Source organism: Pituophis catenifer, unplaced genomic scaffold (genome assembly GCF_029215685.1).
Source record: "Pituophis catenifer annectens isolate HBS135680 unplaced genomic scaffold, rPitCat1.0.hap2 SCAF_4, whole genome shotgun sequence".
Lineage (NCBI taxonomy): Eukaryota > Metazoa > Chordata > Lepidosauria > Squamata > Colubridae > Pituophis > Pituophis catenifer.
This window is the reverse complement of record NW_027256884.1, coordinates 112,801,472-112,945,650: the sequence shown is the minus strand read 5'-3', so window position 1 is coordinate 112,945,650 and position 144,179 is coordinate 112,801,472. Positions and strand designations below refer to the sequence as shown.

General features: G+C 40.1%; 2 protein-coding genes across 2 annotated transcripts; both read right to left on the bottom strand.

Annotated features, from left to right (window-relative positions):
• Window positions 1-5,054: 5,054 nt before the first annotated feature.
• Window positions 5,055-9,492, bottom strand: LOC139317035 (vitelline membrane outer layer protein 1-like). The gene is made up of 3 exons (XM_070943943.1): window positions 9,298-9,492; window positions 6,952-7,046; window positions 5,055-5,387 (listed from the first exon to the last, which is right to left on the bottom strand). The coding sequence occupies exons 1-3, from the start codon at window positions 9,466-9,468 to the stop codon at window positions 5,096-5,098; spliced, it is 558 nt and encodes a 185-aa protein (XP_070800044.1). The 5' UTR covers window positions 9,469-9,492; the 3' UTR covers window positions 5,055-5,095.
• Window positions 9,493-30,553: 21,061 nt separating this feature from the next.
• On the bottom strand, window positions 30,554-127,246 carry CWF19L2 (CWF19 like cell cycle control factor 2). Its single transcript, XM_070942871.1, has 18 exons — window positions 127,134-127,246; window positions 110,546-110,656; window positions 104,475-104,579; window positions 102,989-103,108; window positions 99,566-99,685; window positions 97,535-97,619; window positions 96,203-96,318; window positions 94,319-94,986; window positions 90,988-91,084; window positions 90,235-90,324; window positions 71,810-71,935; window positions 70,564-70,701; window positions 56,963-57,175; window positions 49,836-49,952; window positions 39,142-39,297; window positions 37,662-37,742; window positions 31,510-31,611; window positions 30,554-30,952 (listed from the first exon to the last, which is right to left on the bottom strand). Exons 1-18 carry the CDS (start codon window positions 127,215-127,217, stop codon window positions 30,812-30,814), a joined length of 2,670 nt encoding a protein of 889 aa, XP_070798972.1. The 5' UTR covers window positions 127,218-127,246; the 3' UTR covers window positions 30,554-30,811.
• Window positions 127,247-144,179: the final 16,933 nt, after the last annotated feature.

Genomic DNA, 144,179 nt, shown 5'->3' with positions numbered 1-144,179 from the left:
CTTTCCTTCTTTTTCTTTGTCTTTCCTCTTTCCCTTTCTCCTTTCCTATCCCTTCTTGCATGCTCAGATGCAAAAGGGGAAATGTTTCTCCTTTGGTTTTGTTTTTAGTTTGCTTTGATAGCCCTTTGCCAGTAAAAAATGGAACTCAGGGGGCCGCGCATTCCCCCCCATGCCCCATTTTTGGCCTGTGGAAAAGGAGCCTGGGGGGGGCACATGCGTAGGCACCATGGCCGGTCCTTTGCTGTTTCCAGGCCAGCCCTGCGGGCCAGATCTAAACACCCCATGGGTCAGATCTGGCCCACGGGCCTTGAGTTTGATACCCCTTATGTAGAGAGACATTTAAAAGATGTCCAACTCTAGAATGTCTCTTGAAGAGAGGGTGAAAAGTGCTTTCTAGTGTACCACTTATGCCCATTACTGAACTCTCTTCAGATTCTCATTTATGTCCTAGTCTCCACATGACAGGACTATTACAATGTGCTGTCCATAGAGCTTCCATTGAAAAACCACTTGTTTAGACTATTAAAACACACCCTACATTGAAACAATTGACTTTAAAAGCAATCAAGAAGGTTCACTTGGTACAAAATGCATAGCCTAGAACAGTGATGGCTAACCTTTTTGCCATCGAGTGCCAAAAGCGGGGGGAGCGCGTGCATGTGCCCACACCCATAATTCTATGTGCCCCGCCCCTTGTGCATGCGTACATGACACACACACACCGAGCTCCCCCCAGCTTTTGGTACGCAGTGGCACGCTGGGCCAGGTAGGTCCGTTTTTTCGCCCTCCCCAGGCTCCAGAGGCTTTCTAGGAACCTGGGGAGGGCGAAAACAGCCTTCCCCACACACACACACACCCCGGAGGCCCTCCGGAGGCCAGAAACAGCCCATTTCCCAACTTTCAGTGGGCCCGGAAGGCCTGAAAATCAGCTGGCTGGCACGTGCATGCATGCTGGAACTGAGTTAGGGCAATGCTCGCGTGCCCACAGATATGGCTCCGCGTGCCACCTGTGGCACACGTGCCATAGGTTCACCATCATGGGCCTAGAATCACGCTGTTGGAAGCATCTGAAACTGGTCTTACATTAGTCGACAGTTAGCTTCCAGGCACGATATAAGTACTTGCGTTAACCTCAAGTCCCCTACAACTTGGCTCCAGGTTATCTATAGCAGTGGTCCCCAACCCCCGGTCCGCGGACCGGTGCCGGGCCGTGGAGTACCTGGCACCGGGCCGCGCAGCGGCCGGGGGACATGAACGCTGCAGCGCAAAGGCTCCTGGGCCGTGCGCAAAAGCTCCTGGGCCGTGCGCAAAAGCTCCTGGGCCGTGCGCAAAGGCTCCAGGGAAGAGAGCCCCGCGCAGGTACGCACGTGTGGCCCAAAGCCCCCACCCCTGCGCGCGCTCAGCGGGCCACGGTAAAATTATCAAAGGCTGATTGGTCCGCGGCGATAAAAAGGTTGGGGACCACTGATCTATAGGACCACATCTCCCCATTGGTATCAGCCTGTCCCTGACAGCAGACAGGCTTGTTAATTGTATATGTGGCTTTGCTTACCTTGTTTGGATTTTTGTGAACCGCGTTCGCAAAACAGAAGCCTGATTAGGTTACGTGAAGTAGAAATTTAATAAACAAGTAATTCAGAGCAAGTGTAATTGGAGAAAAGATCCTTTATAAAGTGATAATTAGGGTTTTTGGTTAATTGGAGGTTTTCTTCCAGAAAAAAAAAATACTCTCATGCACCTCATTTTCCGTATATCATGGCTGTCATAAAAGCCTAAAAACATTTTTAGTATTTATTTATTTATTTATTTATTAGATTTTTATACCGCCCCCTCTCCCGAAGGACTCGGGGCGGTGCACAGCCAAAGTTAAAAAACATACAATATAAACAATTAAAATATGTTTAAAACAGAATTAAATCTAAAATGGCTCCCCAATTTAAAATGCCTTACCCATACCCCTATAAAAAAGACGAATTTAAAATTTAAAAATTTAAAATTTCCACATTTAAAAAGGGGGAAGATTTAGGCCAGGCCAGCTTGATAAAATAGAAAAGTCTTAAGCGCGCGGCGGAAGGTGCGCAGATCCGGGATCCTACGTATCTCCGGGGGGAGCTCGTTCCAAATCGTAGGTGCCCCCACAGAGAAGGCTCTCCCCCTAGGGGCCGACAGCCGACATTGTTTGGCCGACGGCACCCGGAGGAGCCCCTCTCTATGGGAGCATACTGGCCGGTGGGAGGCTATTGGTGGTAGCAGGCGGTCCCGTAAATAACCAGGTCCTAAGCCATGGAGCGCTTTAAAGGTGATAACCAAAACCTTGAAGCGCACTCGGAAGACCACCGGGAGCCAGTGCAGCTCGCGCAGGAGAGGTGTCACATGGGAACTCCATGTCGCTCCCATCACCACCCGCGCGGCCGCACTCTGCGCCAGTTGGAGCCTCCGAGTGCACCTCAAGGGGAGCCCCATGTAGAGAGCGTTGCAGTAATCCAGACGAGAAGTAACGAGGGCATGGGTGACTGTGTGTAGGGAGTCCCGATCTAGATAGGGACGCAACTGGCGGATCAGGCGAACCTGATGAAAAATCCTCCCGGACACGGCCGTCACATGCTCTTCTAACGACAGCCGTGAATCCAGGAGGACACCCAAGTTGCGAGCCCTATCCGTGGGGGCCAATGATTCGCCCCCAATAGTCAGCGATGGCATTAGCTGACTATATCGGGACGTCGGAAACCACAGCCACTCGGTCTTGGATGGGTTGAGCCTGAGCCTGTTCCTCCCCATCCAGATCCGTACGGCCTCCAGGCACTGGGACATCACTTCAAGGGCATCGTTGGGGTGATCCGGGGTGGAGATGTACAGCTGGGTGTCGTCAGCGTACTGATGGTACTCCACCCCAAAACCACGGATGATCTCGCCCAGCGGCTTTACATAAATGTTGAACAAAAGGGGCAAGAGGACCGATCCCTGCGGCACCCCACATATGAGGGGCCTCGGGGTCGACCTCTGCCCCCCTGTCAACACAGACTGCGACCGGTCGGAGAGAAAGGAGGAGAACCACCTTAGTACGGTGCCTCCCACCCCCAACTCTTCCAACCGGTGCAGCATGATACCATGGTCGATGGTATCAAAAGCCGCTGAGAGATCTAACAGGACCAGGACAGAGGAGCAGCCCCTGTCCCGAGCCCTCCAGAGATCATCAACCAACGCGACCAATGCCGTTTCCGTGCTGTACCCAGGCCTGAAACCCGACTGGAACGGATCCAGATACGACGCTTCATCCAGGTACTGGGGAAGCTGTCCCGCAACCACACTCTCAACAACCTTCGCCACAAAACGAAGGTTGGAGACTGGACGATAATTAGCCAATATTGCCGGGTCCAGGGAAGGCTTCTTGAGGAGGGGCCTCACCACCGCCTCCTTAAGGGCGGCGGGGAAGACACCCTCACCCAATGAAGCATTTATAATCCCCTGGAGCCAGCCTCGCGTCACCTCCCGGGAAGCCAGCACTAACCAGGAGGGACACGGGTCCAACAAACATGTGGTCGCGTTCAATCTACCCAGAATCCTGTCCACGTCATCTGGGGTCACAGGATCAAACTCATCCCAGATAACAGTCTCAAGACCTGCCTCCGTCACTCTCGGTGGATCTACCCAGTCAGAGTCCAGACCTTCCCGAATCTGAGTGATTTTGTCATACAGATACTGAACAAAGTCCTCGGCTCTTCCCTCCAAGGGGTCCTCCCGCGCTTCCTGGTGGAGCAGGGAGCGGGTCACCCTAAACAGGGCGGCCGGGCAATTATCTGATGACGCAATAAGAGCAGCAAAATGCGTACATTTTGCTGCTTTTATCGCCACTAGGTAAGTCCTAATATGGGATCTAACCAGTGTCCGGTCCAATTCAGAAAGACTAGCTCTCCAACTACTCTCTAGGCGTCTTTTCCGGCGCTTCATCTCCCTCAGCTCCTCGGTAAACCAAGGAGCAAGGCGAGATCCGCGCCGGGTCAGAGGCCGCAAAGGCACGACTCGATCCAGGGCCCCAGCGGCCGCCCTATCCCAGGCGGCCACTAGGTCTCCAGTCGAGGCGTGAGCCAGAACCTCAGGAATTGGCCCAAGCTCCGTCTGGAACCTATCGGGTTCCATCAGGCGCCTGGGGCGGTACCATCTTATCGGTTCCGCCTCCCTGCAGCGGGGTGCCGCGGTACGAAGGTCAAGGCGAAGGAGAGAGTGATCCGACCATGACAAGGGCTCGATGACTACATCCCCTATCTCAAGATCACTCAACCACTGTCCAGAGACAAAAAGCAAGTCCAGTGTGTTTCCCCCAGTGTGCGTAGGGCCATGAATTAGTTGGGTCAGATCCATGGCCGTCATGGAAGCCATGAACTCCCGAGCCACCTCAGACGTCTCGCCCACGGACGGCAGGTTGAAATCCCCCATGACCATAAGTCTGGGGGTATCAACCGCCACCGCAGCAATAACGTTGAGTAGCTCAGGCAGGGTTGCTGCCACGCGGCAGGGAGCCAGGTACGTGATCAGCAAGCCCATCTGAACCCCATGGCCCCACTTCACAAGGAGGGACTCACAACCAGCTGTCTGAGGTACAGTGGTCTCCCTGGGCCTAAGGCCTTCTCTAATAATAACCGCTACTCCCCCGCCCCTCCCTTGTGACCTCGGCTGATGGAATGCGCGGAAGCCTGGTGGGCACATTTCTACCAGAGGGACCCCTCCCTCCGGGCCCAACCAGGTCTCCGTAATACCCGCCAGGTCCGCTCCCCCCTCCTGAACAAGATCACAGATGAGGGGGGCTTTATTTACTACGGACCTGGCATTGCACAACATCAGACGAAGGCCCGGGCCGTGAGGATCTGTGCAACCTGGCAAACGGGTGGAGCCTTGGGGGCCGGAAAGTATCAACTTTCTTTGGTTCTTTAACTATTTTGGCATAATATTTCTTTTAATATTTTTCTATTCTCTGAAGTAAAAGATGTAGACTAAAAAACTTCAACAGAGAGAGAGAGACAGAGAGAGAGAGAGAGAGACCATATTCTCATGTTAATATTTAATAATTAGAGGCGGTAAGAAAATACGTATCAACGTATTAACAGCAGTAAAAATGCACATCATTGAGTGTTGTGTCATCACCTTTGCCCTGATATTCCTCCACCCTTGTTTGGATCCCACATATGCCAGTTGAGGGGCAGCGTCTGCTCCATGGGCCAAAATCACCCCAACGCAGGCCGTGGCCTACCATGGGACTACCATCACTGCAGGTGAATTGGATGTTGTTAGCTGATGTATCATCACCCTCCCCTTGAGGTGGTTCTACTCTCAGAGAAAAAGAAACCAGGTAGCCCGAGCGGCAAAATTGACTTGTGGTCCAGGTTCCCCACCTGCAAAAAACGTGGATGGATAAGCATCTTTGGTGTCTAGATTAAAAACTTGTTAGTAGTTCAAGAGTTCCGGATATAATGGTTAAGTTTGAGTTAGGACTGGACATTTGCTTGCAGAAGCCCCTTTCTTTGTAATTGTTCTGATTTTTATTGATTTATCTGTTTTGTGAACAGATCAAACCTTAAACTGACAAAATGAGGCCACCTTTTGGCCAGAAACAAATCACTTTCACTGCATTCTACTCTGATTAAAAGATCTGATACATACATAAAAGATATCAGTAAATCAGTAAATAATACAAATTTTCTGTCAGTACAATCGCATCATGTTTAATACAGCAACGAAACCATTCCCTAGCATTTATCTGACTAAGTTGCCTGGGATTTGATTCTGAAGAGATTTGCCCAGAATTCCAGTATCTGACATTAAGAACTGGACATGTAGCTCAGCAGTGCAGTCCATGTCTCCCCACAAGGAGTGTTATGAGAACGGTAGATAGATACATGAACTGCACAATGAGAGAGGGGTATGGAAGATTAAAGTCGATAAATATTGTTGTTGGAGTGAAGGCATGAACGGAAAGAGGATAGGAAAGGGGGCAAAAGGATGTTGATATATTTGCTGTGGCTCCCTGTCACATTGTGATGGGGTTAATATTTAGACTGGAAGAGTTTTACAAAGCAAAAGTAACAATAGATGCAGAGCCCATCACATTGGGGGCTTTTAAAAAAATGTACAGAAAGTATTTACAACCAGGTGAATAACAGAGTTCTGGAGTCAAGTTATTTTGCCTATCCACTACTTACACTATGTATGGGATGTGGTGGCTCAGTGGCTAAGATGCTGAGCTTGTCGATCGAAAGGTCAGCAGTTCAGCGGTTTGAATCCCTAGTGCCGCGTAACAGGGTGAGCTCCTGTTACTAGTCCCAGCTTTTGCCAACCTAACAGTTCGAAAGGACGTAAAAAATGCAAGTAGAAAAATAGGGACCACCTTTGGTGGGAAGGTAACAGCGTTCTGTGCACCTTTGGCATTAAGTCATGCAGGCCACATGACCACAGAGACATCTTCAGACAGTGCTGGCTCTTTGGCTTTAAAACAAGAGATGAGCACCGCCCCCTAGAGTCAGGAACGACTAGCACATATGTGCGATGGGAATCTTTACCTTTACTTATACTCTCCACTTCTCCTGCTGCCTTTTCTTTTCTCTTTGTTTCCCTCCTCCCTTTTTAGAGAGGAGAGGAGAGGAGAGGAGAGGAGAGGAGAGGAGAGGAGAGGAGAGGAGAGGAGAGGAGAGGAGAGGAGATTAGATTCCTGGAGTGTAATCAGCATTGCTTGACTTTCTTTCTCTGCTCAACTTCACAAGAACAGAAAAGTCTCCATCCATGATTTAATGTCAGCTGCTCAGTCGGAGAGGCCATTAAACAACCTTTCAGTGTCCTCCCCTTCTGATATCACTAAAACTGACTTCCAGGATTGGATAGCAGTGAACAAAGCACCAGTCATCTCCTCTCTTACTCTTCATGACAAGAAAATGAAATATGACAAGAGGGTAAGTTACTCACAGTCCAACTGTAGACTCAATTGTTCTACCATCACTACAGTACAAGCGGATTCCATTCAGAGCTGTATCATCCTTATTCCCTTGGGCTGCTTCTACCTGGGAAAATGAGAATTAACAGAATTGCAAGGGACCTTGGAGGTCTTTTAGTGAAACCCCCTGTTCAAGCAGGAAACTCCATATCATTTCATAAAAACCCCTTCTTAAAAATCTCCAATGTTGGAGCACCCCACAACTTCTGGAGGCAACTCATTCCACTGATTAATTGTTCTGTCAGGAAATTTCTCCTTGATTCCAGATTGGTTCTTTCCTTTGCTTCTTGTCCTGCCCTCAGGTACTTTGGAGAATAGCTTGACTCCCATTTCTTTGTGGCAGCCCCTGAGATATTGGAACACTGCTATCATGTCACCCGTAGTCCTTTTCATTAAACTAGACATACCCAGTTCCTGCAACCGTTCTTCATATGTTTTAGCCTCCAGTCCCCAATCAGGGGTGAAATGCTCCTAGTTCGGACAGGATCGCCCAATCGGTAGTGATGGTGGCAGGTGGTTCGGAGAACCGGTAGCAAAAATCTTATAAAAGCATTTTTTCTACAACCCGCAACCTTCTTCATATGTTTTAGCTTCCCCTGGTCTGTGGGTTGGCCCATTGGAAAGCAGCAGGCAAGCGGTGAGCACAGGAAGCTGCATTTGTGCAAATGGTGCGTGCGTGCGTATGAGACCATCCTCTCCCCCATACACACCAGTCCACACAGCCAGAAAGATTGAGGACTGCTGCCCTAATCATCTTTGTTGCTTTTCTCTGCACTCTTTGAAGAGTCTCAGTATAATCTTTGTTATATTGTGGCAACAAAAATTGGATGTAATATTCCAAGTGTGGTCTTACCAAGGCATTATAAAGTGCTACTAAGGCCGCCTAGGACTGTGTTGGCTTTTTTGGCAGCTACAGCACACTGTTGGCTCATATTTAATATTTTGAGACTTCAATATATCTTCTCTTGGTGTTGCAGTCTTCAATTCTCAGAATGTCCAGCATTTAACCAATAATGATTTAGATCAAGTCTAGATCTGCTATGTATAATATGTTCAAACAACCTGTTCACTGAATTAGTCCATTTTATGTGCTTGGATAACATCAGACAGAAATCACAATATACATCAGTTTGGCAGTTTGAATCCCACCAGGCTCAAAGTTGACTCAGCCTTCCATCCTTGAAAGGTAAAATGAGGACCCAGATTGTTGGGGGCAATAGGATGACTCTGTAAAACTGCTTAGAGAAGGCTGTAAAGCACTGTGAAGCAGTATCAGTGGTGGGTTCTAACCGGTGTTACCACCGGTTCGTTTCACGCACACGCTTTGCATGTGATCGGCACGCGAGTGCTTGCTTCGCTTGCATGCACACCAAACTTGCGCTTCACACAAGCGCATTGAATTACCTAAACAGCTGAGGCAGGGCAATCCGCTCTGCCACGCCTTTCAGCTGGGCTAAAAACAAAGAAATAAAGCGCAGGGGCAGGTGGGAGGGCCCAGCTGACGGTAGGAGCAAACCAGTTCGCTCTCACATCAACATTTCCACTACCGGCTCTCCCGAACCGGGGAGAACCAGTAGCAACCCACCACTTCTTCTTCTTCTTTCTTTCTTTCTTTTTTCAATTTATATACCGCCCTTCTCCCTGAGGACTCAGGGCGGTGCACAGCCAGAATTAAAAACATGAAATACAAATATTAAAAACAATTAAAATCTATATAAATTTGGCCCAAAATTTAAAAAACCACAAACCAATTAAACATTTAAAATTTTTTTAAAAATTTCTTCCTAAGCCAGCCCGGCTTGCTGGAAAAAGTGGGTTTTAAGGGCACGGCGGAAGGCACTGAGGTCTTGGATTCTCCTTATCTCTGGGGGCAGCTGTAGGTGCCCCCACAGAGAAGGCTCTCCCCCTGGGGGTTACCAGCCTACATTGTTTGGCTGATGGCATCCTGAGGAGGCCCTCTCTGTGGGAGCGCACGGGTCGCTGGGAGGTCGTCGGTAGCAGCAGGCAGTCTCGAAGATAGCTAGGCCCTATGCCACTGAGCAGTATATAAGTCTAAGTGCTATTGCTAATGCTGAAGTCTTCTCCAAAGGAACCGATAATAACTAGCTCGCTTTATTCCACTTTTATTATAGAATAAAAAGAGTTAAACATTATCACAATTAGTACTTCCTGACTGCCTTTCTTAAAACACAAAGTGAAAAATAGGACAAGAGCCCCATGACACCCTTGCACTCTCAAACATTTCCTTTTTGAATTTTGGAACTAAGTTCAAAGGAACATGCAGAAATAAAGGAGCATCTGAAACAGTAAGCTTTTACCTTCAGGGAGAAGCCATGAGCATAGCCGCGAGAGCAAAACTCTCTCAGGCCCCAGTGACCCCAAGCATTCCCATTTGGCACAGTGAGCACATATCTATAAACTCGGGCTTCTGTATTCCACAGGCAGCAGGAGATGGTCAAGAGGAGAATGGTGCTGACAGAGAGATCCATGGGAAAGGAAATGCGTCTGCCTCTTGAAACGCAACACTTGCAGAAATTGCAACCTCCGCAAACTGAAAACTGTTTATAAAATGTGCAGACATCCCCCAATCTATCATGTTTCCCAATCTTAGTAAAGTAAAATCAAATTCTGTACTTCCCATCGGTTATGTCAACTTGATCTGATTGTACTGTGTTACCAAAGAATTCTATTTGTTTTAAATGTTGTAACTTACTGGTATTACTGGTATTACAGCCTGTATAGGGTTCCAAGCAATACCCAGAAACCAGAAAACAAGGTTAAGGCTAACTGAAAAACCCAAAATTTCTCAATCTAGTAAAATTCCTCTAAACTCAATCTGGGTTGTTCAACCGGGCAAGTTGAAATTCAGCAGCCCAGATTGATTTTAGAGGAATTTTGCTAGTTTGAGAAATTTTGTGAATTTAAGTTAGCTTTTAACCTTGTTTTCTGGTTTCTGGGGTATTGAAAACCTTCCCGGTTTCAACTGGGAAAGTTGAAACTGCGGACAAATAGTTTTCGTACTTGATATATGTTGCAATTCACATAATTAATGCAGTTCTATACTACTAGAAACATTTCTGTTTATCTCTCTTACACTGCCTATAATGCAAATTTCAGATATTGAAAGAAAAACTATAATTAAATAGGTCCCAATAATACGTTTGATCTTTCAATGCCAAAATCAAACCAAGAAGCCTAAATTAAATCTGTCCAATCTTGAAGAAGTGGAGACCATTAACTGGATTTTTTTTAATTTTATTGTATTGTTATTTACTAGAGATTTTGCGTTGGTATAATCAGAGTCTATTGATTCTGATTATAAACATCACATCAATCGCATAAACAACAATGGGTAAAACCACAAAGTAGTGATTACAGAGTTGCAAGTTATATTGTGCCAGCTAGTACCTCTCAGCCCAAGGCTCTTCCCAAGGTTATTGCAAAACTAATTGAAGGAAGGAGTGTTAGGTAAGCCATTAGGCGCTCCTGGAGAGGGGGAGTAGGAATGAATAAATAAATAATTCACCTGGCACTTTTTAACTGGGTAATGCCCTTGGCCTACTTGACACTTCTAGAATCTTCCTTGTAGGTAGCACAAAAGAGAGATGGAACCTTTTTTGTTATAACTGCTTACAATTCCAAAACATCATACATTTGATGTCTACTTATATAGTTTCCCTCTCAATTAAATGTTTATTTTATGTATTTTATTTAATTTGTCAAACATGTACGAGATAACAGGTATAAGTATAAACATGGACATGAGCACATGAAATGAGTACAAGTAAATGGGGACAGTAGGACAGGAACTGTAGGCGCGTTGGTGCACTTACGCACTGCTCCTTACAGACCTCTTAGGAATGAGGGTGAGGTCAACAGTAGACAGTCTAAGGTTAAAGTTATGGGGGTTTAGGGAAGTAACCACAGAGTCAGGTAGTGCATTCCAGGCATTGACCACTCTGTTGCTGAAGTCGTATTTTCTGCAATCGAGTTTGGAGCTGTTTACCTTAAGTTTGTATCTATTGTGTGCTCCTGTATTATTGCGGTTGAAGCTGAAGTAGTCATTGACAAGTAGGACGTTGTGGCAGATAATTTTGCGTACTACACTTAGGTCAGACCGAAGGCGGCGTACTTCTAAATTGTCTAATCCCAAAATTTCAAATCTGGTGGCATAAAGAATTTTGTTGCGAGCAGAGGAGTGGAAGACTCTTCTCGTGAAATATCTCTGGATTTGTTTAATTTTATTAATGTCCGATATGCAGTGCGGGTTCCAGGCAGATGAGCTGTATTTGAGAATTGATCTAGCAAAGGTTTTGTATGCCCTAGTTTGCAGTACAATATTACCAGAGAAGAAGCTTCACAAGATTAGGTTAAGAACTCTTAATGCCTTTTTGGCAATGCTGTTACCGTGGGCTCTGGCACTTAGATCATTTGAGATGAGTACTCCAAGGTCCTTGACAGAATGAGAGTCATCAACGAGGTCGTATCCGGCCAGCTTGTATTTGATGTTCTGATATTTTTTGCCAATGTGTAAGACAGAGCATTTGTTGGTTGAGATTTGAAGTTGCCAATTGTTTGAACATTCTGAGACATGGTCAAGGTCTTTTTGTAGGGTAGCAGCATTGTCGGTGGTGTTGAATAGTTTTACATCATCAGTAAAGAGAACTCAGTAGCTTATAATATGATTGCAAAGGTCGTTTATATGAATTTTTATGTGAATTATGTCAATTTATTTATTTATGTGGATTATTTATTTATTTATTTGTTTGTTTGTTTGTTTCCATTTCTATGCCGCCCTTCTCCAATAGGACTCAGGGCGGTGAACAGCCAGAGTAAAAAAAAAAAAAAAAAAAAAACAGAACATACAAAATTTAAAAAACAGTTTAAAATGATTAAATATTTTTGGCCGTAATTTAAAAACAACCCAATTTAAAATCGGTTTAAAATTTAACTCAAGCCAGCCCAGCTAGTTGAAATAAATAAGTTTTCAGGGCCCGACGAAAAATCCGGAGGTCTGAATTATGTCAATTAGTGAATTTTCCTAGCAATAACTGATGAAAAGGCCTTGTTTGAAATACTCAATACATCAGGCGAACGCTGGGCTGTTATAAATTGCTTTAACATGGGAAGGAACAACAATATTTTCTTCCAAAGACCAGATATGTGAGAAAAGAATTGGCATAACTTCTAAATCAAATCTTCTTTTTCAAAATTAACTGTTTTTCCGAGTTCTCAAATTCCAATCTCTTTAATGTTCTTCTTTTAATGCAATCAAAATCCATCACTGTTTCAGACTGAAGCAGGGAGCGCAAGATACCAAATGTGTTTCATTTGCCAAGAACAATTTTCCTGGTCAAGATTAAGCTCATCAGTATCTCTGCCTGCTACGACAAGACTCATTTCAGCTAGAAAAACGACAAACATCGCAAGTGTGTGTCCTATGCTGCTTTGCACAGGACCTGAATTTTCCGGCACCTGAAAGAACTGCCAGCGTGATAATTTAGTGTCATAACAAAGGAAAGGTTTGAACAAGAAACAGAGGTGGATAGTTTATTTCCCTGTTCAATACGAGCTCAATTTTCACTTCCAAAATTGATACACAAACTTTTGTTTTTATTTTATGTCTCCTTCTCTGAATGAATGACATGATTCTCTGACAGTAAAATGCTTGTGGTATAACTGTTTGCAAATCATATTTTGTAGGCGAAACTGCTAGCAAGAAACGCATGCATCACAAATGTTACGAAATACACAAACATTTGCGTCCTCAAATTATATTTCAATTATAATTTCAATTGAAATCAGATTTCAATTTCCAGGAGAGATCAGATAGTCCTTGACTTACAACAGTTCATTTAGTGACCTTTCAAAGTTACAACGGCACTGAAAAAAAGTGACCTGTGACCATTTTTTCACACTTATGACTGTTGCAGCATCCCCCATGGTCACGTCATTTACATTCGGATGCTTGACAACAGACTCACATTTATGACAGTTGCAGTGTCCCGGAGGGGTGTGATCTCCTTTTGTGACCTTCTGACAAGCAAAGTCAATGGAGAAACTAGATTCACTTAACAACCGTGTTCCTAATTTAAGAACTGCAGTGATTCACTCAGGGGTGAAATCCAGCAGGTTCCGACAGGTTCTGGAGAACCGGTAGCGGAAATTTTGAGCACTTCGGAGAACCAGTAGTGGAAATTTTGAGTAGTTTGGAGAACCAGCAAAAACCACCTTTGGCTGGCCCCAGAGTGGGAGATTTTGCAATATCCTTCCCCCAGGAGTGGGGTGGGAATGGAGATTTTGCAGTATCCTTCCCCTGCCACGCTCACCAAGCCAGACCACGCCCACCAAGCCACACCCACAAAACCAGCAGTAAAAAAAATTGGATTTCACCACTGGATTCACTTAACAAATGTGGCCAGAAAAGTCATAATATGTGTTGCCTCCTTTCAATACTCAAGAAAGAAAAACCCCAACTCCATTTTCATAGAGAAAGGTACTTTTACTGAGTATGAACTGAATGCAACCAAAGAAAAGAGCCGAGGTGGCGCAGTGGTTAGAGTGCAGTACTGCAGCTACTTCAGCTGACAGCTAGTTCAGCAGATCAGCGGATCAAATCTCACTGGCTCAAGGTTGACTCAGCCTTCCATCCTTCCGAGGTGGGTAAAATGAGGACCTAGATTGTTGGGGGTCAATATGCTATCTAGTATACTGTCTTTGGTGTAAGCCGCCCAGAATCCTTGGAGAGTGGGCGGCATAGAAATATGAATAATAAAATAAAATAAATAAAAGCAAGGTCTGAGGCAAAAGGCGTGAAAATTACATTTAGAAAGCATTCCCCAAACCCTTCCCCCAACCGTCCAGCGAAAATTATCCAAACCACATTCCCCCCAGGGGTCATGTGGGGTGCCCTCCTGCTATGCCATGATGGTTGACCTTGAGTTGTTATCAGCTTCAAAGAAAAATCTGAAGAAAACTTTCTCTTCTCTTCTCTACTAGCTCACTTCCCCCTCCCAGACATTCCAATAGCTCCCCCCTCCCCCCGTTACAATGGCAGCCGAGCGAACAAGCAAGCAATGAAAAAGCAGAGGCTGACAATATGGAGCGAACTCATTTAACAAATTTCTCACTTGACAAACATAAACATTGGGCTCGGTTGCAGTCGTAAACTGAGGACTAACTGTATTAAAAAAAAAATTTTTTTAAAAAATAAGGGATAGTTACAATCTACATACTATTACATACTAATCACATCTTCTCACATTTCTCAGGCATCCTTAAAATAATGCATAGCCCAAGGCTTCCTGAATCTACAATTACGTAGGAAATGTAGCCCACACTGCCCCCTGCTGCCTGACCCGTTAGCTAGCAAGAACATTGAAAAGCCACCTCTACACATGTCCTAGCACAAATTATAAAACTGACAGCAAATGAAATCAGCATTACAATTAAATGTCATATCCAGCATTCATTCTGCTGCACCATTTTGCTAAATGGTAATGACATTAGCAATCCATGTATCATATTAAAACACCAGCTGCCAGCTATTTGCTAACACCTGCTCTCTTCTCTCTTTTCTGCTGTCAAGGAACCAGAGGGGAAGAAAACCTTAGCTTCCATTCAAAAACATCCAGCGAAATAAAACCTGAAACCTTTGAGAGTAATTTATATGCTTGTTAGGGTCAGTGGGTTATTTGCAAAAATCCAGATAACCACTGGGAGAGAAGCAAATGAGATTCAAAACTTACTCTTTACTTCTAGTGGACATGCAGGTGTTTGCAGCCCAGGTTTAACAACTGTCCTTTTCTTTGATCCATTTGTTAAATGGAAATGGTCTTCTGGAATTCAGCATACATGGCATTGTTGGGTGGGTATGCTGCAGAAAAGAAAGGCAATCATTGTAATTCAAAAGATATAAAGATAGAGGATATCCTCAGTTCAGACAACCAGTTACAGAATTCCCATTCTTCCTAGCTAGTGTTTAGGGCTGAATCTGTGCCTGTCTTGTTTTGTGATTTAAAGCTAAGGTAATTTTGCACAGGTGGGTGTAGTGGTTAAGCCTTCCAGTCTAGAAACTAGGAGAGTGTGTGTACTAATCCTACCTTAGAATTAGTACACACACTTAGTGTTACTTAGTGGCCAAGTAGCACTAAGCAGGGCAGCCAAGATAGGGCAGAAGAAAGAGAGTGGTAGGGGTTGCAGCACCTGAACTTTTATCACATGGCCATGGAGGTGCTGCAACGGTCATAACTTCAGGCAGAAGGTCATAAGTCCTTTCATTCAGCACCACCATAGTTGCAAACAAATGGTCATAAATTGAGGATTACTATGTTAGACTCTATGCTCCCAGAGTGGGTGTTGTGGCCCGCCAGCGACCTGCGCAGATTGTTGCTGATCCCGACGACGAGGAGGCTGGTGTGGTGTCGCACCAACAGCCTGTGCAGCCGGCGCTCGAGTCGGACAGTGAGGAGGCTGAAGAAGATGTGGTGCCAGAGGCAGGGATTCAGCCAGGGCCTTCAGAACCTCCAGAGGCTCCTTTAAGTGAAGAGGATGAAATGGAGGAGCCTCTTCTCAATGCAGGAGCACGCAGAGCTGCTAAAAGGCAGGAGTGGTTACTCAGGAGGAGGTCTCCTCGAGAGTAAGGCTTGGGGCTAATTGGCCACTCCCTTAGCCTATTTAAGTTTGCACACAGCTTGTAAAAAGCTGCAGGAAACAACGTGTGTTTATCCATTTGTTTGCTGATCATTGAGTTTGGATTTTCTCTGCAAACCTGGCTTCTGGGCTTTCTGCCTACTCTTGTAAGACTCTATCTTATTTGTGGAATTTCTGGCAGGTTGTTAAGAACGTTTTATTAATGGCCTGCATTTGCAAAAGACTGTGTTTTGAAGTAAACTGAGTTTTGTTCGGAGTTTGTGTGTGCTACATTCTTTGGGATCCGTAGCTGGGGCAGAACAGTGGGACGGCAGACCTACCTCTGTGACCACAGACGCACTGCAAAACAGTGGGCCTTCTTTGAACCCAAAAGACTACCACATAGCAGGGGCTTTATAGCAGCATAATTTGTCATTGGTTTTATTTATTTAATTTATATTCTGCCTCTAAAAAAAAAAACCCTCAAAGTGGCTAACATATCAGGCTTCAGGTTGACTCAGCCTTCCATCCTTCTGAGGATAAAATGAGGACCCAGTTTGTTGGGGGCAATAGGCTGACTATAAACTGATTAGAGAGGGCTGTAAAGCAGTGTAAAGTGGTATATAAGTCTAAGTGCTATTGCTATTCCTCTCACCTCCTATTTTCCCCACAACAACCCTGTGAGGTGAATTGGCTGAGAGAGGCTGGCCCAAGGTCACCTGACTAGCTTTCATGGCTTAAAGCGGGAGTAGAACTCACGGTCTCCTGGTTTCTAGTCTTCTGCCTTAACCACTAGGCCCAATTGGCTCTCTATGGTGTTGAATGATAGTTTCAGGGAGCCAATATGATACTAACTCTCATTCAATTGACTTTTTATTTGGCTGAGGGAAGACACATCCCACAATTAACAGATTAATAGTTTAACAGATTAACAGAGTTGGAAGGGACCTTATAGGTCATTTAGTCCAACCCCCCGCCCAAGTAGGAAACTCTACACCATTTCTGACAAATGGCAGTCCAATCTCTTCTTGAAAGCCTCCAGTGATGAAGCTCCCACAGCTTCCAAAGGCAACTTCTGTTCCACCAGTTGATTGTTCTCACTGTCAGAAAAAATTCTCCTTATTTCTAGGTTGAATTTCTCCTTGATCTGTTTCCATCCATTGTTCCTTGTCTGGCCTTCGGGTGACAAACGTTAGTTTCTTATTTACAGTGGAATTTACAGTGCATTTTATTTATTTTTTACACATTTTTGACCCACCCATCTCCCTCAGAGAGGGATTCTAAGCGATGTACAATCAAATGTTAAAATATAAAAATGGCATATAAAAATTAAAAAATTAGAAAATTTAAATTTAGGAGGCAAGGATGATTAACCCCTGTTAAAAATTAATTTAAAAAGTGAAGGGGGGCTCTTAGAGCACCAACCCTTCCCTCAGCCAACAGGGCCATGTTTTAATGCCTTTTCAGAAGGAGTGAATAATAATTGTATATTCATTAAATTCTTTTCTATCCTGCTCTATGGAGTGGAGAGTTGGTCTCTGACAGAAAGTCACTTGAAGGGACTAGAAGCATTTGAAATGTGGATTTACAGGCGGCTGTTACATATAAGCTAGGTTGACAAAATCAGAAATGAGGAGGTGATAAGTCACCTGGGAAAGCCAAGGGGAATCATCAAAACCATAAAAAAGTGAAAGTTAGAATATTTTGGACATGTAATGCAACACCCAGAAAAATACGGCATACTTCACTTAATCACCCAAGAAAAGATTGAAGGCAAAAAGGGTCCAGGCAGAAGAAGAACATCATGGCTTCAAAATCTAAAGGACTGGTTTGGACAAAAATCAACAGCACTTTTTCATACGACTGTTGATAAAAATAGGATCACCAACATAGAAGAAGAAGAAGAAGAAGAGGAAGAGGAAGAGGAAGAGGAAGAAGAGGAGGAGGAGGAGGAGGATTCATTAAATGTGTATGCTACTGGATATATTAAACTTATGACCGTCATACAGTCCAAAATACAATACCATAACCATTGAACCTAATAATAAATTATACAGTAGTAAACAATGAATTAAACAGTAGTCAACATTAATTTGTTTAAAGCCAATTATTAATATCTTCCTTGAGTCCCAGGACTATTCCTCTGTGACTTGAGAAGCAGAATGTGTGGCAGGAAGGGAGAGAAGAGCAATAAATAAATGTTAGAAGAAAAAATGTGCTGACAGGCCCAGCATATTGTATAAGCTACAGTATGTCCTCTTTCTTGATCCTGACATCTTGACTGTATCCTGCTCATAAGCCATTCTTTTTCCATCATACAAAACCTTCATCCTGACATCCCTCCTTTGCTCACTCTGTTTCTTCAAGAAGATATATCATAAAACAACTGTCTAGATATTTGATTTCCTAGCTTTTCTAATATTGCTTGTCTGTTTTATAGAGATTTGCCAAAATGCTACTCTGTCATTTGTGATAGCATAATAGGCGTTAAAATCATTTGTGTGTCACCCCTGTTGATTCTACACAGACAGGTTCAATCTTTTACCTAAACTGATGCCATGAATAATGTTCTCTCTGTTTGAGACTTTCTTGTTGCTATTGGTTTCCCAAACTATTTACAAGGTAGTTCCTGAGATACCTGGTGGTGAGATGTGCTTAGAAGGAGACACAAACAATTCTGATATTTTCAACTTCTGAAAGATTCTAGAAAGAGTTTCAGAAGCAGCTTGAGACCATTAACAAAAACAGCATATTACAACTGCATGAAGATTAGAACTGTACTGTACTGACAATGTTCTTTCTTTCTTTCTTTCTTTCTCTTTCTTTCTTTCTTTCTTTCTTTCTTTTATTTCTCTTTCTTTCTCTCTTTCTTTTGCTCTTTAATTTCTTTCTTTCTTTTCTCTTTCTTTCTCTTTCTTTCTCTCTTTTCTTTCTTTCTTCTTCCTTTTTCTTTCTTTCTCTTGCTTTTATTTTTTTCTCGCTTTCTTTCTTTCTCTCACTCTTTTCTTTCTCTCTTTCTTTTCTCTTTTCTTTCTCTCTTTTCTCTCTTCCTTTCTTCCTCTTCCTTTCCTCCTTCCTTCCTTCCTTTCTTCCTTCCTTTCTTTCTTTCGGAATCCATGATTCAAGAAACATTGCTTTATGTTTTGAAAATTAATATTTGTTGGAAAAGATAGCAATGGATGCATATGTAATCATTTATTTATAAATATACAGATAAAGCCGGCACTGTGGGACTTCGCTGATTGATGATTTCAAACATCAGTGCCTCTTTAGCTTGCATTCTCCGTTATCTTCTGTTCTATACCTCATTTCTTATTTAGGAAGACTTTTTTAATTTTAAAATAAGAGAGAGGATCACACAGGGAAGCAAAGCGTGTTTAGCATCTGAGCCTGTGGAAGTTGCCCAGGATTGACCTCCAAACTGCAGGCTCTATGGAGGAAGCCCGGTGTTAGCACATCCTTATCAGCCTTGCCATTTTTTATTTCCATACAACTCGTTCTTTTCAGAGTATGTGAAGAGAGAATATGCTGAAGCTTGAAACAGGAAGTTTGCTTAGAGATGGAAACATTTTTGTATTATAAACAAGGGGAAAAAAGAAAATCTTCTAGAGAGCTAGGAGGGAATAAAGATTTGTTAGCAGCATATAGTATAGACAATTCCTAACAAAAATAATTGGCAGACAGCAGACAAGCGTGAGGAGAAATGAAAAGAACTGCCCAGCAAAGAAGGAACATTTCAACAATGAATCTTGCCTTCTTGGACAAGCAATATGATGTTGGTGTAGAAAGTTAGCACCCACCCTTCTCCTAGAAAAATGAAATATTCTAAGAAATATTAAAAAGGCAGAATATTTCCCCTAAAAGAGAAATAGAAATCTTAAGGGACACAGAAACTCAGCCCCAGCAGATATTTTGGTGCCAGCTTATCTACAAGACAAAAGACCTTCAGCTCCAAGGTAATAGGATTAGCCCCCACTCAAGATCCAAACCAGGACAAAACCATTAAGCCATAATAGGAATTGCCCAAAGCTCCTTCATTACATCACCCAGCAAGATTCAACCAAGTCTGGGATTCAAGACAACCTACAAAGTTACCCCATGGCCCCATGGGAGTCTGACAACCAATCAGAATACATTTCTTTCACAGGAACAGGAAGCAAATTCAAAGCCCAAGAGTGAGTATAAATCTCTCTCACACACACACACCCATGTGCTTGATTGCCCAGGACCTCAAACCATGTGGTCCTGTCCATCATTAAACCATCTTTCCAATCAGCCTCCATGTTTCCAGTTTCTTTCCTCCCACTTAGAACTGAACCCAGATGGACATTTCTTCCAACATTGGTCATATTGTTCCTGCAACTAATTCTTGATGTTCCATCAACAGGAATATCAAGACCATGATTCTTTCCTTATATGTCTCCCAGTGTCAAATCTACTCACTGCTTTCTCTAGTTCCCTGGAGCAATGTTCTCTCAGGAACATTGAGGAAATCTACCACCAGAGAAGTTCTCAGACAACCAGTTCAGAGGACCAATCTGAGTGACTTTTGGTCGCTCAGCTCCCCTCAGACCTAGAGCCAACCCTTCTGGACATTGAAAAACACACATGCACACTTCCAAGGCAATCCATTGTGCAACTTTTTAGAAAAATGTTGAGTAGATTGCTGGTGTAATATTAAACTTTTTCAAGCCCAAAACAAACAAATCCCAAGACCCTGATTTTGAGTTTTTAGATAAATGATTATAGCTTTTACAGTAATAGTTGTACACACTTTTAGAGACTAGGACAAAATATTGCATTCATTAGAGCTCCAATATAAGTATTGATTTTGTGTGGTGGTCTTTCAACTGCTGTGGAAAAAAAAATCAGGTATTAAACAGGATCCATAAAAGTAAAAGTTCCCCTCACACATATGTGCTAGTCGTTCCCGACTCAGGGGTGGTGCTCATCTCTGTTTCAAAGCTGAAGAGCCAGCACTGTCCAAAGACATCTCTGTGGTCATGTGGCCGGCATGACTAAACACCAAAGGCGCACGGAATGCTGTTACCTTCCCACCAAAGGTGGTCCCTATTTTTCTACTTGCATTTTTTACGTGTTTTTGAACTGCTAGGTTAGCAGAAGCTGGGACAAGTAATGGGAGCTCACCCCGTTACGCGGCACTAGGGATTCGAACCGCTGAACTGCCGTTCAATCGAACTTTCAATCGACAAGGTCAGCATCTTAGCCACTGAGCCACCCTGTCCCTAAACAGGATCCATACAAAATATAAAACAAAAGGATGTATTAAGACATTGGAAGCTCCATTTATTTGGATGAATTTTATAGAATCAGTTCTGATGGGCTGCCATTCAGTTTGGTACGCTTTAGTTATTTTGTGCTGTCTTCTTAATTCACTGTTCTCTGCTCCAAACCTTCAGGATGAATTGTGTTTATTGTTTAAAATGGTTATTTTTAAGTGTAGGGGATATATAGTCCTGGAGTTTTCCTTCATTCAGGCTGAAGGCCCTGTTGTGATGCTGTAGAATCCGTGACTGCTGTGTTCAATTACTATGCTTTAAGGACTTATTTAGGCCCTACCCGGGAAGCAGTGAAGTTCAAAATAGAATTATGGCAGGGTTTCAGATCTGCAGCTTCAAAAGTCTCCATCATGTAGGTAGAGAACAATATAAGAGGTTACCTATCTACAGCTATAATTCTCAGAGTGGCATTTGTACATTCACACATCTATTTTAAGGCTTGGGATAACCCACAACTGAAAGAAGAAAAAGACAGATAGCCTAGAATACCTTTAAGCATCTGAGGTAAAAGGAATATAAGGTGAATTTAACTCCCACGTCACTTTCAATGCATCTGTAGGAGACTGAATCCCTTCCTTTATCAAGGGCATCTGATGACATTTCTTTTCTACTCATTATAAATATTTTTTGGGAAAGTAGGCTTCCTTTTTCACACATTCAAGCTTATCCTTGGACATTTATTTCAGTTGAGGTTTTCCCCATAGCAATTGCTTTCCTGTAGTGCAGTCTTGGCTTATATTAATTTTGTGGTTTAAAGTGTTATGCAAACCCAGTCTTTTTCTGGTGCAGTGTATTCTATAAATCCCAAAAAGCAATTCATTCAGTAATGAATTTAAGAACAACTTGTCTCCAGAAGTTGTGAATGCTTCAACACTTTTTAAAGAAGATATTGGATAGCCATTTGTCTGAAGTGGTGTAGGGTTTCCTGCCTAAGCAGGGGGTTGGACTATAAGACCTCCAAGGTCCCTTCCAACTCTGTTCTTCTACTCTATTCTATATTGTGTGAACATAGCCAATGATTTTCCTATCCTGGACTAATTGAAGTATTGGCTTTATTGTCACATCTGCTCATATGGGATGGGTCCTATCATGGGAGAGAAGACAAAGCAGATTCAAAATTCTGAAGTCTGTCCAGTATTCTATTCCAAACTGGTCAATTAGATGCATTTGGGACACCCATAAACAAGATATGAATGCATTATTATGAGCCACGGTGGCACAGTCGTTAGAGTGCAGAACTACAGGCTACTTCTGCTGACTGCCAGCTGACTGCAATTTGGCAGATCGAATCTCACTAGGCTCAAGGAGCCTGGACAGCTCTGCAGACTAAACACTGTAATTTAACACCAGCTGTCTGCAATTAAAAGTAAGTTCGAATCTTGCCAGGCTCAATGTTGACTCAGCCTTCCATCCTTTCTAAGGTAGGTAAATTGAGGACCCAGTTTGTGGGGGCAATAAGCTGACTTTGTATAAAATGTACAAAAGTATGAAGGCTATTGCTTAACGCACTGTAAGCCGCCCTGAGTCTCCGGAGAAGGGCGGCATATAAATCAAAAAATTTTTTTAAAAAAGGTTGACTCTGCATTCCATCCTTCTGAGGTGGGTAAAATGAGGACCCAGATTGTTGGGAACAATATGCTGACTCTGTAAACTGCTTAGAGAGGGCTGTAAAGCACTGTAAATCGGTATATAAGTCTAAGTGCTATTGTTATTATTGCTTTCATTTGTATTTTCCAGTGGCTGCATTCTCACATTTATCTTGATTCCTGAATTAATATATTTTCTAACTTTGTTCAGGACACTGACCGCTGGACTAACCAATGCAAACTAGCACAACTAATTATTTAAAATGTTTCAGGAAGGTGTGTGAAAAAGTTAGTTTAGTGTGGTGGTCGAAGCACCAGATTTGAACCTGGGAATAGCATGAAAAACTGCAGTGACTCACTTCACAAGTGTGACAAAAAAGGTCATAAAATGGGGCAAAAATCACTTAACTAATCTTACTTAGTAACGTACACCTTGGGCTCAATTGTGGTCATTAAGTCAAGGACTAGTAAAATGTTCCCACAACTCCCTTTATTATTCAATTTTACTTTGAGCCATTTTTTTTCTTAATGAAGAAAAAGAACATTTGCTTTTCACACACAATTCAGCAGCCAGCTGCCTCCAGGATCAAGAGCCATTTATTCCTACAGGTGTTAGATGAACACATAAAGATCTATTATTTTAATTCACTACAAGATAATGCTCTCCTGAGAAATAAATGATTCAAATAGCAGAAAATACTTTCAAATAGCAATCAAGAAAATGAGAAAGTTGCTTGAGGAAAAAAGAGACCCAATCCTCTGGGGCCAGGCCAACCCAAAAATTCCAAGAACTAGTAATGCTCTTGGAAATTAGTTTCTATAGATTATACGCTGATGTGTCTCTTCAGAAGTTATTGTAATAATTGAGACTTAATTCCAAATGAGTACATGCAGAGGAATCCAAAGGTCTGTGTATGTAAGGACTGAATTAGATATAAAGGTTTCCAGGAAGATCTAATGATTTTGTGAGGAGCTGCCTTTAGAAGTTGAAACCCAAAATATTCAGTTTCTCATCAGCCTTCCTGTCTAATATGGAATTACATTTTTATCTTCTTTCTGCACATCATCCCAAACAGGGCTCTTCTGATTTATAATTTCACCATTCTGATTTTTGCATTAGCATTAGCCACAGGGCAGTGTTCCTGGCATTCACTCCATTACACTCCTTCAATCTTTTCACTCACTCACTCACTCACTCACTCACTCACTCACTCACTCACTCACTCATTCATTCATTCATTCTTCCTGGCCTCTCCCCCAAGGCCCATTTTCAGTCTGTCTAAATTGAGGTTTGCCTTTTTTGAAATAAAGGAGGTATCCCCAGTGGTGGGTTGCCTAGGGTTGCAGGTCTGCTTCCAAAAAATAGTGGACAAGCGGGGGGGGGGGGGGGGGGGGAGTAGTAAAAAAATAAAAAAAAATTACAATTAAATTATATATTTTCTTACAAACATTTTAACACGCCATTTTAGGTCAATCGACACAAGCTATAATACATTTTAAAAATGTGAACTGTACATAATTTTATAATATATTTTTATTTTAATCTCATCATTAATTTTTTCGGAGAATCGAGTTCAATGGATATTCGATCTTTGTCTCATTCTAACTTATGAAAAAAAAGACAAAACGCGATTCTCCTATCCTTATTCTCTTAGACTGTACAGCTTTAGATTACGTACCATTTCATCATAAAGCTTTTGAATAAAAAAAATGTCCACTATTTTGTGAAAAAAAATAGTGAACATAATGTGAAAAAAGCGGACTGTCCGCTCAAATAGTGGACACCTGGCAACCCTACGATGATTGCCCCTGGTTCGGACCAGTTCTATAGAACCGGTAGTAAAACTGGTGGGAGGCTCCATTGTGAACCGGTAGTAAAGGTAAGTAGAACCTACCCCTGGGTATCCCTCAAACTACCTAATTTGGATTTCATGCATGGGTAGGATTATTTTGACTACTCAAAAAGTGGTGCAGGGAGAACTGAGGTCACTATTTAAAGCCTCCTCCATTTAAAAGCACCTTCATATGTTCTGGGTGAGGTGTATCATTTACTCAGCCAGGAGCATATTACTCCTAAAGAGAGAATATCCAACTGGCCCATAGTATTGCATCCTGAACTAGAATACCATCAGAATAACAAAAGTTTTTATGCAAGGTCCCATATGTGATATTATGTGATAGGTCCCATAATGGATGAACATCTGCCCCTGAGACAAGCCAACTTCCAACAAAACTAGAGCTGTGTTGATCAGGTGCGAAGCCTAACAGGCTATACTGAAACAGGATTCCAACAAGACCTATAAAGCACAGCTGTGTTCATGGACCTAACTATGGCACACAAGGTAATTTGGAAGGCTGGGTTGTTATACAAACTGTGCTATATTAGCCCCTACAAAAATCTTTGTTGATTAATTAACAGCATGCTGAGTGATAGATTCAGATAATAATGGGGGACAACATAAGTAAGATTAAACAACAGCTTCCCACAAGGCTCTAGAATGGCACCTACACTATTCAATTTATGCTGATGGTCTGGCCATAGCAGTACAAGCAAAACACATGGAGGTGGCAGACAGCCTTCTGTTCAAAGACCCTAAGATTTTGGGAAAATTCTTCACTGATTGGAAGCTCACTCCTAGTGCTAGCCAAATGGTAATTACGTGCTTCCTCCTTAACAACAAACTAGCATAACCCAGGGGTGAAATGCTCCCGGTTCAGATCGGATCGCCTGATCCGGTAGCGATGGCGGCAGGTGGTTCGGAGAACCGGTAGCAAAAATCCCTGCGCTTCCCCCCCACCCATGCCAAGCTGAGCCGCGCGATCATCAGAGGCTGGTTTTTTTACTTTTAAAAGCATTTTTTCTACAACCTCTTCGGCCGAAAAAATGCTTTTAAAAGTAAAAAAAAAGCCTCTGATAATCGTGCGGCTCAGTTTGGGATCGTCAGAGGCTTTTAAAAGCATTTTTTCTGCAACCTCTTAAGGTTCTGGAAAAAATGCTTTCAAAAGTTAAAAAAAAAAGTTGGCCATGCCCACCCAGTCACATTAACCCTCCACCCCACCAAGCCACACCCACAGAACCGGTAGTAACAAATTTTAGATTTCACCCCTGGCATAACCCCTATCCAAAGTACCTTGGAGTAACATTGAACCTGACTCTCTCTTATAAGATACATCTAGAGAATACGGTGGCAAAAATCAATATTAGGAAGAACATACTCCACAAATTGCGCAGACCTAAATGGGGAGCTTCAGCTGCTACCCTCAGGTCAAAAGCCATGGTGGCACAGTGGTTAGAATGCAGCACTGCAGGCTACTTCTGCTGACTGCTAGCAATTCAGCAGTTCAAATCTCACCAGGCTCAGGGTTGACTCAGCCTTTCATCTTTCCAAGAATGGCAAAATGAGGACCCAGATTGTTGGGGGCAATGTAATGCTGACTCTATAAACTGCTTAGAGAGGGCTGGAAAGCATCTTAAGTGCTATCATTATTGCCATCTGCCTAGGGCTGATCTACTCCACAGCAGAATTCTGTGCCCCTGCATGGTGGCCATACTAGTGAGCTAGATGCCAGACTCAATGACACAATGAGGATTATTAGTGGATATATTAAAAATGCTCTGATTTGCTGGCTTCCTGTTCTGAGCCATATAGCACCATCACCTTTACAAAGGCAAAATGCACTAGTGAAAGAATATAGAAAAACTATGAACAACTCATTCCTACTGGTACACGCCAACCTTCCTCATTTATCTGCCAAAATCAGATAAATGATTTTGGCAGATAAATAAAGTGCCTTTATTGGCACTTGCAAATCATTTGCTCAACAACTTTAACATTGATTCCCAATGGAAAGCCAATTCGGTTGCTCAACGTCCAGACATAGGACATATAAATGAGCCCACAGGCTTTGAAGTACCCCACCAGCAATTGACATTCTTCAATAGAATTTCCACCTCACTTGGCATCTGCCAGGACTTTTTGTACAAATGGGGCATAGCATCCTCTCCTCAGTGTGACTACAGGATCCCATTGTCAAACTGTAGATCACATTGTGACCAATGTAAGCTGAGGGCATTTACCGTATCTGAAGTAAATGATGCTGTGCTTCCATGGATAGATGGCGTAGACCAGTGATGGCTAACCTTTTTGCCGTCGCATGCCAAAAGCAGGAGGAATGTGGGGGGGGGTCGTGCGCACGTGTGCCCACACCCATAATTCAATGTGCTCCACCCCCACACACGTGCTTGTGACCCCTGCACTCCCCCCGCTTTTGGCATGCGATAACACGGTGGGCCCGGTAGGCCTGTTTTTTTGCCCTCCCCAGGCTCCAGGGGCTTTCTAGGAGCCTGGGGAGGGTGAAAATGCCTTCTCCACCCACCCGGAGGCCATCCGGAGGTGGAAACAGCCCGTTTCCCGACTTCCGGTGGGCCCGGAAGGCCCGAAAATCAGCTGGCCGGCCCGCACATGTGCGCTGGAGCTAGGCTAGGGCCACACTTGCGTGCCCACAGATATGTGCCCACATATGCCATAGGTTCGCCATCACAGGCGTAGACATTGGTAATTGAATATAGATCTTTTTTAACATTTATATTTTGTTTTTTAATCTAGATAAAATGTTAATATGTATATATATCACAAGTCCATATATAATATGCCATATGCTAAGTAAAATAAATTATGTGCAAGAAATCAGTCTGCTATTCTCTGAATCCATCCTCCAAAACATATTATAAATTTTATACCATACATAATCAAGGTCACTTTTCTCTGAAGCATCTCAAATCTTTTAGGACATTTGGAAATGTGATGGATAAAGTTGCTTTTTCCACACTTTAAGACCCCAAATATTAGAGCTCAATTTGCAATGTTACACGTTGAGATCAAATCAGGTTATATATCCCACTGAAAAGCTTGCAGTATGTCTGAATGCATATATATAAAGCAGTGAAACGTGAAAACTTACCAATCAAAAACTGGATGGTATAGCAGAGACACAATACAGACTTTCTAGGTAAAAGTCACTGGATCCCAAGCCCAAAAATCTCCAGGAGAAACCTAAGAAAGACCTATCTCTAAGTTCCGGGAGAAATATAGTACATATTGAATGAGTAATGTGACTCACTCTTGTTCGGTGAAACTCAAAATGTAAATTCATATCATTAAAGGCAGCCAGGATGTAACCTTAAAACCAAATAGGAATGAGAAGGAACTAAAGCTTCTCCATTTCACTTTTTTGGAGCAGGTCCTATTAATATCTACTGTAATAACAAGCTTGATTTTATAACCAGCTGCATGCAGGAGGAACAGGTATCTGTTAAAGTCAAATGGCTATTAAATCTGAATGTTTGTAAAATTTACCATTGTCCAGATTTATTAAGTCAAACAATGAGGTTTATCCATTGTTTGGAGACACATTCCACATTTGGATTTTGTCTGTTTCATCCAAAGTCCACTGACTTTCTCTCTGTCTCTGTCTGTCTGTCTGTCTGTCTGTCTGTCTCTCTCCGTGGTGTGTGTGTGTAAAATTGAGATTCTAGTGTATATTTCCTTAGAGTTAACTGCTTATTCATCTGATAGACTTTGGTTAGTGACTGCCTTGGGCAATGACAATGTTCAGTTACATGATGAAAAAGTAACTTTTTTCAGTTGCAGTCCAGATTGTCTAGTACACAGACATGAATTTCATATGATTTTTTTTTTTTTAAAAAAGGAGAAAAACTGTAAGTCATCAAACTGCAGCCAGGTATAGGACAAACTTAATGTAAATGGAGATGCAATGTATTTGAGCTCAGATGTTCATTTAATGCAGACTTAATACAACAGAACATAGAATCATGGGGCTGGAAGAGACCCTGGAGGGTTCTAGAATGGTTGTCCAATGGATTTTTGAAAACCTACAGTAATGCAGCATCCACAGGGAGGCAAGCTACAGGTAGCCTTTGACTTACAACAGTTCATTTAGTGGCCATTCAAAATTATAGCAGCACTGAAAAAAGTGACTTATGCACATTTTCACACTTGCAACCATTGCAGCATCTCCATGGTCAATGCAATCAAAATTCAGACACTTAGCAATTGGCTCGTATTTATGGCGGTTGCAGTGTCCTGGGATCATGTGATCACTTTTTGCAACCTTCTGACAAGCAAAAATCAACGAGGAAGCCAGATTCACTTTAGCAATCATGCTACTAACTTAACAGCTGCAGTGATTGACTTAACAATCGTGGCAAGAAAGGTTATAAAAATGGGGCAAAACTCACTTAGAAACATAAATTTTGGGGTCAATTGTCGTAATTCGAGGATTCCTTGTAGTTCTATTGATTAGCTGTTGTCACAGTCAGAAAATTTCTTCTTACTTCTAGGTTGGATGGATCTCTCTTTATCTAGCTTCCACCCATTATTTCTTGTCTTGTCCTCTGGTGCTTTGGTGAATAAGTCAATCCTCTCCTCTTTGTGTCAGCCCCTCAAGTCCTGGAGGACAGTTACCATGTCCCTCCAAATCCTTCTCTTCAATAGGGTAGACATACCTAACTCCCTCAACCGTTCTTTATGCTTCTCTACTATCATACAATAATCCCAAAGAGTGGATACCCTGACCCAGAGCCACTTTCAAAAATACTCTCACTATCCACATTCAAAAGGGGATCTCAAGCTATTCTTCTTTATGCTATATAGTTCTTGGGGTAAAGCAAAGGTTAGCAGAAAAAAATATACCAACCTTTTATTATCAATAAATACCACATCGTTCAAAGAGAATTCTGTATATGGGACTTTTTTGTCCTGTCAGTCTTACATTCCCTGCATTTTTCTTCGCAACATTTTGGAAATGGTCGCTTCTGTTTTACTATCTTTCTGAAATTATGGGTCCATTTTAAGGGAGAAAATGCTACTTTGAACAATTATTCCTTTTCGTTTCAAAAAAATAGGAATCAAGATTCCCTAGTCTTTGGTAAACCTGACATTTTTAAAGAATCAATACTTTAGAAATATTGTCTTCCTTTGTGTTTAAATGTTGGGACATATTTATTCAAAAGTTACACTATTATTTTCAAAAGAATTTACATTACATCAGTTTTCTTTTAAACTTCAATAGTGTGCCTCAGACTAAACTTCTCAAATTGTCAACACTTAAAACAGAGTATTTTTAAAACTTTAAATGATCTGCATTAAAATATGTCGCCATTTTCAGTATTTAAAAATCTCTTCACTATATCCTTTATCAAGACAAGTTAGGCTTATATACAATGTAAAACAGGAAAACATTAAAGAATACGTGTCATGCCCATCAGAGCCTGAATCTGCAGAGGATGAGCCGGAGCTGGAGCCGACAGACATCGAGGGGGCAGCTTCATTAGCTTTGGAGGAATGTGGAGAGGAGCAGGCAGAGGTAGTCCAGGGCCCCTCAGGATTGGGATGGCTTGTCAGCAGGGAGGAACAGGGGCAGGAGGGAGGCAAACACTGGACATGGTGATGGAGCTCAGGCGATGAGCAAGGATCCCCGAGCATGGAGAGTGGGGAGAAGGCAGGAACAGTGCAGGCCAACCTGACAACTCAGGAGGAGAGCACCCCGCCCCTCTTCACAAGGCACACCTGGGGACTGAGATTTAAGGAGACACTGTGGAGAGAGGCATTTGTCAGGAACAAACGCTGAATTGGTAGAATTTGGTGTACCGGTATAGACATTTGGAGTTTGCAGGACTGCTTGCTTCTTCCTTACTTCATGGACTCAGTGCCTTGATCCTGACTTCATGGACTCAGTGCCTTGTTCCTGACTTCATGGACTCATTGTTCCTTATTTTGTGGACTCATTTCCCTGTTCCTTTGCTTTGCGGGACTGGGCGCAGCCAGAAGCTGCCATGTGTGTGTGTGTGTGTGTGTGTGTGTGTGTGTGTGTGTGTGTGTGCACTTTGCTCTGGGACTTGCCAAGAACATGGGAGCGTTTGGGGGGAAATTTGGAGCATTAATGGGGAGTTTGAACTCTCAACTGGCTATGTGACCTTTGTGCCTTGTCCCAGGTGATCACAATATACAACAGGAATACTGATAACAAGACACTCATTATCTATTAAAATAAGGACTTCATATTTTCTTCAAACATATATCTACATATTATACATCGGACACGATTTATATGTGACTCAAATGTCTTAGCTTCAATCCACTTTTTTGTCTTCCTTTAAAGTATTATTATCCCTTCCAGTGTTACAAAACATATTTATTATTTTCAGCAGGAGTTCTTCCACAAAAACAATTTTGTAGATTGTGATGGTTCATTAACTTTTCAGGATCCAATATATCAGCATCTGCAGTATATTTTCATTCTTTACTTTTAGTGAAGTCATACAATTTCCACTTCTGAGCAAAATGCAACACTTTCTTCCTCTGGTCTTCAAAATTTTCTCGCAGTCCTTTCCTCCAAAGCCGTGGTTCCAAATCTAGCATGCCACCAATTATTTCCTTTCAAAATAGAAAAGAATATTATTTTTCTTAAAATAACCAGAAAAACCCACACCTGTTCGAACAAAGAGTGTCAAGCAGGAAAAGAAAATCATTCTAGCTTTGCATGTTAAGAAGAGATGAGTCATCTAACTGGCTACCACATTAAAATGTTTTATGCATGCTACACCTCCCAAAGGCCATGGGAGGCTGGGGGTGGAATATGGATTTGAACTAAAATAATTCCCAATTCAGCCCCTACAGAACTAGGTAACATACCTGGAGTTACTCCATAAAATCTATTCCCGACGCTTGTAGGAACAGAATATATCAGCTTTTTAAAAAGCTAATATATTAATAATTTTCTTTAAGGAAATAGTTACTGGCAGTTTTTACGGTGCATGGTGAGAGCTTTAACAACCAATTAAACCCCTGATACAATGTTTACATCCTCAGGTAATTCTGAAGAATATAGTTATAAAACTGTGGGGTGTAATCCTCTTGGCCTACAGTAAATGTCTTAAGTAAATACATAGAAAACACTAATCTTATAGAAAAGGAGCTGAACATTTTAATACCTTTCCAAAGTAATGAGGGAATTTGTATTGATTTTCAATGACGTGAGCGAATCCACCTTGGAGGCCAAAATCTACAGAGAAGTAAGGCAAACCTTTTGGCACCTAAATACAAAATAAATAAATAAATAAGAACAATAATAATCCAGACAGTGCATTAATTATTTCTTTCAAACATATTAAATTCCAAATCCTTAAAAGGTTTAAATTGATGGTTGGCTTATTTATTTACCTTCAGATAGTTTCCAAAATTCTAAAGTTTCCAAATTTACGCAAACTAAATCAGAAATGGGTGGGTGCTTTTGAAGAGTTTGGGGAAGGAAAGGGGGGGGTGCCAGAGAAACTTTGCTTTTTGTCCATGAAGACATATAACCATTTAAAATACTATATATTTTTGGAACATTGTTTTAAAATATTCTGTATTGCACATAGCTTTATAAGTAGCTGAGTTTGGCCTGTATTCCCACTATTCTTTGATGGAGTCAGAAAAACAAAAGTGTTAGATTTCCTGATCAAACTTGTGAGCGGAAGGAGGTCAATGTAGGATAAGAGGTCCATGCCTAGCTGATAATTGTCAGTTTCTGACTAAAGCTAAAATTTTTGCACGGTGGGTTTAATCTCCTTAACAACCCATGACAAATGGGAGACACGGTGGAAGAAACCCCCAAAGGACAAATTGTTGTCACATGGTCTCTCATCAGAGCTTTCATTACCAATGAAATACAAGTAGAGGTTGTCTTAAACAATGAGCTAGGTAAAGATAAATGTTCCCCTCGCACATACGTGCTAGTCGTTCCCGACTCTAGGGGGCAGTGCTCATCTCCATTTCAAAGCCGAAGAGCCAACGCTGTCCGAAGATGTCTTTGTGGTCATGTGGCCGGCATGACTAAATGCCAAAGGCGCACGGAACGCTGTTACCTTCCCACCAAAGGTGGACCATTTTTCTACTTGCATTTTTTATGTGTTTTCGAATTGCTAGGTTGGCAGAAGCTGGGACAAGTAATGGGAGCTCACTCCATTACGCAGCACTAGGGATTTGAACCGCTGAACTGCCGACCTTTTGATCGACAAGCTCAGTGTCTTAACCACTGAGCCACCACGTCCCTATGTAAAATGTATCTATGTAAAACGTTACCGATGTAAAATGGCAAACTGGCCTACTTTTAGTAATCAATAATGTTAGGACTTCAAGACTCAACATTAATATCAAGCCAATTAGTATCTTACAACTTTAGAATTGCCTAAGTAGCAAAGAACTTTCTCTTGGGCCTGCTTTAACATTCTGCTATCTGCCTTGCTAGAAGGCTTGTTTAGTAAGATTTCCTCGAAGGAGCAAGCATGCCAATTGTTGAAGAAACTAAATGCATCCTAACAATTGCTGTCTCCAGTAATTGTTATCCAGGCAATTACAGTATCTCCTCCTGCTGTTAAACAGGCAGCCTGGGGAAATTGGTACCTACAGAGGGGAAACTGTGATGGACTATAGTGAAGCAGCAATTTCCCAGGAAGACAGGCGAGACAAGAGGCATCATAGCCCAGAGCTGGATTCAGAGGAAGAATGTTAGAATAGTCACTCCCTAAAATTTCTCAGGATATATCCATTAGGATGAGAATAATAAGGGTTTAGACTGGCAAGATTCTGTCTATTGTGCGTAAACAAATAAAGAACTTAACTTTTGGCTGGATTGTGATATGTCATTCTTGGACTAAGCCTGACACAGCCAGGCATTACATATATAGACATACTTACATGTGTATTACACATTTCGTCAAATTCTGTGAACTGGAAGGTAAAGCCCTGTCTGAGAAAATAGAATAGAATAGAATAGAATAGAATAGAATAGAATAGAATAGAATAGAATGGAATGGAATGGAATGGAATGGAATGGAATGGAATGGAATGGAATGGAATGGAGTGGGTGGGGTGGGGTGGGGTGGGGTGGGGTAGGGGTAGGGGTAGGGAATTCTTTATTGGCCAAGTGTGATTGGACACACAAGGAATTTGTCTTAGGTGTATATGCTCTCATTGTACATAAGGAGAATAAAATACATTCATTATTCCTACAAAACATTCCTACAAAATAGTGAATTTGGATAAAGGAAGTCATGATATTGTGTAAACACTGTTTTTGAATTCTACATATCTTATGTGTAATATTGCTGAGTTGTGATTATAATAAAGTTTCACGCATTCATTCTACAAATTTTTAATACTGTTCAAAACTGTTAGGAAACTGATGTGCAAAAGTTTGTTTCTTTATTTTAAACTGTCATTAAGACAAACAGTGATAAACAGAAACAGCACTCTGGGCCACTTGCCACGATCATATGAACGCCATCACAGGGCAGTCAAGGGGCTATTTAATGAAGCACTAATTCTTAAACAAACAAAAAAATCCAGACTTAATCATTTGCAAGAGACTTAAGACAATCTTATGTGCATGTCGTTAGTAAATAATTAAAAAGTTAAAAATTGGAATCCTGGACTAGATGAAAACTACGAACATTGCAATGCGAGTCCAGAGACTCCTCCTGCCAACAGAGGAAATGATGTAATTCTTCACCTTCCTCCAATCCCAAAACACACTGAAGTGTCGAGCAGCACTCCAGTACAGGGGTCTCCAACCTTGGCAACTTTAAGACTTGTGGACTTCAACTCCCAGAATTCCTCAGCCAGCAACTGGCTGAGGAATTCTGGGAGTTGAAGTCCACAAATCTTAAAGTCGCCAAGGTTGGAGACCCCTGCTCCAGTATATAACATCCATTCATTCAGCAAAGCTATCTCTTTCAGGGAGATTCCTCCACAATCAAGAGCTTTCCAGGGTTGAAATATGTCCTGAGAGCTGAGAGGGGGAGGAGATGGAATATCGGCTCCAGATATCAAGAAGCCAGCCGTGAAAACCAAGGAAACATCGGCAGATGTGTACCAGAGCCAAAAGACTTTCTCATAACAATACCAGGAGACTCCATTGGACAATGCGATCTGGTCTAATAGGGGGAGGGAGAATCGAAACTTTAACGATGTGTTGTTGTTTTTTAATTAGATTTATATGCCGCCCTTTTCCGGAGACTCAGGGCGGCTTACAATAGCCTTCATACTTTTGTATATTTTATACAAAGTCAGCTTATTGCCCCCACAACTGGGTCCTCAATTTACCTACTTTAGAAAGGATGGAAGGCTGAGTCAACCTTGAGCCTGGGGAGATTCGAACATGCAATAATTGCAGACAGCTGAATGTTAATAACAGGCTTTTAGTCTGTTGAGCTATCCAGGCTTAACAGAGGGTTAATAGTTTAGATCTGGTTTTGCCCTCTTCTTTGCCGAAATGATGTACTCAATAAAGTTTTGCATTAAGAGATTAGATCGTCTCGGCCATGCTGGCTTTGGTTGGGTTTGCGGGAGGAACGTTGACATGTATTTTCTTTCCAGTCAAAGTAAAAAAGCCAGCTGTCTAGAATTATAATACAAAAAAAATTCCAGAGTCTTTAAGAAAATGATGGGAACCAAGAGCAAATAAAGGCTGACTAAATCTTGTGGAGAACTTCTAAACCTCTACTTATCTCAAAAATATAGGATGTCTTATCTAGGGACATCCTGTATTCTCCAACAGTGCAAACATCCAACATTTATTTCTATGGCAGGCTTAGTGATATGAATAATCTGGGGAGGGTGTTCTAAGAATTCATCAATACTTCTAAGCACACACTTCTCACTGATGTGCAAATAAAAGGCATATAAAGCTATATTAGCTAGACATGTTACCATGCCTTAATTTTTTTCCCCAAACCTTAAGTTTAAATTTGCTTTGCAAAATTCATTTTGATGCCTTTCCATAATCAATTTAAAGTTGAAGAATAACCAGAGAAAGTTAAGTGGGAATGCCAGGCAAAGAAAGAAAGAAAGAAAAAAAGGAGCACAAATGATTTTATGGTAAAAGCACTAAGTCCTGAAACTTAGTTTTTCAACTGTAAAATGAAATGAAGGTTGATACTTTACTTTTTATTCTGAAAATAAATGATCCTAATATTACTACATGCTTTTATGATTTAAGAGAATGGTGTTAAATAACCCATTACATAACTCACTCATTTTTCTTCTATATAAAGTCAAATAACAGGAGCACACATTAATAAAAAAAAATTTTTTAAAAAAAATTGGCACTGGATGAGAAACTATATATTAAATAGGGAATAAGTAACATTTTTGCCTATCTTAATCTTGTACCTTTAATTTCTCTGACTTATTAATTGTTCTTTTCCCAGCCTAAATTTGGTTAGTATGAAATGTAATAGAAATAAAGACACACTGCAAAGCAAAACATCATTCTCCGGTATTATTTTCAATGGTGTTTCTGTGACCAAGATAAAGTACTATAAAAATAAAATGGATCCAAAGGGCATCTATCTGCACAGGAAAACAAAGATGAAGGTAAGCCGGAATGAGAGGAGAGCTTTCTGTGTCTTGCAACACAATGGTGGGTGGCAACCTCATTAATTTGCCTGCTGATAAACAAACTTTTTGGCAGGCCTGTCAGCTATGAGGGCCTTGTTGTAAACAGACAAGTGCTGCCTGTGTAAAGGTATCCATGGCATGCTTTCAAAATTACAAAATGTCGCCTAATCCTGAACTAGAAGGTTTGCTCTTTGTATGATTTAGAATCTATTTTCTCGAAATATCAAAGCCATTTTATAGCTATTGAAGTTGAGGAGGGAGGCGGAGGGAGAGGGAGAGGCAGGGGGAGAGGAAGAGGAAGAGAGGGAGGGAGAGGGAGGAGGAGAGAGAGAAAAAGAGATTTTGGGAACTTCTAAATAAACACTTACTTGCCCTGAAGAACTATGAATTAGGAGTTACAGCAAGATAAATAATAGCTGCTACCCTGTTTCCCTGAAAATAAGACCCAACCGGAAAATAAGTCCTAGCATGATTTTTCAGGATGCTCGTAATATAAGCCATACCACCAAAATAAGCCCCAGTTAAGATTGTCAGCCAGATGGATGCTTTTAGTACCGTATTTTCCCCAAAATAAGACCTAACCAGAAAATAAGCCCTAATGCATCTTTTGGAGCAAAAATTAATATGAGACCCAGTCTCATTTTCGGGGAAACACGGTAGGTCTGTACAAACACTGGGTGAGACATTTCAGTTGACAGATTGAAATGGATCTAGTAATTAGATTTCCCTGCATAGTGAACTCCCAACATAACGAATTCCCAAAATAGTGAACATTGTGGTTTAGGTGTTTCGACTAGATTTATTTATCCAATTTCTACATTGCCCGTCTCAACTAACCTAAGTGACTTTATTTATTATTTATTTATTTATTGAATTTCTATACCACCCTTCTCCCTTTAGACGGTTTACTAATAAAAAACATATAGCAACGTAAAAACAGAGTTAAAAACACAGTTAAAAATGATTTAAAATCAAATTGAAATTTCGAGGTTATAGATTTAAAACTTAAATAAATAAATTTATTTATTAAATTAAAGAGGCTTTGAAAAGTTAAAGATTCAAGTCTAGCCTCCACCATGGAATCTCAGTAGGTGATTTTGGGCCAATCATTATTTCTTGGTCCAAAATACCTCACAAAGTAGCTATGTGGAAAATAAAAATGAAACAAGTTCTCTTTATTAGCAGCACTGAAACCCTGGAAGAATGGCAGGATAGTAAAGTAAAGTAAAACAGCCTTTCTTCCCAATTCTGCATCATAGCTCTTCTGAAGGAAATAAACCATCTAGCTGAAAATTTCAAATTATTCCAAGTGAATGTGTAACCCAATTTGAGCTCCCAAAAGCCACTGCATATGCATCTTTCACTAAACTCTTAGTGAACTTAATGGGACTCAACAGAGTAATTACATATGTAAGACATGGAACTGAAGCAGACAAAATCTGTCAATAAATACCTTCAAGAATTACCTTATGAGATAATTAAAAAGTATTCCCATTGATATCTCTCAGAGTTTCCTTGAAATATACCAGTCACTATGGTTAGATTTAGCCTTGAAATTCAGATGTGTTTTTTCCATCAACTTTATTTAATGTATTTTTCTATGTAGTCTTTTATTATAAAAACGCTGTCTTTTAAAAGCACTGCTCCCATTCACATGTAGAAATCGGCTTTGCATTATAAGCGACGAGCTTGGAATACTTACCGATTTGCGAACATCTTTTGAGCCTAGATTAATTAGTTTTTTATTCATGGCCCACTCTTCATCTGATTCCATTATAGCTTTCTGGGGAAAAAAATATTGCAAGAATATATAAAACGTCCACAAAATGGCAAAATATGACACAAAGTAGAATTCATTTGGACCTTTCCCCACCCCCCGACCCCCAAATTATGATCAGAAGGGAGACTACATATTCTTTTTTTTTCCCCTGTTCAATTGTGTCAGATTAAAATAATGTAGTTATTTTAGCAAGGTTTTTCAGAAGTGGTTTGCCATTGCCTCCTTCTCAGTGCTGTGAGAAAGTGACTGGCCCAAGGTCACCCAGCTGGCTTTTATGCCTGACAGTCTCCTGGTTTCTAGCTTTTGATACACCTTAACCACTATGCCAAAACGGCTCTCAGAAATTTCATTAGTACATATTAATTAGGTAATTCAATTTATGTATTAGATTAAAGCATAATGAAGACTGATGTAGTAAGAACTTTACTCTGTATCTTTCTCTTTTTATTTTACTGTTTGAGAACTGCAGTTTAACTGTAATCTGACATAAATTAGTTGAAAATAAGAAATTTCGCTTTATAGAATTATACATGCTATTGCCTCTTAATAATTGTGACAATTATGTGAAGTCTATTTACGTGTGCACACACTCCCACACCACCACTATCACCATATGGAGGGGAGGGGAGGGGAGGGGAGGGGTGGGAGAGGAGAGGAGAGGAGAGGAGAGGAGAGGAGGGGAAAGGGAAGGGAAGGGAAGGGAAGGGAAGGGAAGGGAAGGGAAGGGAAGGGAAGGGAAGGGGAAGGGAATTCAGGCCACAGAATCATAATGTCAGTAAAAACTCCCATATTTACTAATATCTTCACATGCCATTTAAATTGCTTCAAAATATACAGTATATAAAAGGCATGTTGGGTTCAACATGTATGTTGAAACGAACATATCCAAATCAGCCATCTTTAGAAAAAAAAATGATTTCTATTTTACAACATCCTATATTTCACTTCTACTGGTGGGTCTCATTCATGAAAAAAAGTTTGCTTTCTCCTCATTGATCCTCTGGGAAGTAGATCAAAGCAGATAACACTAACTCCACAGCGAGTTTAATATGACTATTTCTAGGTAGTGGCATACTTTAAAAATACTTTATTGCTAAAAAAAAATGAAAAAGAAAAAAGAAAAGAAAAGAAAAAAAGAATCATCATCTGAGCCTTCAAAAACAATAATCTTTTTGCTGATGGAAGGTCTTCTTAAAAAAAAAACAGTTTCTATGAAATGCCTATAAAAAGAAGTACAATAATATAAGATATGCTTGTACTAGTTTTGGCTAACTTTCTTATAAAAACAAATCATTTAAGAACCTGAATACAATATTATCATGAGTAGTTTCACATAATTCATTTTAAGGTTGCTATGCATTAGGGTCAAAAGAAAACCAGAAATGTTTAAAAAAAATGTTACCTTGAAATAGATGGGAGCCATATCCCCCACTTCTTTTGGGAGTGGAATACATTCATATACCATGTGGTATTGTTTGCTTATACTTAAATTTGTCTCCAGAAAGACACAATCCAATTCTTCAGCTTCAAACATCTTTACCAAGGTTTTTCTGAATACCTGGTACAAGAAAAAGTGGGGTGGAGGGGAGGAAGGGAGAGAGATAGAGAAGAAAACAATAGTTTCCAACCTTAACATTATTAGGCAATGTGACTATTGTCTGAAGTGAACTGAGAAGTTTTACACTTTTCATAGTGTTAGAAGAAATCCAGTCTGGTTCCAAGTCGGGAGGGGAAAAAAACGCTGGAAATAAAATGGAGGCTGGCTACAAGAAAAAAAGGTCTCAGTTTATTTGGTTTCCAGAAACTTCAGGGACAGCAGCATGTTTCTGGGGTGGCTGACAAAATGGCTGAGTGAGTGGATGGATTTTTATAGGGTTCTGGGGTTTGGTGATTGAGATGCTCCAGGGGGTTGGGAAATGTAGTGAGCCTTGTGCCTTTTGCTATTCCAATGATAGTGGGCAAATCCTATAAGGTCCTAAAGGTCACATCCTGTCCTTAGAATTTGGGTGGGGGGATGTAAATTCTTAATTTGATCAGCTCCAGCCTTCTGTGGGAGTTTGTGGCTGAAGGGGTTTTGTTTATGAATAGATTGGCCCAGTCTTTCTGAATGGATACAAACTCTCCTATCCAAAAGACCAGTCTCTTCTGCTTGAGGCTGTTTTCCTATAGCAGGAAGACTGGGGCTGCTTTCTGCTTTTGTTAAGACTTTTCTCCATTTCTCCTTTAGGGGAAATATTCTATCCTGCCTCTTTTACATATTAAGAGTAAAGAATATTTTAATCGGGGGGGGGGGGCTTCCTACATTTTGCATTTTTACTGCATGCAAAATAAAATATAATGAACTGATAATTGAACATATTGGGTAATTTTAAATATTTATACAATATGCAGAATGTCAGAGGAACTTCTTGTGGAGTTCTTGGTGCAGAGAGCCTTCTTATATGTCAAAGGAAAGGTGTACTGAAGTTCATTTATTGGGCAACATAAATGGAAGTAGAAACAACAGGAGGTCCTTTAGGCACATTTACACAGAAGTTAATCTCTTGTCTTATATTGACTTCAAATGCCACCATTCTTCCTCTCTGCCTTCCAATTACATAATTTGTCAAAACGTGACATTTTCATCAGACTTTATTGACCTTTAAGTGCAATAATAATATTCCCTTAAAGAAAAGCAATCATAGATCTCTCATCTCTGTTCGGCAGAAGTTTATCCAACCTGTTAACTGTAACAGACTTGACCTCTGTTCACGTTCACTCATTCTCCTGCATAGGATGGAATGTCACAAAGAATTACGGAGAGAATCAGTTTGTATCTGCCTTGGTGTTTGGAAACTGGGACTTTTTAAGAAATAAACGGGAGAGGTGGAAATCACAGTCGAGATTTCCAGTAAATGAACGATGAGTCTATAACCCAAACTTGAAATGTTGTAATAATATTCGATAAAGAAGATGAAAGGGCTAAGAACTTGAGGTCCTCAAAATAATAACCATAAGTCTATATCTGCTTGAATCACAGGCCGATTGTACAGCATCATATATATTATAAAACTCACATTTCATAATATAAATAAGCCAAATAAGATGAGGAGACAGGCTACACTAGGGGTGTCAAACTCGCGGCCGGATGCGTCATTTGCTGGCCCCACCCCCGCCCGGTTTAACAAAGGGGGGAAAAGTCCCGATACGTCACATGATGACGCCATGACAACGCAAGTTTGACACCCATGGGCTACACTAACTCATGAAATACAGTTTCAAATTTTATTGATTTAATCATGAGAGCAACTATTTATTTTGTAATACCAGGTATGCAATGCGAAGCAAATGAAACTGTTTGCATTTGTTGCTGAGGCCAAAACATCCATACAGAATAAAGGACAAACTGAAAAGCAGTACATTCTTTAAAAAAAATCAAATGCTAATACATCTGGATAATAGCAGCCTAACTACAGAAGGTTGTGTTGTTTATTTTCTTGCTAACAATTATGTAAATATCCAAACTGCCTTACAATAAATCAGACTACTTGTCCTTCAGAAAAACATAACATAGTTTGAATGGTAGAAACACTCCAGAGGCTTATGAAGAGTCCCCACCCCCCACCCAACATCCATTATTTGTTACTTAAACTATTATCTAGAGATGCCAGTTTGAATCTAGGACTTGCATACGTTCTGCCACAAGTTATAGTCCAAAGCATCCCAGGATGAAAGGTGACAGATTTTTTATTTTCACGGAGTACCAGAAACAATAACAAACCAAATAATTGAATAGCCTGATGCTGGCTGCCAAGATGCTTGGTGCTCCAATAAAGTAACACAATGTTATTGGCAGTGTTGAAAGAAAACAAAATACGATAAAAACCTAAGTAAGGCATGCTTTAAAAAGGGGACTGAGACAACGTTTAGACTATACATCATGGCAAATCTCTGCAAAAAAATATTTGGAGAAAATCTGAAGACAGCCAACAAACTTCCATTTCAAGATTTTGTTGTTGTTGTTTCACCGTGCTGAGAATTCTAATCAGCCTCAAGGTTGTCGCAGAGATAGGCAAAGGCTGTCAACCAAAAATCCTGGCATCAGAAGGTCTGAGTTTCAATGACAATTAAATGCAAAAAATAAACAGAAACAACCCCCTGGCCAGCATCTCCAAGAACCATTTTACCAGTCAGCTAAATATCCTGTTCTCCAGACTAAGAATTAATTCAAGGGTTAACACATTATTGCTTGATGTTGCCACTAGCATACTTTCTGGCAATAGTATTTGGGAGACTTTTGTGGCAAAGTACACACAAAAAAAATCTGCTTTGTCACAGCAGTTACTAGGATGAGGTTCGGTTATCATCCAGCATATATAATAACAAGTACCAGGTTTAATTCTCTAGAACAGTGATGGCTAACCTTTTTGCCATCGCGTGCCAGGAGAGGGGAGGGCGGGGGAGGGTCGTGCGCGCACATGCCCACGCGCATGCACACGCAACCCCACCCACCCCTGCTTCTGGCACATGATGGCCTGGTAGGCCCGTTTTTCTTTCTTACCTGGTTCCAGATCCTCTCTATGCATCTGGGAAGGGCAAAAACAGCATTTCCCACTCCCTTGGAGGCCCTACGGAGCCTGAAAGGGCCCATTTCCCAACTCTCGGACAGGAAGTGACATTTTTTGCTGCCCCAGCCTACAGAACCTCTCTAGGAGTCTCTAGGAGCCTCTCTAGGAGTCTCTGGAGGCTGGGGACAGGAAAAAACATCATTTCCTGTCCCACCGGGAGTCGGGAAATGGGCCCTTTCAGCCTCCGTAGGGCCTCCAAGGGAGTGGGAAAGGCTGTTTTCGCCCTTCCCAGATGCATAGAGAGGATCTGGAGCCAGGTAAGAAAGAAAAACGGGCCTTCCCCACCCACCCCCCAGGCCCTCCAGAGGCAGGAAACAGCCTGTTTTCCTACTTCTGGTGGGCCCAGAAGGCCTGAAAATCAGCTGGCTGGCACGCGCATGCGCCCCAGAGCTGAGCTGGCGTGCCCACTAATATGGCTCCGCGTGCCACCTGTGGTACACGTGCCATAGGTTCGCCATCACGGCTCTAGAAGATTTAGGAGACAATTTTGATATTTTTATAAATATTGCTTGAGGTTAGCTAAGCTTGAGGTTGCCTAGATTCCCAGAGACCCTAAAAGTTGTTACTTATTTGTTTGTTTATGTATTTTGTATGGTTGCCACCTCACCAATGACTCCGAACAACAAATGAAACTTAAAGAATAAAGAGAATTAAAATAACACACATATTAAAATACATAGCAGCCAAGAATAAAGCATACATAATTATGACTAAATGACCTAACATTGCTTGGCAAAGGAATCAGCGTTCACTTGAAAAGCTGAGTGACGTTAGCCATAGAATAATGTTTTAAATCAGATCATCCTGTCAATATTTTGGAATTTAAGAACAAAAACTGGAAACAAGAAATCCTGTATCCCCAAAATGCTATTTCCAAAGAGAAGCACTCTTAGTCCAGTAGAGACCGAACAGTGCAATTTTTAATTTTTACCAATTTCTCTTCCCTGTAGGCTTATCTGCCATTACCCAGACCAAAATATCTGGGAATCCAGAGACAGCAGAAAGAACAAACATTATATCCCCAAATTTACCAACATCAATGTCACACAAGCAAAGTTTTATCGCTTGGGAAACTGACAGAATCCACAGCATAACAACGTGACTGATGGAACCGGAGATTTAAGACTAAAATAGATCAAAGCTTGACTTTCCAAAAGACATGGCTCGGCTCAGCTCTGAGGCAAAGGCCTCAGTTCTGAACTTTAAAAATCTGGATGACCTTCTGACAGCAAGAAAAAAAAACCTATTTTATATTTCTTTCCTGCTACAGAGTGTCATCTGGATTTCTGCAACCAAGATCCAATAGTCCTCACTTGTTATAGATTTCACTAAACCTTCTCTGAGATTTTATATTTCATGCCTGTGATCAGAGTGCAAAAGTTTATAGCTCGTTCTGAAAACTTTACATATTTCAAACTGAATGCAATAATGGCAGCATTCCAAAGGATACGTCTGCCACCCATTTTTAATATGTGTTAAATTGTAACTTTTGTTTGTCTGCAATATATTAAAATTTGTTCTGCAAGCAGAGTACAAGAGGCGGTTTTAAAAGATCTTTATTTTGTAATATTAGATGGTTCTTGCACATTGCAGCTGACAAAACCAAGCTTTATTAACAGCAAGCTATCTCCAGATTAAATAGTTACGTGCCCAGTTTCTGTGCCAAGTACATGTGTCTGTTTCAAGCAACAGAGGCGAAGGATGGACAGGCAGCTTTTTGCAGAAATGCTCAGAACTCCCAGTTTTATGAAATTTTTCAGTACACTGGGGATGGATAACTAAATATAGGATTGTATTTGCATAGATCTGGAAACTGAAATATTATGATACATAAACCAGCCTTGATGGTGCCAATAATCATTTGTAAGTGCTGTTCAAGTATTTTGGCATGGCACCATACCAAAATATGTTGGACAGGACTTGCAAAACCTGTGTCTTGAAAGTAATGGAATGTGCCGAGATGGACAAACTCACTAAAGAAATCCAAAGAAAGGAAGAATCAGACTACTATCTGGTTTGGCAAAAGTGGTATCTATGGCTGGAGAAAAGGAAAACCAAACAAAAAGACGATCCTAAAAGACTTAAACCAAATCCTGTACCAAAATCCTGTACCAAATGAGACACAACAGAGTACAACGAAACCTTAATAAAAATAATATCGTTATATAAGGTGAGAGGTGGGAGTATATATTGAGAAATATACCTTACCGATGCACGGTCTTAAGAAATAAGTCATCACGTTTAAATGTTATATATGTTGTGTATGTTTTATTTGTACCCGTATGTGCATTTTTTTCCTGTGTGTATGTTTTTTTTTCTTTTTGTTTTTAAATCAATAAAATTGGAAAAAAAACAAAACAAAACAAAAAAAACCCTGTGTCTTGACAAAATTTCCACCTGTCAATTAAAAAGGCCACACTGCTTGGATCTGCACATATACTACACGCTAGGGGTGAAATGCTCCCGGTTCGGACCGGCTCGGGCGAGTAGGTAACGATGGCGGCGGGCAGTTTGGAGAACCGGTAGCAAAAATCCCTGCCCCCGCCCCCCATGCTCAGCTGAGCCGCGCGATCATCAGAGGCTTTTTTTCTTTTAAATGCCTCTGATGAGTCAAGCTCTGACAATCCCAGCTGAGTTGCCTGCCGATCAGGCAACTCAGCTTGGATCATCAGAGCCATTTAAAAGAAAAAAAGTTTTTTTTTCTTTTAAATGGCTCTGACAATCCAAGCTCTGACAATCCCAGCTGAGTTGCCTGATCGGCAGAGGGTTTTTTAAAAACCCTCTGACGATCGGGCAACTCAAGTGGGATTGTCAGAGCCTTTTGAAAGCATTTTTTAACATGGTTTTACATGTAAAAAATGGTTTTAAAAGTAAAAAAAAAATTGGCCATGGCCACACACACACACCCACCAAGCCACACCCATAGAACCGGTAGTAACAAATTTTAGATTTCACCACTGCTACGCGCCACTATGTTACAACATCCTAGGTTCTGGTATATGAAAGGCAATACCAGCTAAAGAACTGGCAGCTGTAATTTCATATTTTTGTGTATATGTGTGTAAAGCTGAAGAAACAGTGGACCACTTATTTAGCTGCTGCAAGAAGATCAAACAGACTGACTTACAAACATGACAAAGTAACAACGATGGTGCATTGGAATATCTGCAAGAAAAACCACTTGCCCGCAAGCAGGAACTGACGGGACCACAAAATAGAAAAGAAGTAATAAAAAATTAGAGTGTTCATTCAACATTTAACAATTGTTGATAAGAAAGACAAAAAAGGCTGGATAGCAGACGTTGCAATACTTGGAGACAGCAGAATAGAAGAGAAACAACTGGAGAAAATCACAAAATATAAAGACCTGAACATAGAAGTAGAATCACTATGCTAAAATAAAGCAAAAATAGCACAATACAAGTAGTCCTCGACTTACAATCATTCATTTACTGACTGTTCACAGTTACAACAGCACTGGAAAAAAAAAATGACTTACAACCATCCTCCCACTTACAACTATCGCAGCATACATACAGTCACACCCCAGGATCATGTCATTGCTATTTGCAACCTTCCCAGACAGTTTCCGACAAGTGAAGTCAATGTCGCTCAACAACTGCATGATTCACATAATCACTGCTGTGATTCACTTAACATCCATGGAAAAAATGGTCATAAAATCGGGTGTTCACAACTGCTTTACTCAGCAACAAAAATTCTGGTCCCAAATATTGTCATAAGTCAAGGACTACCATGTTTCTCAGAAAATAAGACCGAGTCTTATTTTCTTTTAGAATTGAAAATAAGCACTTGGGCTTATTTTCAAGGCGGTCTTACTGTTTTTGAGGTGCAGTAGGCTAGATTCCATGAGCTGGATGCACCGTGGACGCACTGTCACCTCCATTCTGAACCTTCAGCCTTTAGAATGGAGGCTTTTTGGCGAACGGGAGGAAAATGGGGAGGGGGATTTTCCTGCCTGCCATCCTTCCCTCAGTCTGTGTTGAGCTTGAGGAATGGATGGCAGGCAGGAAAATCCCCCATCCCATTTTCCTCCCGTTCGCCAAAAAGCCTCCTGCGAGCCTCCCAAAAAGAGGGGGGGAAAGCAGCTGGCTGCGGAGCTGCCGGCTTGAGAGCAGCAGCCCAACAAGCAGAAGCGCTACGCCCAGAAAGAGAAGGGCAAAAGCTGTATTTGCACTGCCCCAAAGGACCAGCAGGTTGCAGCTGCAGCTGGTCAGCTGTCCCGTCCCCGTTCCCCCTCCCCAAGAGCCACTACTCATGCTGACCCCACCCATCCCCTCCTGGGCTTATTTTCAAGGTAGGGGTAATATTAGGCCCACCCCCAAAAAATTAGGGTTGGACTTATTATTGGGGTGGGTTGTGTTTTCAGAGAAACATGGTACCCATAGTAATAGGCACGATAAATGCAATTCCAAAACATCTGGAACATCACTTGAATGCTATTGGCATTCACAAGATCACCATCAGTGAATAGCAAAGGGCAGATTTATTTGGGACAGTTTATATCCTGTGACAATACCTTTAATATTATTAAACAACATCTGCCTATCCAGTTCCTTGGGAAGGACTCAATAAGTGGACAAAATTGCCAAATCCAGTCTAAACATCTGGCTGACTGGGCAACTAAGCATAATAATAAGCCAGTAATTAAAATCACAGAATATTTTAATCGAAAGATACATTTTTGGTCATCTGGTCCACCCTCAACACATAACAATCCAGCCCATTGGATCATCTCGGATGAAGGGAAGGCATGGTATCTATCATAGTGATCACACGCTATCATATGTATCCCAAATTAATTTGAGATGACAATGGAATACTATACTGAAAGGAAGACTTTCAATATGCCAATTGGATAGCTTGTTTTTCATACTTAAACACTTCTCTAGCCCAAAGAGAACAATGAAATTATGTATTGCTCAATGGATACATAATTGGTGATAATTCCTTGGTGAAACGGATAGATCTTTTCAGTGTGTATGTATATATTTGAGGGTTACTACCATTTTTGAGCACTTATATTTAGCTTTTCACTGAACTGTTTTCCTTTCACATCTGAGGAATGTGGGGAATCTTTGAAGGCTCTTAAGGGCTTAAATGGTTTCTAGTAAACACCATTAATCATCCCAAATAAACATTATTTTTGTTAAATTCAATAAAAATGAGTATCTGACTTGGCAACTGCAAACTGTTACAAATCATCATTAGCAAAGTTATCATTGTGGCTTGTTTTGCCAAGGCCTTAAACTGAAAGATCTAAGTTTTGAAATATTTTTATTTCAGTAACAGTGAAATTGTCAACAAATGTATTGTGATTTCCTTTGAGAGAACTGGTCTTCACAGAGGTCTGGAAAGTTCCAGTAAAATATTTTTTTTATCAAAAGCATTTTGGTAAATATATCTCTTTGAAGGAAAACAGATATATGTATTATATTTACAGACCATATTCATCTTTTATTTACTGTGTTTTCTCTCTTCTTCTAGAAGATATAAGGACACTTCATATACAGCTCTCAGAAAACGTCTCAACTTACAGCCCTTATCTTTGTTGTTGTTAGTTATGAAGTCGTGTCCGACCCATTGTGACCCCACGGATAATGTTCCTCCAGGCCTTCCTGTCCTCTACCATCCTCTGGAGTCCATTTAACTTCACGCCTACTGCTTCAGTGATTCCATCCAGCCACCACGTTCTCTGTCGTCCCGCTCTTCTTTTGTCCTCCATCTTTCCCAGCATTAGGCTCTTCTCCAGTGAGTCCTTCCGCACATGATCACGTCCGTGCATGCGTGTTTGCACGCGCAGTGAGTCCTTCTTTCTCATTAGGTGGCCAAAGTATTTGAGTTTCATCTTCAGGACCTGGCCTTCTAAAGAGCAGCCAGGGTTGATCTCCTCTAGGACTGACCAGTTTGAATGCCTTGGAGTCCAAGGGACTCACAGGAGTCTTCTCCCGCACCATAGTTCAAAGGCCTCAATTCTTTGGCGCTCAGCCTTCCTTATGGTCCAACTTTCACAGCCGTACATTGCAACTGGGAACACCATAGCCTTGAATATATGCACTTTTGTTGGCAGGGTGATGTCTTTGCTTTTTAGTATGCTGTCTAGATTTGCCATAGCTTTCTATGTTCTTATCTAGTGGGCTACAAATCAGGGGTGAAATGCTCCCAGTTCGGACCGGATTGGCCAATCCATTAGCAATGGTGGCGGGTAATTCGGAGAACCGATAGCAAAAATCCATAGCCCCCCCACCCCCACCCATGCCCCCCTAATCGCCTGGTCACCCACTTGCCCACTTGGCCGCTTGCTGCTTTTTTCCGACTCACTCGCTTTTCCAGCCTTGCTTCGCCTGCTGCAATTCCTGCAATCAATTGCATCAGCTAGCAACTGTATCTACCTGCCTGCAATCAATCTCATCGGTGAGGAACTGAATCTGCCTGCCTTGTGCCTTCAATTGGGTAAGTAACTGGGGGTTGTTTTTTTGAGGGGGAGCTTTAAAAAAAATAGTTAATTGGAATTTTTTTTTTAGGAGTTTTATTTTTTTTTTAGACATAGCAATTTAAAGTTAAGGAAGTTTTAAATTTAGCTGTTTTTATCTAAAAATGTAAATAAAATAATAAAATATTTGTGCAGCTTTCTGTGATTTGGTGTGTTTCTGTAGTGTTTCACTCTAACTACACAAACACACAAAATCTCACAAAGCTGAATGTGGCATTTTGTGTGGAAAAAGTGTGAAACTTGGTTTTGGAGCTTTTTGTGGCTGTGTGAGGTTCCTGCTTGTTGCAGGGGCCATTTTGGGTCAAGTGCAGCTGCTTTTACATTGTGTGTGAGTCAGTTGTGTTGTGTTGTGTTGTGTTGTGTTGTGTTGTGTTGTGTGTGTAAAGTGTGAAAGTTGATTTTTGGTACCTCTTATTGTTTTGTGTACTTTGTTTATTATTTCTACTATTGGCCATGCCCACCCAGTCACCTGACCACCAAGCCACGCCCACCAATTAAGCCACGTCCACAGAACTGGTAGGAAAAATTTTTTAGATTTCACCCCTGCTCAAACTGTTAATCCTAAGAATATAAATTTACATTTTCTTGTCAAACTTTCGTAATTCAAAGGACGAATTCCACAAGTCCACAGAATATGAACTACAATACTGGCCATCCATAAACATTCAGAAGAAAGGGAAGATCAGCTGTTGTGTAAAGCAGCAGTCCCCAACCTTTCTGGCTTAGTGGACCAGCGGGGTGATGGGAATGGTTTCGTGTGCACATCACTTTCACAAATACAGTTTCCAGTGCATGCAACCACCACTTCTGCAGCCCAGTTCCGAAAGCCCTGCAGCCCAGTATTGGGTCGCAGCCCGGGGGTTGGGGACCCCTGGTGTAAAGTACATACCAAAACCAAGCTTGGTACCATGTTATACCTACAGCATGCAAAACCCACATCATAAAAAGCCGGATCAAAGTAGAAGCTGTGCTCACCTGAATTTCTTCCCAAATGTCTTCATCTAGAACTGTGGCAGCAGTGTAATGCTGCATAGGAGTGATCAGGCAATGACCTTCAGTAAGAGACTGGTACTTCGGCAAGGATAAGTAAACCTAGAAAAGAAAATGCAATGTTTGAGCATCCAGTTAGTGCATATTGACCTTATGATTTCCATGATTCATTCCTGCCAAACTAGACCTGATATAAAACTTGCTTAGAGAGTCTCATTTTAAAAGAACTAAAAGTTCCAGCAGTGGAGAATCTGCTAAAGTTTCCATACCCAGGGTTTTATATATCCATATAGGACAGGATTTATATGGGACAGATTCCTGAATGAGAAAAAGTGGCAAAACAGGAAATGGACGTTGTCTTACCTGAACGTCCCTTTTCTGGGCGCTGCGTACACTATCCATGCATGGGTTAATCCTTCAGTGCTTGGCAAACAACTGAGTGAAAACAAAAGGCTTTTCCTCCCCTTTCCGGCCCCCAAGCCACGCCTCTGGTCCCATGATCCCCCAGTCTGAACGAAGGCGCAGCAGACAAGAATCCATGCAATGAGTAACTTAAACTCAACTTTATTAACTCAATTTAACATGTGAAAAAGGAACTAGTGTCAGTCATGAACAGGGGGCAGGCAGCCCTGACGGGCGGGATATGGATAGTGTACGCAGCGCCCAGAAAAGGGACGTTCAGGTAAGACAACGTCCATTTTCCTGTGCGCTGCTCCCACTATCCATGCATGGGATATACCCAAGCTTAAACTCCCTGGGTGGGAAGCTGACTGCCTCCAGAGCCCTCCTCCGTCAGAACTTTCTGCAGTACTCTGCGGCCAAACGATGCCTCGGCCGAGCTGTACGCATCGATCTTGTAGTGGCGGATGAACGGTGTGAGGGACGACCAGGTCGCAGCTCTGCAAATGTCCACGACCGAGGCTTGGGTAGCCCAGGCCGCCGTGGTGGCCGCGCTGCGGGTCGAGTGCGGTAAGATCCTGCCAGGGGTCGGTTTGGAGTTCAGGTCATACGCCAAGGTGATACAGGCCTTGACCCATCTGCTGACCGTAGCTGCTGATACCTTCTGGCCCATGGACTTCGGGTTGAAGGAGACCAGGAGTCCCTCAGTGCGGCGAAAGGGCGCGGTCCGTCGGATGTAAGTGCGGATGGCGCGTCGAACATCTAGGGTGTGCCACCTCTTTTCTCTGGGGTCACCAGGTGCGGGGCAGAAGTCCGGCAGGATGAGCTCCTGGGCTCGGTGGAACCACGAATTGACCTTCGGGATGAAGGCTGGGTCCAGGCGTAGCGTCACCTTGGAATCGTGGAAAATACACAAGTCCTTGCGTACTGAAAGAGCCGCTAACTCGGAGACCCTCCTCGCCGAGGTGATCGCCAGCAGGAAGGTCACTTTAAACGATAGGTGCTTAAGAGAGGTCGAGTTTAAGGGCTCGAATGGTGCCCCGGTCAGCGCCCGCAGAACTAGAGGCAAATCCCATGAGGGGTACCGGTGTACTGTGGGGGGTCGCAGGTTGGAGGCCCCATGCAGGAACCCCTTGATGCGCGGGTGGTGCGCAAGGGATTGGTACGGGACGCATGCAATGACTGTTGATAACGCTGCTGTCTGTCTCCGAAGGGTTGCGGGAGCCAGGCCCTTGTCTAGGCCGGCTTGTAGAAACCGTAGAATGTCACGAATAGCAGCTGACGTGGGGTCGATATGCTGGTGGGCGCTCCAGCGACAGAATGCCTGCCACGATGACTCGTAGATGCGAGTCGTGGACGGGCGCCTGGCCGCCTGGATGGTGGCAACTACCTCGTCCGGTAGGTTGTCCTTCTTCAGGATGACCCGTTCAAATGCCACACGGCTAATTGCAGCCACTGGGGCTCTGGATGCGTGACTGCTCCCTGGCACAGGACGAGCTGCTGTGGTGGGATCACCCATGGCTGTTCCACGGACAGTGCCACTAGGTCGGCGAACCATGGTCTCCGGGGCCAGTTCGGGGCTACCAGGAGTAGGTTGGCTCTTTCTGCCAGAAGTTTTCGAATGAGGCGCGGGAGCAGCGGGACTGGTGGGAATGCGTAGAGGAGACCCTCGGGCCACCTGCAGCGCAGCGCATCGTGGTCCTCTGCTTGCGGCGTCGGATAGCGTGACACGAAGCGGGGAAGCTGAGCGTTGGCCGGGGTTGCAAAGAGATCTACCACCGGGTTTCCGAAGCGTGACGTGAGTTCTTGAAAAAGCCGAGGGTGGAGCTGCCATTCCGCTTGATCTATCGTTTCGCGGCTGAGCCAGTCCGCCCTCACATTGGTCGCCCCGGAGATGTGGTCTGCTCTGATCGAGAGCAGGTATCTCTCTGCCCAGTTGAAGAGTTCCTCGGCCTCCCGCATCAGGGAACGAGACCTTGTGCCCCCCTCCCTGTTGACATGCGCCTTGGCCGAGATGTTGTCGGTCAGGATTAAGATGTGATGCCCCTGCACCGCCGGCTGGAGGTTGCGCAGTGCCAGTCTGATCGCCCGAAGCTCTAGGAGGTTGATGCTGCATCCCTGCTCCTGTTGCGACCACTGTCCTTGCGCAACTAGGTTGTGGAGATGGGCTCCCCACCCCCGAAGGCTGGCGTCGGTGGTGAGTGTCAGCCGGTCTGGCTCTAGGAAACTGGACCCCTTGAGGAGCGGTGACGACGTCCACCACCTGAGGGACCAGCGGGCCTGGCGGGTGAGGCGTACTTCCTTTCGGGAGTTGGCCCTTCCCCTTCGCTGGAAGGGAAGGAGGAACCACTGCAGGGGCCTCGAATGTCTGCGTGCCCACGGTACGATGCCGAAGCAGGATACCATCTTTCCGAGGAGACTTGAGAGATGGATCAGGGCAACTCTTCTCCTCGTTAGGCTCTGCAGGGTTAGAGTTCGGATGCTTTGGACTCTGTCTGGTGATAAGAATACCTGGCCGCTGGACGAATCTATCAGTGCCCCCAGGTGAAGTATTCTGGTGGTGGGCAGGAGTTGACTCTTCGCGAAGTTTATAGTGAAGCCATGATCCTGGAAGGCCTTCATCACCATCTCCATGTCTCTGGAGGCCTGGTCTGGCGTGGACGACAGGACCAGAATGTCGTCCAGATAACAGAGCACCCGGATCGGGACGGCTCGGAGCCTGGCCGCCACCACCGCTACCAGCTTGGTAAAGGTGCGGGGGGCCGATGAAAGTCCGAATGGCATCGCGCGATATTGGTAATGTTGGCCCGCGTATTCGAACCTCAGGTACTGACGGTGATGCGGGTGAATCGGCACGTGCAGGTACGCCTCCTTGAGGTCGACTGATTGAAGGAAGTCGCCCTGTCTCACTCCCGCTAAGATGGACTTGAGGGAGTGCATCTTGAACCTGCGGTATAGTACGGACAGGTTCAGGCGCTTTAGATTCAGAATGCCCCTCCAACCCCCGGAGTTCTTGGGTACCAAGAAGAGGGTTGAGTAGAAACCTGAGCCCCGCTGGCTCTGCGGGACGGGCTCTATGGCTTCGATCTCCAGGAGGTGGGCAATCTCCTGTGACATTAGGTCCCGAAGCTCCGAGGAGCGAGGGGTTGGACAGCGGACAAACCGGTGGGGCGGCTGGCCGGAGAATTCGATGGATAGTCCGGAAGAGATTGTACGCCTTACCCAGGAGTCCGAGGTCGATCTGGCCCATTGTTGATGGAAGAGGATGAGCCTTCCCCCTATGGGCCCCGTGGGACTGGAGTCATTTCCCCCTTCTGGCAGGCTTAGGCCCGGCTCCACGGAAGTTGCGCTTAGGCTGCTGGTGTCGTCCTCGGTCTCGGAACTGCTGCCTGTCTTGGAATCTGTCTCCTCCCTGATAATGGGAGCGCTGTGAGGAGGACCCCCTGGGTCCGGCGCCTGCGCGAAAGGGCTGTTGGAGCGGGTAAGGTGTGTACCTGCGTTCCTGGCGCCGGTAGGTTGAGGGGAGGATCTTCCTCTTGTCTTTCCCCTCAATCAGTAGGGGTTCTAGCGTGGCGCCAAACAGGTCTGGCGCTTTGTATGGGGAAGTCGCCAGCTTCCACTTGGCTTTGAAGTCGGCTTTCCATGGTCGAAGCCAGAACAACCTCCTAGCGGTAAGGGTGGAGGCCAGAGCCCTTGAGGCGAACTTGGCTGAGTTCAGGGAGCTGTCGGCCGTGTATTCAGTGGCAGCTATGATCTTGTTAAGGTCTTGGTGCAGCCTAGTGTCCTCAGGCGGGAGTCTATCCTGTAGGTGCCGGAGCCAAATGAGCGACGCTCTATTGAAAAAGGACGAAGCTGTCGCGGATCTGATTGCCCAGCCTGCAGCTTGGTGTGCCTTACGGAATGCCCCCTCCATTCTCTTTTCCTCTGCTTTGAGAGTGTCTAGCGGGTCGGTGGAGACCAGGGAGGTAGAAGATAATGCTGCCACCGGCTGGTCTACTGAGGGGAGCGCCAGGAGGTCCTCCAGCTCCGGGGCTGAGCAGTAGAGTTTCTTATCCAGGCTGCTGGGTGTTGCTAGGGAGGCCGGTTGCACCCAGGGGTTCTGGATCACCTCCGTAAACAGCTGAGGGCAAGGGATATAGTCCTTCTGCGGTTTCGACGATTTGAAAAGCGCGTCATGAGGACCCGCCGCCTGCGGGGTGGCGGAAGCGACGTCCCCTGGTACTCCAAGGTTGGTTGTGAGCCGCGCCTTATGGAGCAGGGACTTGAATAGAGCCGGGCGGAAGAGGCCTGTAAAGGCGGGGGTGTCCGGTGCCAACCCTTCGTCTTCTGACAGCTCCATCTCCTCCGGTCCCTCCTCTGCTTGGTCTGATTCCTCAGACGAAGAGTCCTGCCCTCGCTGCGGGGGTGGATGGGACTGCTGGTGATGTTGGCGCGCCTGGACCCGTGCGGCTTGCACGGGTGCCTGCGAGGTCTGCTGTAAGGTTGCCGTGAAGAAGGACGAAAGGGCAGCCGAGAACATAGCCTGAAAATCCATTGGGGATGCCATCCCAGGGCCCCTTTGGGGCTGCTGGTCTACCCCTAAGGGCGTAGAGCTTGCTTCCCTGGTGCGAAGGGGCTGTGCAGGCGATGGAGCCATTGAAGGTTCCGGACCGACCCGGTCCGGCCTGGGCACCTCTGGGGTTCTTGGAGTTACTGCAATGTCGGTCAGCGATGTAATTCCCAGCTCCGTCTCCCTTGGGATGACCACTGCTGGTTCCAAGGGCCCAGGCTCTCTGGGAGAGGTTCCGGTAGCCGCCTTGTGGGCCTTCTCCCACTGGCGCTCCAGCGCATTGTGCCTCCTTAAGGCGTCTTTATCCCGGATGGGTAGGCAGCCATCTGATGCAGCCCTGCTGGTTGAGCTCTCATGTCTCTTTTTAGATTTCTTTTTCCCCCCTTTTGAGCTTCTGCGTGGGGGGGTTAGCTCCAGCTCCATATCTGAAGATGGGGGGGAGTGAGACATGGCTGCAGGCTGAGGGATGTTCGGGCAGGCCCCTTGCCCTGTTCTTCCCAAGAGCGCTTGGGCTGCGCTGACCTTTCCCCAGCTGATTGCCCTCTCCAGCGGTGGAGTGGTGGGGGGGGGGTGGTCTGTAGCCGGCTCCCTGCTGGTAGGGGGAGGCACAGGCTTAATCCCTTTGCCAAATATGGCGGCCCGAGGGTCCGTCAAAATGGCGCTGGCACGTGGTGCGCTGACCCACTGTGCCAGACTCTAGCAGCGGACTCACAATGGCGGCCCGAGGGTCCGACCAAACGCCGCGCTTTCCCCCTGCTGCGAGGTGTTCTGTAGTGCAGGGGGGGCTGCTGAGGCTCTAGGCACTCCTCTCTGCCTCACGCTCCTGTAGGTCGCTCCGGTGAAGCGCGGCTGAGGAGGGAGCCTTACGGGTCGGCGCCACGTGGCCTGAGCGTTCCGACCTGCTGCCCAGCTGATGAGCGCGCGACCGTTTGAATCCGGGCGGCAAAAACGGCGCGTTGGCTGAGCGGGCGCTGAGGGCTGCGAAGGAAGGCCCGCCGGTCAGCTGGAAGAGCGTCGGGGCGGCTGCAACAGCGGCGGGAGCAGAGCGGTCGTTTGAAAATCGCCCCCCCCCCGATGGAGCAGCGTGGGTGGCTGAGCTCCGCTCCCCCCACTTCCTCTGATAACGTTGCAGCCGCGATTGCAAGGTAAAGGGGCCCGAAACAAAAACAAGCTAATCAAAATAAAACTAAAAGCCTAGACGCCCTAAGGAAAGGGAAGCCTGAGTAACTTAAGAAAAAGAAAAGAAAAGGAGAAAATCCCCACAGCTGTACAATACCTTTTCAGAAACTGTGGAGCTCCCAAAATCACTACAGTGTTTGCCAGCAACTGAGTGAAGACTGGGGGATCATGGGACCAGAGGCGTGGCTTGGGGGCCGGAAAGGGGAGGAAAAGCCTTTTGTTTTCACTCAGTTGTTTGCCAAGCACTGAAGGATTAACCCATGCATGGATAGTGGGAGCAGCGCACAGGAAAACATTATTATTTCCCAGCCATAAGGTTCTTTTATTTGTATATAGTGTCTGAAAAAGTACACACAGAGAGAGAAAGAAAGATTGCCATGTCATTTAATTTGGACTGGAATCCCTTCACTGAACATATTCAAGCATAGGCTGAACGTCATTTGTCAAGGATGCTGGATTTCTGCAAGGAGCAGAAGATTGAATGTGATGCCTTAAAATGGTTTCTTTCAGCTCTTTGAAACTAAGTCCAAATTCATTTTATAAGGAGGAGACACTGTATCTGTTGTTTTTTAATATCTGAATGACTTTGTCTGTCTTTGTGCCTTTGTTTTCTTCTACCAATTATAATTTCACCTTTCCTCTATGACTCTTCTCATCTAACAACTCAACTCTGCTTTGGCCTCCTAATTATTTACTCTTCTTGTGCCACCTAAATATTCAGATCTTGTGTATCATTGCAGCAAGGTCATCAACAAATCTGAAGTACTGAAGATTAAGTTTATCATTCAAGACACAGTCACACTCATATTTGCTGCATCCTTGAAGTGGCTTTTTCCTCTTAATTGAAGAGCCAGGGTTATTCAAAAGCAATCATTCATGTCATAAGAAGCAATCTTAATTTTAATTTCATAACATCATGCACAGAGAACAGCCTTCTTTTAATTCGTCCATGTCTATGTCAAAATAACTGATGCTCTTCCCTTACCTTGTTACCAATTGCAATGATTAGGTGTTTAGGAAGTTCAGAGCTACCAAAGCAATGAGGGCATTTTTCCATGCATGCAGCAAGTTGTCGATGCTCACGGATCGCTTGGTTTCTCTCCCTTTCCTCCGCTTTTCCGCTTTCCTCTTTCTTTGCTGCTTGGGAAACGAACATGTCATCCAGAGTATAATAATCTCTATCAGTTTTGTCTGAAAACTAAAGCAAAAGATAGATCAGGAGCTGGAAAGCTAAACTAGGATTATAAAATTTATTTGATGACCTCTAGAAACTCATTACCTCTAAATATAACAACTATGGGCTGTGGTGTTTTGCAAAGGGCAAATGCACAGAGTGCAGTGGTACTATGTGTTTAACCTCAAAGTACTCAGACAATTCTGTGATTGCCATGAGATAGCTTGTATGTGCACTCACATACGAAGACAACATGTGAAAACTCCTACAGCAGCCATACTGAATCTTCAGGAAGATGCAATTGCTTCCAAGCTCAAAGGAGTGTGCTTCAATCAGTGTGAAGCTCCACTGGAGATATTTGCACAGCCCTAATAAAAACCAAATCTCATTTCATTTTTATTAAGCCACCTTGCTTTTCATCAGTGGGAGTTGCTGCCTAACATAGCTTGTCTTTATTCTTATAATCTGCATTAGATGGAGGATCAGGGATAATGCAGACTGCAAGTAATGACAATGACCGCTAAAGACAAAGTCATGATAAGTAAATTTAGGCATTCAAAAGTTGTTCCAGGTATCTGGAACAGCCAGCGCAAGGGAAGGAGGAGGAGCAGGGAGAAGAAAGAGGGAAAGTGGCCTTCTCCTTCCCTCGCGCCAGCCCCTCCATTGCCCGTTTCTCCATTGCAGTGCAGAGCAGCGCCCAGGATCCACTTTGATAGTGGAGGGGGGTAATTTAACAATCAGTTCGCCCGAACCAGTGCGAACCGGCTGAATACCACGATTGCTTTCACTATAGATCGGTTCGGTGCTTCCGACAGGGAAGCATAGTATAGAATTATATATAGCTGTGATAGCGAAACTATGGCACATGTGCCAGAGGTGGCACACAGAATCCTCTCTGCTGGCACGTGTGCCATCGCCCCAGGTCAGATCTCCGTGGCAATTCTTTCGTGAGCTTCTGTTTCCTTGCAAACAACAAAACAGAAGCTCACGAAAGAAAAAGATCTTACCTCTTGCTGCACTGCTGGTGTTGGGATGCCCTGCCTCCCGCCGGCCAACTGGTCTTTGGGTCTCTGATGTGCATGCGTGCGCTTGTCCACACATGACCACATCCGTGCATGCATGTTTGCACGCGCACACACTTTTCAGTTTGGGCATGCGTGCATGCAGTTTGGGCACTCGGTGTCTAAAAGGTTCGCCATCACTGACATATAGTAACTTGAGATCCTTTATCTACGAATAAGTACCCTACTTCTGTTGCTTATGCATTGGATTCTCCCATCTTTCTGAAAAGTATAAATATGAGTGCATTACTTTGTTGAGTGGGGTCTCTTTCAATATTCTTTTGAAGGAATCCTACCAGTATATGCTGCTTAATAAACACCACCGTAAGTCTTGATTATTTACTTTGATTCCTAGGTTGGATTCCATATAGGTAGCTTGGCCCAGTCTTGTCCAAAGAGGAATGTGTTCTAGCAAAACTCTTCTATAGATAGCAGAACAAATAGCTGCAGCTTTCTCACTGCAAGTGAGATGCCTCATTTTACAACTATTGAACTGCAAACACAGGACTCAGTTTCAGAGACTTGCTGCCAATTTTGCACAGCCTTAACCAAATGTTGCATTTTCTAGGTAACTATCAAACAAAATGGGAGAATGGATCTCAAGTCTCCCATGGAATATTATACTGGAAGGACCCTTTACGCTCACACATTAGGGATCCATTCAAAGAGGTATTTCCTACTAGGATTTTGGATACCCTCCCCCTCTCCATTGTTTTAGGGGAGAGAGGGGATTGGGAAATCAGGGCCTGCTTTCTTTTTACTAACGTATCAAGACAGATAGTTAAAAAAGAAAATAGCCAGAAAATGAAGGCAATGAAACATTTTTTTTAAAAGAGGATGGAAACTACAATGTTACCTGATTACATATAATAACTAAAAGTAAAAAAAAAAAACAACCAAGACATAAATGGACACAGTGCTCTGCCCGTCTTAAACTACCAAAAGGTGAGTGAAAAAATAATAAAATAAAATAAAATAAGCCTTTTTTGTTTCCAAAGTTTTGCTCTAGCTAATGCTATTGATGAAAATACCTAGTATCGTGGATGAAAATTTCACCATCTTTTTTTTAAAAAAAAAACACATGAACGGAAAAGCATCCATAATATGTGGCCGAAAATTGCATGATACATGATACACATGATAGACTGCAATGTGTTTTAGAACATATTTTCATAAGGTTTCTATAGAAACCACAGAAATGTTCTTTAGAAAGCTTTTCAAAAGACAAGTTGTCTTGAAATGTTAATATATTTTTTTTCGTCTTCTTCTATTTTATTGCGCCCAATTCTCAGAGACTGCCTCATGAGTGGTTTGCCATTGCCCCCTTCGTAGGGCTGAGACAGAGTGACTGGCCCAAGGCCACCCAGCAGGCTTCATGCCCAAGGTGGGACTATAACTCAATCTTCCAGTTTCTATCTTGATGCTTTAACTACTATAGTAAATTGTCCCTTTTATAAAACAAAAAATATTTTGGTTACTCTGTGGCAAACTGAAGCATTTATGAAGCTAAGCATATAATTTCATGAACTGATTGTTTTTTTAAGGAGCACTTTTTTAAAAGTTTAATTCTGGCGTCATTTAGAGTTCCACAAGTCAGTATCTTCTAATGTATACTGACAGCCAAATACTCAGTGATACTGAAAGTTAATATAAAACGATTATAAAGTCTTGACAATATATCATACACAGAGTGATTTCTATATCTTTTCCTTGTACTAATTAATCTGAACAACACACTGAACTTTAAATTAACTCATCTTATAAATTATTTTACAGTACCATACAAAAGAAGAGAGTAGGTTTTAAACCTGGTTGTCTTGTCTATGCATTGTGGTTTTGTTTTGTTTTCTGTTTATTTGACTTTTTTGTGCCTTTCAGATTTCAGAAGTGGGGGGTTTGTTGTTGTGTTTGTTGTATTTGAATCAGTGTTGACTCCTGCTGGATTAAAATATAGGCATAGAGTAGTACTTTTTATGGTAGCTAAACAGATACCTATAGGAATTCTAATGAGGATGTGTAATAAACTGTAATATCACAGTAATAGATATAAAGAGGCATATAGCCATAACAGTTAATAGCCTCCAACTATTTTATCCTTTATGAATTTCTTTAATCCCTTTTAAAGACTGTCCAAAGTATTACCATCATTTTAATGACATCCTATTATGGAAGAAAAAGAAAATGTCTCTATTATTTTTACACCATGTATCATGTCCCCTCTTCCACTCTATATTCTTTTCACCCTTCTCTTTGTTTTTTTTTAAATGTAAACTATCTTTATTAAAAGTTACTGTTCTATCTACCTTCGTTTCTATAGAAACCACACTCAATAGGTTGTCATGTTCTTATTCCCAAATTACAGTACTGAAGCCTGGACAAGAACAGGACAAAGCTTTCACATTAATGGAGCCCAATTATAGGAAAAGTGCTGATTCCAAAGGCTCAGATCTAATTCTCAGAGGCTCATTATCCACTAGGAGAATATATCTTACATGTCTTGAGGAACATATGCGGTGGAAAATTCCCAATGAACACTCACTGAGCATGTATACAGATTGCAAATGCCTCCTTTTTTCACAAGATCACTTGATGTTTGTCATCAAATCAGTGTCAACTCTTAGTAATATACAGATCCTTTCTAGGGTGTTGGATATAAATTTGACATTATTTTATAGGTGAGGTCTTGCAGATGACACCAAGCTGTCAGGAATAGCCAACACTCCAGAAGATAGGCTTAAGATACAGAAGGATCTTGACAGACTTGAACATTGGGCGCTATCTAACAAAATGAAAAATGGTGAAAAAAGTAAAACATTTAGGCAAGAAAAACAAAATGCACAGGTACAGTATATGTGATACCTTGCTCAATAGTAGTAATTGTGAGAGGGATCTTGGAGTTCTAGTGGACAACCATTTAAATATGAGCCAGCAGTGTGCAGCAGCTGTCAAAAAAGCCAACACAGTTCTAGGCTGCATAAACAGAGGTCAAGATCACGTGAAGTGTTAATACCACTTTATAATGCCTTGGTAAGGCCACACTTGGAATACTGCATCCAGTTTTGGTTGCCACAATGTAAAAAAGATATTGAGACTCTAGAAAGAGTGCAGAGAAGAGCAACAAAGATGATTAGGGGACTGGAGGCTAAAACATATGAAGAATAGTTGCAGGAACTGGGTATGTCTAGTTTAATGAAGAGAAGGACTAGGGGAGACATGGTAGCAGTGTTCCAATATCTCAGGGTCTGCCACAAAGAAGAGGGAATCAAGCTATTCCCCAAATCACCTGGGGTAGGACAAGAAGCAATGGTTGGAAACTAACCAAGGAGAGAAGCAACTTAGAACTAAGGAGACATTTCCTGACAGTTAGAACAATTAATCAGTGGAACAACTTGCCTGCAGAATGTGAATGCTCCAACACTGAAAATTTTGAAGATGTTGGATAACCATTTGTCTGAAGTGGTGTAGGGTTTCCTGCCTAAGGAGTGGGTTGGACTAGAAGACCTCCAAGGTCCCTTCCAACTCTATTATTCTGTTCTATATAGTGTGCTTGGCTTCTTCTGCCTCACTGATCCAGACTTGAGGCAGTGTTACTTTCCATGTTCAATACAACCATAATAAATCACGCAAACTAAGCATAACATATACTATCTACTAGCTTATAAGGCAGTTTGCATATGTTACAGAATTCAGACTTTCTTAACATAGAATTTTAAGTTTTAGTTTTAAAACAAAGATTATGAAGGAACCATGTTGCAGGATAAGTCAACTAGGCAACACTTCATCTATCACTAACATCAGAGTTTTTTTTCCCTTATCAATATCATCCGTAGCTGGAAAAATAACCCAAAAACATGTTTTAATAGGTCTGTAATGATATGTGGGTTTAACTTTTGAGACAAAATAAAGTTACTGTTTATTTCACACCAACTTGCTTTTGATAGCATAGCTTGATAGTATTGTTACTATCAAACTACACTATTACTATTATTTGACAATAATTTGATAGTATTGTTTTTCAGATCTTTAAGATGATGTCTTCCCTTTCTATTTCCCTTAAATTATCCAGTATTCACTTAAAATGGTTGATTTCTTTTTTTAAAAAACTTGTATCTTTTCACACCACATTCATTCACAATCATCCATATACAGGAAATATGAAAAGATGGCTAACATAAAGAATTGCATTTCCCAGAAATTCACCAGCCCATTAACATCGCTGGGGTTCATATCTCAGGGGAGGATTTGTGCAATTCAATACTATGTTTATATTTGAAAGAAGAAAAATCTCAACAAAGTCACCCATAAAATTATTTCCACCCTTACTGCTAGGAAATAGCCCTGAAGAAAGCTCCTTAGAAGACTCTCAAGCTGCATCACCTTTTCACCAGGTTTTAATTTTGTGTCAGAGAGTGTTATTTATTTTCTTTTATTCCATTTGTTTCCAGCATTTTCCAGATTGCAGGGCAGATGCATGGCTTGGAAACACTACATCAGAGAATGACCTGAGTGTGGTCAGTGACTCCAAAATGAACGTGAATCAGCACTGTGAGATGGCTGTCAGAAGGACTAATATGATCTGGGATGCAATACAAGAAGCATCGTAACAGGCATGTGAAGTCTGCACGGCACTGATATGATCACACTTGGACTTTATATAATTCTATGTACTTCATTTCCAGAATATTGGCAGTCTAGAATGGTTTCAGAAGAGAGTGATTAAGATGATACAGACACTTAAGAAAGTGCCCTATGAGGATAGTGAAGTTCTTGAGATGTTCAGCTTGGAGAAAATACACACACATTCAAACACAAATGCACTATATACAAGATATAAATCGAGTAAAAAAAAACCAGAATCAATAATACCCATTAGACTTCCCTTCAGTTGCAAATTTTATGTTTCTCCTCTATATGCAATAATAAGGTTCTAATTATGTCATGTTGACTTATATTTTCTTCTATGTTTATTGGGTTTTGAAAATAATTATGTAGGAGGAAGAGTTTTGCATTCAGGAGAGAAAATAGTTCAAAGGGTGAGAATTGAAAGTACATTTCATTTTCTTAGATTTTTCACTTGCCCATTACTGTTTATTATTTTGAAGCACCAGATAACACCAGAAAGCAAATTCTAGACCTGTTGAGACCTGTCTATAAGCAATGTCCGTTTTCAGAACAGACACAAGCAACTCAAAAACCAAAAGTGAGGAGTTTCCATCAATCACAAACTATATGTGAATTTCCAAATGACACGTGTGCACACCGAAAAACACAGTGTCAGATTATGACTGATTTTCTATTGCAGCAATTACATCTGCCAGAAACAAAGCTTTGAAAACTCTGGATTACTTTTCTACAGTCAATAATACAATTATATGAAGAATTCTATATATACATCACAGTACATGGTGCTGAAAAATATCTCCAGAGATTTCCCAAAACAAAAGAGGTCACCCTAAAACTGAGATAAGTGTAGTGGGAATGTGAAAGAGCCATTGTTATTTCAAGGAGTTTAGTATTTTGAGTTCTCCTTTATATAAAGAAAAGAGCTCATGCTGAGCTAGCTTGCTTGTTTTTTGCTCTTGCTTGCTGAACAAAGAAGGGGGTGGGAGGGAATCATATGTAGCTTCAAAGCTTTTCCCACTGTGAAAGTCTCAGGCTTTTGGTTCTCATTCCAGTCATGTGCCAGCCAGTCAAGCCCAGGATCTTGTAGTCCCATGACCGTAGCGGGGACCATGAAATAAAGTTGCCACATTTGAATAAAAACTGAAGGATGTCATCAGAGGTGGGCTGCTGCCAGTTGGACCCACCCACCCATCCTGGCACTATCCCGACCTATATAATCGCTGTTTTCTTTTCTATGTTGCACGCATGTGCGGAAGGCACGCGCTCTCCCATTTTCAGTTCTGAGCGAACCGGTTGTTAGAGTATGTGACGCCCACCTCTGGATGTCATTGTTTGTGGAGCTTCTGCATGGAACCTACCACTAGGTATTGTGGAAACTGACTGTCCTTGAGATCGCTCAGCTGTCACTATTAAGAATCTCCCTGGCAGCCTGTAAGAGATTTGAGTATTATCTTGCTTTGTATTTATGTTTTTTATGTTACGTTTTTAAACTTGTTTGCTTGAGCTAATAAAAAAGCTTAGAATCCCTTTATTTACTGAAATGTTCACGAGCCGTGGTGGCGCAGAGGTTAGAATGCAGTACTACAGGCTACTTCTGCTGACTGCCGGCTGCCAGAAGTTTGGCAGTTCAAATCTCACCGTCTCAAAGTTGACTCAGCCTTCCATCCTTCCAAGGTCGGTAAAATGAGGACCCAGATTGTTGGGGGTCAATATGCTGACTCTGTAAACCGCTTACAGAGGGCTGTAAAGCACAATAGCACTAAGTGCTATTGCTATTGTCTCTGGATCCAAAAGAGCCAATTGCTTGGACACCTGAACACTACCCTAACACTTGGCAAAACAATAAGTTGATCAGTTTTAGTCTCCCCCGCCCTTCCCACTATAAAGACAAGGCTACTCCCTGTTATAAGCCTGTCACACAACTATCTCTGATATGTGTTATGTTAACTAGATGTTCTATTAAAAAAAGGGCTGGACCCTTTTTCACACTCACTTCATGAAAAAAGAACAAGGAGAGGGTTGTTGTTGTTGTTGTTGTTTTAAAAAAATCAACCATTTAAAAGTATGTTGATATATAGCATAAAGAAACGACCAGCAAAATGACAGTCCTATTAATTTATTGCAATGAGAAGAACAAACAGTTCTATGGCATTTTATGGAAAACCAAAATAAATATATTATGGAATAAACCTAGGATGACAATGTGCTTGCCAAAAAGTATTTAGGTGTCTGCTCAATTCCCTACTCTATTTAATTATATTTGTTTAGGTTTTTTTTTAATTAAAAATAAAAAATGGGAAACTAACATGCTGAAACAAAAAAAAATTTACCTCAAGCATACCATGCATGTCTATCAAAGTCTTTGAGGCCCATTTCTGTACCTGAGGAATTGTTAGGGGGAAAAAGGGAAGTTGACTTTAACTCAGTGCTTTTGTTAAGGCTTCAAGGTCACACTCTCAAAGCATCCATTTTGAGACAGTGCCACCTGTCAAAATGTCAAATCTGCTCACTGGTCCAAAGGTGTTGAGGACACCTGGCCTAAACTTTTATAGATCACATTTCACTTTGTGAGGGTATCTGAAGCTGAAGAATTCCACTCTGAATTTCTAGTAAATCATTATTTGAGCTTTTTGTGCATTGTTTAAGGAATTGCTATCATTGTGGATAGTGGATGGGAAAGAAGGACTTGAGTGACCAGCAATTGCCTTGCAAAGGCCAGGCTCAATTATGATAACAGGGGAGGAGAGAGCACTACTAAAATGTCTACTTTGGCAAAGTGTTTCAAAAGAGAAAAGGGAACAGTCAACAGAACTCTACAATCAAAATCCTGCCACAACATAACTGGGTACAGTTAGTCTTTGCTTAACAACCATTCGTTCAGCAACACTGGAAGTTATGATGGTGCTGAAAGAATGTACAGATAGACCTTGACTTACAACCACAACTGAGCCCAAAATTTATGTTGTTAAGTGAAACATTTGTTAAGTGAGTTTTGCCCCGTTTTACATTTTCTTTTGCCACAGTTGTTAAAGTGAATTGTGGCAGTTGGTAAGTTAGTAACAGGGTCGTTAAGTGAATCTGGCTTCCCCCTTGTCAGAAGGTTGCAAAAAAGTGATCACATCTGTAACTTTGTGCCAGTAGAAGGACTGGCATGGCTGCAGTTTCACATGGCGCTGCTGTACACAGTTCAAGGGCTTCATGTAGCCCCAGAAGCATAACACACCGAGGAATCCTTGAGCTACAGCAGGGCAAGCAACTCTACAGCTACATGGTTCTGGGGCTGCTTGGTGTCCACAGGCAGGGGCCAGGGCGGTCAAAAGGGCAGCGAATGCAGGGAATAGGCGATTGGGGAGTTGAAGGGGAGGCAGTGTCTTACCTTAGAAGAACTGAGGGTCAAGCCTAAGAGTGGGAATGGCTTGGATCAGGTTGGGTGCTTAGCTAACAACCAATTGATTCTGTTAATGATGGTAACAGGGATTGGCAGGATTGCCACAGCTAAGCGATGAAGTCACATGATGTCGAACTTCATAACCACATAGCTTAGTGACGAATGTTCTGATCCCAATTGATGTCATAATTTGAGGACTACTTATATTTGACTCTAAATTTATTAGCATTTTTTTTAAAAAAAAACTTTCCTAATCATCAACTTCTGTGGGCTGTTTCCGTTCTTGCTTGTATTCATCTAGTGAACTAAAATTTGTTCTGGTAATAACACTAATGCAATACCAATTCAAGATGCCCCTTCCACATGAATGCAAGAGTTACAGCTGCCGTGAAAAACTGCCAGAACAAAAAAGGTGTACAGATTGTGTAAATTGCATCAATACGATTTTAAATTGCCATGGCAACACTGACATCATCCAATCTCAATGGTAGAATATGTATTCTAAGAATGTTAGATTCCAAATATATTACAGAAAATAGGACATATGTGAACCGAAAAGATTTTTAGACAAATGGATTACAAATACAAAAAAGAAACGTTTAAAGAGAATCTGTATCTTAATTAAATATTGCTTAGATAGATTTCATTACTCAAATGTCTTTATTACTTTTAATCCTATCATATCTATATTAACTTGAATTTGAATGTAGAATATCTACCAACAATTTGTTCCATTGAAACAAAGTCAGTGAATTATTAGATTGTTATTAGATTATTTTGCATGATGATCATCTACAAACTGTTAGATCCAAATTACCATTAGAAGAAAGAAAACAGATATTACTAAACTATTTATAAAGCGCTCAAGTGATACTGTGTTGTACAGAATAAAACTACAGGAGTTCTTTTAAAGAAACAAAACTATTTCAATTTAATTTCATTTCTCACACAATAGAAGCAGAATAAATTTTCTGCATGGGACATCAGTATTATTAAATGAACCTCAATATTAATAAATGAGTTTGACACACAAATATATAAAATCAGTATCTTTGCAGAAATGAAATAAAACCAATAATCAAAAGACTAGATTATGTGGTTAAAGTTTATTGATTTCTATCAGACATCTTTGTTCCTGCTTAGATGCTGAATTACCGCTAAGAAATAGATTGAAAAAAATCAATTATTTTGGAGGGTTTGCTATAGATGTCTTGGAAAAGACTATTTTTAGAGGGCTAATAGTTCAGTTGGCAGAATTGAAATATATCATTCCCATACAAAATGTAGTTAAGAGTGCTACTGCAAAATATTTCCAAAAGAAAACCTATAGCCAGTGGTGATTTAATGTTTAAAAAGAAAGAATAACTGAAATCACATAATGTGCAATGGCCAGTATGCAACTTCACAAAAATTAAAAAACCTGAAGGAAGACAGAAATGGGTAAAATACTTCTATTATACAAAAACAGCAAATTGGATGATGGGGATAATCATATTTTACTTTTATTCTTTCTAAATAAGCTGTTAAATAATTACAGGTAAGCTTTCCCAGAGGACAATTGTCCATCATTCCAATGTTCAAATTCATTATGCAAAGAAAATCTATTCACTTGGACAGGTAACTGTTCCTAATAGATATGGCCAGTGGCTCCTACAAACTAAGGTTTTCAAATAGTTCCATGGCAGAGTTTCTGGAAAGACAAGTAAAATTTCCCTGAGGGCAGAAAAACTAACATAATTAATTGATAAGTTTGGGGAGATTTAGCATTTTAAAAATTTGTGATGATTCCCAACACAAAAATGGCCTTGGTTAGTGACACAATCCTGGTGTGGTCAGGAGAAAAAAATACACAAACAAGCTTGCTTGCTGTTCCCACTTCATTTTTTCATTTTTTTAATTTAGAACTAATTATTTTAAGATTATTTTCCTATGTGCCATTGCTATTTTTATTCTAACATCCTTTTCTGTTTTTGAATAATCACTTTTCTCAGGATCTCGGCAAAATATTATTTTCCGGCTTTTAATAATTTTAATTTTTTATATCAACAAATGTATTTTTTATTTCTTCCTCAAATGAAGGTATCAAACAGTAAGTCATCCTGATCTGTAGACATCATTAATAAAAATGAGGGGAAAAAATTAGAAGCAAAAATCCCTTAAATTAATATCTTCACTCTTTAAAATCTGAATACAGATTTCATTTATTGTTATATATCATACAAATCAATCTCAATCTCTCTCTCTCTCTCTCTCTCTCTCTCCCCCCTCCCTCCCTCTCTCCCTCCCTCCCTCCATGTGTGTATGCTAAAAGTCAATTCACTGTATAGCATAAAATATTGGGGCTACTCTACAAAATTGGCTTCAATTCTTTATTCAAAAAAAGCCTACTCTGAGTCTTTGGGTTAATCAGCTCTCTCTAAACTGTTGTAAGGATTAAGAAGGCTTAATGGTTTTTACAGGGTTCAAAATTTTTAACCTTCTTTCAAGTATTCAACTAAATGTAAAATTATATCCATTCCTAAATTGTAAACAAGAACAAAAAAGGACTAGTGGAAAGGTTACTTCTCAGACCAATCTCTTTCATAAAAACGAAATGGTTCTTTTAAAGTGAGATGGAAAACCTGTAGGCCACATATGGCCAAATTACCGTCAATGGTCCCCATCACCCCTGGAACTCAGGCCATTGATTTACAACTGCAAAGCTTGAAGAAACGGGAATACAATTTCCATTTGCTTTGCTTTTGGCAGAATAGCAAATGGAAACACACAAGACTTTGGAGGGGGTGGAGGTGGAATCACACTGTGACAGGTAACAGGAGGCCATGCCTCTCTGTGAATCTGTCAGAGATACAAAGGCAGCCCAGATATCCCAACACACACTGTATTCTAGCAAGCAGATAACAGAATTAGAGAATAGGAGTTTGGTTTAGTTTCCCATAAGGAAATTGCCTCGTGGGAAAGAAAAAGGCGTTAGAAAGGGATGATGTAATCTTAAAAACTAGGAGTATTAGGAAGAGGAAGTGTATCTTAGAGGGAAGAGGTGGAATGGCTGGTAACCTAAGATGAATATAGGTTGAACATTGGCTTTTGAAAAATGTGTTATTTTATTAAAGGGCAATGTTGTCTGGAGATTGAAATGGGCTCTGCAGTTCTGATGTACATTAGGAGTGCTAGTTCAAGGAGAAGACTGCTGAAGTGGAGCAGTGAACAATTCAGACAGGTGTGCTGAAGGAAGGTGCAGACTAGCGTGGGAGAGCATTCACTCAGCGGATGATGTCAAAGGAGGGAAGAAGGTCATGCTCTACCAATCAAATTGTACTGACGCTAGACTGAGAGAGAGACCAGCGGTCAGTACCACAGTATCGTTGTTCAGTATCTTTAATGAAGTCTACTTAAGAGTCTTCAGAAATAGAACAGCGTACATATAAATTAAACCAACATTATCAAGGGCACACATAAGCTATTAGAGAACATTTAAGCTGCATGTTTATCGCACAAAAAAGTCCCCCCTTTTCAACACAAGATGTGGCTTCAATCCTTTTCTGTTGATTATCATTATAAAAAGGCAAGAGAAGCCATGAGAGCCCGAGTTGACATATCTAGTTGTAAATTACACTTGAGAAACTAGGCTGGAATAACCAAAAGGAAACACCTAATTGGAAGACTTACATTGATTTTTTCATCAAATCATTAGAACTCATAAAAAACCATTGACGGCTGTTTCAGCAATAACAAAGCTCAAAGAAGGAAATAAAAAGGAAGAAAGAAGAAAGTATAAGGCAAAGATAGATAAAGACAAAACAAGTGTTGAGACACATCTCCTTTGAATTTATGTTGGAATATTGCACACAAATACCTAAAAGGTGGAGCTTGTATTATGACATCACAATGCAGATTTCACGATTTCGACAAACCATACAACTGCTGAGTTTTATGCATATAAGTATGATTTTATCTGTCTGTAATCTGTAAATTAGTATTAACAATCTTAATTTCATAGCAACAGGGTTTGTTACTTTAAAACTGCACTGTAGCATTGAAATGTTAGGATCCTATTATAAATCTATTGAAAACTAAAATTCGTGGACATAAGGAATATAAATGCCACCGAAGAAAACAAGTAATTGATATTTTGTTTTTGAAAATGAAATTTCCTTACATAATCTATTAAATGAAAGCTCTGTTATCTAAAATATTACACTATTAAGCTAATTTCCTCAAAATTAAATTCTAACGTAAGTCTAAAGACATCTTAGAATATATGAAATAATACTTTAAAAAATTATAATATCAAAAATTTACTTTTAATTTTTAGTAAGAATTAGATTGTCAAGTCTTACCTTTGATGCCATTCTCATGAAAAGCTTATTTTGATCCTGTGATGTACTCATCTTTTCATTCCTAATCAAATCCTTCAGATCCAAATTATCATCATCTTGAAAATATCGGATTCTTTCCTTATCCACATGAGTAGGTATCTAATAATCAATATAAAAAAATCAAGATTGTTGATACAATTGCCAACTTATTTTAAAACAAACCCATGAAAAATGTTATGAATCATGCTAGCACAAACGAACATCTGAAATTACGGGTAGTCTTTGACTTATGATCATTCGTTTAATAATGGTCAGAATTTATGGATTTACAACCCATCCTCGAAGTTATGACTATTGCTACACCTTCAGAGTCACATGATCTTGATTTAAGCACTTGGCATCTGGATCACTTTTACGACGATTGTAGCATCCTGTGATAACATGATTGTAATTTGCAACCTTTCCAGTCATTTTCCAACAAACAAAGTCAATGGGGAAGCCAGCAGGAAATGTTTCAGTTAATGATCATGGTGATTCACTTAACAACCAAAGGGGGGGAAACTCATAGAATTGGGTGTAGTCTCATGATACCGCACTTAACTATCATGCTGTTTAATGATGAATTTTCTGATCCCACTATGATCATAAGTTAAGGACTTCCTGTTCAGAAAATCAGTTTCAACAAAATGTAAATTGACAGAACGCATGGAGTATAAAATGTAACTTTATATTTGGTATAATCAACAAAATAAGCATTTGGAAAAAGCTGTTCAAAATTATAGAAAAGCATCTTAAAGGTATTTTTTCTTAGAACATATTTACAAACGCATCATTCCTTCAAAGGCAAAACAAAACAGGGATGTATAAAGCATTTCTATTCAAAATGGAGTGTTCCAACCATTTGAAACACCTTGTTCCTTCCCAAAACAGCTCAAGAAAATGTTTAAAGGTTGAAACAGGCATTTCAAATCTTGAACCTTTGGAAAGTTCCTAGAGCAAAACAGATTTTCATTCCCCTTATTGACGAGCTTATACAAGCTCTACTATTCCACAAAAGTCATAATACATAAAAGAGACAAAGGAAAGTTTGATGATATTTTAGAAATTGTTAAGATTTTGCTTTTTATGGTATATGAACTTCAAGGTCACTATTGCTCTAATGCCAAGTATGTTTAGGGAGTATGAACTAATAAGATGTAGTCTATATATTACTTATTTTATTAATATACATATGTACTAATAAGTAATATATATATAAAACACCCACCATTTGATTCTTCCTCCTTCTGCCTACATGATCCAATGTTTCTTCTGAAATATTAACAGGCCATGCTCTGCCAGATTTATCAGTTCTGACCAAGATCGCTTCATGGTCTTCTTGAAAACTAGTTTTCTATATTAAGATAAAAAAAAAAAACAGAGTTAACAAACACTGAAGCAGGTGTTGCACCTTAATTTATAAACTCAACAATTGTTATATACTAAATTTGCCATTAAAACAGAACATGAAATCTAGAAAATTCAAAACAATATTTTTTCTACTAAAATAAGTATAGAATTAAGATCCTTCTAAGAGCAAAAACTATACTCTACACATACAAATGACCCATTTGGTATAATTTCATTCACTAAGTGCTGATATTATAAGTATGTTTGAAAATATTTTAACTTATTGGACATGTATTGTACATGTTTATTCCCTATAACCTTTAAAAGATCAAACAGCATTTCATCGTACTTCAAAGTTAGACCAGGTTTTTTTGTGACTGACATGAAATGTTACCTTGAGCTGATGGGAAAGTGTCATGGAAAACCAAAACTACACCCCCATCAGAGCACAACCAATCTTGGTAATATATGCCAGATTTTTGTGTTCATCCACTATCATGTCATCTTTACTGTGGAGGAAAAAAACTGATCCACCATTTTCTACTCAGTGTGGGATCGAGATTAGGTTAAAAGAATATAATTTGCATTAGGATTAATTTAGTCAAAAGTTTCTAAGAGAATCTGGAAATAGAATTGAGCCTCTTTGTACTTTCCCAACTAGCTAAACTTTTTACAATTGTACTTTTTATTTGTACAAATAACAAAGTAGTCCTATCCAATAATGTCTGAAATGTTCTACCAACCAATAGCAGTGACGCAGTGATTAAAATGCAGTATTGCAGGCTAACTCAGCACATAGCCTGAAGTTGAATCCTGACAGGGCTCAAGATTGACTCAGCCTTCTTTATTTCTAAAGTCGGTAAAATGAGGAGCCAGATTGTTGGGGGCAATATGCTGACATTGTAAACTGCCTAGAGGATGCTGTAAAGCATTATAGCGCAGTATATAAATTTACAGGCTATTGCTATTGCTATTATTTTTGTCTGTTTACCAATAACACTCAAATTCTATCTCTCTGCCATCTGTATTCCTACAATCAGTAATATATCAGGCAGTGGTGAGTTTCAAAATTTTTTACTACAGGCTCTGTGGGTGTGGCTTGGTGGGCATGGCAGGGGAAGGATACTGTAAAATCTCCATTTCCACCCTACTCCAGGGAAAGGATACTGCAAAATCCCCATTTCCTCTTGATCAGCTGGGACTTGGGAGGCAGAGAATAGATGGGGGCGGGACCAGTCAGAATTTTTACTACCAATTCTCCGAACTACTCAAAATTTCTGCTACCGGTTCTCTAGAACTGGTCAGAACCTGCTGAAACCCACCTCTGATATCCGGGTATATTAAGTACATGTTTAGTTTCTTTTCTTAACATAATGAATGGTAATAGTGGTTGTGTTTGTTTTGGCCCAACATGATAACTAAATTATAACAATTAACTATGGGTTAACATTGTGTCTGTGTGTTTGTGCCTTTGAGTCAGTATTGATTCCTGGTGACTGTAGGTGCCTTGGCAAAGCTTTTGAAAGTGGTTTGCCATTACCTTCTTCTTAGGACTAACAAAGAGTCCAGGGACATCCAGCTGATTTAACACCTAAGCTGGAATTTATACAGTCCAGGGGCCTCTAATCCTGTGCTTTAAATATTATACCAAACTGGCTTTTAATTTAATGTGCAAACCAAGTCATAGAATAAAGGTAAAGGTTCCTCTTGCACATGTGTACTAGTCATTCCCAACTCCAGGGGCAGTGCTCATCTCCATTTCAAAGCCTAAGAGCCAGCACTGTCCAAAGACGTCTCCATGGTCATATGGACAGCATGACTAAATGCCAAAGGAACACGGAACGCTGTTACCTTCCCATCAAAGGTGGTCCCTATTTTCCTACTTGCATTTTTTACGTGCTTTCTAACTGCTAGGTTGGCAGAAGCTGGGACATGTAACGGGAGCTCACCCCATTACACGGCACTAGGCATTCGAAGCGCTGAACTGCCGACCTTTCGATTGACAAGCTCAGTGTCTTAGCCACTGAGCCACTATGTCCCTAAAAATTATTTGACATTATTCAAAGTCAAATGAGTGCTAAAAATAATAAAAGAAAGGTTTCTTTCCCACTCCACCTATGAAAATTAGCAGGAATCAGATCCTTTCCTTATTCTTCAACAACATTTGCAGGTATGACAAAATGTTGTAACCTTAATCTCTTTTATTACATGTATCCTTTAGACATGCTTATCCTGGTCTTCCACGAAAGCTTCATAGAAAGCCTGCCATCACATAAAAACCGAAATGAATGTTTTCAGCTTACTTGCATTAATAGAGGCCTCCATAAGATGCAAGTGTGTATTTCTATTTATAAGCTTTGGAAACAGAAATTAAGAGCAGAATATAAACTTCTCGCTCAGTCATTAGAGAAGCAGCAGCTCACTGTCTGTTAATTGATTAAATTAATTCTAATAAGGGGAATGTCATCAAAATTGGGCACATTAAAACTGACTTTGTCAACTTTGATATATGCTGAAATAAATCTCTATCCAAGTCATTTTCAGGCAAATAAACAATGTGAGAACAACTCACATCTGTTCTACCACTAAATGATTGCCCACCCGCTGGAAATTCTAAGACCTACCAAAAGAAAAAAAAAAGTTCTATAGTTATGGAAGTATCAAAGCTCTAAGGGCTTGATTATATTCTTCAGAAAAACCAACACAGCAATAATAAAGAAGTGTGGGAAAAAACTGCAGATCTATACATTTTGCCTTTGTTATATTTTGATCTGCAACAATCTCTCTCCTCCTGCACAAAAGATTTATCATACTTTTTGAATAAGCAATTTTTTTTAGAAAAGTTACTATTTCTTTATCAACTACTAAAGCAATATTTTGTATTATCTGCAGATACGGGACATGCTTTAATCACTAAATATTGTACTTCAAATAAGAAGAGTCCCCGATAATGAATACAGTAGTTCATACAAATAAAAAAATAAAAAGAAGGAAAATTTGGATATTGCCATCAACAGTATTCATACATTTGTTTGTAAAATAATGAGAATTTCTTCTTGCCATGCATCTGAATTCCAAGGAGCCTTTGGAAGATGTAATATTGCAAAACTCTCATGCCCTGTAGATGTTTTATAATACTTTTACTAAAGCATTTTACTTATGTATTTTTCACTGCTGTTGGGACAAGTTTTTCATACATGATCCAAAAGGACTCCAATATTCCCTTTATATAACTACTTTACTTTATATAACTACTATTTTAAAGGACTACTTTATATAACTGTCCCAACTATGAGAATTTCTCACTAACAATGTATAAAATTGAATTCCATGCATCTAGTGCCATAAATCCCACATAACTTGCAGATGTTGGTAAGTATTGTTAGCAGTCCTGCCCAAAAAAAACCACCCTCTATGTTGCTATTGGACAACTATCTTCCATATAACACTTAAGACACTGGTATCTTTACATTATCTACTAATTCTGAAGTAAGTCAATGGAATATGCAGTAAGATATGCAAAGAACTGTAGTCTAAAATATTTGTCAATCAAAAAGTCTCATTCAAATTTCAGGGAAGCTCTTTCATAAATTACTTTCAGACGAGCTTATCCATATCAGGAGCTTATTTTATTATTTACTTTTTGCTCAAGAATAGTGGCAGATGTTTTCCATCAGGCGTTCATAAACATTTCTTAAAAAATGTGCAAATCAGAGACAGAAATCTGTCTCCCTCCAAATGCTGTTGAACTCCCAAGATCCCTTCTCTCACTTGTCAACTAATTCATACTATCTACGCAACCCACAGAGTTACATTTTTAAATGACATTAATGACGTAGATGAGGAAAAGACAGCATGAATTTCTTTGGAATTCATGTTCATATGTCATGAGTACTTTAATAAAGTGGCTGCCACAAAGAAATGGACTTGCAATTTTTCCTGAAAACGCTGCCCTGCTAGGCTCGGCTACCTACAAAATGTTCATTCACCAGAAGGTAGCTGGTGAAATTAACTCTGCCATCCCATTCAGTTGATTAGATGGCCAGAATTAGTTTTAAGAAGGCAAAACGGCATGTTGTTATTCTTTTAGAACCAGATTTCCAGAAGGATGTAGTATTTTTAAAATAATTTTAAAAGTATTCGGCTTTTATGAAGAAAATCACTCATTTACTTGTTTGGAAATACACAGAGTATCAATAATACAACTGAATTCAGCCATAACAGAACCTGGAAAATTGCAGGAATCAAGAAAATCACAGGAATTATGCAAACATTATTTCCAATCCTTAAAAAGGATTTGGAATTTCATGATTTGGAAGACTCCAATACTTACAGATAAATAAATAGTTATTATTATTATTTATTCAATTTATATACCGCCCTTCTCCTATTGGACTCAGGGCGGTGCACAGCCAAGGATAAAAAACATACCAATACAAAATTTAAAATCAATTAAAAGAATTATACAGCTTTGGCCCACAATTTAAAATAATCCAATTAAAACCCAATTTACACTTAAAAAGCTAAAAAGAGCTAAAAAAGGGGGGGGGTGTTTCACGCCAGCCCTGCTTGATGGAAAAGTTAAGTTTTTAGGGCACAGCGAAAGGCCCGGAGATCTGGTATCCTTCGTATCTCTGGGGGCAAATCGTTCCAGAGGGCAGGTGCTGCCACAGAGAAGGCCCTCCTCCTGGGGGTCGCCAGCCGACATTGCCTGGCTGATGCCACCCTGAGGAGTCCCTCTCTGTGGGAGCTTACTGGTCAGTGGGAGGCTATCGGCGGCAGAAGGCTGTCTCGCAAAATGAACATATTAGAATAGAATACTTCTTAACAGAGAGAACATGTCCACACTATGGGTTTGTATAACACGAAAAACCATAAGCTACGATTTACTAATAAATGTGGTAAATTTTCGAATGAATGGGACCCATTAATAAAATACATACATAAGGAATACAGCTTAGAAGCAGCTACCTCATAGCAAATCTTACCAGAAGATTCCCATGGCAACCCCTTGATATGTTTCTTTTCATTAAGACAATTATTCTCTTTTTGAAGATGTTAACAGTAGAAGGGTTGGGAAGTAACCCAAGATCTATTACTTATGAATATGTACGCTTACATCACCTATCATTTATGCATATATGTGCCTGCATCATTTTCCCTTCCTTTTTGGAATGTGTAAATATATCAACACATCTCTTTGTTTGCAGGTCTCTCACTATTTGCTTGGTGGGTATCCTCCAGCATGTACCATCTAATAAAGACTGGCTATGTTGACACATTGCACGAAGCCCTAATGTTGTGTTTGGTTTTCTTAGCCTTGATTATTTGCTTTGTGTCCTGTGTTTTGATTCCAAACATAAAAAAAAAAAACTGTTTTGATTCCAAACATAAATAACTGATTTACATAACGTATTAAACAAAACCAAACACACATTATGGCTTCGTGCAATGTGTCAACATAGCTAGTCGCTCTAGATCAGATTTTAATTAACTAATTTTGGACAGGAACTACATCTTTTGCATACAATTATGTTTTATGTTTTATAAAATTATCACAGTTCCTATGGATCAACATATCAGTATGGTAGTCGTTCAAGTTTGAAGGCATGCTAACTATGGACATGGCTCTGCAACCCCATTGTGCCCTTGCCAAGGGCTTTCTAGCAGGTTCTGTCAGCAGTTGCAGCTTCTAGTCCCTTTGGCTGGAGGCCACAATGGAGTAGGATTTCTTCACAGCACTGACCTCGAGGTCTCTTCCCAGACTCCAGTACACTATAGGGCCATGATGGTGAACCTATGGCACGCTTGCCACAGGTGGCATGCGTAACCATATCAGTGATCATGCGAGCTCAGCTCTGGCACGTATGCGCACCGGCCAGCTGATTTTTGGGCCTTCTGGGCCCACCAGAAATAGGGAAACAGGCTGTTTCCTGCCTCTGGAGGGCCTGGGCTGGTGGTGGGAAAGGCCCATTTTTCTCTCTCACATGGCTCCAGAGCTTCTCTATGAGTTTGGGGATGGCGAAAACGGCCTTCCCCACACACCCCTGGAGGCCAGAAACGGCCTGTTTCCCAACTTCCGGTTGGACAGGAAGTGATGTTTTTTGCTGTCCCCAGCCTCTAGAGCCTCTCTAGCAGTCTCTGGAGGCTGGGGACAGCAAAAAACATCACTTCCTGTCCAACCGGAAGTTGGGAAATGGGCCTTTTCTGGCCTCCGGAGGGCCTCCGGGGGGGTGTGGGGAAGGCTGTTTTCGCCCTCCCCAATCTCATAGAGAGGCTCTGGAGCCAAGTGAGAGAGAAAAACGGGCATACCGGGCCATCGCATGCCAGGAGTGGGGGGGGGTCACGAGCGCATGTGCGGGGTGCATAGAATTATGGGTGTAGGCACGTGCATGTGACCCCCCCCCGCCACCCCTCCTGGCACACAATGTCAAAAAGGTTAGCCATCACTGCTATAGGGCAACTGGCAAGGCATATGAAGGTTATCCATTTTGATGACATGTCCTACTAATTTCATTTGGGCTCTGATAATCAGGAACTCAATGCTGATATACCTCACCAGTTGCTGGCAAGCTGTGCTATGAAGCCTCTCCATCAGTTCTGAAGACAAGAGCTGCCAAAACCTGATATAAAACTGTCCCAAAGGTGCTTTTTTTGAAGGGGCACATGGACATTCTTGTTTTTCTTTGAAGATGTTTCACTTCTCACCCAAAAAGCTTCTTTAGCTCTGACTGGATAGTCGGGAATGGAAGGGTTTATATTCCTTGCAGACAGCTGGACAAAAAGAAACCAGCTCTCTGCAAGGAATATAAATCCTTCCATTCCCCACCATCCAGTCAGAGCTGAAGCTTCTTAGATGAGAAGTCAAACATCTTCAAATAAAAACCAGAAAGTCCATTTACCTCTTGAAAAAAGCACCTTTGGGACAACCATGACCTGGATGATTGAGAATCTCCATAGACATTCTGATATAAAACTCTGAACAGCATCTCAGAGTAACACCCACAGTTACCACAACAATGGCGTTTCAGTGCCTCCATTGTGTTAGACTCTAGAGTGGGACTGCAGAGCCACCTCTGTGTCCCACAGATGAACTGCACATCAGCATGTCTTCTTTAAATCTGAAAGGCTATCATACGTAAAAAGCCTCAAGTGATCAAAACATAACCGTAAAAGCATCCAAGTTACTTCTTTTGGCATCAGAACAATTACCTCAAAATTATAAGCTACATTGATTGCATGCTGCACATACTCTGTGACATTTATCATACGTATTTGATTAGTCCAGTATTATGTATATTTATAACAATTGTATATAGAGGTTACATAGTAGAAACTTTGCCACCAATTCCTGCATTTTAATTCAACAAGCCTCCTACCACTAGACCCCCCCACCCCCCCCCGCTGGATGGATGGCATGCTAAGTAAAATAAGCTCTTAGGTAGACTTCTCCATAATTTCACATCAGAAACTGAAAAGGCTCTACAATGCAGTGTAATTAGAACACAACACACAGCTGAGCAAAGCAGACTGATTACATGAGGTCACTATCTATTAAAATGGACCTGTTTTTCAATATTTGTTGGGTAATTAATAAAATTTTAAGAATAGCTCTGTCACAGAGAGGGGAGGAAAGGGAAAAATAATGATACTTAAAGACAAACATAAAACAAGCTGAGCTAATGAAAAACATGCACACAGGTCCAATGGGGTAATTGAAAAGATAAATGTAGTTCTCTATACTAAAACTAAGCTAAATTAATCCAGATCCAGTATCAACAAAAGAACAGCAATATTTAGATAAAGACGTCATATAGCATTAACAGGCAGAGTGGAATGGAAATGTTTAGACCAGTGTTTCTCAACTTGGCAATTTTAAGATGTCTTGCTGGCTGGGGAATTCTTGGGAAATGGAAGTCCACAGATCTTAAGGTTGCCAAAACTGACAAACACTGGTTTAACCACAATGGCCAAACTGGATATTTCAAGTGAACGAAAACTGATTTAATCAATGAATTACTGCAAATATGCATACTTATTATTCATGCAATCAAGTAGCTTAACATCAGAATAAAATGGGACAACCAAAATTAAGATAAATAATTTGAGACTATAAGAAGAGGATCTGAGTAAAGTTCATCGACTTGTATATTAAAAGAAATCAGGCCTGAAAAACAGCCACGTAAAACAATGTGTTCACTGACTTCATGAACTTCTGAATTAATTATTGTGCTCTGCAAAAAAGTTGGTGAGATAAAATTTTGAGGTTTTAGCAGCATATTGTACCCTGAGAGCAGTGGTGGGATTCAGCCAGTTCGCACCTATTCAGGAGAACTGGTTATTAACTTTCTAAGCAGTTTGGAGAACCGGTTGTTGAAAGAAATCTTATTTTGTTTTTTTCCACTTTACAGGGATAATCCTATAACGAGGCAGAAAGGAAACGGCCTCTCTGGTTAACCCTTATTACATTGTAACAGCTATGGCAAAGCGCCCATCGACATGAGTGATGTTCAGTTGGCCAAGCCCACACAGTCACATGACCACCAAGCCATGCCTACCCAGCTGGTCATTACAGCAGAGAAACTGTTGTTAAATTATTTGAATCCCACCACTGCCTGAGAGTGAAAATTAAATTTGGGGCAAAATCATGGTGGATTTGATTTAAATCACAATTTAAATCATGATTTAAATCATTAGTAAAAAGGCTTGATTTAAATCAACTCGATTTAAATCATAATTTTTAAAGAGCAACTGTCATCTCTGCTACTCCTTTGACCCACTGTTGACTCACCGATAGTCCCAGTGTTGCAGAATATACAGCCTCATGCTACATAACTAAGCTCCATTTCATGCTGAATAAACTAAATTATTTATGTACCTTAAATAGAAAACTATCTTACGATAGATTTTTACCCCAAAAGTTTTTTATTAAAATAAATTCGATAAAAATCAAAAAAATTCAATTTAAATAAAAAAAATCCGATTTAAATAAAAAAAATCTGATTTTTTTGATTTTTTTAAAAAAAATCATTGATTTTTATCCACCCTGGGCAAAATGTAAAAACTCCCAGCACTATATGCAAAGGTATCTGGAAAGGACAAAAAAAAATCTCCTTTTTTAGTTTTTCAAAACATTTGCCTGCAAGTAATTTAGCAACAAGGCATCAGCTGCAATTCTAGCTTTTTGCAAAGAAGCAGTTATCTTCTTAGGATTGTAATCCTGGTGTGATGGAAGGGGTCAATAGCTTCAATACTCTGAGAGCTACACCAGTAACAGTGTGAGTTCCTGACGGGGCCTCCTTTGCCAGTGATTGAAAAGGGAGGAAAGGGGAGCTAATATCAATCCACAGTAGAAATGGAAGACTCATAGAGCTCTGCAAGTGTGAAGGAAGTGAATCTCATTTAGAAATTCAAACAAAGGGCCCAGCAGAGATTATACTACCTGAGACTTCTTAGGAAGCAACAACTGAATGAAAAACTGCTGGTGACCTTCTACCGCTGCACCATAGAGAGTATTTTAACTTACTGAAGCTGTGTATGGTTTTCCAATTGCACAGTGGCAGATAGGACAGCACTCCAGAGGGTCAACATCATTGCCCAGAGGATCATTGATTGTTCTCTCCCCTCCTTGGAAGAGCTTTATAGCTTCCACTGCTTTAAGAAAGTTCAAAACATTCTTACAGATCCATCTCATCCTGGGCACCCTTTTTTTGAACTATTACCATCTGGCAGATGGTACAGGATAATAAAAACAAGGACAAATAGGCTGAAAACAGCTTCTATCCCAGAGCAGTAACTATATTGAATTCTACTGTTTAGTGTAACACTAATGCAATATCAGAGGTTTTCAATTTAATTGTATAGAATGCGAAGGATGTGTGTTTGTGTTTTATTTTTATAGTTATAGTGTAATTGGCGAGTTTTGAAAATCCTTATAATGAAAGATCAATGCTAGGACTTAGTATGTATGTTTCCTTTTGCAAACATCAGCCTGAAAAGCTGGAGGAAGAGATAAGAAACATCACCAAATCTGAAGCAGGCGCTGCAAAAGGCTCCGAATTTCAAAGAGAAGAAAGTTATTATGATAGCCAGAACAAGAGAGAAGATGAAAGTCTTAGACAACAAAAAGCACATATGACAACTGAATGCATAGTTTTGGTATCAAACAAGGGCAAGAGAGCTCAATCTAAAATGACAACCAAAGAATACAGCAGAACAGGAAAATGAGATCTTTTTAAGACCAAAGAACTCATAAGACAATTTATAGCTTGAGGTAGGAATACTTGGGACTAATGGAAAGCTACATAGGAAGTTATTATATATAGATATATAACACACATATATATTATATGTGTGTAAGTATGTATGTTTGTTATGTATCGAATAAGGAGGTACAGGTACTCCTCAACTTACAGCCACAATTGAGCCCAAACTTTATGTTGCTAAGTGAAAAATTTGTTAGGTGAGTTTAACCTCATTTTACAGCTTTTCTTGCCATATTTGTTAAGTGAATCACTGTAGTTGCTAAATTAGCAACATGGTTGTTAATTGAATCTGGTTTCCCCATTGATTTTGCTTGTCAGAAGGATCCAAAAAAGGATCACATGACTCTGGGATACTGAAACTGTCATAAATACAAGTCGGTAATCAAGCATGTAAGTCACATGACCATGGGGATGCTGCAACAGTCATAAGCGTGAAAAATGGTCAGAAGTCAATATTTTCAGTGCCATTGTAACTCTGAATGATCACTAAACGAACTGTTGTAAACTCAGGACTACCTGTACATCATCATCATCATCATGAGTGGAAGGGACCTTCTAGTCCAACCCCTGCTAACTAGTTGATTGCACCTATCTCCTGCTTCCCTTCCACTTACCTTTTCAATTTCATATTATTGTACTTCCATTATTCATTTTTATTGTTTTATTCCTTTACTATTGTTATTTCTATATTTTTATCATTTATTTCTGTTTTATTGTTTAAGCCACTCAGAGTAGCCCCTCGGCGAGATGGGCGGATAAATAAATAAATAATAAGTAAGCAAATAAATAGCATCAAATAAGATTTAAAAAGATAGAAAAACTGATTTTATTTTTTTTTACAAATGGAGATTACAAAAATAAAATACTTGTTGAGAGAATAAATAATCAGGAATTAATTCCACAAGAAATTGAGGTACAACAGGCAATAGTCTAGCTGTTAAAGATGGAAGCACCAGAAGAAGATGAAATACCTACTGAACTGTTTAAAGTTACATGAAAAAGAAGAAGTTCTAACAATTCTAGATCAGCAAATATAAACAAGTCTGAGGCCAAATTAAAAACAGCTTGGAATATAAATCGAAAAAGGAGAATGCAAGAAAATATACCAATTATCATTCCTCATACTAGTAAAGTTTTGCTTAAGATCTCACAAAATAGCAAACTATTAAATTAACCCAAAGATTTCAGAAAAGCACATGAAATTAATTAGCTAAAATAAGATAATGTAGAACACATTAAAGCTAATGAATGTGCCGGAACTGCTTGATTATTCTGCTGACCAATTTTACAATAAATAAGGAGCTTTTGTAAGAGCTGAATTTGGCTTTGCCCAGAAGTTAAAAAATTCTGGATTAAAATACAAAAATGGCTAAAAGAAATTACACACTATAAAATAGAATTTAAACCTGAACTGTTCTTCTGGGGATTATTAAAGAAAATTATCCTAAAAGGATAAAATATTTAATTATTCATATCACTACAGCAACTAGAATCGTACTTGCACAAGCTTGGAAAATGTCCACTATTCCAACAGACTGTGCAATAATCCGGAAAATTTTCAAATGTGCAGAAATGGACAAACTTACTTCAGAATTAAACAATAAGGAAGACTCGGAATATTACTTAACTTGGGATAATTGGTATCAATGGATAGAAATGAAAAATAAGGAATGTATAGAACAAAATAAGATATAAAATGTGATTAAATATGTCGATTAAGTAGGAACATGTGGGAATAGATGAAGAAAGTTAAGAATTAAGTACTGTCAGAAAGACATTGAATTGTATAATTATTACGGATGTATTTTTGTTATAGAGGTATTTTAACTTGTATTTTTGGATTTTAAGTGTTAATAAAGGTTTTGTTTTTTTTTTTTAAAAAGAACTAAATTTGGAGAAACCAAGCGGTTCAGAATATGCAAGGAAGTGAAGCAAGGATGCACATTTTTCCCTGCATTAGTTTAACTTGCATAGTTATAGCAGAAGAATGACAAGATTGGAAGATATAAACCTGGAAAAGTCTAATTTTTTTAAAAAAAAGGGAGTTTGAGATGTGCAGATATTATTTTGTTACTTTAAAACTAAAAACAATTTAGAACAGTTCTTTATGAAACTAAAAATGAAAAAAAAATGGGTTAATGCTGCTACCGAGAAAAATAGTTAATAACAACCTGTATGACTAGTGAATAGATGACAGTGAATAAGCGAAGACAATAGGGTTTTTTTAAGGCTCAAAAATGAAGCTGACTGTGTGCGGGAGAATAAATTCTAAAAAGAAAAGCAATACAGGTTGTCATTGTTTAGTGACTGCCTCGTTTGGCAATTGCGGTGATGAAAATGCGATTTTGCAAACAATCCTCACATTTGTGACTTTCACAGGTGTGAAAAGCAAAGGGAAGGTGAAATCATAAGCAGAGTTTTATTTAGCAACTGCTTCATTTAATGATCAAATTGACAGTCCCAATTGTGGTTGCTAAAAAAGCACTACCTACAGTTAACTTAAGGTCATGAGCATACAGACATTTCTTATAACAATAAAGACTGAAATTGTTAAAGTAATGTTCTTTCCAGGGGTAAGGTATGGTTGTGAAGCTGCACTTATAAGAAATGCCAAGAGAAAAATGGAAAACACTTTCGGATTATGTGCTTGGAATAAGTTACTAAGAATGGGAGGAATAACCAAACAAACTTTCTTAAAAGTAATCAATAAGTAGAAAATCACATGCTTTGGGCATCTGAGGCACTTGAATGATGGACTCGGGAAAACAATTGTTATGCTTGACAAAGTTAAGGAAAATAGAAGAGGAAAAAAATGGTCAGGATCAAAATTACTGGAAAGAATTACAATAGAGACAGGTCACAATAGAGACAGGTGGTCTGCTACCACCACTAAGTAGTCAAATATCATTAAGTAGGGTCAAATCCTACTTAATGACATTTGACTAAGTTTCTATATTGAGATAATCAGAATGGGATCTGACATTATCTTCCTCCTGTCTGAAAGTCTTACATGGATTTCACATATTCTGAGCGATACTAACTAGAGTATTCTTGAGAATATGATGTAACGTTGCAAAGTCAAAATAGTTCCATACTATAACCTTCATAAGAGCAATTTCAAGATAAATTATGCCTTCATATGTTCAGCTGAGTTGTAGAAACATGATCTCAGCTAATCCAAACAGGATTTCCTCTACTCAGCTTTTATTTCGTTGGTATTGCAAGTCCGCTGCAAACTATTTTGTTATCTTGTGGATGGTTTCCATCCTTCCGTCATTAGTCTTCAGGTATCTGAAACCCCTTCCTCTCAATCCAGAATGAATTAAATAATCCACCCAACTGAAGGGAATGAGGTCATGAAAGTATGGAATAAGTTAAGGATTTGTCTTATGCTACCCAAAAGATAAAAAGGGTGGTCAATGAATTCCTGACTAGCCAAAGGCTTTACTTCCGGAATGTATATATATTCTAAAATACATTTAGAATATTCCAGTCACTGGCACTGGGCACCATATAAATTTAATATATTATTATATCTTGAAAAATATTCAAATGAACTGTTGCAAACCTAGTTATACTAAAGAATCTGGATATCTTGTATAATGCTTATCCAAAAGATCAGCTTCCTCCTTTACTGACCTCAATCACCTAATTAAAAAAAATCCATCCTGTCGTATCATATTACTTCTCACAAAAGTAAAAAAGAAGTATAAAAACAATACAATAATCTAATCAACACACTTATGTACATACACATTACAAACTTGCAAGTAACTGAAAGACCATTCTCCAGATGCATTGGCTGAAAGCCAAACATCTTTATTTAAGGACTATAGCTTAATTACTCATCTTAAACTGTGTAATTACTTGTATGAAATCTTTTCCATACATTTTGGAGACCTCTGACTAATGACCTTTAGAACACCAATTACACATATGGCTATATTGATGAGTTTCTTATATAATTGCTTCTCAAAATTTAAGCGCTCTTAATTGGATGACACTGAATCATGGAAAAAGACATTTTGGTTTAATTAATGCTCATTTTAGATTTTGGAACAAAGCCAAATATGTGGATTTTACAACCCTCTCCAGCATAGGTTGTGCCACTTGAGATGACAATGAATATAAAAACTAATGTCTTTTAGATAACAAACTAACTTTGGCTTATGAGCACAGAAGCTCCCAAGGTTAATGGAGCTTTTTTAATCAAATCAGCACACTACATTTCTGATAAATTTTCCACAGAAAGGCCAAAAAAAAAAAAAAATGGGGGGATGCCAAATTGTTATATTAATTTGAAAGAGGCTGTAACTTTTTTTAAGATCAGCCCAGCATTTCCCTTTGCATCCCGAAAACATCTAATTCCTTCCTACAGGTAACATCTATACTACATATGCTATCAGTGGTACAAAAATCACATTTTTGCCATCCTTCCTTGTTCCATTTAACTCATCAACACTGTTCCTATGAGCCCTAAAGTCATTCTCACATAGTCTGGCCTTGCCTCATTTCCATCAGGAATTCACATAATTTGGCAGTTTCTGTTCATTAGCCGTGATCCGAATGAACCAATTACTTCCATGGAAAGAGATACCTATTCACAGAGTACCAACCAGATCAGATTTAAACTGATTAAAGACATACTTGATCAATGAAAGTGCTGGAAAAAAATGACTTGCACAGATTAACCGTACTTTATTTCTACACCTTCAATATCAAAATAAAAATATTTGTATTAAGGGTTTTGGCTCCATTTATTTAATGCATTCATACATTATTATTTGTAGTAAATTCATTTATAAATTCATTATGTAATTATTTATGAGTAGCATTCTGATGTTAATTAAATCAGTAAAACATTTACAGCCTAAATAAGTATCAAATGCTTCTGTATATACTAGAATACAGATGAAAAAAGAATATACTTCTCTTCAAAATTTCACATACAAACCACAATCTTACAAAAATCTCTAAAAATATTGTCTCTGGCAAAATACATTCATTAATTTTCTTAAGCTTTCAAAGTGACTATGCTCTTATTTATTTCCAAATATGTCTCTTTCTGCTTTTAACAAATAAGAGTGCATTCAGAATGCATTCAAATGTGAAAATACAAAGATTTTCTTACATTCAATTTCATTTTTCCAGAAACTCTTCCTTTCGTTCATTCAATTTCCACTTTACAACTCATACATAATTATTAAAGTACTGTCTGGCATGATTATACTGGAGCCAAGAGATCTGCTTTTGTTACTTGCATGCTAATATAAAAATGAAAAACAGCACTGTTGAACAATGTAGTTTATTTAATTAAACTAGCTAGTTCTATAAAGTGAGTTAACTTACTTCTCATCAGGGAAGTTTTCGTATTAGAATTCTGACATGTATTGGAAGAAAAAAGTTTCTTCATTTTTTAATCTATTTAAGTTTTCTTCATTTATTTAAGCGTTCAGAACGTTTGCATAATTAATATTAAATGTGAACACCAACGGCATGATACTGAACATTGAATAAGGATAAGCAATCCATGGAACTCCAGTTCTGCCACTAATGAAGGATGCTAGAAGTTGAAGGTTAACAATTGAAATGCTGTGTGAGAAAGATCTTGAGAAATATAAGAGAGACGGTGGGAAATTTGTATTTACAACATTTGCAAGATTCTGTTAATGTAACCTTACAAGAAAGTAGAATTCTGGTTGGGTTTTCTGTCTGGTCTACATAAACTGACATCTATTTTACAAGTCTGAAAGTACAAATCTCCTATTATCCTCTTTTAAGACTAAGAAGTTGGGAGGGTCCTTTCATAATGGTTGTTTCTCCAACCATTATGCATCTATGCCCTTTCTTATCTGATCATTCTCTAGGGAGCCTCCCTTCACCCATTCCTGAAGGAGTTTCTCTCATATCATTACAACAATATCTTAAATTCCAGAAGCTGTTAATCTATGTAAGACTGGGTTGGGTTCCATTTGTCAAGGAAATAGGTTATTTAGCTTATCCAGACAATTGATTTCTTGTTGTCTTATTCAAGCACTCTAACATTATAGGAGAAATGGATTCTTGTAGTTTATAAATCTATTGTGCCTTTGCCCATAACTGAAATTTCTGTAAAACTTATGCCAAATACAGAAATATGTACAGATTGCAAATTAGTTTTTTTTTTTAGGAAGTGTGAATTCCAACAGTATATTCTAGCTTGGAAATATATATTCCCTTACCTATATTGACTGACCAAGAACTCCTCAATTTTTCCATCTCTTACAGTTTACTACTTATAAAGTTTTATTAGTAGTATAAACTTATAAGTTTACTACTTATAACCAACTCTGATTTAAAGAATTTCATCAGCTATAATTAAAAAAGACCAAGAAAGCCAGATGTCATCAGCATAGTGAAAGTACTGAAATCTGAAGCCTTTTAATAATACATCAATTGTATCAATGTAAATTTATTTCCTTATCTACTTGTAACATAATTATTCATTTAAGATAGGCACAGTCCTACTTAGAAATAGATAGGAAACCAGCCTGATATTCATCTGCATTATCAAATCATCCAGAAAACTCTGGTATCAGTACAAGCCCCAACATCTTGCCTAGAGAAGAAATATGGCTGGAATAAATCCCGTAGAAATTCAAAATGTTATGTTTTTAACAAGTTTCTCATCTCTTTGAAATCACACCTTGTAACAAATAGGTTTTTACCATAAACCTTACTCACTGTTATTTTAAATTGGGGGTGGGGGGGAGCTGACACATCGGAAAGCAAAATGCAATTTCCAGAAAAATCTATCTTTAGGAGTCACCACCAGCAAAACACCATTAGCATATGTGGAATAATGTTAGATTTTTTTTGCCCTAAAATGCATCACTGGATGCCTTCTTGCAGTGATGAAATCCAAATTTTTTTACTACCGGTTCTGTCGGGGTGGCTTGGTGGGCATGGTGTGGCTTGGTGGGTGTGGCTTGGTGGGTGTGGCAGGGGAAGGATACTACAAAATCTCCATTTCCACCCCACTCCAGGGGAAGGATATTGCAAAATCTCCATTCCCACCCCACTCTGGGGCCAGCCAGAGGTGGCATTTGCCAGTTCTCCGAACTACTCAAAATTTCCGCTACCGGTTCTCCGAACTACTCAAAATTTCCGCTACCGGTTCTCCAGAACCTGTCAGAATCTGCTGGATTTCACCCCTGCCTTCTTGCATTGAATCACATTTCATCATAGTCGGGATATTTATTTATTTATTTTGCCCCTTTTGGAACTCCTCACTTTTATTTTCATTGTTTCCTTTTGTTTTCTTTTGAAATGATTTGATTTTTAATCAGCAATTTTGCTAACAACCCTAATTCCAGTTCTTTTATGAACAAGTACATAAAACATCGCCTTCTAGCTCCTTAAAGCCACTTTCCTTCCATATCCCCATTGCATATAACCAACAATCACATCATGAGAACTGCAAAACTGTTCTTGCTCTTTATTTTCTCAAGAGAAGTAACTATTTAAAACAACTGAGAAACTAACCAAGATCTTTGGTAGAAACATGGTCTCAGAATCTTGAAGTAAGCTTAAGACAAACAAAAAGTCCATGCACCTTTAAAAGGAAATTAATTCCCAAGACTAGAGTATGTACTGTATATGTATAATCATATAATCATATGTATACCGAAATCAGAAAATTCTTCTATGTAGACTCTATACAAGTTTATGGCAAATTAACAGTATACACTCCGACAAGCGATAAGCAACTCTATGGTTATATTATTTAAAATTACCAAATATGCCACCATTCTAAGATCTGAAACACTGAACAATGTCATTTCACAGCTTGCCTTCGTAGGCTAATTATTTTACCACACACTATAATTTCTAATTGTTTTGTAGGTATTCTCTGCCAATGCTAGGAACTACTGTATATTTAACAGTGTCACAGCCTTAGGTGCTGCACACCTGTCATTAAATCTTTTGTTTCCAAAGGCACTAATCGAAAATGAATGCAAGATCATGGATACCCCCTTACCTCATCAGTTTTTCTTACCTCATCAGTTTTTCTAGCTTTGGCTTGTGCTCCACTGTCCTTTAGCATGCGTACCTTATCAAGCTGAGACTGAAGTTTTGCAGCTAAATCCTTCAAACAGAACAAATATTGCACAATGTAACTTTTTAAAAACGTACAATGCATTTTGTGCTAAAATATTAAATATTTTTTCAAGCTTTTCCTAAAAAGTAAATGTTGATGCTATGTAAACGGAAGCTCTTGATTCCAGCTGATGAACGTTTAACAGCAATAAATCAAATGCTATGAAATCAAGCATAAAGTTGCTTCTAAAGATACACCATTTATAAAGTATTTTCATAAACCTAGTTAATTTTTCATTACTTTGGGGCTATAATGTTTGAACAGTATTGCACAATTAGTCTAAAAGTGTGGAGCGCAGTGGCTCACATGGTTAGGATGTTGGGTTGACAATCTGCAAGCTCGTAGTTCGAGACCCGAGTGCTGATGTGTGACAGGGTGAGCTCCTGTCATTTGTTCCAGCTCCTGCCCACCTAGCAGTATGAAAGCGTGCAAACACGAGTAGATAAATAGGTATCACTTTGTTGAGCTCATTAATGGGGACATGAAAGGAGGTCCCAAGTGGGTGTCCCTGGTAATGTCACCGGCTAATCCTTTAACCCAGAAGTGCCTTGGTGCTTCCAACATGAATACAACGACGAATATTAAAGTGTTGTATCATAGTTATCTTAAAAATATAAGACCAAAAAAAATCTAATAAAATCAATCACACACCTTGTTTCCCATCAATTCTGCTTTTACAATCCTGGCTCCCAGTTTGTTCATTTCTTCGTCACTAAGAATGAGAGGCATCTCATCCTCTGAAACAGATCTAGCCAATACAAACACGAGGTATTACACATGGAGAAAAAGAGAATGTGCCATTCAACTGTCTCAGCTTGATAACTTAACTGGGGGGAAATGGCTTATGACTGTCCTGCAGGAAGGTCCATTCAGAAAATTCAGCTTAGGCCCCGAGTATTTTATAGCCGACTATATTCACTTTTAAATATGTGTAAAAAAAAAAAGCCTTTAAAATTTGTTAAGAACATTTGTTACATTACTTGAAATCTCAAATTAGAGTCAGTTTTCTAATTTTAATGCTAATTTTAAAAGATTACATGATCTTTGCCATAGCCTCAGGAAATATGCAAACATGCAAAATTTTGTTGCAGTGCTCCATCTTCTTTATTCTACAAGCTATATTCCACTACTAATATTGGGAAACTGTATTTTCTAGATGTCACTAAATGCAAATGCTATCCTTACCAGCTTCTGTGAACAAATCACAGATGAGGAAATTGTAGCTTGACATCTAAATGACAGGAATTATTCTTTACTTATATAACCTGGTCATTCATTAGTTTCTATACTGTATTTTTTAATAAGAAACAGTGCAGCATTCAAGATTAGCATGAATCCATAATAAAATCTAAAACTTAAAACCTACTAAACAAAATATTTTACATATTACTAAGAAAATCAATCCATCTTCTCTTAAAAAAGACACTCTCATACTGCATGATACATTTCTCATAAAAAGGAACCAGAGTTTATATTTCCTTAACAAAGTAAACTGTTTTCTTACATTTAGTCATCCATAAATTATTATGGAACTATCCCAGATGTTCTTTATTTTTCTAGCATTGTAAATCATTTGTAGTGGATATATATATTGCAGGGCCGAGCTGAGGACTTTGTGCAGTATCTGTATGACAAAATCGCTCAGATTCGGGAAGGGCTGGCCTCTGACTGGGTATGTCCGGACGGGATGACTGAGGCAGGCCTTGAGAGTGTTATCTGGGGGGAGTTCAATCCTGTGGCTCCCGAGGACATGGACAGGGTCCTGGGACGGCTGAACGCGACCACATGTTTATTGGACCCGTGTCCCTCCTGGTTGGTACTGGCTTCCCGGGAGGTGACACAAGGCTGGCTCCAGAAGATTGTTAACGCTTCTTTGAGTGAGGGGGTCCTGCCGGCTGCTTTGAAAGAAGCGGTTGTGAGGCCCCTCCTCAAGAAGCCCTCTCTGGATCCGGCTGTTTTGGCTAACTATCGTCCAGTCTCCAACCTTCGCTTCGTTGCGAAGGTTGTTGAGAGCGTGGTAGCGCAACAGCTTCCCCGGTACCTGGATGAAGCTGTCTATCTAGACCCGCTCCAGTCCGGCTTCCAGCCTGGGCACAGCACGGAAACGGCATTGGTTGCGTTGGTGGATGATCTCTGGAGGGCTCAGGATAGGGGTTGCTCCTCTATCCTGGTCCTGTTAGACCTCTCAGCGGCTTTTAATACCATTGACCATGGTATCATGTTGCACCGGTTGGCGGGGTTGGGGGGCACCGTTCTGCGGTGGTTCTCTTCCTACCTCTCTGACTGGTCGCAATCTGTGTTGACGGGGGGGCAGCGGTCGACCCCGAGGCACCTTGCTTGTGGGGTGCCACAAGGGTCGGTCCTCTCGCCCCTTCTGTTCAACATTTATGTAAAGCCGCTGGGTGAGATCATCCGTGGCTTCGGGGTGGAGTTCCATCAGTACGCTGATGACACCCAGCTGTACATCTCCACCCCAGGCCACCCCAACGATGCCCTTGAAGTGATGTCCCAGTGCCTGGAGGCTGTGCGGGCCTGGATGGGGAGAAACAGGCTCCGACTCAACCCCTCCAAGACCGAGTGGCTGTGGCTTCCAGCATCCCGATATAGCCAGCTGACGCCATCGCTGGCTATTGGGGGCGAATCACTCGCCCCCACGGAGAGGGCTCGTAACTTGGGCGTCCTCCTGGACGCACGGCTGTCTTTAGAAGATCATTTGATGGCCGTGGCCAGGGGGGCTTTTTATCAGGTTCGCCTGATACGCCAGTTACGTCCCTTTCTAGATCGGGACTTCTACGCACAGTCACTCAGGCACTAGTCACTTCCCGCCTGGACTACTGCAACCCTCTCTACATGGGGCTCCCCCTGGGGTGCACCCGGAGGTTCCAGCTGGTCCAGAACGCGGCCGCGCGGGGGATTATGGGGGCAACGAGGCGCTCCCATGTGACACCTCTCCTGCGCAAGCTGCACTGGCTTCCGGTGGTCTTCCGGGTGCGTTTCAAGGTGTTGGTGACCACTTTTAAAGAGCTCCATGGCTTAGGGCCGGGGTACTTACGAGACCGCCTTCTGCCACCAATAGCCTCCCACCGGCCAGTACGCTCGCACAGAGTGGGCCTCTTCAGGGTGCCGTCCGCCAGACAATGTCAGCTGGCGACCCCCAGGGGGAGAGCCTTCTCTGTGACAGCGCCCACCCTCTGGAACAACCTTCCCCCAGAGTTACGTACAATAACAGACCTCCGGATTTTTCGTCGGGCCCTGAAAACCTATTTATTTCAACTAGCTGGGCTGGCTTGAGTTAAATTTTAAATTGATTTTAAATTGGGTTGTTTTAATTTACGGCCAAATATTTAATTATTTTAATACTGTTTTTAAATTTTGTATGCTCTGTTTTTACCCTGGCTGTGCACCGCCTTGAATCCTATTTGGAGAAGGGCGGTATAGAAATTTAATTAATAAATAATAAAATAAATAAATAAATACTGTATGTAGGATGAAGCATCTATAGACAAACTTCCAGTTCAGAACCTATTAGAAGTATTCCTCATTTAACAACTACAATCAGGAGTGGCAACTCCATTGTTAAGCAATGCAGGCACTAAGTGAGACATCACTGATTCGCAATGGACATACAGCCTCATTTCCACTGCAGTTGTTAAACAAAACATCCATAGTCATTAAAACAAGGCATTAGTCATAAACAAGGCATGGTCATTAAAACAAAGATGCAAGGAAACAAGCCAATTTTCTTAGAATTAAAAATTATGCAGGGCAGTAATTTCTCTGGCTTGATTTTAAGTAAAAAAAATGGTAACCATTTTTTGAACATTCAAGGTGTCCATGGTTGCCATTTTATGAGAAAGCCCATGGTACGATTCCAAAATTCCAAGCATATCTTAATGTATGTATATTTAGATAAATTTAAAATGTGACAATAAAGCAGTCTTGCAACTATAAAACCATCCTCTGCTTCAAAACAAGAAGATACCTGGAACATGATGGTTTACTGTCCACTAGTTTCTTTTCTTCCACTGCAGCTTCTGAGATCTGTTCTTTCTCTTTTGTCTCTTCCTCCTTGCTGGTAACAGCTTTATTTGTTTCCGAAGATTTTTCATTTGGAGTTGCTTTTCCAATTTCATCCTTAGGTTGTGCTTTGCGCCATCTTGGGGTCACATTAGCATCATCAACAGGTTTCCGGAAACCACAGCTCATAAAACGAGGAGTCAATAATTGGGATGAAGTTCTCTGCTGCCTGCCTCCTTTGTCACCATCATTGCTAGGTTTCAGAAATGCAGCTTTCACAGAGCTTGAGAAAGGTTTCTCATAATGATTTAATTGATGAGGATCTTTTCTGGTTGTACAAGTCCAGTTTGCTGCTGTAGATTCTTTATTACTTGGCCTTGATTTTTTGGTTTCCGTCTGTTCACTTCCTCTGTAATTTTTTGGTTCCTCAGAACACACTTTATTATACTTCTCTTTAAGTTGTTCTTTACATGAAAACCTTTCAAGGTTGTTTTCCTCCTGCTTCTCTTTGCCATCCCTTGAAGTACGCTTGCTTTCTGAATATTTGCATTTTTGCCAGTCTTTTCTATCATTTTCTTTTTGAACTGCAGCTGTCTCAGCTTCTCTTAACTTGGAATGAAATAGCTCCACTGACTACAAGACAGAAGAAAAAGCACATATTATTTGTATAAAGAAAATACTATTAAGATAAACACATGAAAGAAAAGCCTGTGATGTTAACTTCGAAATGAACATCATTTGAAATCGCTGAGTTTCACAAACCTGGTGATAACTTGTGAAATATTTCATTTTTACCTACATGTTCCCTCCAAGAAACTCAGGATTTCAATCACTCTTTTTATTTATCAAATTACTTAGACCTTTGCAGAATTGTTCTAGTGAGCCTTATAGCTGAAGAGAGGGATTTGTTTACTTATCAATCAATTTAAGAGCTGGCTCAATCATTGAAGAAATTCTAGGTGATATAAAATAATTAATAGGTATCTTTTAAAAATCAAAGAGAAAAAACATAATAAAGCAACATTAAACACCATGTCATAGTTAATGACATGGTGTTTAATTTGATAGTTGCCATGCAACTATCAAATTAAATATCCAATCTTAGCTGCAGGAACATGTCAATTGAGCCAAATCTTAAAAAACAGGCAGAAATATTTGGAGAGAAGCATATCTAACCTTACACTGCCTCAGTGATTGGGAATAAAGCCAGATCTTCAAGGTATTTCAGAAGGCTAGGAAGGTAAGGCCTTGTGGGATCTCAGGGGGAAGAGTACAGGTAGTCCTCGAGTTACAACCACAATTGAGCCCATTGCGGATTGAAACATTTGTTAAGTGAGTTTTGCCCCATTTTACGATCTTTCTTGCCACAGTTGTTGAGCGAACCACTGCAGTTGTTACGTTAGTAACACGGTTGTTAAGTGAATCTGGCTTCCTCAATGACTTTGCTTGTCAAAAAGTCACAAAAGCTGATCACATGCCGCAGAACATTGCAACCGTCATAAAAATGAACCAGTTGTGAGGCGTCTGAATTTTGATTGTGTGACCATGGGGATGCTGCAACGGTCATTAAGTATGAAAAATGGTCATAAATCACTAAATGTACGGTCACTAAATGAACTATTGTAAATTGAGGACCAACTCTATTAGGCATGAATAAAGTACATTTTTTAAGTTTTTTGTGATTTTGGTATTTGTGAGACAGCACTCTGACCATCCCAAATAATAAAGCCCATTTTTATTAGTCTATGTATTACTTAAGACATTGATTTATTGATACTTTACTGAGAAGCTTCATATTTTTCCTCTCCTGCACAAATATTTTCACTATTATCATCCTCTCAGCACTTACCCCATATCTTTCAGCTACAATTTCTTCCAAGCCTCGTTTTTCTCTCTCAGACTGCTCCTTCATTCTCTCGTAGGATTTCATTAGCCAGCTTAATCCACCATCTTCTACTGTTGTTGCTACAGAATAAGGATAGTAAATAACAGTATTTGCATTCTGAAATGTAATACAATTACCTTAATAACCTTAGTGCTAACTGCATATGGTGTTTTTCACAATTGCAACATATGTTAGTCCAGTCAGAAATATTCTTAACAATGGTACGTTTCTCCCATTTGTGTTCATGTTCTTACGTGCATTTGAAAACCACAGTCCACCTAATTTTGAAGGTAAACAGAGAGACAGTGGAAGAAATGAATTCTGTAACTTCTCACTGATCACTCTTGTAGCATATTCAGTGGATAACCACAGGGGGAAAACTATTATTCTGGTTTTACTCAACTAACTAGGAACATATAATGGAAATGCATGAGGAAAAAAAAACTCAGCAAGGAAGGTAGTTGTAATAAAATAAATCTTAGGGTCCTTTCACGTTATAATGAATTTTTATTTAGAAGCACATCTAAACATATAAAGTTCAGCTCTTGACACATGCAATTTCAGTATTTCTTTCTTCTGGCATTTTGACATTTAAGTAACTTGAGCTGCAACCATTGTGAAGTTAGGCTTTTTTTCCCATCCTGCATCACTATTTGCCATTCAGCAAACATCTCTACCATTTAGCACACCACAGAGTTTGCATAATTTTATAAATAGTATTGCACACATGCGGGCAGGCACACATACACACACACACACACACACACACACACCCTTGTGTTTGCTCTTTCCACAAGGAGACCAAATAGCCTACAGGAGAAAGCAGAGACATGAAAAAAGGATTACATAAATAATATTCTGCCCCAAATAGCACCCTTGGTGAACTTTATTTAAAATAGGATTCACAAAGTTCAGCCCCTGAATATTTTAAAGCTGCAATTTGTATAATGGAATGAAACAGGCCAAATGAGAGGACAACAATTCATCGTGTCTGAGTACAATCTGCTTTTTTTTTTAATTAGTTCATGATGAATTCTGAACATTCTGAAGGTCAAGCTCTTAAGATTACAAGAAAACAAAATGAGTTAAAATATTCTGCGGTTATGAGCTACAATTTTAATGAAGGTATCATTACCAACTAATATTAATTTTATTTTCTTCTAACATCGATATAATAATGAAGGGGTGGGTGGGTGGGTGGGTGTGTGTGTGAGAGAGAGAGAGAGAGAGAGAAAGAGAGAGAGAGAGATGGAGAGAGACAGACAGACATTGTCAAAATTTATAGAACAATGTTACCTTTTACTGATGTTGATACTTCTGTTGGTAAGCCTGTACCACCATCTTTCCAATATGGGTTCAGCTCTCTTTCTGAAAGCAGCAACTATTTGACAATTCAAAAAAACAAAAAGTTACATGGTTAATAGTTTGATGGATGTAACGTTTGTACCTCATCAAATTTACTTTACCTCTACTATCATTTGGAACAAATCCTAGAGCAGTGATGGCGAACCTTTTCGGCATCAAGTGCCAAAAAGGTCGTGCGGAAACATTGCGCATGCATGCACTCATCAAGGCCGTGCTCCGGAAAAGCTGAATTTCTGGGTTCTGGCACACACGCCTGATGATTAGCTGGTCGGCATGCATGCGCCGGCCGGTTCTTGGCACTGCCATGCGCACAAAGGGATCGTACTCCAGAAAAGCCAAACTTCCGGGTTCCAGAGCCCATGCACACCCGACGATCAGCTGGCCAGCGCACATCGGTTTTTGCCACTGCCGCACGCGCAAAGGACAGCTGATCATCGCGCGTGCGCCAGAAACCCAGAAGACAAACAGGCAAGACTGTGCGTGCCGGTCGACATGGCTTTGTGTGACACTTTGGGCACGTGTGCCATAGGTTCGCCATCACAATCCTAGAGAATCATATTCTATCTTTTCTGTATTTACTTAATTTGGTCACATTGTGAAGATTAATTAATTTTAATTAATAGTCACCATGATAGAAAAAGAAGAAGTGGAGACCCTAGAAAGAGTGCAGGGAAGAGCAACAAAGTAGATAAGGGATCTCGAGGCTAAACCATATGAACAACGATTGAGCTACAAGATATGTCTAGTTTAACAAAAAGGAGGAGGACTAGGGTGATATTATAATAATCTTCCAAAACTTGAAGAGCTGTCACAGAGAAGAAGGAGTCAACTATTCTCCTGTGGGCAAGACAAGCAATAGGTGGAAGATTATCAAAGAGAGATCCAACCTAGAATTAAGGAGAAATTTCCTGATAGTGAGAACAATTAATCAGTGGAAGAGAAGTTGTGAGTACTCCATCACTGGAGGTTTTCAAGAGCACACTGACAGACATTTATCTGGAATGGCATAGGGTGTCCTGCTTGAGCAGGGGTTGCCCTCCAAGATTCCCTCCAACCCTATTGTTCTGTGTTGTATGTTCTAACATGGTGCGGTGGTTAAGTCAGTGCTGCAGGCAAACTCTGCCCATAGCCTGGAGTTCGATCCTGATGGGACTCAAGGTTAACTCAGCCTTCCATCCTTCCAAGGTCAATAAAATGAGGAGCCAGATTATTGGTGGCAATACGCAAAAAATGCTGATATTGTAAACCACCCAGAGAGTGCTGTAAAATGCTACTGCTATTGCTAATTTTGTACTCTAACTAAGATTGAAAAAGTACCCCAAAACTTTAACTTATTTCAGCTAATAAATAATAAATATATATGTTTGACCGAACCACATTACATCAAAAATAGGGGGGGGATTAGTTTGACAAGTCGATTATTAACAAAAAGCATTATTTGTTATATATGTGTAGCCATAAGGCATTCCACCCATTAATATAATGAATAAATAAAATACAGTTAAAAGTAAGAAACCACAATTCAACACTGGCCTCGTAGCCAGCAATAAAATAATTCAAGCTTTTTAGTTTAAAAACAAACAGGAAGCCAAAGTAATCTAATTAAAATTCAGCGAAGGCCCATGCATTTTGTTTGCAAAGAAATTGATTTAATGTTACTTTTATTTATATTAAAATCATTCTGTTTTTCTAATTCAGATACATCACGAAAAGTATGGCTTCATTTGCTCCTAGGATTTTATTTTCATTTTTTGGCAAGAATCAACCAGACAAGCAGAACACTTATTAGGGCTGGATGGAATGCCCTATGGCTACACATATATTATAAATAAAGCATGAAAACCTGAATTGGCTCTCAGGAGAATTGAATCCACAAATTAATATCTGATAACTGAAGAAATACACATTCTGGCTGTTGGCTAGTCCCTTGCAATCTTTTAATCAATTAGTAACCAAACCTACCTGTTCATTTTCCTGGGCTTTCTGCTGCTTCAATATTTTTTCTTTTTGCTTTTCAGCCTTCAGTGCTGCTGAAGACACTGTTTTCACAGACATAAAATCTAAGGTCATCCATTCATCCCTCTACGAAAAAAAGAAACACATCTTTTTTCTTATTAAAAGAGATCCAAAATCAGCAACAGGTTAACTTTTGAGATAAATGACAGAAAAGATGAAATTACAGGCTGTGGAATAAAGAAAGTTGACGGGTATTTTGAAGACATTAAAAATGGAATAATTTCATTTAACAATCTTACAGCAATTCATAAGCCTAGCCCAATCCATCTTTTTTTTTTAATTCCATACATACGTTTTAACGAATGCATTTTAAGTAACGACAATAGATCATGTGAGAATAGGAATGTATGCAAATGTATATGAAAATTGGGAATTTATTTCTCTGTTAAGAGTCTCATATTTTGACAATTTTACAGGATGCTGGAATATTGCTGATACGCAATGCACACCATTTCATTTATCTGCTTTATTCAATCGGGCATCATGGGGCAGGTGCATTATATAGTTCTTACAATATTTAGCTGCTCAAGCTGTCCAAATGTCAGATGAACCGTTAAGATGAATTCAGTAAATGTACACATTTGTTTGGCTACTCTAAATAGTATTTGCACGTCAAGGGCCTTTCAAGAAAAGCCTTTCCATCTGCATTTAAAGGACACAGACCACTCTTTTGAAGACAACAAAGTCCATATTTTGGACAGAGAGGATCACATGGGTCCTAAGAGGCCATCTATGTCAAAATTGAACAGCCTTCTCTCAACAGAGGGGGGGGATACGACATCATCTATCTCCAATCTACAACACAGTCCTTTCAACAAATTCCAAGAAGGCTCCACACCAATTTGCACTACTCAGGTGACCCTGATGACACAGATCAACCTTCAGGTGACCTTGATGAGCCACTAAAAGAATGCATATGACCAGCTGTCTGCAAGGAATATAAATCCTTCCATTCCGCCCCATCCAGTCAGAGCTGAAGAAGCTTCTTGAATGAGAAGCGAAACGTGTTCAAAGAAAAAAACAGAAAGTCCAATTGCCTCTTGAAAAAAGCACTTTTGGGACAACCATCACCTGGATGACTGAGAATCTCTATAGACTTTCAAGAAAAACAATTTTCCAGAACCAATGGAAGTAAAATAATATGAGAAAATATTCACAATCCAGAGGAAGAGAATAATTAACAGATCTGCCCCCATTATTTTAATTAATAATTCCCATTCTCAAAAGTATTAAAATAGTTGGCAACCGCAACCCACAATAAACATTAAAGCATTATAATATCAGCAATTCATGCACTGCTTTGAAATGAACTCAACCTATTTACATTTGTAGCCAAGCCATACATGTACACTTGCCTTCAGAAATCCTGCAAGGGCAGTCAAGCACACAGGACTCAGCACTGACCCAGCAAAGGTGAAAAATATTTCTTTTACAGAAAAAGAGTCAGCCTTAAATTTTCCCAAAAGCCCTGTAAAAATGTTTTGTGAACAGTACTTTTTAAAGGGATACGCTAATAAAAAAAATAATTGGTAACCATATTAATGTAGGCTTATAGCTGATTTTACTTATATTTTAAGATGTGTTACTAATCCCAAATCATTCCTGAAAAGGAGTCAGAAATAAAATATAGTTTTTAAAAATCTGCCTCTACACTGAATCGCCGAAGACTTTTCCAAATTCTTCTGCCTCTGTGGAAGAAGCAGCTCCCAATGGTGGAATGCTCATCCTCAAAAAAAACTTGCCTATTGTTTAATGTAAAATGTTTGCTCTTTGCCCTTTTCAAGTCTGAAAAGAATTTCTGCATAATGCTATCCTTATGCCCCTAAGGATTGTGGTTCTACTGCACATTTCAAATTTAATTGTTTTATTTTCTTTAGAAAAACATTTACTAACAGCTTGTCTCTCTGTCTCTCTCTCAGGGGGGGGGGGGAGAGAGAATGCATATTGTAAAATTTTAAAAAGTTCAATACATTTATTTTGATTCCTGTCAGCATTAACAGTAGGGTGGGGAAAATCGTATCTATGCTCTTAAAATAAAAAGAATCATTGTGATAAAATCAGAGAATGTTATCTGCTTCATATATTCTTCTTCCTATATTCAGAAACCAACTAATTCATTCCAAATTTTGCAATCACTTGCTTTTCTTCATATAATAGGAGTTTTCTTCTCATTTCTAATCAGACACAATCACATATATTTTCCACAACTCTTTTCTTCAGCAGCAGGTCAAGAAACAAAATATTTTTTTTATTAATTACAAGAAATATAGGTAACCATTAGGTTACAACAATAATTGGGATGATGATTCAATCATAAAGAGCTATGTCACATGACCATATTGCTTAGTGATGGCTATCCTAGCAGTCCTGATTACCGTTGTAACCCCAGGAAGTAACACAAAGAGGTAGGAGTCCAAGGTAAGGACTACACGATGTCACAAGGAGGTGTGTGTGTGGATGGATTCAGTTACAATGGCAATTCATGTAGCATTGGAAGACAAGATCAAGTTAGGAGGAGAAGAAATGTGTCTATATGGTCACTCTGATGGCACACAATCAATCTTTACCCTCTAGGATCTAGGACTGCATGTAGTCAGAGCTAGAAAAATCAAGGATGGAATTTCCTGGTGTTTCCTGTAACACTCTTTTTTTTCCTTGAATATGCCAATGTCCAGAATGCCATGAACAACTTTCTGGTTTTAAAAAATGTGAAACTTAGTAAATGGAAATCTATCAACTATCCTTATAGAACGTTAGGATCTGCATTCTAGGCTTTTAAAAAAAAATCACCACCCCAGGGAAGTCTGAAACTTTCTGTCCCTGGACTGTTAATTTTTGTTTGCAATCATGTTGAACTTTCAATTACAATTGTGGGGGAGAGGGGGGAATCACAGAAATGATTGCCTGTCTCTTATTGCTTTGTTTATTTTAATCAATTTATATGATCATCACTATAGCACAATGGCAACTCTGAGAAGCTAACAGAAACTACAACTGCAATCAATAGTAATACATATAAATAGTGACAACCAAGGACAGCATAAATTGCTTGCAGAGGATACATCAGTCTCACAGATCAAATTAACCTCTCAACCTCTGTACCCAGGAAAAGAGCCACATTTTTAAAGCTTTCCAAAATCTCAGAAGGGATTGAGCCAACTGAATCTTTTGAGGCACGATCACACAAAAGATGCAGGATACATCTTAAAATAGGATTAGCATTGTTTTTTTAAAAAAAAAAAAATCTTCCCAATCTGAGGAAAAACAAGAAATCCTGGCCCTGCAACCAAGTTTGACATTTCCCTGCTGATTGTCGATTTCTTTCCTCAAATGTTAAGCACAATTCCCATCTACAAAAAGGATGCTTACCTGAATTGATGTAGGGTTTTTCACTGTTTCTTCTTCTGATTGTTCTTTCTTCGCCTTCCAAGTCTGCTCAGTGCTAGAAGATTGTGCAACAGGTGCTTCCACCCATTCTTCTGATGAACCCTAAGAACACATTTTCAAATAATCATATCTGTGTTTTAGAGGATTATAGGGGCCTTTAACACTCAATGAAACAATATAAAAGTCATTTAAAAACCTATTTCCTTTTCTATACAAATAAGAGAGTTATCTTAGCTATCCAGAAAGAAAGAATAAAGTGACTATTATAACATTATAATAGTCTTATTGGCGGCTGCAGCTCTTTAAATGTAAGAGCTGGGCAATCAGATAAAAAGTAACTACTGTAAGTACAGCTGATATTTATTACAGTCACTTTTCCCCACTGAAAATAGGCCACCAATTTGTTCACTGGGGTACTATTATTAATAATAGAGAGCTACATAAAAAGACAGCTTGTTCACTCTCAAAAGACTTTTCAAAGGAATTAGTTTTGCAGTCTTTCTGTTATAAATAACCACTTAAAATGCTAAAATAAAGCCAACACATTTTCACAGATGGAAGTCATGCGATCAGCAGAACTTGTGGGAATGATGAGAAGAAGCAACAATATAGCCTATGCATAATAACACAATTAGAAGAAAAACCCAAATGAAGTGCAGACAACAGAATTGTGAACGGCACTTGCTTCAAGTGACATAATCGACCTTGGTCATAAGCAGATCTATAGTTTAAGAAAAAGCATGCAGCCACCAGATATAAAACACTGCTCTGTTATCAAACCAGCTAATCCAACTGCGCATCAGGGACTTGAAATCCAATACTATTTGAAGTTTACTATATTATAGAAGGCTGGGAGATTTTCTACCATTGGAGAATCTTAAGCTAAATTTGTAAAATTGTGCAGAGCATATCTAGTAATAGTATAGAATAAAGTCCAAATAACATTGCTGTCAAGTATTGCAATGAACAGCATCAATAGAAGCAATAATGAGACAAACAAGTTCATATTTAACCTTTTAAGCAGGCCAATATTCAGTATTCTGTGTCTAATGATACATTATTACCCATACTGAATGCATGTAGCACTATGATAAAAGACCCAGCAGCTGAAATCTGGCTCTTTCTACAATGTGCTTTCTATTTTTTCCATATTACATCATATGTATGCTTCAAAATGAACGTTCATTTCACTATCTGTTCAGCCCACTTTCTTAATAGAGGTGGAATTTTCTTCCCCTGACCTAATGGCCTATTTCCATGCTTATCATTTTTTTAAAAAAAATTAAATTAAATTAAATTAAATAATTAAATCAAATCAAATCAAATCAAATCAAATTATTGGATATTGATCAAACTAATATTGATCAAATTGGATATTGGATATTGATCAAACTAAGGCCTAAGTATAATCACTAATATAGGTAACAAGAGCTTTCTCTCAGCTGGCGACTTGGATTTTAAAACTTACAGAGGTAGTATCAGATGAATCATCTGTTTTTTCTCTTTTAGTCTTTTTCTTCTTCTTTTCCTTTTTATATTTTTTTGAATGCTTCTTCTTTGTAACAGCATGTTCCTACAAAAAGCAACATTTCTATCAATCTGACAAGCCACATAACTAGAATTAGGAAATTACATGGTATTTTATTATTTTTAAATCATCACCTTGCTAAAAATGTCCCAGGATACTTTGCTTAATGGTTTCTCTTATTATATATCACACCCAAAGCTTCCTGATAGAAAGATACTAGCATGTGTTAGAAAGATACGTATAAAAGATGTATTTTACAATAACAGAGTTGATTTTACAAAGCTACAATTATTATTGCCAGCCCAGTGAAATTTTACTTGACTAAGCAACATGTCTGTTCTTCATTTGACATAACCATCGTTGATTCAATTCACTGACTAATGGCAAAAAAGATACCACAATCTCAAATTACTGTAGGTATCTTTTCTATATGTGAAACTAAGTGATAATCTGACTCTCAGATGATTTGCTCTCAGCTGTTTTACACAAGGCTCTGCTGCTTGCTGCAAAGAGATTAATTGCTGGGGCAGATTTTTTTTTCCTTGTGCTAATCAAGCTATGCTGAAAACGAAAATGAAAGTAAAGCAGGCTGTTTGCTGCAACGAGGCAAAATTGTTCAGAGGCAGAGGGAGATTTCTTTTTCTTCTTTTCCTCACCAAAAAAGGTAGGTGCGTCTTATACTCCGGTGCGTCTTATACGCCAAAAAATATGGTATGGGGCCCCCTAGCCATGATTTCTACCTGCTGATCCAGGAGAAGCTGTAAGACCAAAATGTTCTCCAAGTTGCAGGTCTAGTCTCTGAAAGATAGGAATAACTTTGGTGGCATCAGCATCTACCTGGTTCAGCCTCTAAGCACCAGGAAAGGATGCTGATACCTCTCCTTCATGACTCAACATAACAATGTACAATTGGATATCTTCAGCATATTGATATTAAACTCTGAAATATCAAATGACCTCTCCTGACAGGTTCATACAGATGATAAAAAGTAAGAGAGTCATGGCCAATCTCTAAAGCAATGCACAAAACAGGGGCCAACAGCACTGTTCTTCTCCCAACAGCACTGATTAGCACCACCCACCGAGGAAGGAACAATGCCTCTTAACCCCAACCCCCACAGATGGTCCAAGAGGACACTACTAAGACCAGAATAGGTGCCCAGCCTGTGGAACAACCTCCCCTGAGATCCAGAAAGCCTCAACCCTGGTTTTTCTTTAAGTGCTAGGGCCAAGCACTAGGGCCAAGAGTCTGATATGTGAATGTTTTGGATGAGCTGTTTAAGAGTTGCCTGGGTTCTTATATAGTTATTTCATTTGCTTTTAATTGTATTTTTGTTGCTTGATTATTTGGGAGGGGTTAGGCTCCCATTAGGAGCCAGTTTAAGCCTCAGGCTAGAAACTGGGACAGTATGAGCTCTAGTCCCACCAAAGACATGAAGCCATTTGGCTCACCTTAGGTCACTACCTCTCTTTCAGCCCTAGGAAGCAGGCAATGGAAACCCATTTCTGAAATCTTTCCAAGAAAACTGCAGGGATGTGTCGAGGCAGTCATCAAGAGTCAAGTCTGATTTGAAGGCAACACCATAAAAAAAAAAAAAACCTCTACATTGAGATGAACATATTTCATATTATGTAGCTAGTGGCAAGTCCACTACTGGTATATTAAGACATGAGAACTACTACAGCAGGAGTGTCAAACACAAGGCCCGTGGGCCAGATGTGGCCCACGGGGTATTTAAATCTGGCCCACGGGGCCAGCCTGAAATAACAAAGGACCATCCCGCAGTGCCTCTGCTACCGAAAATGGGGCACGGGTGGGCTGCGGGCAGCCCTCTGTGCCCCATTTTGGCCGGCAGGGTGCTGCAGGCAGCCATCCAGACTAAAAACGGGGCACACAGGGGCTGCCCACGGCCCCCCGTGCCCCATTTTGGCCGGCAGGGTGCTGCAACAGGCCATCCGTCCTGCCTTCTCCCCCCCCCACCCCAGCTGGCCTGCAGGACTACAAATGCTGATCCAGCCCACCAAGAAATCCAATTTGATTCATCTGTGCTACAGTATATTGGATTTTGTATATTCCTTCCAGTTCTGTTCATACTTCTGCCCCATTTTAACTACTACAGCAGCAGAATTGTGCCACTGTAAAATATATACTGTTATTACCCACACTGTTATAGTAGAATGAAAAACTCATATCACATTCTTTATAATTATAAATGAAGTTCACTATTATGCTGTTTTATTTGAAATTCTATTCTATTAATTATATATTATTATATATTATATATTATATATTATATATTATATATTATATATTATATATTATATATTATATATTATATATTATATATTATATATTATATATTATATATTATATATTATATATTATATATTATATATTATATATTGTTAGGTTAGGTTAGGTCAGTGTTTCCCAAACTTGGCTATTTTAAAATGCATGGTCTTCAACTCCCAGAATTCCCCAGCCAGTATGCCTGGTTGAGGAATTCTGGGAGTTGAAGTCCATACATCTTCAAAGGGTCAAGTTTGGGAAACACTGGTTTAGGTTATTATATTTAAATGAATGTTTTAATATTTATTTAATTAAAGTGTCATCTTCAGAACCACTTATTTGGGAGAGGAGGGAATTATATGTCCTCCTGAACAGCAAATCAAATACATCAAGGAATGCAATGGGAAGGAGGTAATCGTTGCTTGATAATGACCTTAGATAAAAGGAGAGGTCAACATAATTTTGCTTTGGCAAATTATCTCACCCGTTTCTTACACTTCTGCAGAGTCTGTCACTGCCAAATACAGAGTTAAACTGTTTATGCTTTTTACCAGGATTACTCTGGTCAGGTTGTTCCTGGCTGCAAATGTGCACTAGGACTAGGAATCACAATCATGCGTATATGCAGCCCTAGGGAAGGAAGAGGGTTGACTGTAAGCACACACAGAAAAGCTCTGGATAATCACTTTCACGACTTGCAACAGGTTTTCTTTCAGGTAACCCTTCATTTCCTGCTCAGGGCCTTTCAGCTGCTTTTCTCCATTTTTCCTTCTTTATTAGCTCCAGCCACCAGCGAAGTGAGAAATGTTATGTAGAGTCGGGGACAATTATATAACATTCATCATAATGTTTTAAGACATACGACTGAAGCAGCACAGAAGCATTTAGGATAAAGACAAGGCATAATTTTCTACTCTTCTCTTTCAGATGAGTGCTTGTGAGATTTTTTTTTTTCCTTTATTATATCGGTGAATATTGTTCATTCTTTCCCCTAGCTCCCCCCTCACTTTCTGCTTCTGAATTTATCTCTGTTTTAGAGAATGACATTTAGCAATTTATGGAGATCTCTCTTTATACTATTTCCCGTTCTCATTCTTTCTTTCTTTAGCATCCTTTTTCTTCTCTTATATTGAAGCATTGGTGAACTGGGGTTTTTTTTTTTCTTTTTAAACTCTGGACTCTTTGCAAAGAAGCAAACTTGGATTGCCGTTTTCCTCATTACCAGCTGTGGTGGCAATGCAGAAGGCCATTGTTATTTTGAGGAGTTTAGTGACGTATTTTCATTTTTCCCCCCCTTCATATTAAGAAAAGTCTAGCAGTTTAGAGCTCATTCTGAGCTAGCCTGCTTGTTTTTTACTCTTGCTTGCTGAATAAAAGGGGAGGGGGGATCTTCACATAGTTTCAAAGTTGTGAAAGTCTCAAGAGTTTCAATTCCCATCCAGAAGTCATGTTCCAGTCAGTTAAAGTCAGGTCTTGCAGTCTCCTGACCATAGCAGGGTTATGAAGCAGGTTTTGAAGCAGGTTTTTTGCGGGGGGGATTGTGTTGTGGGGAGCTTCTACATGGAACCTAGCATTAGGTACTAGAGAAAATGGCCTCACCTGGGTCATTTCTGCTATCGTTAGTAAGGTGCTCTTAGCAGCTTATAAGAGGCGACTGATTCTTTTGGCTCCAAAGACAATGCCTCTCCTGCCTCAGGGAAAGGCAATAGTTCAAATAACCTGGCCCATGCCATGTATTGGCTTTATAGCAATAGCACTTAGACTTATATACCACTTTACAGGGCTTTACAGCCCTCTCTAAGTGGTTTACAGAGTCAGCCTATTGCCCCCAACAATCTGGGTCCTCATTTTACCCACCTCGGAAGGATGGAAGGCGGAGTCAACCTTGAGCCCAGTGAGACTTGAACTGCCAAATTTCAGGCAGCCGGCAGTCAGCAGAAGTAGCCTGCAGTACTGCAGTCTAGCCACTGCGCCACTGTGGCTCACTTGATAGGTCATTTCCAGCACCTTGAATTGAAACTAGAAGCATAGTGGCAACCAATGCTGCTCACATAGCAGAGGTATAACATGTGCTGGTTAAAGAACCCACGTAACTGCCCACACCAATTATGGGTTCCTGATGCTCTTCAAGGACAACCCCTTATAGTATTTTAACATTACATTATAGCATTGCAGTCATCCATTCTGGAAGTGATCAGTCTATGAGTGACTGAAAGCGAATGTGAACAACTGGAAATACAATCTGAAACTGACCAAGGTCAACCTAGCCACAACTGCCACTCCTAGTCACTATTTGATTTATTGTTCTAGGCTTCCTTGCAGAGCAGATGCTATAGGTCAAGGGTCTTGCAGAGCAGATGCTATAAGTCAACTGGCAGCCCACGGGCCGGATGCATCACATGCAGGCCACGCCCACCCCAACTCCACGAAGGGAAAAACATCACTATGCATCATGTGACGGCAATGTGACATGGCGAGTTTGACACTCATGTTATAGGTATATGTCTTGGTTGCCCCGTGTCTACATTATTTTAACAGTTTCTAATTTTCTCTCCTTCCTCTGAAATTGCTCCAGAACAGTTTATCTTGGCTATTCCAATCTTTTCACCTTATTCTCATATGTCAGTATAGTGCAGGGCTCCTCACTGGATCCTAATTGGTAGGTGTACTTAAGAGGTTTCCCAATATCCACCTATCCTTTTGTTCATTTTTTACATTTCTCCAATTCTCACTCTACTTTCAGTTTCTCACTACTAGGTGGCTGTGAGTTCCAGGCCTTTCGGGAGGTTGCCAGTGATTCATCTTCCTCTATATCTCTATATAGAAATTTGATAACTTTTTAAAAAGGTTTTAACATATTTTTAATTTAATTAACAGTTTAGAGGCAGAGAGTCTGACTATTGCAGATTAATACCTTTGTTAAATCATTAGGTAAATATCCTCTGCAGTATCCCCAGCTTATTGTTTCAACTGGATTGTGTTGATCCTTTACTGCTAATATTTGTTTACTAGATTCAAAGCTAGTAAACAAATAATCTTATTTAATTATTGGCGGCAATTTTGTACAATGCCTTGATAAGAACATGTAATAATTACATTGTCATTATCTATGCTGAACCTCAGTTCAACATTTCACAATTATTTTTTCCATTTGCTTTTGTGTTCCAGACTTTGTTTTTAAATTCATTCAAATTTCTTTCCAAAAACCTATTTATTTTTTGCTAACCCAGCAGAATATTGGTTTCTTGGGACTTTGATTGAATTTGGCTTGTACTGCCTATTATTCCATTTTGAAGCACTTGCCTCATTTTGTTTTTTCTATAAATTCATTAAGTTAAGACCTGAAATTTTAGTGAGCATATATTTGAACTACTTAACAGCTGGTCCTCCTGGATTCTTAAATTTACCTCAGAGGATTTTTTTCCCCCTATGATTACAGAAAGATGATGAATGAAAAGCATGTCAGTGATGATATTAACAATGCAGTCATTTCCGCATCATCTGTTTTTAATTGAATTAAGCAATACTTTGATATTATTTTTAAATGACTGTTACCTGTTGAGCGTAACTAGAATGGAAACAAGTGGGCAAATCTTTTGCTTATTCTCAAATTAAAAATGATTGCAATGGCAGTGTCAGCAATGCCTTTTAAAACATGGCTTGCCCATAATTAATATATTGCCCATTGCAAATATTTATTAGTCGACATCACAAGCCCTACCTTTTTCATTTCTTCTAAACGCTCGTTCACATCATTCAGCATCCAAGTATCTTCCCCTCTCAATCGCTTCAGTTCCTTGCGTCTTTCATCTTTTTCATAATTAGCTTTTGCCTAAAGTGGAAAAAAGGACATGGATAATGCAGCAAATTGCAAATATGTGTATAAAGTAATGCTTAGCTCTTCAGTGAAATACTCCATTTGGAATAAATCAGTGATGCTCCATTATATCTCAGAGATACTTGATTATGCTAAATCAATGAAGCATAAGACTAGCCGGAGAGTTTTAAAAGAAAAAGAATTATAGTGAACTTAATTTTGCTACTAAAAGCTGTTATAAATCTGGGAAGTATAATACGCCTATGAATGCTGATGGGAAACAAAATTGAATTCCAAAACCTACAGTAAATCATCCCATTTATCAAAGAATATGTTTATTGAAATCTAAATCTTCACAAGCTAAGACTTACTCAAAAATTGTATTATATTCAAAGATACACTCACACACACATATAATTGCTTGGAATCCTAGACTGGCATATTCTTTTTTTCTTTTTACTGTATATTTATTTATCTAATCATATGCATGCCTCCTAAACTATTTGCTATTGTTATTGCTTCCATAGCCATTGGAAACAATCAACCAATGGAACATCTTGCCTTCAGAAGTTGTGGAAGCTTCATCACTGGAGGCTTTCAAGAAAAGATTGGACTGCCATTTGTCAGGTCTCCTGCTTGGGCGGAGGATTGGACTAGATGACCTACAAGGTCCCTTCCAATTCTGTTAATCTATCTAATGACAACATTATTATTACACTGTTCTAATTCCTTTAGCCTCCCTAATCTGTTTATACTTAGGGTTATCTATGCCAACTAGATATAGCTTACCTAGTTTAAAACATGCTATTAGAATTTTTAATTTAGAATTTTCCCAAATGGGTCTGCTTTAATTTAATAAATTTAAATTTAAAACATTTTTAATTATTTTTGCACAATGCAAAGCACATGAAATAGATATTTCTCAAAGCCCTATCCATGTGCAGATACGGGCTTTGAGAAGAACCCAATTTTGTACATATCATATCAAGGTTTAGGGGCTAGGATAAATGCTACCTATATATAGTTGCTCAAACATAGAGTTCTGTGCTATTGTCTTCTCTCCCCTCCCAAAAAGATAATCAGTAATTTAAAAAAGATATAGAGCCAATTGAGTGTAATATAGATTACACTAGATTAATATCTACTTTCCAGTAACTTGGAAGTATCTTTATATCACAGAAAAGTTCTACTGTTCCAGGCACATGAGGAATAAGATGCTCAAATGTAAATATGCTCTCATATCTGCAGGAACATTAAGAAGGAAGGTACATATTCTGCTTCTTAAAATCGCATGCCCGCACATCAAGGGGCCATATTTCACTGAGTCAACAAATGTAAGTTCTTGAATTATCATTTTCAAAACTGCAACTTCAGCATTCATAACAGAAGGCTGTCCAGCATCAGGGCCACCTTTTACTAAAAGGCCACATTGAATTAGTCCTTTTATTATAATTAGCCATAGTTCACATTTACTAGTTAGGAAGCTATATATTGGCAGATGTCAGATCATACAGTTGACAGCTTGACAGAGTTATGTATTTGGATTTGGGAAATCATGCTTCTTGTGTAGAAGGATCCATTTGTGCTATTCACTCAAATCAAATCTCTGGGTATAAGTGTCTATAGAGATTCTCGGTCATCCAGGTCATGGTTGTCCCAAAGGTGCTTTTTCAAGAGGCAACTGGGATTTCTGGTTTTTCTTTGAAGACATTTCACTTCTCATCCAAGATGCTTCTTCAGCTCTGACTAGATGGTGGGGAATGGAAGGATTTATATTCCTTGCAGACTGTCATCAAAGAAAAACCAGAAAGTCCAGTTGCCTATTGAAAAAGCACCTTTGGGACAACCATGACCTGGATGACTAGACATTTAGCGATACACTTTAAATGGAGCCTTCTTGAAAAATGATTTAAATTGACGTCTTATAATTAAGTCCAAGTAAGTCGTAAAAATACGTTTCTAAATGTACCCTGTTTCCCCAAAAAATAAGACCTCCCCTGATAATAAGCCCAATTAGGCTTTTGAGGGCATGCGCTAAAATAAGCTTTCCCCCGAAAATAAGCCCTCCCTGAAAATATTTAAACGCAGAGCTGGAAATCAGGCAAGACGGCAAGAGGAGCCCCATCTTGCTCCACGCACCCCAAAATAATAAGACCTCCTCGAAAATAAGGCCAAGTGCTTATTTCGGGGTTCAAAAAAATATAAGACAGGGTCTTATTTTCGGGGAAACATGGTATTACTTATGAAAATGACCAATAAATATATAAAGATATTAAAATAAACATAAAAGATATAGTTAAATAACATTTTTCCTTTTCTACAGACAATAAGATTTTAATCTCTTCAAAGTAAAACTTGTTTCTAATCTCATTTACCAAAGTACTGTAATCAAACATGATAGAATCAATTCAACTGTGAATCACAAGTTTCAGGAGCATTCAGATATAATTTGACTGATGGGAACTTCCATGGCAGAGACTTTTAAAGGACACTAGGTTCACAAGCCTCACTTTCTAATCACTTTCAGAAATTGCTCATTAAATACTTCTAAGTTAATTAGAAAATGCTGTGCCTTCAAACTTGAACAAAAGAAAAAATTAATCATAAATGTAAGAATTTAAAGAATCTGAAATAAAGAGCAAAAAGCTAAATAAGGTTTTGATCTTAGAAATAAACTAAGGGTTCAAATAAAATTGGAATATTGACATTTTTGAATATTTTTGGAATTAATTATAAAGAACAAACACCTTCTTATGGAAAATATATTGATTTGATTTTACAAGACAAAAGGAAGATAAGCAATTTCATAATTTCAAAAAGTGGACACAAGAGGGGATTAAAGTTTTTAGATAGGGGAAAGACTTACAAACCTGTAAAATGTTGCAAAACAATGCAACAATAAATATACTGAAGGAGAATTTTGAAGAATGGGAATCAGAAAATAGTAGTCACTGTATCAACAATGTCAGTAATGATGTATATGTCCAAAAGATGTTATCGAAGAAATAACAGATGTAGAACCCTTTTTTTTTTTTAATTTGATTTATATGCCGCCCTTCTCCGGAGACTCAGGGCGGCTTACAATGCGTTAAGCAATAGCCTTCATACTTTTGTATATTTATACAAAGCTTATTGCCCCCACAAACAGGGTCCTTATTTCACCTACCTTAGAAAGGATGGAAGGCTGAGTCAACCTTGAGCCTTGGAGAGATTCGAACCAGCAGTAATTGCAGGCAGCTGTGTTAATAACAGGGTGCTTAGATCACTGTACTATCAAGGCTCTTTTTATTGACAAGTATTGAAAGCAAATGGTATTGAACGTGGGTTTACAATTGACAAGCCAAGAGAATAACTTACAAAAGGAAGTTTCACTTGATCTATAAAATAAAGTAGTTAAGGTTTTAAATTTTAAAAGGAAAATACAAAGGACAAACCAAGAGAGTGACCTGAATAATTTTTGCTATTGGATTTTCCTATTGGGTTGTTAAAGCCTTGGAGAATTCTGGCAATGGGATAAAGAAGAAACGAAAAGAAATCAAACCCTATGACAGTATTTGTATGAACTACATATTAAATCTATTAGAAGTAAAAGAAATATAAAGTTGGTTTATTTGATCACAGGTAAAACAAGGTAGCTTAATTCTGGTAGAACCTTCTGACCCCCAACTGAAAATATGTTTTATGGATTTGTTTATAGATAACTGATATGGGATGAAGAGATAAACATTTGTAATCTTAGAAGGGGTGAAGAGTTTATACTAAATCTGTTTATATGTGATAAATTTGTAATTCACTTTATATTTTTTTTCTTTATTACATTCATACTTTTTCTTCTCTTTTTGTTACACATTTTATTCCTTTTTATTCTTTCTTGCCTTAAATCACTAAGTTTAGTTTGTATCAGATTTTACCATTATAATTAAAATCCTTAATTAAAAAATTACATATATATCAATAAATGGCATAGCTTTCTATAAAATAAATATAAAAATCTAAATGAAATAAATATTAGTTGTATCATAGAAAGGATGACAGCTCCACAGATGCACCTCTGACATCCCCTCAGGCATCACTCTTTTTCAAAAAATATCCCAGAATTTGCAGTTCTTCTGCAAATTCTCCTGTTTCTATTTTGATGACTGTCACAAATCAGTGAGCAAAACACAAGTAAGTCTTGTCACTCTCCTTTTCACATATTTCAATACTTCTCTTCATAAGGACAGAGACCCTGTTCTAAATAGGTTTTCCATAATTCCCTCTGGCAGTCAGCACTGAGGGAATTCATAAGTATGGTAACAAGACATCCATTTAACAATGTCCTTCAATGTTTGGCCCAATATACACTTCCATTTATTAGATATGATGATGGTTTTAACTTAAAAATTTAAACAGTTGTTTTCTATCCTACCATAATAACCAATCAAAATAGAGCTATATGTTACGTGACTGTAGGACTTTTGTTGGAGATAGGCATCCTTAACTCAAATTGTGATATTCTGATGATACATGTCTCTATACATTATTCACAGAGTTCTCATTCCTGCCTAGCAACAGAAAATAATGAAACTCCAGATAATAAGATCTTGAAAAAGCTAATATCTAACAGGCATAAAAGCCTGTCTGCCATTTTGCATAAAGTAAATCCTACCCCACCCCCCCAAAAAAAGCCATCACCAACCCCCAAATTCACAAACATTTTATTTCAGATACCATGATCTGCTCTCTTTTTAGTCACAACAGATATCTAAAATTAAGGGTAATAGAATTATAGATAAACAGCGCTACTTATATTTAACTAGCTGAACGCCCGTGCTTCGCTAGAAAACTATGTGATCGGGCGTGATAAATTGACACTTAAAGCCTGAAACTTAATGTAGAATGTGTAACTCCGTAGCAACAGAGCGTGTTAATATAAGGCAACTGGCAGTTGGAACAGAGGGGGAGGGGGAGTAGAATGTCCCTGCCCGCAGGTCGGATGAGTCATGCACTGGCCATACCCACACCCAGTTTAGCGAAAGGGTAGCATCAGAGCATGTTAATATAAGGCAACTTGGAGTTGGAACAGAGTTCTTTTCAAGTGGGGAGGGGGGAGTAGAATGTCTAGCTCCTTAGCATCAGAGTGTGTTAATACAGAGCAACTGGCAGTTGGGACAGAGTTCCTTTCAGGTGGGGAGGGTGAGTAGAACGTTTAACTCCTTAGCATCAGACCGTGTGTATATGAAATACTAATGGTCTGATGGTCGTTTCAAAAAATCCTTTCTTAGCGAGCACCTAGAAGCTAAGAGGAACATATGTACCAAATTTCAAGTTTATAGGCTGTACCATTCTGGAGATTTAGTGATGAGTGAGTGGTATTTGGCTTTTATATATATAGATTTCATTAGCTCCTACTGGTGGAATGGCAAAATAAACACAAACTGATAATATACAATTCTTATTTTATTTTCATGCTTCGATGCTACCCAAATCATCTGATAAGGCTGTAATCCAAAACAGATTTAGGAATGAGCCATTTAACCTATTTGAAGCTACGTACATACTGAAATATCTATCGCTGGAAGAATTATTGAATTTTCATCAGTGAATAAACTTTCCTTATCTTTATTAACACAAGCTAGGCTTAAAATTAACAAACAGGGCAAATGAATACATCCTATTACAATAACTACAACCATAAACATATTACATATAATAGGATTATGTTTTCTTAACAGCCTTGTTTTTATTTAATGCTATCTTGTGCAAAAGAAGGTTTGTGCTCATTAATTTTTGAATACATATTGGAATTTAATACACAAACAGCCAGATCACAGAACCACTTTGAGTATTTATTTTAGAGTTGTTTGCTGTTAATGTAACTTATTAACTGTAAAAAAATGTAATAAACCATAAAGAACATATTTTATTTATTATTGTTTACATGTACATAATATTAACATCTACTTAATATTAACTTTAAAATATTAGCTAAAATTGGTATGGTCCTGTTCATACAAGACTTGCTTGATTAGCTAATGACAAATGGCCATGAAACAATAGCATCTATGCAATTCTGAGCTACTCAGTTTATCCATCCAACATTATTCTTTCACCAGGATTTGGTTCCAAAGAACCAAAGAAAAGAAACTTTACCATTTCATTGGCTATATGGAAACAACCAGACTAAAGTAAAATCTTGTCATTTACCTTTCTTGAATAACCTTCAAGACTAAATTTATCAGGCAATGCCAGCAATTATCTCGAGGTTACATCTGGACTGATTTAGGGTTAATTTGAAGTGACTTGATCATTTCTGGTTCATCATGTTCTTGATTTAAGTGTAGTAAATATATATATCTATTGATTGGAACACAAGTAATAAAGATTTACTCAACAACATACAAATCCACTATAAAACAAAGAGCACTTTTCTCCAAATATGTGTCCCTCTTCCCTCCTCCAATATTTTAGAGTCACAACTCACATTATTCCCTATCACATCATCAACACCTAGCTAAGTCATCTGGAAGTTTGAAGAATAGCTGATTGAAAATTGGTATTTGAAGGATAACAGGCTGGAGAAAACTGCTGTTTTAGAAGTACATTTATTTATTATTTATTTATAAAATTTATTGACTGCCCATCTTACCATAGGATAACGTATCTACTATGTTATCTCTTATAAACTTTCCTTGGGGTCTATCCATCTCAGAATAAGAAAAATATAAACCTTTGATGTTTTTCTTAATTTACTCCCATTTAAACAACTGTTAGGAAGCACCGATCACATTTCTAGCCATAGCACATCATTAAATGGTTCTTTCTAATGAACCATCTATATCAAGCAGCCTTAGTATTTTCTTTTCCAGTCAATTAATTTATTGCCACTGCTGCACACCTCCAACATCCCCAGTTCTAGTTCTGGTGATAGAACCTTGGTCTATCCTTCTAAGATACATTAATAGCTTTGCCAACCCTATTAAGAATTATTTATTTATTTATTTATTATTTATTTATTTATTAGTCATATGCCGCCCACTCTCCGAGGACTCTGGGCAGCTTACACCAAAGACAGTATACTAAATAGCATAATGCCCCCAACAATCTGGGTCCTCATTTTACCCACCTCAGAAGGATGGAAGGCTAAGTCAACCTTGAGCTGGTGAGATTTGATCCACTGATCTGCTGAACTAGCAGTCAGCTGAAGTAGCTGCAGTCCTGCACTCTAACCACTGCACCAACTCGGCACTTATAATTTATCTTTATTCATCCATGTTAGAACCACTGCAGCACCCTTGCATCACATGATCAAAATTGGGGTGCTTAACAGCCCATCTGCATTTACAACCTTTAACTACGTGATTCAACTCCCACCCATCTCTGTTGTTTGGGATCTCTCCCCTACCCTGTCCATTCACACGCCACCCTGTACCAACGCTGCCCTGCACTCCACTGCTCCTGCCACCCACAGATGACCTTCACTGTGTTCTTCCTCCCAGTGCTGATGAGGGACTCCTGACCTGGACCTTCATGAGAATGCAACTTTATCAAAAAGGGCCTAACCACGCCATCTGCTACAATGCAACTAACACAAGCTATGAAAATAATAATATTGCCATACATCAAAAACAACTCTGAAACAATTGTTACAACCACACAGTATCCCTGTAGCAGGCAAACCAACTAAAATGTCCCTAAGGTGCTTTTTCCAAAAGGCAATCAGTCTTCCGGGTGCGATTCAAGGTGTTGGTTACCACCTTTAAAGCGCTCCATGGCATTGGACCTGGATACCTTCGAGACCGTCTTCTGCCACCAGTAGCCTCCCACTGGCCAGTCCGCTCCCACAGAGAGGGTCTCCTCAGGGTGCCATCGGCCAAATTATGTCAGCTGGCGACACCCAGGGGGAGGGCCTTCTCTGTGGGAGCCCCTGCCCTTTGGAACGAACTGCCCCCAGAAATGCGTAAGATCTCTGACCTCCGTGTATTTCGCTGTGCCCTCAAAACCTTGTTGTTCCGCCAGGCCGGGCTATCAATGTAACGATTTTAATTGGTTTTAAATGTGGGATTTTAAATTTGGGGGTTTTATAATTGAGTCAATTATTTAATAATTTTAATTATTTTTAAATTTTGTCTGTCTTTGTGCTTTTAATCAGGCTGTACTCCGCCCTGAGTCCTTCGGGAGAAGGGCGGTATAGAAATAAAATTATTATTATTATTATTATTATTATTATTATTATTATTATTATTATTATTATTATTATTATTATTATTTCTTGGTTTTTCTTTTCTTTGAAAACATTTTGCTTCTCCTACAAGAAATGAGGATGAGAAGCAAAACGTTTCAAAGAAAAAAAAACCAAGAAAGTCCAATTGCCTTTTGGAAAAGACACCTTTGGGACAACTATGACCTGGATAATTGAGAATCTACATGGACATAATTCCTCCAAAACTTCCTATGTGAAACCAAAACACAGTAGCCCAAGGGGAAAAAAAACAGGAATCATTTACAACATTCAGTGTAAAGACTGTAACAACCACTATGCAGGACGGATAAGCAGAGCACATCGGTAAACAGCAACTAGCAGTCAGAAGACATGATGAAAAACTTCTTAATCTCACAACACAGAGACAGACTCACCCATAGTTTTCAATGGGAAACTTTGAGCATCCTAGACCATGCTAAATCCAAAATCGTTAGGGAATTCCTGGAATTCCTCGATATTCAGACAAATCAGCCATTAATAGACAGATAGACATAAACCACATTTACACCCCTTTCAAAAAGGGGAACAAAAAACTCAGAACATATCCTTTCCAGCAGCCTGTTTAAGCAGCCCTGATAAGCAAACACCAGGTAAACAACCAAGCAGACAACAATACCCTAATCAAGGAACTACTTAAGGAGAAAACTACCCCATACACCAATACTGGAGGTACAAGATACTGTAAATAAACATGGAGTATTCCCCACACTTACTAGCAGTGATGTTACTTAATTGGGTAATGAAACATCTGCAAGTAATCAAGGACCAAAAATCTCATAGTTCAATTCTGAGCTACATGTTACTTTATTTATTTATTTATTTTATTTTATTTTATTTTAATTAGATTTATATGCCGCCCTTCTCTGTAGACTCAGGGCGGCTTACAATGCGTTAAGCAATAGCCTTCATACTTTTGTATATTTATACAAAGTCAGCTTATTGCCCCCACAACTGGGTCCTCAATTTACCTACCTTAGAAAGGATGGAAGGCTGAGTCAACCTTGAGCCTGGGGAGATTCGAACATGCAATAATTGCAGACAGCTGAATGTTAATAACAGGCTTTTAGTCTGTTGAGCTATCCAGGCTCACTTGTACTTATTCTTTCAACTTAACTGTACTCCAACATGTATTCAGTATTTTGAAATTACTGTACTTCTCTTCGATTGCTGCTAGTTTTAATTCCTCCTGCCTTACAATGGTTTCTACTTTTAAACAACCTGCATCCTTCGATCATTATACTCCTATATAATGTGATAGACTAAAATGGCAATTCGTTAAATCTAACTTACATATGTTCCCTGGCTTTGTCTTTAATTACTGTTCATATGATAACATAGCAGGTTCAAACAACTGCTTAGGAAGCTTTAGGCTGGAAGAAAGAATGCAGAAAAGCATAAGAGAAAACAGAAAGGAGAAGCAGTCACAGGCTGGGTGTGATAGTTTCTCTGGGTAGGATGGACAAAAGGAAGAAACACCATGGAGCCAGTCCTGGACTGCAACTACCTCCTAAATTCTCCTACCAGCCAAAAATCGAGAAATCCCTTCTGCTTGCAGAAACTGTAAATAAATTAATTCCTACCTTTATTTCTACTTCTATCTCAAAGGCTAACACGTTTGAGGTACATGAATGGGATTTGCATATAGAAATAGAAAAACAACTGTCAAAACTCTTCGTCCCCTGAAATGACAATTAAATTGAACTGTCAAATTCCCTTCCAGCTTCTCCAACCACCTCTCTTTCTAATTCATCTTGTATATCCCTAGATAACTTGAAGCAGGAGTGGGAGAAGATGTTTTTGCAAGGTGGCTCAACTGAATGTATGAATAAGTAGTAGTTCTCACAACCCAGACAGTTCCGATATGGAGCCTATGCTACTAAGTGCCCATTATTCCTATTAAATCGTATTTCCCTTTCTATAAAGATTCAAACTCATTTTATCTACTTACTGTATTCTGAATAGGAGAGAAAAATGTAGGCTACAGGCTTTATTAGCCATCATTTTTTTCTGATTTTCATTATCAGTTTAGAAGGCCACATTACTGTAATAATCTTGCTTCCTTTCACAGCACATCAGCCTTTTCTGAGGTATTCAAAGTTTTGCTACATATAAATCTCTAATATTTCAGCCTTATAGAATTCTCATAACACATATGAAAATAGTTACTGGGGGGCCCTTATCTAATAAAGCAGAATTCCATTTTTTTCCCTGCAAAGTAACTATATTCCTCTATAATAAATTAAGTTTCAGGTCTGCTAATCATTTAGCAACAATCTTGTCACCGTTGTTCAGTCACTTCTGATTCTTGTGATCAGATAACGGCTTGCAAGGATTTTCTATCCATAATTGGTTTAAATTCTTATAATCTCAAGCTCATATCAGAAATACTACTAAACTGTTTTGTCTTCCGACACCCTTTTTTCTATTGTCTTTGATTTCCTCAAGAATCAGTATGTTCTCCAAACAGTCAGTCTTCTTCATTACATATTAACATTATTTAAAATTTAGCTTTATTAGTACATCCAGTGAACTGTCTGGTCTTCCCTCATATATTGAATTATTGATCCTTCAAGATACCGTCAACAATTTTCTCCAGCACCACAGTTCATTGACATTATCACCTGCAAAGGCTAGGACTGCTAAGTCTTTATCAGCAATCTTAGGATAGTGGAAGTTCTGTGCTATTGATTCACATACAGAGAGATTATTGTATGCATTAAAGAGTGATACCGCAGACCTTCTCAACTGTTAGCGCCTCCATGCTATGAAACACATTTTCCCCAGAGGCATACTTGGCTCCATCCTTGCTTTCCACAACATTCTAAAAAAATAGATTTTTCCATCATACTTTTGGCCTTGAGTTCATTGCCTGTAATCTTACTTTGGTTTGGAATCTTTATTTTTATACTATTTCATTGTCCTTATTTCTGCTTTTTGTGAACTGCCAGAATCCTTTGGGATTGGAGTGGTCTACAATAAATAAAATCACTAGTTTCACATCCCCAAATATAAGGATAGGCGCCATAAAACGCCCCCAAAATGTTTCTAATTTGTAGAACTTTTCCCACACTATTGATGGGAAACCAACTGTCAGCCTCAGCTTTTGCCTGCTTCAGCTGCCATAAGAAACGGGGGAGGGATTAGTTATAGGACGAAGGGTGGGGAGATGCAAGATTTGTTTTTTTCCTTGTAGGATGTGTCTTCATGAGAAACGAAAGTGATTCTTCAAAGGGGACGGCTGACCAACTGCCCTACATTCCTGATGAATGACGCTGCCAGACGTGATGCCACCTGACCTTTGGAAGACCTTTGGATTGGCTGATGATATATGGACAAGGGGGGGGAGATGCTTAATAGATGCATTTCGCGCATTTTGCTCACTTCCAGCTTTAACTGGGTTGCTAATCATTTCATATTCAGTAAAAGTACCAAATTCTTCAAAATGCTTGAGTTTGGGTTTTTCTTTCCTGGATACTGAAGGAAGCATACCTGACACCAACACACAAAAAACCATTTCTTTGCATAAATAATAATATTTGGCCAAAAATGAAATGATTATACTTTGGCTGCCTAAATTAATTGTTCTCAAGTTTCAATGAGTATATTCTTCTTTTTAGTTTTTAACAGACCCTCAAACTGGTTCTTAGGCTAAACAATATTTGTGGGATAATCCTAAAGTACAATTTCTTATAAAATCCAGTTTTTTTAAAAAATTAACTTGACACAGTTCTTGCAAACCAAGGTTGTGAAGTTTAAAAGATAGGTTCTGGCTCCCCTAATTTTCAATCTTACCAAGAATCTTATAGCTTGTGAATAAATATGTTGCAGGAGATGGCACCATTTGACTTGCACATATCTACATGTATATCAGAAGGGACTTCTTTCTGAATGTTCTTTCTGCCCCAACTCAGGAAGCTCAAACTGCCCAAGGAGCTACTGATACAGTTCTACAGAGGAATTATTGAGTCTGTCATCTGCACCTCTATAATTGTCTGGTTTGGTTCTGCAACCCAATAAGACAGACACAGACGCCAGAGGATAATTAGAACTGCAGAAAAAACAATTACTACCAACCTGCCTTCCATTGAGGACCTGTATACTGCACAAGTCAAAAAGAGGGCTGTGAAAATATTTACAAACCCCTCACATCCTGGACATAAACTGTTTCAACTCCTACCCTCAAAACGACGCTACAGAGCACTGCACCCCAGACCAACTAGACACAAGAACAATTTTTTCCCAAACACCATCACTCTGCTAAACAAATAATTCCCTCAACACTGTCAAACTATTCACTAAGCCTGCATTACTATTACTATTAATCTTTTCATCGTTCCTATCACCCATCTCCTCTCACTTATGGCTATATGACTGTAACTTGTTATATAAATCATTATGATTTATATTGTTTCCTAGTATGATTCGATTGCTTATTTGTACTCTATGACTATCATTAAGTGTTGCACCTTATGATTCTTAACAAATGTATCTTTTCTTTTTATGTACACTGAGAGCATATGCACCAAAGACAAATTCCTTGTGTGTCCAATCACACTTGGCCAATAAATAATTCCATTCCATTCCATTCCCCTGACTCAGGGGTGGGTTCTAAAATTTTTTACTACCAATTCTGTGGGTGTGGCTTATTTTGTGGGTGTGGCTTGGTGGGTGGTAATGTGACTGGGTGGGCGTGTCCAACTTTTTTTTTTTTTTACTTTCAAAAGCATTTTTTCTACAACCTTAAGAAGTTGCAGAAAAAAATGCTTTTAGAAGCTTCTGATGATCAGGCAACTCAGCTGGGATCGCCAGAGGCTTTTAAAGGCTTTCTTTTTTTCCTACAACCAGCCGAAGAGGTTATAGAAAAAATACCTTTAAAACCCTCTGACGATCCTAGCTGAGCCGCGTGATCATCAGAGGCTTTTTTTTTTACTTTTAAAAGCATTTTTTCAGCCTAAGAGGTTGTAGAAAAAATGCTTTTAAAAGTTTTTTTTAAAAAGCCTCTGATGAGGTGGGCGGGGTAAGCGAGCGGCGACCGGGCCGGGGACCGGTTCAGGGGCAGCCAATGTTATTACCAGTTCTCCAAACTACTACAAATTTTTATTATTGGTTCTTGCGAACCAGGAACAACCCACCACTACTCTGACTCTAAGACCAACCACCAAGGAGTAAAAAAGGAAATGATTTACTGATTGATAATATTTTACCCTACCTTTTGTTCAAGAACTCAAGGCCTTATAACTCCCTCCTTGGGATAAGTCATGTAATAACATCTATGGCAGAGGGTGGACTTCCCTCATATATTGGCATGTAATAACATCTATGGCAGAGGGTGGATTTGTATCTGATTCCCTTTGCTCCCTGTGGAAACTTCTCTGCCCATACTACTGTTTTCTCTTACAAAATAAAATTTTACAACATAAAATGAACTATGGAGTAAAAAGACCAGGAGTACAAAAAAGGGGATCATGATATTATGATAATCAATAAAGGAAAATATTTGTAGGTCAAGATTGAAATGACGGGTCCTTGGTGCTCCCTGAGCTTGTTTCCTTGCAGATGTTTCATTACCCAAACTATGTAACATTATCAGTACACTGAATAACAGAATAACAGACTTGGAAGGATCTTTGAGGTCTTCTCGTCCAACCTTCTGCTCAAGCAGGAGACCCTATAGCAAACAAGTGGCTATCCTTAAAAGCCTTCAGTGATGGAGCACCCACAACTTCTGAAAGGAAGCAATTCCACTGGTTAATTGTTCTCTCTGTTAGGAAATTTCTCCGTAGTTCTAGGTTGCTTCTCTCCTGGATTAGTTTCCATCCATTGTTTCTTGTCTTGCCTTCTTGTGTTTTGGAAAAAAGGTTGACCCCATCTTCTTTGTGGCAGCCCCTCAAATATTGGAACACCACTATCATGCCACCCCTACTTCTTTTCAGTAGACTAGACAAACCCAATTCTTGCAACCATTCATATGTTTTAACCTCCAGCCCCCTAATAATCTTTGTTGCTCTTTTCTGCACTCTCTTTCCAGAGTCTCTACATATTTTTATAATATGATGACCAAAACTGGATGCAGTATTCTAAGTGTGATAATACTGAAGAAGGGTAGCATCCACCCCACTCCTAGAAGAATGAAATATTTTAGGAAATGTTGGAAAGACAGAATATTATATTTCTCTGGATGAGAAAGGGAGAAACATGTTTTAAAGACAAAGCAGCTCCATGAAGCTCCCTGCCCCCCCCCCCCCGGGCCACCGCTTCAGATCCAGGATGATGGGATTAAGACATGGCCCTCAGGACATGATAGGATTAGCCCTCTACCCATCTAGCAACAGAACTCACCACATGGCACCTGGGGAGATTACATCACCCAGCAAGATTCCACCAAGGCTGGGACTCAAGACAACCTACAAAGTTACCCCTGCATGGCCCCATGGGAGTCTGACAACCAATCGGAATACATTTCTTTCACAGGAACAGGAAGCTCCAAGGCCAGGCACAAGAGAGGGTATAAATCTCTCTCTCACACCCATGTGCTCATTTCTGCCCAGGACCTCTAACCATGTGGTCCTGTTCACCATTAAGACCATCCTTCCAAGCAATCTCCATGTTTCCAGTGTCTTTCTTCCCCACTTGGAATTGAACCCAGATGGACATTTCTTCCAACAGGACCAAGGCTTTATAAAGCAGTACTAGTACCTGGCGTGATCTTGAATCTGTCCCTGTTAATGCAGTTTAGGATTGTGTTGACTTTTTTGGCTGCTGCCGCACACAACTGACTCATATTTAAGCGATTGTCCACTAGGACTCCATGATCCCTAGTTTGGGTAATGAAACCCATCTGCAGAAAACAAGAAAACAACCAAGCTCAGCACCAAGGACCCCTCACTATGATACCCACTCAGAATGATTCACTGATGCATTAATACTTTCCCTACAGTTCAAAAAGGGGCTTTGTACAAGACTACATTGTATAATTCTCTTGTTTCCTAGGACATCACAACATTCCAGGGAAAGAATTTACTTGTAAATCAGACTGTACAGGTATTTGCAGATGCGAAAATGCTTCCTGATCAAGACGCCTGAGAATCAAAGAACAGTGGGTTTATACTTTGATCGCTTTATTTTGGGCACCACGCAGAGCAATTGGGTAGAAGAGGGGGGGTCTACATTAATAAATAAATGGGCATTGCCTGGAGGGGGGGGTGTTCTCTGCCCCTCCCATTCCAAAACTGCCAGTGACTGCAATTCATGGGAGCATCTCTCTAGGACAGGGGTCTCCAACCTTGGCAACTTTAAGACTTGTGGACTTCAATTCCCAGTCCGGTGCTTCCTTTTCAAATCTCCTTCATTCTATAGCTGCTACTCTCAAGTTGATAGCAATAATACAGTAGAAGTGTTTGAGCTACAATCCTGCTGGCCTTCCAAAGCTATCCACAAAGCCATTCCAGGTTGTTTGATGCGATCTGAAGGTCAAGTGAGAGTGCTACAGTGCTCTTTTTCTTGAGATTGAAAATTAAAGTGATCTCTCCTGCTGTGTGTTTCCATGCTGTTTGAACTGGGTTGTGATAGGAAACATACAGTTGCTAGTAAATTAATAAACCTCATTCAGACTGCCTCTGAACTTCTTACTGATTGGAAAAAAAGGGAGGAATACAACTATATAGCTGTCTAACAGCAACAGTATAAATGCCCTTTTCATGCCATAGATTATTTAAAAAAGAACCAACAACTCGGATTTCAGACCAAAAGCAGATGTCTGTGTGAATTCTATAGATAAGAGGTCTCCAACCTTGGTAACATTAAGACTTGTAGACTGCAACTCCCAGAATTCCTCAGCCAGCAAAGCTGGATGAGGAATTCTGGGAGTTGAAGTCCACAAGTCTTAAAGTTGCCAAGGTTGGAGAGACCCCTGCTCTAGGAGCAATACTAGAGGTGGCTTCATTGATCAAACTACATTTCCCATAATTTCCGGGAAACGGAATAAAGAAGGCCAGTTATTACATCGGGCGACTCATCTGGCATAAGGCGCAGTCCTTCAAAGCGAAGGGTCTCTTGTTAATGGCGACGTCTCCAAGCCGAGAGAGGTCTAGACGGGAGGACTCGCTCATGCCCTGAAAGGAGAGAGCAGGGAAGGCGAGTCCCCAATTCTGGAGTTTTGTTTTAAAATATCAGAAACACGCGACTCCCCAACACCCCCAAGGAAGCAAGCGGACCCGGACGCGGAGCGAATAAGCCGAGCCGTTGAGTCACCTGCTGCAGCAGCGCCTCGCGCTGGCGACGCCTGTCTTCCTTATGCGCCGCTAAGACCCGCTCGCTTTCAAATCCGGACGCCATGATTGTTTCGGCGAGGTGGGGATGGGGGGGTGGGGGAGGAGTGGCTGCCATAAAGGAAACCGGCTAGTACGCCTGCGCAACAGGGAGTCGTCAATCACTGGAACTCATCATTTTAAAGGCCTCCATTTCCGCGCAGGCGTAGTCGGAATCTTCAGGACCTTGAGTTGGCTGCTGATGCTTTTTCGCCTGCTTGGCGGTTGCGGGAGAATAGGATCTTCCCTGGGTTCATTTTTATTTGTGGTGGCTTGATGTACGGCGGGCGACCGTAATGTATTGTAGGAAGTATGGAAGAGGTTATCATTACCGTTCAGGCAATATAGGATGTATGACTTAGTGGGCAGCCTTTTAAAGCAGAATAGAAATAGGAGTAGAGTAGAGTAGAGTAGAGTAGAGTAGAGTAGAGTAGAGTAGAGTAGAGTAGAGTAGAGTAGAAGAATAGAGAATAGAATAAACTGGAAGGGACCTTGGAGGTCTTCTAGTCCAGCCCTCTGCTGAAGCAGGAGAATCTATACTATTTCAGATAAGTGACTGTCTAGTCTCTTCTTTAAAATATCCAGTGATGGAGTGCCCACGATTTCTGGAGGCAAGCTGTTCCACTGGTTAATTGTCCTCACTGTTAGGAAGTTTCTCCTTAATCTTAAAGTTGACCAGGCTCAAGGTTGACTCAGCCTTCCATCCTTTCTAAGGTAGATAAATTGAGGACCCAGTTTGTGGGGGCAATAAGCTGACTTTGTGTAAATATACAAAAGTATGAAGGCTATTGCTTAACGCATTGTAAGCCGCCCTGAGTCTCCGGAGAAGGGTGGCATATAAATCAAAAATTTTTTAAAAAAATCCAGGTTGTTTCTCTCTTTAATTAGTTTCCAACCATTGTTTCTTGTCCTGCCCTCCAGTGCTTTGGAGAATAATTTGACCCCCTCTTCTTTGTGGCTTTTGCTTTGTCCATAGAACTACAGTATAAAGTAGCCAAAGAGTCCTATACAGGTAGTCCTCCACTTACAACATTTCATTTAGTGATCTTTCAAAGCTACAACAGCATTGAAAAAAGTGACTTGGGACCATTTTTCAGACTTACCACCTTTCCAGCATCTCCATGGTCATGTGATCAAACTTCAGATGTTTGGCAACTGGTGCATACTTGTGACCATTGTTGTGTATCCCATGGTCATGTGATCACCTTTTGTGACCTTTTGACAAGCAAAGTCAATCGGGAAGCCAGATTTACTTAACAACCGGGTTAGTAACTTACCAACTGCAGTGATTCACTTAGCAACTGTGGCAAGAAAGGACATAAAATGGGGTAAAACTCACTTAACAAAAAGTCTCACTTAACAACAGAAATGTTGGGCTCAATTGTGGTTGTAAGTCGAGGACTACCCGTACAAGTAGCCTGATTTTTCATTTCTTGAAATAGTATTTGAGATTGGTAGACCAATGTTTCTCAACTGCAGCAACTTTTAAGATGTGTGGCCTACAACTCCCAGAATCCTCAGCCAGTATGCTGGGGACACTATGAAGCAGTATATAAGTCTAAGTGCTGTTGGAGTCTATACATCTTACAGTTGCTGAAATAAAAAAACACTAGTTTATACTAGCAGCATTTGCAATCTTCTCTGTAACAGAATAGCAAAGTTGGAAGGGACTTTGGAGGCCTTCTAGCCCATCATACAGAACAGTTTTCCTTTTTGGGAAGAAAAAGGGAATTGGAATTAACGAGACTCTGTTGGATAAACATTTTTAAATTCAGTTGTAGACCAGCTGAGAGCACATGCCTTTAAAGATGTGAAGCAAAAACAGCACAGCGCACAAATAAATCAAGCAGTGTGGCAGAATTTATCTTTCATCTAAAAAAAGGAAATAGGACTGAATTTTGATAAACAGTTTGGATAGAACAAAGGAGGGAAGGCTATGAATATTAATAATTATGATAGGCTAACTAAACCTTGGCACGTCAACTGGCACAATTGTAATTCTGTGTGCTGTAGTCTCAGTTTACCTGGTGGCATCACTCGGGAAAGGCCAGAGTAGAAACCTGGGTTCTAGACTTGAACAATCTAGAGTAGGGGTGTCAAATTCGAGGCCCAAGGGCCAGATTTGGTTTGTGGGGCTGCCCTGAAAACAATGAAGGACTGGCCCACGGTGCCGCAGCCAGCAGCCCTCCTGAGCTCTGTTTTCACTGGCAAAGGGTGAAACAGAGCTCAGGAACCCCTTTTCTCTGCAGAGCGCTCGGGCCACCACAGGCACCCCCTACATGAGTGATGTTGAGGTGGCCATGCCCCCCCTGCCCCCCCACACACAAATCTGTTGCGGCCTCAATGAAATTGAGTTTGACACCCCTGATCTAGAGAAATTTGATCAATGTAATGCAGTTTTATAGTTATGTAGAATTATGAATTATTTTTATAATTAATCTTAAATGATAAATTCAAACAAACTTATTTCCTTTTATTTTTATTACTTCTAAATTCAAAAAACCAGATTTTTTTATATTAAGACATTAATATGTTAATATTACAGAGTACAGTAATACTATTGTCCTGAAAAATGAATGAAAAATGACATATCAACCCCAAACATTAGCTGTATTTCCAATAAAGGGTGTAGTAAAGCAACTTTACCAATTTGCTGCCTTCTTTTATTTCATTCCACAGTTCCTCTGGCTCTTTATCAATGAAGTTTAATAACTTCAACTTTTGATTCCCAAACCCTTCATAGTAGCCATTTTTGACAGATAAATAGGTAAATATAATTTATTACAGCTAAAGGCAAAATTTAATTAATGCTAAAGATATTGCCTCAAAATACTAATCAAGGAGAGAATCTAGAAATGAGAAATTTCCTGACAGAACAATTAATCAGTGGAACGGCTTGCCTTCAAATGTTGTGGGTGCTCCATTACTGGAGGTTTTTAAGAAGAGATTGGACAACCATTCGTAGAAAGTTAGCATCCACTCCTCTCCTAGAAGAATGAAATATTTTGAGAAATATTAAAAATGCAGAATACTATATTTTCCTAGATAAGAAATTGAGAAATGCTCTTGAAGACAGAAAGCAGCCCCCACCTTTCTTGATGGTCCTCAGCAGATGTCAGCACTTAAGAGATAAAGAGCTTATTGAGATCTAGGTAGCTCTATTCATAAGCAAATTCCCTGCAGCAAGGTCTGAACAAAGGTAGGATTAACCCTCAGCTACAATAGGAATTGCCCAACAAGCCCCTTCATTGCATCAGCAGACCAAATTTCAACCAAGCTTGGCTCAGACAACCTACAGAGCCAGTTATGACCCCTACAACAGCCAATAGAATACATGTGCTTGCACAGGAACAGGAAGCTCAAGTTCAAAGCCCAAGAGAAGGTGTAAATACCTCCCACTCTCAACTCCATGTGGTCAGCTGCACCAGGACCACAAACGTCGTCCTGTTCATCAATAAATGGACCCTCTTTCCAATCAGCCTCCAGCCTCCATTTTGCCTTTCTCCCGGCTTGGAACTGAACCTGAATATTTCTTCCAAGACATTTTTCTGAAATGGTATGGGGTCTCCTGCTTTCAAGACCTTCAAAGTCCCTTCCAACTCTTATTCCGTTACTCTCCTCCTCCCAAATTTAAACAGCTTTGCTATAAAATGTTACAGGGAATCGGGATTCTGTCCAACCAGCCATGTTCCCTCAGGACAGGGGTCTCCAACCTTGGCAACTTTAAGCCTGGAGGACTTCAACTCCCAGAATTTCCCAGACAGCTTTGCTCCTCCAGGCTTAAAGTTGCCAAGGTTGGATACCCCTGTCCCAGGATATTCCATTCCATTCTATTCCATTCCAACCCAACTCATCCCATCCTATCAATAAGATTTTTTTTTAAGTTTTTCCTGTTGGAAGCAGGAGTAACAGAGATATTGGATGGCTGAGTTATTTTTACTAAACAATTGCCCTGCCTCCTAAGAAAGGTACAGTGAAGACACTGGCTCATTTCCAATGTTAAAATAACATTAAAATACTGAAGATTTTGTATAAAGGAGGAGGAAGAGGCATTACTTCGTCCTTTCCTCAGCTATCTGTTTCCTCAGCTATCTGTTCAAATTTCCGGGACCGTCGTGCACGTAGCTGGGTTTATGAGTTACTCCCTTTTTAAAGACTCATTTAAACCAAAATGTTCAATTTATCATTTTATAATTTTGAAGCTGTTTGGGAAGAAGACAAGTGTTACAAGGAAATGTCAAGGAGGGATAGCAAGCTGAAATGTTATGAAACATAGCTTTCAAAGAAATACATACTCTTATAAACACTTATCTTTTCACAAGCAAGCAATAAAATCCTAAATAAGAGAAGGCAAATTTCCAAGCCTCATCTCTCAACTGTATAAACTGAGATGCTAAGGAAGATATATTTTACTCATGTGCAGTCTGCAGAAGAAAATAAATGTGATGTGTCAGGGTCAATAATTCAAACCAATTACAGCATGATGTGTACACAAGTGCTGAATTTATTTCTGCATAGAGAATATTTTTACAATATTTGCCCATATCAGCCTTCCATTTTGGAAATCATTTACAGTTCCTTGGGATTAATGGTCTCTTGGGCAGTCACAGAATTAGAAGAGAGGCTCCTGTATTTGTGATGACAAATGGACCAGGCAAAATGTCAAAACTATTAAGGGGAAAATCCATTTTCAAAAATGATATATTCTGTAGGTTCATAATTTTTATCTTGAATTTTACACTAGAGAATTGAGGAGAACACTCCTCCTGAGTACAGAATTTAAAACAGCACAGGACACATATCTCTATACGAGGTTTGATGTAAACACATTTTAAGCACATTCCACAATTTAATGTGGCAAACACAATCAAAGGCCTTTCTATTATTAGTAAGAAAGTTGGACCATAAGAAAGGCAGAGCGCCAAAGAACTGACCCTTTGAACTATTGTGCTGGAGAAGACTCCTACGAGTCCCTTGGACTGCAAGGCGATCAAACCGGTCAGTCCTAGTCAGTCCTGACTGCTCTTTAGAAGCCCAGATCCTGAGGATGAAACTCAAATACTTTGGCCACCTAATGAGAAGGAAGGACTCACTGGAGAAGAGCCTAATGCTGGGAATGATTGAGGGCAAAAAAAGAAGGGGACGACAGAGAACGAGGTGGCTGGATGGAGTCACTGAAGCAGAAGGCGTGAGCTTAAATGGTCTCCAGGGGATGGTAGAGGACAGGAAGGCCTGGAGGAACACTGCCATGGGTCAGACACGACTTTACAACTAACAACAAAATTATCAATAAAGCACATATTGATATTTTTTGTATTCTTTGGCTTTCTTTGGATCAGTTCATAAGCTTACTTTAACATTCCGGTTTGAGATTGGAACTTATTTTGAGTTTAGAGATTTTTTGAAAGAGTTTCCTATTTTTCCCATGTTTGTTTCCATTTCAGAGTCTGTACAGACTTTGTCATATTGCTAATTGTCTATTCTAATACTTCTCTGAAACTCTTGGTTAATTTCCTTCCTAAGATTTTTATTTGCTTTAGCTTCTCTCTTTGGCAATTTTCACAATTTGTTTTGACCTTCAGTTTCTTCATATTTGGCAGTCTCTTTCCATTTTCATCCTTTCATCCACTTCTTTCATTACGTCCCACAGTTCCTCAGGTTCTGTATCAATAAAGTTAAAGGACTTCAAAGCAATTCCTGATGTTCTTCTTGAAAGTGGTAGGTACAGGTAGTCCTCACTTACCAACCACTTGTTCAGCAACTGGTCAAATTTACAATGGAGCTGGAAAAGGAGATTTACAGCTTGTCCCCAAAACTGTTGAAAGTGTGAAATCCCAATCCAATTCAATCCAATCCAAGTGCAAGATCTATTTCACAGACAAAATCCAGGAAAAGCACCAGGCCCAGACAAGACAACTCCTTCTTGCTTAAAAGTCTGTGCTGACCAATTGGCCCCCCTCTTCACCCAATTCTTCAATAAATCACTAGAGATGTGCCATGTTCCTTCTTGCTTCAAATGCTCTGCTATCATCCCAGTGCCAAAAAAAAACCCCTCCATCAAGGAACTGAATGACTTTAGACCAGTTTCTCTAATATCTGTAGTTATAAAAACGTTTGAAAGGTTAGTAATGTTCCACCTGAAAACCATCACGGGTCCACTGTTAGACCCCCTGCAATTTGCATACCGAGCAAATACCTGTAGATCGACAGATGATGCTGTTAATATGGCTCTGCACTATATCCTACAACATCGTGAATCTCCAAAGACCTATGCAAGGGTCCTCTTTGTAGACTTTAGTTCAGCATTCAATACCATCATACCAGACATTCTTCTAACTAAACTAAATCAGCTAGCAGTACCAGAACACACTTGTAAGTGGATCATAAGCTTCCTAACAGACAGGAAGCAGCAGATGACATTGAGAAAAATTACATCAGATACCTGTACAATTAGTACAGGGCCCCCCCAAGGATGTGTGCTTTCTCCACTTCTCTTTTCTCTATATACCAATGACTGCATCTCAAAAGATCCCTCTGCTAAAGTACTGAAGTTTGCAGATGATACAACAGTGATTGGTCTCATTCAAGACAACGATGAATCCACATACAGACGGGGAGGTTGAACAACTAGCCTCGTGGTGTGACCGGAACAATCTGGAACGTAACACACTCAAAACCGTAAAAATGGTGGTAGACTTTAGGAGAAACCCTCCCAAACTACCACCTCTTACAATACTAGACAACACAGTATCAACAGTAGAGACCTTCAAATTTCTAGGTTCTATCATATCTCAAGATCTAAAATGGATACCCAACATCAAAAACGTCATTAAAAAAGCACAACAAAGAATGTTCTTTCTGCGCCAACTCAGAAAGCTCTAACTGCCCAAGGAGCTGCTGATACAGTTCTACAGAGGAATTATTGAGTGTCATCTGCATCTCTATAATTGTCTGGTTTGGTTCTGCATCCCAACAAGACAGACACAGACTTCAGAGGATAATTAGAACTGCAGAAAAAACAATTGCTACCAACCTGCCTTCCATTGAGGAGCACTCCATACCAAGACAACTAGATACAAGAACAGTTTTTTCCCGAACACCATCACTCTGCTAAACAAATAATTCCCTCAACACTGTCAAACTATTCACATTAGGCTGCATTACTATTGCTATTGGTCTTCTCATCGTTCCTGTCGCCCATCTCCTCCCACTTATGACTGCATGACTGTAACTTTACGATTTATATTGATATTGATTGTTTCCTAGTATGATTTGATAGCTTATTGTACCGTATGACTGTCACTCGGTGTTGTGCCTTGTGATTCTTGACGAATGTATCTTGTCTTTTTATGTACACTGAGAGCATATGCACCAAAGACATATTCCTTGTGTGTCCAATCACACTAGGCCAATAAAGAATTCTATTCAATTCATCCACTGAGATTTAAATAAAATAAAATTAGGAAAGGAATTGTGGTTTAAGAGAAACCTCATGAATAACAGTGGGATAATCACTAAGGCATTTCTAAAACGAAGTCTTTAGGAGGTGAGAAAGTCCTTCTTTTTATATTAGAAGAAATATACCTTAGACAAAACATTTTAAAAATGAAGGATAGAAAACAAAAGAGCACTCTTCCATTTGTCTACTTTGAAAACCTTACCTAAGTTTAGCCCTCATAGTTACAAGCAGACAATGTTTTCTCTTTGTTCTATAATCTTCTCTGGTAGCTGGGGGAAATGATCATGTTAATAAAAGGCAATGGTCTCAAATGACATGAACTCCAGCAGGAAGGCATTAACCTTTGCAAAGTGAGTCACCATATCCCATTTAGCAGAGAGTTTTAATGTGCTCCCTGATAGAAACAGCATGAGCCACTTGCAATTTCCACAGTGAGCAACTGCATACATTTTTAAAAAAAAACAGAAAAGACCATTGGGAAAAAAAGATGGGATATTTAATGTCTGGGAGGGGAGGGAACAAAAAAGTAAGATTTTATCAGTGTGGCCAAAGTGGGAAAAAAAACCTTTTTTAAAAACGTATTTTGGGAGCATTCAGAGAATGACAGGAAAAGCTGGGATTTAATGAGTAAATTCTGGATGTCTCTGGCATGAGGTCTCAGCCTGAATCTTAACACTGTATTTCAGAAAGTATTCAGAATCATATCTCATAAGGCAGGAAGGCAATATGGAGAGAAATGGGCAATCCCTGTGTTGAAAAGCAACTGCGTCTCATTCAGTTATTTATATCCCCTTGTTTTAGCAAATCACCCATTTCTCAGTTGAGTACTCTTGATCTTTTTTCAAGGATCACAGAGACAGAAGTGATATTATACACTGTGATTAAAGTACCGGTAACAGTTTTGGGCCTAGGAGACATTGTGCAATAATAGCATAAAGCAATTTTTTTTTTTTTGAGAATGTATATCTATTCACTAGTGCTTATAAAGGCTTCCTTGAATTATGATTAACTGCCACAGGTGCTTTCAGTCATCTAGGTGAGATATGTACTCATTTGATAGGCAGATAGCACTTCCTAAGGGGAATCTTATAAATAATGATTACAAAAAAGAAACTTAGGCAAGGAACAAGACAGTGCTGCTAACGTTTATTCATTCATTCAAAGTTTTTGCTCGCCCAACTCCAACATTGGGACTCTATGTGCCCAAACAGCCTGTTCTTTTAGTTCAGCAAGGTAGGGACCAGTCTAATCTCAGATGCTCAATTGTTATGGAGGATGAGTGGTGCCATTGAAAAGCATGACATTCATTCATTCATTCATTCATTCAGTTTCTTTCTGCCTGACTCGTTGATTCTGGGCAACATACAATTAAATAGAAAACCAAGAGCAATAAATCTCAAAGAACATGGCTAACCTGAGGCATACTTCTTACAGGTCTGATAGGCCCAGATAGAGAGAATAAGAGAGAGATGGACTCTGAAGCAGTGGTGGGTTCCTCCCAGTTCAGTCCGGTTTGGCCGAGCTGGTAGCAGTGACGATATGACGTCACCAAACCGGTTCTCCCGCCCCGCCCTCCCACCCCTCCATGCCCCCACGTTATTCTTACCTTTTATTTGGTCCCACCCCCAATCTATTGCTGCCTCCTGAGTCCCAGCTGATGACTAGAGGGAAAAAAACTGTTTAAACTCTTGCCGCGGGGCTTCAAAGGGCCGTCCTACAGCTGATCAGTGTTAAAAGCAAACAAATGAGTCGGGTCATAAGTGCGAGGACTGGTCGTAAGTGCGAGGACCTTCCAGAAATGACTCTGACCAGCTAGCCACACCCACCTAGTCACATGACCTCCAAGCCACACCCACAAAATAAGCCACGCCCACAGAACCGGTAGTAAAAAAATTTAGAACCCACCCCTGCTCTGAAGTATCTTGGCCCCTGACCTGAAGGGCTTTGTAAGGAACCCAACCAATACCTTGAATTTGCTTTCACCCCCAACTCTAACCCCAGAATCTGGCAGCTTGTTCTTCTAATGACTGATTTTTGTGCAACAAAATCTTCTGAAGAATGCCTTCATAGTAGCTATAGCTACTATATAGCTATATACTATATAGCTATATAGCTATATCCTATAGGCCCGTGATGGCACACAGAGACCTCTCTGTGGGCACGCCACCGTCGCCAGCTGCTCTTCTGGTTTCCGGCACACACGTGCGTGCCAGCCAGCTAGTCTTTGCGAGTGCCGGAGCACCGGAAAACTGACTGAAAATGGCCCAAAGAACAGCCAAAAAACAGGCTGTTTTTCTGGCTGGTTTCAGGCCGGTTTGGGGCCTTTTTTGGGGCCATTTTCAGGCCATTTTTTGGGCTCTTTTTAGGGCGTTTTTTTGGGCCAAAAACGGCCTGAAAATGGCCTGTAAAATGGCCTGTAAAACGGTTTTAAAATGCCAAAAAGCAGGCATCCGCACATCGGCCAGCTGGTCTTGGGATTTCAGGTGCTCTGGCGAGCTCACATGCACACGCATGCATGTGGGTTCTGGTTTGGGCACTTGGTGTTGAAAAGGTTCGCCATCACTGCTATAGGCCCAGAAAACCTAAACCGACCCATCAATGGGTAAGTGAAATTGGGCCCCACTGCTCATATCCCACCTCAGATTGAAAATCCCAATAACTGGTGCATAGGAGTATAGCCTTTTCCAAATTAAAAAAAGTGAAAAATAGAATAATTCAATTGTGTTGGTAAGAAGATGGCACTCTAGCATAGATGGAGCTTGTATGATATGTTAATTATTTCATTTTTAGAGTCTTCACCCACTTTCTTTTAATTTGGATTGGTGTAGTTTGATTATGTTTTATTTCTGTTTGCCACTCAGAATTCCTTTCATACGTCAGCAGAAACATAAATTTGTTAAACAAGCAAGAAAGAAAACTGAGCCAAGTTGTTTGGGAGTAGGATGGTACTTTGGTTATGAGCTGGACTTAACAGAAATAACAGAATGACAAAGTTGGAAGGGACCTAGGAGGTCTTCTAGTCCAACCCCCTGCTCAGACAGGAAACCCTACATCAGTGATGGCTAACCTTTTTGCCGTTTTGTGCCAAAAGCGGGGAGAGCACAAGGGTTGGGTGTGTGCATGCCCACACCCATAATTCAATGCCCCCCGTGCATGCGCATGCGACCCGCCCCTGTGCTCCTCCTGCTTTTGGCATGTGACAGCAAAAAGGTTACCGGTGGGCCCAGTAGGCCTGTTTTTTCGCCCTCCCCAGGCTCCAGAGGCTTTCTAGGAGCCTGGGGCGGGTGAAAATGGCCTCCCCCACCCCCCAGAGGCTCTCTGGAGGCTGGAAATGGCTCATTTCCTGACTTCCAGTGGGTCCGGAGGGCCCGAAAATCAGCTGGCCAGTGCGCACATGCGCGCTGGAACTGACCTAGGGCAACGCTCACATGCCCACAGATATGGCTCTGTGTGCCGCCTGTGGCACGCATGCCATAGGTTCGCCATCACAGCCCTACACCATTTCAGACGAAAAGTTGTCTAGTCTCTTCTTAAAAACCTCCAGTGTTGGAGCATCCACAACTTCTGGAAGCAAGTCATTTCACTGACTAGTTGTTCTAACTGTCAGGATAATCCTATTTGTAGAATGCGTATGCTAACAATACTAGCTCCAGGTGTAGCAAAGTTAACAAAATCCTGTACCTACATTCTGTCACAATGAGACTTATCTGTATACACACATTAATATCCCTCCACCCTTTTCATATTGCTATTTTAGAGAGTCATTTTGCTATAAGATCTAGATATTTTCAAGCCTGCCATTACATATTAATGTGACGAGTGCTAGAAAATTACAGTGGGTAATTTCCAGTTTAGTTTGAATCCTAGCACACACCCAGTCAACTTCAGATCAGAGCAAGCAGAAACAACACTCAATTAAGCTAGCAAAAAAAGAGATATATAGCTTAAGGTTTCTTTAATAAGCTTCAGCAACATCAAAATATTTAATTGGTAGACCAAAGCAAAAAGCAGGCAGAACACTAAGAAATATGAAATATGAAAGAGAAAAATGAATAGCCAGAGGACTTAATATCAACAATCCAAATATTATATCTATAACTACGAACATCATAGTACTTTCCGGGGTTACTGGAAATATACTATGCGTACTTTCCATGGATAGTCCTGCAGGAAGTTTAGTTATTCCAGCTTTTGTGTACATACTGTAGCAGCAAAAGAGAGATAAAAGTAAGGACATCATGTTATCTCTCCTCTATAAAAGAAACAATTTGATGGACAGGGATCAGGGGTAGGATTCAGCCGGTTTGGACCAATTCGGGTGAACTGGATGTTAATTTTAATCTGGTTCGCTGAACTGGTTGTTCCAAGGACTGGCTGACCCCGCCCACCCCATCCCTCCCCTCCCAGGAGTCTCCACGCAGCCCATTTTGGATGCCAGGCAAGTGCAGGGCATGCACGGAGGTTCCGGGAGGGCGAAAAACAGGCCTACTGGAAGTCCAGAAACGGGCTCATTTCTGGCCTCCGGAGGGCCTTTGGTGTGCAGGGGAGGCCGTTTTCGCCCTCCTGGAGGCTCGAGGAAAGCCTTCGAAGCCCTCCCCCCAGTGCAGGAGGCCGAGTAGGCCACACCCCCATGGCCATGCCCACCCAGCAACTTGGCAGTGAACTGGTTGCTGAAATTTTTCAATCCCACCCCTGACAGGGATGATATATCCAACATCGAAAGGACCCAATATAGTCATTGTATTTATTGCAGAATCTAAGATTTATCTCAGACATCCCTTCTCAAATTCACAACTCCAGTTATCTCTCCCTATTGGTTTCAGTGTCTGAGGGAGTTGAAGTTCTCAACAGCACAAGATCCTTATATTTCTCACTATTGTACATACTAATAGGGTTATCAAGAGTGCCGGCTGTACTATTAAGAACTGTACTCAAGGGAGAATACCGTCAGCCGCAGTTTGTTCCATCTTTGTAGTTGTGTGAGATGTAAAAAAAAACAAAAACCTACAAGCACAGTTTCCTTTGTGTACAATCTTTGAATGCAGCTTACATTATGTCAAGAGCTGACAAATGGCAAAATGGACCCCTCAGGTCCCTATTTATAAGGCTAACAATTTTTTTTCCCCACCAGCAAGAAAATGCGTAAATCGTAAGAACAGTAGAAGTAAGTGGACACCATATTTAAAATCTCCAGAAGTTAGTGGAGAAGATCCTTCCTTTATGAGTCACGCCATTTGGGAAAAATATCTGTTTTTCAGATACATTGATATACATAAGAATGTGGGGCCAACACCTTCACAATTCAGAGACCTCACATGTGCAACACTTTCACTAGAACATTTAAACAGATGGATTAAAACTTCACACTCCAGATGGCTTCAGGCATAGCCAATCATTAATAGAGAACAATGTTAACAGCTCTGATTAAGGTCAGAGCCTTATTTAAAAAAAAAAAATAGATAGCCTCTATTGTAGAAAAGTATTTTATAGAAAACATAAAAGTTGAATATATCCCCATAATCTACCTGGAATATTTCTCTACCATAGTTTTAAAGCTGATTTTTCTCTAACTTGTTTTCCTGTTATAATTACAATTCCTTAAGGGATCCATCTAGTGCACACTTATCTAAGATTCATTGGTAAAGCAGAATATTTCAGGGTGAATCTCTGGCTAGAAAGAATCAGGGAACTGATGAGGAAGATCTATGCTAGAATCTGCCTTCAGATTACTAAAGTGGAAGGGCAACACAAGGCAGTTTCCATCAACACCTTATATCTGCTTCCCTAAGGAAAATATGGACTTGACTTGGAAGATACTGGTCTGACCTAGGCTTCCTGATATAGTAAAAAGTACACAATTACTCCCAAAACTAGTCCCAAAACTGGGCCTGGTGGCTCAGCAGACTGATAGCATTGTGATTAACACCAGCTGTCTGCAATTACTGTAAGTTCGAATCTCACCAGGCTCAAGGTTGACTCAGCCTTCCATCCTTTCTAAGGTAGGTAAATTGAGGACCCAGTTTGTGGGGGCAATAAGCTGACTTTGTATAAATATACAAAAGTATGAAAGCTATTGCTTAACGCATTGTAAGCCGTCCTGAGTCTCCGGAGAAGGGCGGCATATAAATCAAATTTAAAAAAAAAAAACAACCTTTTTAAAATTGTAATGGCTGTGAATTCCTTTCATTCACAGCACGTGCTGAATCACCAAGAGTTTATAAATAGTCTGCCACAGTCCTTCGGATAAGGCTGGTAAACACCCACCGTTATCTTCTTTGACATGCTGCCAAAGACCTAATTGGCAATTATCTTGGCAAGGCTACACGGAAACACAGTCAAAAACGGAGCTTCAAAGTCCAAACTGACACCATCCACAACATTGCTTCCTTCAAAGGCCCACATGCCTTTGTTCTTCCTATGTTTTATGGGAGGGGTCAATCATCTCCAAGCCTTATTCCCGAGTCGTCCCTTTTGTTTTAACTGTTCTTGCCTTCTGGCAGCTCTGCTCATGTGCACACTAGGAACAGGCTCCCTCTGTTCCTCTGCCTCTCTGATGTCCAACTCTGGAGGCTCCAGAGTCCACAAATATCTCCCAGATGGCCCTGGCCCCATCTCTGCCTCCGACACAGAGCCCTCGTCTGATTTTTTTGCCTATTGCTCATGCAAAAACATCAAAATCTTAAATTCCAATGCGTTTAAACTCAGGGTTGTTGTTTTGTTTTGTTTTTGTTTGATTTATATGCCGCCTTTCTCCGGAGACTCAGGGCGGCTTACAATGCGTTAAGCAATAGCCTTCATACTTTTGTATATTTATACAAAGTCAGCTTATTGCCCCCACAATCTGGGTCCTCATTTTACCTACCTTAGAAAGGATGGAAGGCTGAGTCAACCTTGAGCCTGGTGAGATTTGAACTTGCAGTAATTGCAGGCAGCTGATGTTAATAACAGTGCTTTAGTCTGCTGCGCCACCAGGGCTCTTTCTTCCACCCATTTGATGGTGCACTTGGCAGCCTTGAAGCTGAGTGGGGTTCTTTCTGTAATGGGCATTCTAGAGACTGCTAAATCTACCTTTACCATATAAGTGGTTAGGAACAACTATATTATATAGTTATAATATAGCTTTTGAGTGAGGAAGCGCTCCTTAAAATTTTTTCTAGCTATCCTGTTGATCCAATATTTCTACACTTGTTCTGAGCAGAGATTTTTTTTTAATGTTTTATTCATTCTTTTTTAAGCAAGATTTCATAACATGCTCCAGGAAAAGCCAAATCATCCATCACTGTGATAATTCAATGTGTAGACTGATTCATTTATCTGGAATTATCCCATTAACAAGACCATTATTCCATTAACAAGAGCAATAATTTATTTTTGTTGCACAGATGATCAAATCATAGTTAATTAATATACAGCTTCTGGGCATAGATGGCACATGCAGCTTCTCATTTCTTTCAAGAAAGAATATGATATTATAGATAAATGCCATCCCACATTTTCATGTCTGGCTTTCATTAGAAAATATCGTTTCTTGGATCAGGACAACTCCAAATGAGTAAATATTGCCCTAATAGAGCCCTAATAACGTGGTTCTGAATCCTGAACTTTCTCCGTAGTAGAAGGTATCTAGAAGATACTCCCCAAAGTAGTAAATACAATCTTTTTTACTACAGTTGTTAAGCAAATCACTGCAGCTGTTAAGTGAATTATGTGGTCATTAAGCAAGTCTGGCTCCTTCCCCTCCCCCCCCCAGTTGACTTTGCTTGTTGGAATCCTAGGCAGGTTACAAATGCTGATCACATAAATCCATGCCAGTTGCCAAGCGCCTGTATTTTTATCACGTGACCATAGCTGCAATGGTCTGTTCTGACTTAGGCTTCCTGATACAGTAAAAGCACACAATGAGTCCTAAAAACCCTCTTTTTATTTCAACGGCTGTGAATTCAGAGCCTGTTCATTCTCAATCTGTTCATTTACAGATGAGTCCCAAATAGTTGTAAAGAGTCCGACAGAAGTCTGATAAGATAAGGCTGATAAACACCCACCTTTATCTCCCTTGACATGCTGCCAAGACCTAATTGGCAACTAACTTTGCAAGGCCACACGGAACACAGAGTCAACACGGAGCTGCAGTCTTGAAACCAACCAGCACGAACAACAGTTGCTTCCTGCAAAGGCCCACGTGCCTTTGCTCCTCCTTTATGTCTTATGGGAGGGGCCAATCTTATCCCAACCCTACTCTCGAGTTGACCCTTTTGTTTTAACTGTTCTTGCCTTCTGGCGATTCTGTGCATGCACACACTGGCAACAGGCTCTCCCTGTTCCTCTGCCTTGTTGATGTCCGACTCTGGAGGCTCCGGAGTCCACACATAATTCCCAGATGGCCCTGGCCCCATCTCTGCCCCCAACGCAGAGCCCTCGTCCGAGCCTTCCCCAGACTCCAAGATTGGCCCATGTTCCTCTCCAGCCTCCTCACTATGCTGCCGGCTCTGCAGGTTGCCGGCAGACCACAACATGGTCATAGGTGCGAAAATCAATCATAAGTCACTCTTTTCAGTGCCATTGTAACTTGAAACTAAACTAAACCAGTGATTGTAAGTTGAGGACTACCTGTACATACCTTTAAGAAGTCCATGAATGCAACAGCAATTTCCGTTTCCTTCATTCTACACTTTTCTACCATGCCATCCACGAGTTGCAGGAAACATTTCAGGCTTACTGGAACAGAAAATTTGGCTACCAGAGTATGAGCACTCTGGAATATTCTGCTTTATCATTAAATTTCATTTCTCTTCTTGACTTCATGATTATAAAATATTTATAATTTGTTTTATTTATTAAATTAAGAGTTCCTTAGATTTTATGTAATAGAAGACAGCAAAGAAGAAAAAGAAAAAATATTAAAAAGAAAAAGAGAAAATGCAATTAATAGCTAACTTGTATGCATAAAGATTTCTTGTGCAAATCTAGATGCATATGCCAGATTGATGATGATGATGATATAGATAGATAGAGGGGGGAGAGATGGATGGAAAAGAAAGAAAGAGAGAGAGAGAGAGAGAGAGAAAGAGAGAGAGAGAGAGAGAGAGAGAGAGAAGAAAGAAGAAAGAAAGAAAGAAAGAAAGAAAGAAAGAAAGAAAGAAAGAAAGAAAGAAAGAAAGAGAAGGAAATGGATGGATAGATACAGTAGATAGATGATAGATAGATAGATAGATAGACAGACAGACAGACAGACAGACAGACAGACAGACAGACAGACAGACAGATAGATAATATACATATAGTTTGCACAAAATTTTACTGAATATTACAGTTGACATTATTACCATTTGGCCGTTGTTAAGTTAAAAAGGTCCTTATGTCATGTGTCTCCATAAACATTACTTTGCATACTTATTTATTATTGTTCACATAACAAACAAATCCTTCAATTTATTTGAATTTTGATTTTCAACTCTTAACAGCCCCATAGGGATGTTTTCTCCATGACGATTTATCCCTCACTTGGCCTTCCAGGTTTTCCAGTGGTGTGTA

Bases quoted from the DNA above. Each gene is read 5' to 3' on its own strand.
- CWF19L2 (XM_070942871.1), bottom strand. From the start codon at position 127,217: ATGGCGTCCGGATTTGAAAGCGAGCGGGTCTTAGCGGCGCATAAGGAA. The intron at 71,936-90,234 runs GTAAGAAAAACT...ATCTTAATATAG, and splicing joins AAGCTAGAAAAACTGATGAG to AAAACTAGTTTTCAAGAAGA. The intron at 30,953-31,509 runs GTATTAAAATGT...CTATTTTGAAAG, and splicing joins TCCCTCATTACTTTGGAAAG to GAAATAATTGGTGGCATGCT.
- LOC139317035 (XM_070943943.1), bottom strand. From the start codon at position 9,468: ATGGATCTCTCTGTCAGCACCATTCTCCTCTTGACCATCTCCTGCTGC. The intron at 7,047-9,297 runs GTAAAAGCTTAC...TCATTTTCCCAG, and splicing joins CTCATGGCTTCTCCCTGAAG to GTAGAAGCAGCCCAAGGGAA. The intron at 5,388-6,951 runs GTGAGTAACTTA...CGTTTTTTGCAG, and splicing joins ATTGAGTCTACAGTTGGACT to GTGGGGAACCTGGACCACAA.